General features: G+C 38.5%; 8 protein-coding genes and 1 long non-coding RNA gene across 11 annotated transcripts; 5 read left to right on the top strand and 4 right to left on the bottom strand.

Moving 5' to 3' along the window:
• Window positions 1-37,805: 37,805 nt before the first annotated feature.
• On the bottom strand, window positions 37,806-39,245 carry LOC121989920. Its single transcript, XM_042544222.1, has 3 exons — window positions 39,000-39,245; window positions 38,853-38,919; window positions 37,806-38,752 (listed from the first exon to the last, which is right to left on the bottom strand). Exons 1-3 carry the CDS (start codon window positions 39,189-39,191, stop codon window positions 38,010-38,012), a joined length of 1,002 nt encoding a protein of 333 aa, XP_042400156.1. The 5' UTR covers window positions 39,192-39,245; the 3' UTR covers window positions 37,806-38,009.
• A 3,040-nt stretch (window positions 39,246-42,285) lies between these two features.
• On the top strand, window positions 42,286-53,550 carry LOC121991882 (isocitrate dehydrogenase [NADP]-like). Its single transcript, XM_042545953.1, has 15 exons — window positions 42,286-42,597; window positions 42,679-42,722; window positions 42,817-42,926; window positions 43,418-43,455; window positions 47,734-47,811; window positions 49,192-49,245; window positions 49,329-49,430; window positions 49,550-49,638; window positions 49,713-49,816; window positions 51,082-51,150; window positions 51,230-51,345; window positions 51,902-51,936; window positions 52,016-52,158; window positions 52,301-52,423; window positions 53,230-53,550. The coding sequence occupies exons 1-15, from the start codon at window positions 42,369-42,371 to the stop codon at window positions 53,321-53,323; spliced, it is 1,428 nt and encodes a 475-aa protein (XP_042401887.1). The 5' UTR covers window positions 42,286-42,368; the 3' UTR covers window positions 53,324-53,550.
• A 1,739-nt stretch (window positions 53,551-55,289) lies between these two features.
• Window positions 55,290-59,853, top strand: LOC121991881 (protein NETWORKED 2A-like). Its single transcript, XM_042545952.1, has 2 exons — window positions 55,290-55,651; window positions 56,910-59,853. The coding sequence occupies exons 1-2, from the start codon at window positions 55,558-55,560 to the stop codon at window positions 59,498-59,500; spliced, it is 2,685 nt and encodes an 894-aa protein (XP_042401886.1). The 5' UTR covers window positions 55,290-55,557; the 3' UTR covers window positions 59,501-59,853.
• Window positions 59,854-60,919: 1,066 nt separating this feature from the next.
• Window positions 60,920-62,038, top strand: LOC121989919 (myb-related protein MYBAS1-like). 2 transcript variants are annotated; one of them, XM_042544220.1, is made up of 3 exons: window positions 60,920-61,107; window positions 61,222-61,351; window positions 61,491-62,038. In XM_042544220.1, the coding sequence occupies exons 1-3, from the start codon at window positions 60,987-60,989 to the stop codon at window positions 61,939-61,941; spliced, it is 702 nt and encodes a 233-aa protein (XP_042400154.1). In that variant the 5' UTR covers window positions 60,920-60,986; the 3' UTR covers window positions 61,942-62,038. The 2 variants fall into 2 exon arrangements, with proteins under 2 accessions (XP_042400154.1, XP_042400155.1); XM_042544221.1 differs by having other exon boundaries at window positions 60,938-61,139.
• A 16,599-nt stretch (window positions 62,039-78,637) lies between these two features.
• On the bottom strand, window positions 78,638-83,161 carry LOC121991880 (serine/arginine-rich SC35-like splicing factor SCL30). Of its 2 annotated transcripts, none has more exons than XM_042545951.1 (8): window positions 82,912-83,161; window positions 82,022-82,183; window positions 81,806-81,883; window positions 80,767-80,931; window positions 80,608-80,648; window positions 79,461-79,527; window positions 79,169-79,351; window positions 78,638-78,958 (listed from the first exon to the last, which is right to left on the bottom strand). In XM_042545951.1, exons 2-8 carry the CDS (start codon window positions 82,174-82,176, stop codon window positions 78,838-78,840), a joined length of 810 nt encoding a protein of 269 aa, XP_042401885.1. In that variant the 5' UTR covers window positions 82,177-82,183; window positions 82,912-83,161; the 3' UTR covers window positions 78,638-78,837. The 2 variants fall into 2 exon arrangements, with proteins under 2 accessions (XP_042401885.1, XP_042401884.1); XM_042545950.1 differs by having other exon boundaries at window positions 82,984-83,161.
• A 1,577-nt stretch (window positions 83,162-84,738) lies between these two features.
• Window positions 84,739-91,382, bottom strand: LOC121991879 (uncharacterized protein At2g37660, chloroplastic-like). Its single transcript, XM_042545948.1, has 7 exons — window positions 91,197-91,382; window positions 90,055-90,326; window positions 89,937-89,973; window positions 89,762-89,859; window positions 88,295-88,356; window positions 86,364-86,487; window positions 84,739-85,029 (listed from the first exon to the last, which is right to left on the bottom strand). The coding sequence occupies exons 1-7, from the start codon at window positions 91,252-91,254 to the stop codon at window positions 84,910-84,912; spliced, it is 771 nt and encodes a 256-aa protein (XP_042401882.1). The 5' UTR covers window positions 91,255-91,382; the 3' UTR covers window positions 84,739-84,909.
• Window positions 91,383-97,750: 6,368 nt separating this feature from the next.
• Window positions 97,751-104,679, top strand: LOC121991878. The gene is made up of 5 exons (XM_042545947.1): window positions 97,751-98,104; window positions 98,224-98,339; window positions 102,133-102,376; window positions 103,179-104,306; window positions 104,394-104,679. The coding sequence occupies exons 1-5, from the start codon at window positions 97,778-97,780 to the stop codon at window positions 104,601-104,603; spliced, it is 2,025 nt and encodes a 674-aa protein (XP_042401881.1). The 5' UTR covers window positions 97,751-97,777; the 3' UTR covers window positions 104,604-104,679.
• A 2,555-nt stretch (window positions 104,680-107,234) lies between these two features.
• Window positions 107,235-107,960, bottom strand: LOC121989918 (non-specific lipid-transfer protein-like). The gene is made up of 2 exons (XM_042544218.1): window positions 107,567-107,960; window positions 107,235-107,466 (listed from the first exon to the last, which is right to left on the bottom strand). Exons 1-2 carry the CDS (start codon window positions 107,917-107,919, stop codon window positions 107,457-107,459), a joined length of 363 nt encoding a protein of 120 aa, XP_042400152.1. The 5' UTR covers window positions 107,920-107,960; the 3' UTR covers window positions 107,235-107,456.
• Window positions 107,961-139,612: 31,652 nt separating this feature from the next.
• Window positions 139,613-140,672, top strand: LOC121991876. The gene is made up of 3 exons (XR_006114759.1): window positions 139,613-140,304; window positions 140,378-140,445; window positions 140,632-140,672. It is a non-coding gene; the product is annotated as an uncharacterized LOC121991876 (long non-coding RNA).
• The last annotated feature ends 3,507 nt before the right edge of the window (window positions 140,673-144,179 follow it).

Raw genomic sequence — 144,179 nt, 5'->3', positions numbered from 1 at the left:
CTAGGAGGATAGCATAGAAAGGTGCACGGTGACTCTCGTAATCCTAAAAACTCATGAATGGTGGTGGGAGATAATGTGATATCCGTGCCAGCTGCCCTAGTGGTATAGGAGTAGTCGTCTACTTTAACTAGGTTGTTATAAAATTCGGCACATAAACTTATGTTTACTGCGCTGGTGCACTCAACTAGGTTTCGCAACCTATAGTGGTTTATAGTCTCGGAGACTGGAATACAAGAGCGTAAAAAGAACGATCTGTCTATACATTTGGTTCTAATGGCCATGTAATTTGTTGACATAAACTTAATCCTAAGTTCGTCGGTGGGAAACCTAGGGTCAATGCTAGGGGTAGAGGGCCCAGCACCAGATTTAGTACGCTTCCTAAATTTGAAACTAATATTATACTAAGGAAGAAGAAAAGACAGAAAAAAAAATTATAAAAATGAATTTTTAGAGGGGATAGAAATTTTTACCGAGGAGCCATTGTTAGAAATTTTAGAACTGACGACCTCGGTTGAGTCACGACTTCGTATCAACCACGGAAAAATTTTAATTTTGAAAGTCTTCGCACGGAAGCTGAGAAGAAGCTTAAGGAAGACTTGTGTGTAAGGGTAGGGGGCGCCTCCTGCCCCCTCGCCCGGGGTCTGAATACCGGGGGCGCCTGCCCCCGGTTTTTGACCTTGGTATTTATATAATTATATTTTTTTTTTGTTTTTTTTTTGTTTTTTTTAAATAATTTTGAAATTTAAGTTTTTAAAGTAATTTTAAGTTTTTAAAATAATTTTGAAATTTAAGTTTAAAATAATTTTGAAAATTTTGAAATTTAAGTTTGAAATAATTTTGAAATTTAAGTTTTTAAAATAATTTTGAAATTTAAGTTTTAAAATAATTTTGAAATTTAAGTTTTTAAAATAATTTTGAAATTTAAGTTTTAAAATAATTTTGAAATTTAAGTTTGAAATAATTTTGAAATTTAAGTTTGAAATAATTTTGAAATTTAAGTTTAAAATAATTTTGAAATTTAAGTTTTTAAATTATTTTGAAATTTAAGTTTGAAATAATTTTGAAATTTAAGTTTTTAAATTATTTTGAAATTTAAGTTTGAAATAATTTTGAAATTTAAGTTTTTAAATTATTTAGTCATCTCACCCGATCTAATTTCTCAATCAGGGAATCCTATAATTTTTGTGAGATGAATTGAGGTTCAATTTAAGGGTTTTGTTTAGTCTTGTGTTAGATTCAGGTTTAGCTTTGGATTCAACAAGTAAGCATTCTTTGGATAAACTTCTGGGCTATGGTGAGTCACAAGGAGCTCATTAAAGTAACCATGCCTTCGAGGTTTTCCAAATAGTCCTACCCATTGAACTTAATACTAAAACTTGGTCTAACTAGTTAGGCTCCATTTAAGGGTAGCTTCGGTCAGTTCCACTTGGCCAAATGCACCAGGTCGAAGCCATATCTTCCTTGACATGCGATGCCCAAGTTTCCCTAACGTACTATCATCCAAAAACTTCACCAGTACTGTGGTTCAAGTTAAACTTATCCCGTTTTAATCTAACCTTAACTACCCTGCCGGGTAATCCATTCTTGTTTTACCCATTCCGGGTAAATTAGGTTCAGTTACCCTGTCGGGTAGTTCAGTTGGAGGTGCCAGCTAGTTTGGACCCTCCTTCTATTTTTCATTTATAATTTTGATTTGTTTAATTTTTTTAATTTTAATTTAATTTCGAATTTTGAATTTTGAATTTGATTTTAGATTTTTAATTTAATTTTTGAATTTTGAATTTGATTTTAGATTTTTAATTTTTAATTTCGAATTTTAACTTACGATCGTTTTCATTTTGGCTTTCCCTGGATCACGACCTCGATATGGTCTGTCGAGGAAGTATATTTGATCTTTCGGAACCCAGTATTGGCCAAGTCCAATTTGATTTATCAATTTGGACTTGGGGACCCATGCTTGGACTGATTTACTACTTTGTTTGTTTATTAAAGATAAATAAGATTTATATTTCTTTTTACTTTTATATCCTAGCCCAGTTCTATTGTAGACGGCTCTTTGTGTCCCAAGAATTAGATCCAAATTCTTGGAGCCCAGAGAGAACTTTTCTAAAGTAATTTTTAAATCATTTAACTGATTTTTCAGATTTGAATTTTCTTTCTCAAGTTGTTGTACTTGAGTTGAATCTTCAGTTAAAGATTTTGAGTTAGTTATTCCTTTAAGAATGGTTACTTCTTTTAAAAGTGACTTAATTTTCAAATTTGACTTGGCTAATTTGCGAAGTAAATAATTGACTAAATTATTAAGCCTAGGAATACTTACAGCGGAGTCTGGCCCTTCGGAAACGGATGCGGATCCGTGGCTTTGCTCGGAGTCGGCTTCTGACTCGCTTTCGGATTCGATGATCTGGTCCCGGGCCATCAATGCGAGTAAACTCGTTTGGTCGAGTTCTTCGTCTTCGTCCTCCGAAGAAGATTCGTCCCAGGTTGCCTTTAGGGCCTTCTTTCTTCTTTGCTTTTTGGCCTCCTTTTGATTGGGACAGTTGGCCTTGATATGCCCTTTCTGGTTGCACCCGTAACATGTGACTTCGAACTTCACCTTTGAGTTTTGTTGGGCCTCCCTGGATTGGACTGCCTTCTTTAGATCTTTCTTGTTGAAGCCCTTCTTCTTCTTGTAGAGCTTCTTTACAAGATTCACAAGTTCGCTGGTTAGTTCATCTTCTGAGTCAGGTTCGTCTTCTGATTCCGATTCAATTTTTCGCCGTCCTCTTGATTCCCGTGTTCGACTCGTTCCTGCAATCAAAGCAATCCCTTTCTCGGATGGCTGTGCATTAGTTTGTTCATGGAGTTCGAATTCACTAAATAATTCGTCTAATTTCAAGGAGGACAAATCCTTAGAGACTTTATAGGCATCTACCATTGATGCCCATAGTGTACTCCTAGGGAATGAGTTAAGGGCATACCTTATTATATCTCTGTTTTCTACCTTCTGCCCGATTCCATGTAGAGAATTCAGGATATCTTGAATTCGGGCGTGCAAAGAGCTTGCCGTCTCGCCTTCCTGCATTTTCAAATTATATAGTTTATTTAGTAACAAATCACGTTTACTTACCTTGGTTTCTGAGGTGCCCTCGTGTAGTTCGATCAGTTTCTCCCATAGTTCCTTTGCGGAGGAGAATGGACCGACTCTGTTGAGCTCTTCTTTGGTAAGGCCGCACTGGATTGTGCAGGTGGCTTTGGCGTCGGCTTCCACCTTTTGATAAATCGGCTCCCGTTTTCACGGGATGTAGGCTTCTGCATCCGGTTGGTAGTTGCAATCTGTTTTGACGATCATCCAGTGTCGAATCGATCTTTAGATAAATTTCCATTCGCCTTCCAATATCTCAAGTCTTCTCAAAATAAATGGGGGACGAACGGTGCTAAATCCTTCTTGTTGGGCCATTTAGATCTAAAAACGAAACAATAAGATCTATTCCAAGACTAAGTCTTGGATTAGTAGTGGAGGAAGGAAAAATAACAGGCTCAAGTGGTATTGACCGACTTTGAGCAGAAATCGATTAAAAAGAGATTAGAATATAGCTATGAGGCTAAATTCTAACCGACTCGAACAAAACCACGAAAAACTTGTCTCGAATAGTGGTTGCACTTCAAGACTAACCCGACCTCGATACCAATTGTTGGATCGAGAAGAGCTAGAGGGGGTGAATAGCGCCCGTGGCTATTTCGTTCGATTATCGGAAAACTATCGGAGTTAAAGCAGCGGAATAAGCGGAAATAAAATAAAGTTGACAACACAAAGAGACAGTCGATTTTACTTGTTCGAGCCTAAGTCGACTCCTACTCGAAGGCCGCGATCCTTGATCGCTTGAGCAACAACTATAAGCTCGTTAAAAAATTACAATTATGAGTACAAATAAAAGCTATAAAAATTATACCGACAACAAGAAATGCTAATTCTGAAGCTTCGGGTCGTCGGGCACTTGTAGTAGCACTTCGGAGCGTCTTTTAAAGCAGCGTGTTGATGAAAGATTACTTAGAAATCGTTGTCTTTTGAAGCTGCACCTCAACCCTCCTTTTATATGCGGTTCCGGGCGCCTGGATCCCTTCCGGGCGCCTGGAGTGTGACGTGGCCAACCAACCAGGATGCTCCACGTGGCGAAGTCGCGGCAGGGATAAAGTTTGGTCCCGGGCGCCCGGACCTGTTCCAGGCGCCCGGACAGCCTTTTTCCAGCAGGCTCACCTGCAAACAAAGGTTAGTCCGAGCAAAATACCCTGCAAGACAGTGTTAGAATCTGATAAAACACAGTAAATAATAATTGACAGTCTTCGGACTGTCCGAGTCTGACTTTGGATTTCTAGCCGGAAGCCCTAGGTCGACCCGACGCCTACTGTTCCCTCTGCGGGGAACGCGTCCTCACCTACTCCACTCAGGAGATTTACCTGTTGCCAGTCGATCTTTTGCTCAGCACTCGATGCTTCCGGACTTTCTGCTGGACATCCGCTTCCCCGGCTAGTCCAGTCTTTCACCTGGTTCGCGACACCAGGACTTTTCACCTAGGGTTACCACCCCCTAGGACTTTTGCCTGAAGCCATCGACCTGCCAAGACTTTCCGCATAGGGTTACCACCCCCTATGACCTAGGGTTACCACCCCCTAGGGTTTTCCTTTTGCCTAACCGCAGCTAGGACTTTCCTGAAATCCTCAAGTAGACTTGTTAGACTAAAAAACATCTTAACTTTGAATTCTTTGCCGTTATCAAAACACGAGTTCGATCGTCGGATGCTTCCCGCACCAACAGATATATTCCAGCCGTATGTGGCTGATGTATATTGTATGTATGTATGTCTCAGATTGTCACCCATACAGGGGAGATGCTGCCGAAATTTTTCGGTAAGGACTCCTTTGGGGCGTGACACGAGAACTCCCGAGTGGGCCTCCTTAGTAGATGCGTACTATATCTCTAAGGACTTTGAGGTAAGTACTTTAGAAAATTTATTTTCAACTTTTGAACTTCACGAATCTCGGATTGCAGAGCCTAATGAAGTGGAGAAAACAAGTCAGAACGTTACCTTAAAGGCAAGAACAAACGATTCTGACTTCGAAGCCTCGATCGACCAATCGGAAGCGGCACTACTGGTAAAGCGCTTCAATAAGTTTTTTAATTCTAATAAATTTAGATCGCAGACAAAGAGACATGAGCGAAAGAGAAGAACGGTTCATTGCTACAACTACAACGAAGAAGGGCACATCAAAGATGACTGCCCAAACTTGAAGAAAAAGGGAAAAGTAAAGGAAAAGCAACAATCTTTCTCCAAACACAAGAACCTGAAAGCTACATGGTCAGACTCATCCTCCGAATCAGACGTCGAAGAATTCTCGAGGTTAGCGCTAATGGCTAACCATCAGGAAGAAGAGTCAAGCTCAGAAATGAGCATAGATGAAGGGGGAGGAACATCAAAAGAGGAAAGCTGCAGTGAAGGGGGAGCATCACCAAGTCAGGTAAGTCAAGTGCGTAATCTTACCCCTACTCAGTCCTTTCGCTTTATTAAAGCCCTTTCTAAAGAGTTAGATAAATTAGAAAAGGAAAATGAACATTTGAAATTATAAAATGCAAAATTGAAAGATGAAATTGAAAAAAATGAAGACTGATGCATGTTTTAAAAAAAATATCTTTCAAAAGTCAAAACTTAAGATTTATGGAAAATTAAACTGGTGTGTTAAACATCATCAAGGTCAACTTAGGAAAATTCCCAAGAATTATATACTCCCTAAGTTTCTGATTAATCTAGTAGGAAAGAACCTCTATTGGGTTCCAAAAGCTTTATTAGAATAAATTTCTATTATTAAAACTTCAAGTAAGAAAATTAAACGTCAAAATTTCTTTATGAGGCTTTGTCTAAGGAAGTGGTTGTTGCTCCAATAACCAAGAAGGTCTAGTGCCTCGTCATGACTTGGAAGCTGAAATATTGAAATAAAATGTTTAATTTCTGAAAAAAGCATTAAAATTAGAAATAATGCTTTGAAAGTTGTTTAAACACTTTCTTGGAAAACTCTAAAAATTCATTTTTGCTGAGAAATTTTTTTTGGAAAATTCTAAAAATTCATTTTACTTTTTTTTTTTTTAAATTCCAAAAAAAAAAATCAGTTTACTTAGAATTTCTTTTTTGGAATATTCTAAAAATTCATATTCTCTTTTTTTTTTATCCCATTTTTGCTGTGATCAAAGGGAGAGAGATAGGTACAAGTTTAGGGGGAGAGAAAGTTTAAACACTTAGTTTAAATATTTTTTAAAAAAATTCTTTATAACTCTTAATTAAATAGTTGTAATTTTTTTTATTGCAAATTTATGCTTAACATGTTAGTTTAGTAATTTATTTTAAATTACTTTTTGTCTATTTTTACCCTAACTTGAACTTGGGTTGATGCACATCAAAAATGGAGAGATTGTTGGACCCCGTGGTTTTTTAATGTGATCAACCAAGTTGGTTAGGTCCTACTTTGTGTTTGATCCCTGTGGCTGAGTATGCAGGAGCTTAGGAGCACAGGAAGTCGAGCGAAAGACGCATCTAGAGAGAAGGGCGGCACAGGAAGGGAGCCGACGGGCTCGGTACATCCGAAGGATGAGAGAGCTGCGGAAGAGTACACCGATGGACGAGAAGAACGTGCGCAGCATTCGAGGGATGTTAAGCTGGGGAGGAAGGTTGCTCGAGGAGAAGGCCGGAAATTAGGTTCGGGTGAGTCCTATTTCGGTTGGCCGAAATCACCCAAGAAAACGGAGCTTTGGAAGCCAAAGCGAAGAAGAAAAGGAGTCAAAAGAGGCTGGAAACTATTTATACCATGTAAGCAGGAAGGTATTTATAACATGAACCTTAAAGGCGCCTTAAACATGCATTGAAGGCGCATTCAACATTGAAGGCGCCTTCATTGCTTGTTGGAGGCGCCTTGAGCCAGGTCAAAATGACCGTTGAGGTTCGGATAGAGTTCTATCCGAACAACTCATTGGAGGCGCCTTGGACCTCTGTTGGAGGTGCCTTAGACCTACGAGATAGAGTTTCCAAGGCCTATAAAAGGACCCCTGGACCTAAGAATTATATATCAATTGTTCAATCAACTCTGTAGTCATTCCTAGCAATAGTTCTGAGTTGTTATAGTGCAAAAGGTTTCTCCGCCTCCGGTAAAGGAGACTTTTTCTAGTGCGCTTTTTATCACCCTGGATTAACAACCTTCTTGGTTGTAACCAGGTTAACTGCTGAGTCTCTGCTTTATTTCTGTTTCTTTATTGCAGTTATTTTATTATGGCTATTGCATTTTTGAGTTGAAAGCACAAGGAGGGTATAGTTTTTATTTTTCAAGCAATTCACCCCCCTCTTGCAGGCCTCCGCTGCACCAACATAGGATATTCCCTTGAAAGGAGGAGCAACTCCCTTATAAGGAAGTAGGAAATTGTACTGAACTTATATCTTTATCTTTATTGTTATTAACTAGTCATGTATTCCTATGATCTATGACTGAGGTGCCCTCGTGACAAGCATTAACCGTTACCGGATTTTACAGGGATCATCTCTATTCAATACTTAGAGATAATTGTTGGTGCGGGAAGCATCCGACGATCGAACCTGAGTTTTGATAATGGCAAAGGATTCAAAGTTAAGGTGTGTTGTGATCTAACGTGCTTGACTAAGTGTTTCAGGAAAGTCCTAACTGTGGTTAGACAGGTAAAAACTCTAGGGGGTGGTAACCCTAGGTCATAGGGGGTGGTAACCCTATGCGGAAAGTCTTGGTGGGTCGAGTGCTTCAGGCAAAATTCCTAGGGGGAGGGGGGTAACCCTAGGTGGAAAGTCCTGGTGTCACGAACCAGGTGAAAGATTGGACCAGCCGGGAAGCGGAAGTCCAGCAGAAAGTCCGGAAGCATCGAGCACCAAGCAAAAGTCCAGTCGATCTTGAGGATCGCACTAGCAATAGGTAAATCTCATGAGTGGAGTAGGTGAGGACGCGTTCCCCGTAGAGGGAACAGTAGGCGTCGGGTCGACCTAGGGTTTCCGGTAGGAAATCCGAAGTCAGACCCAGACAGTCCGGAGACTGTCATTATATTCTGTTATCATATTTACTGTTGTTTTGTGCTAACTTTGTTTTTGTAGGGTAAGTGTTTGGAACTAACACTTTTGCAGGACCAAAGGAGCACAAGTTAAACTCGGATGAACAGTGTCCGAGGCGCCTCCATGGAGCTTGGAGGCGCCTCAGGTGCGAGCCAAAGCCAGCTATCCAGAAGGGTTGGAGGCGCCTTGAAGGAAGCTCAAGGTGCCTTGAACAGGTGGTTTAAGGCGCCTTGAACACTGATGAAGGCGCCTTAAGCTGGATAAGAGGCAGCGGTCAAAGCTTCATCACAGAATTATTTACGGGATAATACTTAGGGATTCAAGGCGCATTGGAGCCTGATGGAGGCGCCTTGAACACCCTTTATAAGAGGGTTTCGACCAGCAGCTCATACAATCAGACTCCAAGCGATTCCTTTGCATATATCTGCTAACGACACGATCCAGAAGTGCTGCAACAACCTCCCGACGACCTGGAGCTCTGTTTCTTCTTCCTTAGTTGTCGGTATAAAGTTGTTATTATAATTTCATTGTAATTAGTTTGTAATTCTTATCGAGCTTATAGTTGTTGCCCACGGAAAGCGATCAAGGATCGCGGGCCTTCGAGTAGGAGTCGATCAAGGCTCCGAACGAAGTAAATTCCACTGTGTCTCTGTGTTTGTGGTTCTTTATTCCGCTACTTGTTTTTAACTCCGATAGTTTTACGTATCGAACGAAATAGCCGCGAGCGCTATTCAACCCCCCCCCCCCCCTCTAGCACGTCTCGATCCAACAATTGGTATCAGAGCGGGGTCGTGTTGAATTGATGCAACCACCAATCACGCAATTTTTTTCTGCGGTGTTTTAAATTTTTTTTTCGGAGTCAACTGAAATTAGTATTATTACCATATTCTAGTTTATTTTTTCCGTTCGTATCGATTTCGCTGGAGGTTGGTGCAACACCACTCGAGTTAGTTCTTTTTCAATTCTTTCCTCCCGCACTACTAATCCAAGACTTAGTCTTGGGACATATTTTTTATTTTTTCCTTTGCATATTCTCTCTATGGCCCAACAAGAGTGGTTCAACACCGTTCGTCCCCCCCCCCTCTTCTCCGGAGAAGATTTCGGGTACTGGAAGGGACGAATGGAAACCTACCTGAAAATCCAATTCGAAACCTGGATGATAATCAAGACTGGTTCGGAACTGCCAACGGATAAAGACGGCAAGCCTACACCCTGCGAGGACTGGGAGCCATCCCTAATCAAGAAGGTGGAAGCCGACACCAAAGCTACCTGCACCCTCCAGTGTGGTCTTACCAAGGAGGAGCTCAACAGAGTCGGTCCATTTTCAACCGCAAAGGAGCTGTGGGAGAAACTGATAGAACTCCACGAGGGCACCTCCGACACCAAGGTAAGTAAAAGAGATCTTTTACTTAATAAACTATACAATCTGAAAATGCAGGAAGGTGAGACGGCAAGCTCTCTACACGTAAGAATTCAAGACATCCTCAACTCTCTCCACGGAATAGGGCAAAAGGTAGAGAATCGGGACGTCATAAGGTACGCATTAAATTCGTTTCCGAGGAGCACATTGTGGGCATCAATAGTAGATGCCTACAAAGTCTCCAAGGATTTATCTTCACTAAAATTAGATGAATTATTCTGTGAGTTTGAATTACATGAGCAGACTAATGCACAACCAACCGAGAAGGGGGTTTCCTTGGTTGCAAGTACCAGTCGAACGCACGAACCAAGATCACGAAGAAGAACTGAACCAGAGTCAGAAGAAGAACACGACTCAGATAATGAAGATGAAGAACTAACAACAGAGCTTATGAATCTTGTGAAGAGACTTTACAAGAAGAAGAAAGACTTCAAGAAGAAGAAAGACTTCAACAAGAAGGACCTAAAGAAGGCAGTCCAATCCAAGGAAGCCCAACCAAGTTCTAAGGTAAAGTTCGAAGTGATCTGCTACGGATGCAACCAGAAGGGGCACATCAAGGCCAACTGCCCCAATCAAAAGGATGCAAAGAAGCAGAGAAAGAAGAAGGCCTTAAAGGCAACATGGGACGAATCTTCCTAAGAAGACGATGACAACGAACTCGATCAGATGAGTTTACTTGCGTTGATGGCCCGGGACCAGATCGACGAATCTGAGAGCAGGACCGAGTCGGAGATCGAGTCCGAGCGAAGCCACGGATCCGTATCCGTTTCCGAAGGGCCCGATCCCTTTGTAAGTATCCCTCGTCTTAATAATCTAGTTAATTACTTATTGCGAAAATTAGCTAAGTCGAATCTTAGAATTAAGTCACTTCTAAAGGAAGTAGCTGTCCTTAAAGAAGTTACTGACTCCAAATCCTTGACTGAACCAGTTCAGATTGGAAACTCAATTCAAGTTCAAAAACTTGACGAAGAGAACTCCAGTCTGAAAACTCAAGTTAAAGATCTGGAGAAAACTCTAGAACGGTTTTCTTTAGGTTCCAAGAATCTTGACCTAATTCTTGGGACACAAAGAGCCGTTTACAATAGAACTGGTCTAGGATTTAAACCAAAAAGAAAATATAAATCCTACTTATCTCTTGTAAAAAGAACAGATAGAAAAACAGTCCAAGCATGGGTCCCCAAGTCCAAATTGATTAATCAAGTTGGACTTGGTCAATATTGGATCCCGAAGGATCAAATACACTACCTCGATAGACCATATCGAGACTATGATCCAGGGGGAGCAAAAAGAAAAACGATATTAATTAAACAAATTCAAAATTTAAAATTAAATTAAATTAAATATTCAAAATTAAATTAAATTCAAAATTAAATTAAAAATTCAAAATTAAATTCAAAATTCAAAATTTAAAATTCAAAATTAAATTAAAAATTCGAACTTAAATTCAAAAAATTCAATTTAAATCAAATAAAAATATAGAAAGAGGATCCAGAATAGCTGGCACCCCTAACTAAACTACCCGACTGGGTAACTGAACTTAATCTACCCGAAATGGGTAAACAAGAGTAGACTACCCGGTAGGGTAATTAAGGTTAGAAAAAATGGGCTAAGTTTAACTTGACTCACGGTACTGGTGAAGTTTTTGGATGATAGTACGTTAGGGAAGCATGGGCATCGCATGTCTAGGAAGATATGGCTTCGACCTGGTGCATTTGGCCAAGTGGAACTGACCGAAGCTACCCTTAAACGGATCCTAACTAGTTAGACCAAGGTTTAGTATTAAGTTCAATGGGTATGACTATTTGGAAAACTTCGAAGGCATGGTTACTTTAATGAGTTCCTTGTGACTCACCATAGCCCAGAAGTTTATTCAAAGAATGCTTACTTGTTGAACCCAAAGCTAAACCTGAATCTAACACAAAGTTAAACCGAACCCTTAAATTGAACCTCAATTCATCTCACAAAAATTATTGGATTCCCTGATTGAAAATTTAGATCGGGTGAGATGACTAAGTAATTAAAATCAAACTGATAATTAATTCAAATTCAAATTCAAATTAATTTCAAAATTATTTTAAAACTTAATTTCAAAAATATTTTAAAACTTAATTTCAAAATTATTTTAAAACTTAATTTCAAAATCCTTTTAGAACTTAATTTCAAAAATATTTTAAAACTTAATTTCAAAATTCTTTTAAAACTTAATTTCAAAATATTTTAAAACTTAATTTCAAAATCTTTTTAAAACTTAATTTCAAAATCTTTTAAAACTCAATTTCAAAAACTTTTAAAACTTAATTTCAAAATTATTTTAAACTAAATTTCAAAATTCTTTTAAACTTTTTCAAAATTATTTTAAAAATCTTTTAATTAACTTATTTTTCAAAATTACTTTAATTAAAATTATTTTTCAAAAATTAACTTCAAATTATTTTTTGTCAAAATTTAATTAACCTAAAATATGTGTTAACTTAAAATTAATTAAACTCATTAAAAAAAGACACGTGGCGCCTGAATGAAGGCGCCTCCCACACGAGGGAGGTGCCCTCAACAGCGGCAGGAGATTTCCCGCCGCCTGTTTAAGGCGCCTTAAGGAACCTTTAGGGCACCTCCAAAGGCGCCTTAAGGAACCTTTAGGGCGCCTCCAAAGGCGCCTTAAGGAGTCCTTAAGGCGCCTTCACTCATCGTTTTTGCCATGAACAGAAGCTCCTCCTTCTGCTTGTTTTCTGTCGAAACACAACTCAAGTGTGATTTTTCTCAACCAAGGCGCCTTCAACCCATCTCTTCCTCCTTTAATCCTAGCTATGCCTCCTAGGTATAATCTAAACTCTTCTCGATCATCTATTACCTAAATTTCTTGCTAGTTTTTCTATTTTTCTTGTATAATGTCAACAATAGGAAGCGTCGTATTGTGGATCCCACACCGGCTAGGGCCCCTTCCACGGACCCTAGATTCCCCTCGAAACAGCATAGGATAGATTTCGCTAGGTTCACCTCTGAATCTATTAAATCTAGATATATTGGTCGGGAATTTTTATCCCAATACTGTCAACCCGCAATTTAGATGATAAACTACTATCATCTAGATAAACTGGTTGACTGTACCACTATAGTCAACTAAGACCTGTGTGCCCAGTTCTATCACAACCTTGAAAAGGTTGATGATAGTACCTATTCCACCAGAGTGGTGGTACTGACCTTCAGTTTACTCCCTCCCTACTTCGCACCAGCTTAGAGCTTAGGGAGTCCCAGTGTACATTCTTATGTTACCCGAGTAGGGAACTACCTTTTGGTGATCCCTATTCCCACATTACCTTAGATGACATCTACATGCATTTTTTTGGGGAGGAGAGACCCTTGGGCCTGACCGAGTTTAGATCAACTCTTCTTCGAGTTCAGGGTTATGCTATGTACAGAGTCCTGACAGCATGCATTCTACCCATCTCATCTCGAGACATCTCAAAGATGCGACCGTCCCACTCGTTCTTTCTATACACCCTCAGCCAGCGCCTAGATATAGACATAGCTCTCCATATGTTTCATAACATCATTCTTGCATCTAGTACAGTTACATCTGGGGTGATTCATATACCTTACTGCCATATCCTGACCCAGATATTCTCCGGCTCTAGGATAGACATTACTAGAGGGGTACTCATCCCACTTACCATTTATGATGAGTTAGGCCAACGTAGCCTTAGATTAGCAGGTGCAAAGGTCACTGCCGAGGGGATTCTGGCCTGGAAGGGCCGACGACCACCAGTTGCTGCTCCCGGTGCTCCAGAGGCCGAGGACTTACCAGGTGAGGGTGAGGAGTAGCCCAATTTCCTGGCAGAGGATATTTTTCACAGATCCTTCCACCTCTGCCGGACCCTCCACATCAGCCGGGCCTTCATCTTCGACATCACTCTCCGTCGAGGATAGGCTCGCCTGACTTGAGGTTCACTCCATTGAGACTCGACTCTTCCTCCGATCTCTTCGATCCGAGATAGCTACAGGTTTCGAGTCCCTCCGAGGCGAGATACGGCGGCAGGGACATCCTCAGCCGGCACCCGAGCAGCCTCTAGCCGATCCTCTAGCTGACGATCTACCTGCTTGACTCTATCTTCTTAGAATGTCTGGACATGTCACTCACTTCTTGGATCTGGATATTTTACTCATCTTTTGACTGTATCTTGAATTTGGTTATCAGATGCTTAGCTGACTTATATTTAATTCAGTACTTATGTGTCACTTTTTCAAAATTGTGAGTAAAATTTCAAAATCACTTTTAAATTGGTTTTAAAAATATAGGAAAATAATGATTTCAAAAACCCCTTTTCTTAGAATTTTCAAAATTTGAATTTAGCCTAGGCTCTACCCTAGAAATCATGTTCCCCTAGATTTAAGCCAGAGCATCTCACAAACACCTAGGTATACCTTGCTTGTGTTTGAAAAACATAGAATGGTGTGAGATGCATAGGGTACATCCTGGACTCAAGAATGTTTATTTCTGTGCATCAATATGAGTCTGGGCGTTAAATACTTTATTAACAGTAATCAAGTCAAGTCTTCCAGCTCTAGTCAAATCTAACTGGACTAAATGACTTAACTCGACTAATCAAGTGAAAGCTGCTGCCCTCTAGGCAATCAGCAAGTAGTTAACGGTTAGACAGTTGGTGAAGGAAATAGAAATATTAAGCTTAAGCATGCTTGTACTTTTGGGCTTTTATACCTGATCAAAACAAATTAATAAGTTAAAAACTATTTAACTTGATAATTAAAAAGTTCTTACTCCTATGTTTTCAACATTAAGTGTTGTTTTATTCAAAATTAAACTAAGTGTCTTTTTAACTTAAGCTCTATTTTCAAAATTCATTGTTTGTAAAAGACTAAGCTAAGTAGTTCATATAGAAACCTTCATTTTTTTTTCAAACTTAGCCAACCTTCAAATCTAACTTTTTATAAATTCTTACTAAGCCATTTTTACTTACCTAAAAGTATTAAGAATCATTGTTCTCAAAATGTTTTTTTGCTAAGTAAAAAGAGACTTCAAATTTCTTTAAGATTTTTAAAATTTAGTTAAGTATATTTCAAAATCAACTAAGTTTCAAAAGTGGCTAAAATCGTTCTTAATAGTCTACTAAATATTAGCCTTTTAAACTTAGTTTAAAAAAAATTCCAATGTCAATTTACCATTCATAAGCCTAATCTGTTTTACAATAAGAAAAAATTAAAAGTTGCTTAAACTGGCTTATTTTTTGATAAATGACAAAGGAGGAAAGTAGGAAATTTAAAAGTAAAAATCTACAACTGGCTTATTTTTTTTGATAAATGGCAAAGGGGGAGAGTAGGAAATTCAAAAAGTAAAAATCTATCTAATTCAAAAGTAAAAGGAAGCCTTGTATTAAGGGGGAGCTTCACAAACCTTAAGTGTTAGCTTAAGTTATGCTTTTATTTGAATTTATATACTTAAGCTTACTCACTTAAAATCTTTTAATATACTTATACATTTGTTTTATGCATTTGTTTTACTTAACTTTGAATTTGGGTTGTCATAATCAAAAAGGGGGAGATTGTTGGTGCGGGAAGCATCCGACGATCGAACCTGAGTTTTGATAATGGCAAAGGATTCAAAGTTAAGGTGTGTTGTGATCTAACGTGCTTAACTAAGTGTTTCAGGAAAGTCCTAACTATGGTTAGGTAGGTAAAAATCCTAGGGGGTGATAACCCTAGGTCATAGGGGTGGTAACCCTAGGTTATAGGGGGTGGTAACCCTATGCGGAAAGTTTTGGTGGGTCGAGTCTTCAGGCAAAAGTCCTAGGGGGGATAACCCTAGGTGGAAAGTCCTGGTGTTGCAAACCAGGTGAAAGACTGGACCAGCCGGGAAGTGGAAGTCCAGCAAAAAGTCCGGAAGCATTGAGCACCGAGCAAAAGTCCAGTCGATCTAGAGGATCATACTGGCAACAGGTAAATCTCCTGAGTGGAGTAGGTGAGGACGCGTTCCCCGTAGAGGGAACAGTAGGCGTCAGGTCGACCTAGGGTTTTCGGTAGGAAATCCGAAGTCAGACCCGGACAGCCTGGAGACTGTCATTATATTCTATTATCATATTTACTGTTGTTTTGTGCTAACTTTGTTTTTTCAGGGTAAGTGTTTGGGACTAACACTTTTGCAGGACCAAAGGAGCACAAGTTAACCTCAGATGAACAATGTCCGAGGTGCCTCCATGGAGCTTGGAGGCGCCTCGGGTGCGAGCCGAAGCCAGCTGTCCAAAAGGGTTGGAGGCGCCTTGAAGGAAGCTCAAGGCACCTTGAACAGGTGGTTTAAGGCGCCTTGGACACTGATGAAGGCGCCTTAAGCTGGATAAAAGGCAGCGGTCAAAGCTTCATCGCAGAATTATTTACGGGATAATACTTAGGGATTCAAGGCGCCTTGGAGCCTGATGGAGGCGCCTTGAACACCCTTTATAAGAGGGTTTCGACCAGTAGCTCATACAATCATACTCCAAGCGATTCCTTTGCATATAGCTGCTAACGACACGATCCAGAAGTGCTGCAACAACCTCCCGATGACCCGGAGCTCTGTTTCTTCTTCCTTAGTTGCCGGTATAAAGTTGTTATTATACTTTCATTGTAATTAGTTTGTAATTCTTATCGAGCTTATAGTTGTTGTCCACGGAAAGCGATCAAGGATCGCGGGCCTTTGAGTAGGAGTCGATCAAGGCTCCGAACGAAGTAAATTCCACTGTGTTTCTATGTTTGTGGTTCTTTATTCCGCTACTTGTTTTTAACTCCGATAGTTTTACGAATCGAACGAAATAGCCACGAGCGTTATTCACCCCCCCCCCCCCTCTAGCGCGTCTCGATCCAACAATAATGACTCTAACTTCCTATAAGGGCACGTTAATTGAAGATAGGAAAATGGTAGATCGTGACACATTAGTACACATCACAATGAAACCGAACTCCTAGAATACTTCCCAAACTGAGATAAACAACTTTACCTCTAGCTCTTTCATCTTCCTTCTAGGTTTCATCTTGCCTTGCCAATAGATAACTTCAGACCATTAATAGTTTAGCTAATTCTACATGAACGATAGCTAATGCTTATAACCAGTCCCTGTGGTTTGATATCTTTTGTATTACTGACGACGTAACCGTGCACTTATGGTACGCAACAAGTTTTTAGTGTCGTTGTCTGAGACTGAGCTTATAACATTAGCAATAATCATATTAAATTAGACCAAATCATATTTTCTTTATTTTTCTCTGCATTTTACTCTTTTTTTTCATTTCTGTAATTTTATTTCTACATTTTACTATCTATTTTGAAAAAAACCTTCATTTTCTTATTGCACATAGAATATTCAATACCTTGTTCTTGCATGCGAAGAGCTAATCTTTTAAGAGAACTTCTGTCGTTCGACCCAGATATCAATAGAACTTTCCTGAGGAGAAGAAACTTGCAAGCACTCCAAGCAGAACAAGAAGCATCTGAGATGGTTGAAAACCCTTTGAAAGACTACGTAGTATCCTATGCACGCGGGCTTCGGTCTAGCATCACCAGACCACCAATTGAAGCAATCAACTTTGAGATAAAGCTTGTAGTAATCCACATGGTTCAACAAAGTCAAATTGGAGGAGGACCACGTGATTACCCAAACCAACACTAGGAACACTTTTATGAGATTTCTAGCACGAACACGATGAAGGTGAATGGAGTTCCACCAGAAATGGTGAGACTACTTCTCTTTGGATTTTCTCTGAGGGACAGAGCCAAGCAGTGGCTTAATTCCTTGCCAACGAACAGTATTACATCCTGGGAATAGTGCGAGCAGCAATTTCTAGATAAATTTTACCCACCAAGCAAAGCAGCTCACATGAGGAACTTAATAGTGAGTTTTAGACAGACAGACTCAGAGTCATTATTTGAAACATGGGATAGATTCAAGAGTATGCTTTGATAGTGTCCCCATCATGGGCTTGAGAAATGGTTGGTGCTACATACATTCTATAATGGCATCAACTATCACACGAAGGTGTCCCTCAATTCTGCAGCAGGAGGGGCATTAATGAACAAAAGCTTAGATGAAGCCGAAGACATAATAGAAAATGTAGCCCAGAACCATCATCAGTGAGCATCTGAAAGATTTGGAGGTTGTTTCTCTAGAAATCCAATCAAGGCATTAGGAAAATTTGATGTAGATGTAGTCACGCTCATGTCTGCAAAGTTGGATGCACTAACCAAAATGTTTGAGACCACGGGGAACAGCATGACCAATGCAATTGTATATGTGTGCGAGACCTGCGGAAGTTCAGACCATGCTCAAGAAACTTGCACCCTAGGGCCAATATCTGCACAAATAAATCAACTTGAGCAATGTGATGCAATAATTAGTTACAACCAAAGGTAGAACAATCCGTACTCTAACACATACAACCCTGGGTGAAGGAATCATCCGAATTTTTCTTACTGGGGTAATCAAGACCAAGGAACATCTACAGGGGAAAAGTCAAGCTACCAACTTGGGCATCAAACCTATCGATAACAGCAACCTTCACAAGGCTATCAGTTGTCCAAGATAGAAAAGATGCTTGAGGAAGTTCTCGCTAAACAAAGGGAAATGAAAAATGATCTCAAGCAATTGAATCAAAGAATGGAGAACTCTGAGAAGCACCAAAAGATGCAAGATAGCCAAATTGCTTGAATAGCTCAGTCCTTTTCAAGAGCACCAGGAGCATTGCCAAGAAAGCCTGATATAAACCCAGTGGAACATTGCAACCACATTGAGCTAAGGAGCGGACGGACTTTGGGAGATCCCCAAATGACTGCTCAAAAAGGAATCGACTTAAAGGAAGAGTCCTCTCCTTTCACACTGAATTTGGTCCAGACCAAAAATAAAGAAGAGATCACCAAGAAGGGTGAAGGCATTCTTTCATTTCTTCCACAAAGTCAAAGAATTCATTTCCCCCAAAGGCTAATAACGGCCCAAAAGGACGAGGAGTTCCACAGGTTTCTAAAAAAGGTTAAGGAGATTTGCATTGAGGTACCTCTTATAGACGCCCTTCACCAAATGTCAAAGTTCGCCAAATTTCTAGAGGGAATTCTGTCCAACAAAAGACGGAAGGTAATTTCGAGACCGTAGCATTGACAGGGAAATGTAGTGCACTACTCACTTGCAGTCATTCTTCTAAACTCCAAGATCTAGGAAGTTTTTCTATACCTTGCAAATTAGGATCAAAATTTATAGATAAGGCTTTTTGTGATCTGGGGGTGAGTGTCAGCCTTATTGCATATTCTATTTGTAACAAACTAGGCCTCAGGAACATTAAACTGACTACTATGGCACTATAGTTAGCTGACTATTCATGCAGATACCCTATGGGGATAGTAGAAGACATGCTAGTGGAGGTTGGTGGATGCATCATACCCACAGACTTTGTTGTTTTAGACATGGAGGAAGATCCCTAGATCTCAATCATCCTTGGAAGACCATTCCTTGCGACTATTGGAGCCATCATTGATGTGAAGAACTACAAGTTATCCATGGAGATTGGTAAGGAAAGACTAGAATTCGATCTATCTGATTCTCCTAACTGTGTCTCTTCTTCTCAGGAAAATATCGGCAAGTCAGATATTCATAAAATTGAGGAATGTCATTTCCATGGGAGGCCACTTGATGCAATGCAGGATTCGGCAAGATTGGACAGATCGTCCTCGACTAATTATGACAAGTATATATGCCTTGCACAAGCAAAAATGAAGGAGCAAACTGAAGTATTAACCCTAGGAGGGGAACGACCATGTTTCCATGGGTTTAGTTCACATTAACCGAGATGGGGTTGAGCTAAAAACCTAAAACAAGCACTTCTTGGGAGGCAACCCAAGGGTTTCCGTTTAATTAGTTTTTAGTTTGTTATTTTGTTTTCTTAGTGAAGTTTAGTTGTTTCTAATTCTTTGTTTTCAAGTTGTGCATAGCTTCACGAGCTAGCCATGATTATTCATAGGCATGAAGGCGTCGGAAGAGTTAAAGAGGAGAAAATCTAGCCATTACGCAAGTCAAGAGGTCAATTGTGTGAGCTAATAGGGTTATAAGCAAGCATGCTCTCGCGCCTCCTAATTCCCAAGCAGCTAATTGGGTTATAAGTGAGTTAAGCTCTCGCGCCAAGTGTTCTAGACCCTTGAGTCGATCGGTCGAGTTATAAGTGAGCATACTCTCGCACCTTCAAACTCCTGAGTAGCCAACCAGGTTATAGGTGAGCTTGCTCTCACGCCTCCAGACTCTTGAGCCATTCGACCGAGTTATAAGTGAGTATGCTCTCACGCCTAAGTGTCCTAGACTCTCGAGCCAATCGGCCGAGTTATAATCGAGCATGCACTTGCGCCTCCAGACTCTCGAGTCATTCGTCTGAGTTATAAGTGAACATGCTCTCATGCCTAAGTGTCCCAGAGTCTTGAGCCGATCGACCGAGTTATAAGTGAGCATGCTCTCGTGCTTTCAGACTCTCAAGTTATTCGACCGAGTTATAAGCGAGCATGCTTACACGTCTAAATATCCTAGACTCTCGAGCCAATCGGTCGAGTTATTAGTGAGTATGCTCTCGCACCTCCAGACTCCCAAGTTACCAACCGAGTTATAGGCGAGCTAAGATCTTGTGCTAAGTGCCCCGACTCTTGACCCGATCGGTCGAGTTATAAGCTAGCATTCTCTCATGCCTCTAGACTCCCGAACAACCAATCGGGTTATAAGCGAGCATGCTCTCACGCCTCCAAACTCTTGAGCCATTCGATCGAGTTATAAGTGAGCATACTCTTACGCCTAAGTATCCCAGACTCTCGAATCGATCAGCTAAGTTATAAGCGAGCATGCTCTCATGCCTCCAGACTTTCGAGCTATTTGGACGAGTTATAAGTGAGCATGCTCTCACGCCTAAGTGTCCCAGTCTCTCGAGCCAATCGGTTGAGTTATAAGCGAGCATGCTCTCGCGCCTTCAGGCTCCCGAGCAACCAACCGGGTTATAAGCGAGCATACTCTCGCACCTCCAGACTCTCAAGCTATTTAATCAAGTTATAAGTGAGCATGCTCTCACGTCTAAGTGTCATAGACTCTCAAGCCGATCGGTTGAGTTATAAGCAAGCATACTCTCATGCCTCCAGACTCTCGAGCCGTTCGATTGAGTTATAAGTGAGCATGCGCTCATGCCTAAGTGTCCTAGACTTTCGTGCCGATCGGTCGAGTTATAAGTGGGCATGCTCTCACGCCTCCAAACACCTTAGCAGCCAACCAGGTTATAAGCAAGCATGCTCTCGCGCCTCCAGACTCTCGACCCGTTCAGCCGAGTTATAAGTGAGCATGGTCTCATGCCTCTAGACTCCCAAGAAGCAAACCGAGTTATAAGAGAGCATGCTCTCGCGCCTCCAGATTCCCTAAAAGTCAACTAGGTTATAAGCGAGCTAAGCTCTCGCACCAAGTGCCTTTGATTCTCGAGCCGATCGACCGAGTTGTGAGCTAGTATGCGCTCATGCCTCCAGACTCTTGAGCAGCCAACTGGATTATAAGAAAGCATGCTCTCGTGCCTCCAGACTCTCGAGTCGTTTGAACGAGTTATAAGTGAGCATGATCTCACGCTTAAGTGTCCCAGACTCTCGAGTTGATCCGCTGAGTTATAAGCGAGCATGCTCTCGCGCCTCCAGACTCTCAAGTCGTTTGACCGAGTTATAAGTGAGTATGCTCTCATGCCTAAGTGTCCCAGACTCTCGAGCCGATCAGCTGAGTTATAAGCGAACATGCTCTCGTGCCTCCAAACTCCCAAGAAGCCAACCCGGTTATAAGCGAGCATGCTTTCAAGCCTCTAAACTCTCAACCCGTTCAACCGAGTTATAAGTGAGCATGCTCTCACACCTAAGTGTCCCAGACTCTTGAGTTGATCGATCGAGTTATAAGCGAGTATGCTTTCGCACTAAGTATCCAAACTCTTGAGCCTCTTGGTCGAGTTATAAGTGAGCCCAGCTCTCGCGCTAAATTTTCCAAACTCTCAAGTCGTTCGACCAAGTTCCAGACCCTCACGCTGAACGACTGACTATAAGCAAGCCTGCTATCATGAATGGGTCGCAGAACTTCAAGCCGATCGGCACAGTTACAAGTAAACTCGCTCTCGCCGATAAGTGTCAACTCTCCCTGAATGCGGGAGAGCTGAAATAGAAAAGGTTCTTTACAGTACCGCTCAAATAGATCATGAAAGATAAGTTTAAAGAGGCAAGAAGGAGTGCAATTATAAATGGGAGAATCCATAGAATAAAAGTGTTAAGGCAAAGAACAGTCATAGCTAGCATCAAGCTTAAAAGTTTTTACAAAAAATACTTAACTTTTTACAGGAAAATACTAAAAGACCTAATGAAAACACTATGCCAGGTCTGCAACCATGTCGGCTGGAAGAACTTCCAGAATCTTCTTCCTTTTGATGAATGTTAGAGGAACCTCGGCTGAGAAGTAGTCTCCCTCCTTTAGTTGCTAAAGGGTCCCATTGTTACCATAGTCGAACAGCTTGATGGTCCGATCAGTTAGCATCTAGTTGAAACCTTGCGAGCAAAGGTACTCAACTCTATAAGCCTCTAACAGACTGGGCTCGTCCTCCTTGAACTTAGAAAATTGGGCCTTCGAGGCTTCCAGCTCAGCCTTTAATGCTAGCAGCTCGGCGCCTTTTTCAATAGATGTCCATTGATACTCCCCGAGCTAGAGATCATGGCTTGCTTGCTTTGTCGTTCAACCAACTTGCTTAGTGATCAGGGTGGCTTCTGTTTCCTCAATCTTTTTGGCCAGGACCCTGACATCTTTGTTTTTGATGTCCAAGTCTTCGATGGTCCTGAGCTTCCTGGCATTCGATGAGTTGAGCTTAGCCTCAAAGTTATGAGCCTGGTTGGTCAGTCGGTCGAGCTACACGACCTAGTCATGGCTTTTGTTTTGTCCACTGTTAACACCCATTCGGAATCCAACAGTTACTCGGGCATCTTCTCTAAGTCCACCTTCAAGAGACTGTGAGTTCATGAAAAATATAGTGGCATAAAGGAAGTGCATCTAGTTGAGAACCAAGTACATGTGGCAAATTCAGTTTGCAACTTCTGATCAGTGGTCATTTCAATACAAACTTAGTTCTTCCATTGGCCATTTGGTATTCTATTTTGTCCATGTCTCTTATGATTTGAAGCTTGGACTTCTTGGAATCTAGAATCAGATTGCTACTATTAATTCGCTAATGATGATGTCCTCATCAGTATAGCTTTGAATTGAAGCTTTAATCATTCTAGAGCTAAATGAAACCCTTTGCCAAGCTTAATTCTTCATGCTTCAAGTCAAATTCCTTCAATGAAGAGTATCAAATTGAAGAGGAGTTTGGTTTAATCTTTTATTTTATCATTCACAAATGGTATTGTTCCCTTTTCTCATCAAATTGGCTAACTCATCAGGTTTAATCAATCCAACACTCTCAATTTTCATTTATTGATTCTTCTTTTCTTATCTAGTCTTTTGCTTGTTCTCTTATTTTCTCCACACGACTTAATAAATCCTTTTGATTCATGCATGCTATGTTTTATGGTGGTGGAGAAATAGAAAATGAGCAAGCTAGTAGTGAAATGTTGTGAGTTACATTGAGTGAACCTCCACTTCCATCCATGTTTGAGTGTGAGAGTTAGATTAGGTACATTTACCTCGTGAGTTTGTATCATTCTTAGTTTTTCAATTGGATTGAAATCACCATACCTACTGATTATTATTTGGATTGAATTCATGATTATTTATGATCTTTAGATGACTTTAGTTTATTACCTTTTACCATCTTCTAGGTATTACTAAGAAAATGTTAAAGAGATGATTTATAGTTCGTTTTCTTATATTTAGTTTGCTCGCTCAAGGCGAACAAAAATAAGTGTATGGAATTTGATAACCATGATTTTGCTACAATATTTTGATTCATAAATGAATGCTTTTGTGATATTCTCATGTGCTAAAGTCATGTTTCATGAGTTAGAGTCATTTTTGGACTTAATTACAAATTATTTCATAATTATGATATTTGATGCTAATATTCGAATGTGATCTTTGTAGGCATAAAAGGGCAAGGGCTCGAGTTTGATCAGCCCAGATTGAGCTCAAATCCTAGGTTAAATGAGGAGATCGAGTTCTAGAGTAATCTAGATCGTCCGTCCAAGATCTGGTAGGATCTGAGCCATTCATCATTATTCGGCTCATCCAACTTAAGGGGGAGTAGATCTGGACCTTTGATGAAGATCAACACCTTTGGATCGGATTTTAGGAGACTTTTCACCGTTGATCAAGATCTGAGTTGTTCCAGCCGTCCAATCAAATCCAGTTCAATTGAGAAGCTATAGTATTTACTGTCCTTCATCCATAGTAGCGATTGTTCAAAATTTTGGGTGCGATCGCGTTTTCTTCCTCAGGCAATCCGGTGATCCCGATCCATGTCCACCGCTAGCGAGCAATGGAGGTCAAGGGTGTTTCGCTTCCTCCGGTCATCATCCTCTCTACCTTCGGCGATGCCACTTCAACCATCTGATTCATCACTAATACGCCGCAATTCTTGAGTGAAGAAGAAGAAGCTAAGAAGTAGAGCAATCTGGAGGTTTGATCTAGATTCCGTCTCCTTCCAACTGACAATCTTCTTCCTGTGAAGTTTCGACCATAACCAAATGGCGAGAGGTGATTCATTTTGTTTCCTCTTCTGAATTCAGATTCTGTTTCATTCACTATATCTGCACATCTGAGCTGATCGATTCTTTGCCGATTACAAGATCTTGACATCTTTATCAAGATCAGTGAGTGCTTGGGAATGCCCGGCTCACCTTGGTTCATCACTTTCCCCCTCTAATTTCTACATCATTTCCAGCTGCATCCACCAGATCTAGGGATCATCTGATCTGATCGGTTCTCCATCATCTACAAGGTTCGGGCATCTTCGTCCAATCCAGTGAATGCTTGGGAATGCTCCAACTCAATTTGATTCATCACTTCTTCCAAATTCCATTACTGAATTTTGTTTGCTCTATTTCTGTTTTGTTCTACATTGCTTGAGTTAGTTGAATTCTTAGATCTGTTTCTTTCCTTTGATTCTACTGTATGCTTGTCAAATCTCTAAGTGGAGATCTGAATTTGCTTTGCGAAGTTATTCTTGAGTTGAATTCAGCTACAGTTTGTAAGTACCCCAAGGCAGTTTTCATATGATCAACCAAGTCAGGTTAGATCCTATTGGTTTTTAACCCCCATGTCTAAGTGTGCAGGAACTTAGGAACACAGGAAGTCAAGCGAAAGACGTAGCTAGCGAGAATGATGACATGGGAGAGAGTCAACGGGCTTGCTGCATCCGAGGTACGAGGCACTACGAAAGAGTATGCTGGTGGACGAGAGGAGGCGCGCGGCGTTTCCGAGGGACGAGAAGTCGGAGCGGAAGGTTGCTTAAGAAGATCGAAAGTTGGGTTCGGGTGAGCCTTATTCCGTATGGCCGAAATCACCCAAGTGAGTGGAACTGGAGCAGAAGACCCGGACCAATGCGAGCGGAACCGGAACGGAAGATCAGGACCGAAAGTCAACAAAATGTTGACTTTTTGGTCTGGGGCGCCCAGACTTGGTCGGGGCGCCCGGACTCCGGGCGATCGAATCAGGTCTAGGTGCCCAGACCCAAATTTTATCGGTTCGCAATGTGGCAACTGTCTGTTGCGATGGAAATAAAATTTTATCCCCTTTCAGGTGCCTGGAACCCTTCCAAGCGCCCCGACCAGGACTATAAATACAGTCCTGGTCCCAAAAGCTAAAATCATCACTTATATTCAATTCCATTTGAATTTAGCTATGTAGTTGTGAGCTTTGAATGTTGTAAGAGGCTTCTCCGCCTAAAGGAGATTTTAATAGGCTTTCATCTTCCTTGAATTAACAACTTTCCCGGTTGTAACCAAGTAAATCTTTTCGTCTCTTCCTTTCTTTTAGTTTATTATTTCTTTTATGCAAGTGTTAGTTTTATTATTCAAGCTATAAGTCGAGAAAGGTTTTTTTTTAAATTGTGCAGGGCTATTCACCCCCTTCAGCCGGCCGCCAAGAGACCAACACTGTTCATCTGGATTTGAATTTCCTGTTCCAGTAATTGATTGAATTTGATTAGGTTTTGTTCTTATTTAGTATTGTTTATTTCTTATCTGCCCATTTTCACAGATCTTAGAGGATTTCCTACTATCTGACAAATGTTGGTTTGATCCATTGAGTATCCAATCCTTTGAGTTTGTTTTGTTCTTGTTTTACTCTTGTTTAGGTTCCAATCTATTTAGATCTATTAATGGTGTGATCCATAGCATAGAGTGACAATATGTTGTGGTCTCATGATTAATAGATGGATGAAATCTCTTTTATTGCATTAGATTTAGTTTCATAAGTGTCTTGCTATTTCATTCATTAGTTTAAGAGCTCAAGAAAATCCAAAACCCCAATTTCTTATCAAAAATCCAAAAGTAATAGCAAATCAATTCTAAGATACCATCATTGTTACATTCGTTAGGAGACGATCTGAGTCATGTCTATGCTACATTAGTCTAGAATGAATTAAGTCACTTAATTCTTTTGATACCCATTTCGCGACAAAATTGGGTTTATCATGCTACCACTCTACTACTTCCGATCGCTGCCAACAGGCCAACACCAACACCCGAACTCTTGACTTTGACAAACCTTGTGTTGGTAACCATTTTGTTTAAGTCATTTATTTTTGTTGCTAGGGCAGTGTAGGTTGTTACACTGTCCTTTACATCGTTCTTTTATTTGATTCTCTCTTCCAGGGTTCCAGAAGAGGCTATTAGTGGATTATCCATCGATACGGTCTGAGAGATCCTGGGCCTTAGAGTAGGAGTCGTCGAAAGCTTCAAACCAAGTAAAACCCATCGAGTTCGTGTGCTTGTTTTGTTTTCATATTTTTCCGCTGCCAAAAAAGATAAGTTTTCTAAAATCATGTGATTCATCGCCCCCACTCTCACGTGCACTACGGTCCTACACTTTATGGCTTCTCTTTTCCTAGTAATGCTTTAGGATAGCGTGTCAGTACTTTGAAACGTGTGTATAAAGCAACAGTGACATTATAAAAGGGGTTCCATCTACAGGAGGATGCGATTCTTCATATTTAAACACACTCTTAGCTATAGTTTTTCCACTGTTCTTCTTCTCTTAGACCGATCACTGACTTGAGCATCGGAGAGTCAACGTCAGGGGCCCCTTCCCTAGCCCGCCACTAACGCTCCTTGTGTTGCAGGATAGCACGGAGTCTTCACTTCGTCAATAGCAGAGCCACGTTCCCAGCTCACCGCCTTCATCGATTTCAGACATGATCATATTGACGTCGTCTGTGGGAATCTCACCTTCATCTGAAACGTGAATATGGAAGATGTTGGGCAACTCACAACTATGAACTTAACGTCAAAAGAGTTGGAAATGTATAAATGTAAAAGCTGCAAAGATGGTGGAATAGCAACAACAAGCGGTGGCCGAGTGCCAGAGGCTGAACGACCTAGCCATCTATGTCGCAAGGCAGCAAGTCGAACACAGAACCGGGGTAGAGGATTTCACCGGTCGGAAGCAGAACCACTGGTCAACAGGCACCTTCCAGCCAGGTCCTGCTCCATATACCAAATCACCACTGGTGCTGAATGCACCAATCCCGTACCATAGGGCGTTGTTTCGAACACCCTCAAAAGAGCATACCGAGTGAAAAGGATGCAAGGATCATCTTCAAAGAATGCACCCACCCGAGACATGCGCAAAGGCAAAGTACCCAAAACTGACGACTCTCCCGAGCGGATTAACAGGTTGTTCTCTCAGAAATCCTCGATGCCCAACTGCAAGCTCATTTTCGTCCGTTGTCAATCAGAGAATATAGAGAATCAACTGATCCCGAGGATCACCTACTCAAATTTGACAAGATCGCCACACTCCACTAATACACAGATGGAGTTAAATGTCGAGTATTTCTCACTACCCTATCTGTATTAGCACAAAGATTGTTTGAATGACTGTCGATTGGATCCATCTGTAGCTTCAAGGACTTCCGAGTGGCGTTCCTCCAATACTTCACCAGTAGTCATCGATATCAGAAGATGAATGTAAATTTATTTTCACTCAAGCATGGACCCAAGGAAACATTACAGACCTTCATCAAAAGATTCAACCAAGTGGCTATAGACGTCCCATCAGCCACTCAGGAAATTCTGGTAAGTGTCTTTTCATAAGGACTTACAGTAAATGACTTCTTTCGATCCCTCATCAAGAAGCCTTAAAGGGACTTTGATCATCTGCTCAAACAGGCTACACAATACATCAACGTGGAGGAGGCCCAGTCAGCTCAAAAGAAAGAGGTGATCTCAAAGTTGGTCACTGTCCACTAGTGCAGATCGGGCAACAACAATACGCCCCCGAAAGGGCCCCGAACAAGTCCTCAACAACAACAACATGAGTCTCAACCACATGCGGTCCAACACATGGAAGCCGAGCGGACAAGGTTCCCTGAGCCCAGACAGTGGACCCCTATGTTCTGCTCTTACCATCGCTTGGCAACTCACAACACTAGGGACTGCTACCACTTCAATCTATAATCTCGTCGACCGGTCCCTCAAGGATTCCACCGGTGATCTCCTTCTCCGACCCGACAACATCATCACCGACCGAGAGGATCCCGAGGTCGCGACAACACACAGGCTGAGAAAAACCAACAGCAATCATAGCAGAGAGATAACTAAAGGCTCGTCAGGTTATTTGTTGAGCAGCCAGTGCGTCGGTCAGACCAAGAAGAGGAAAATCATGGTAATGTCACCCAGGACTACATTGGCATGATAGCCGGTAGCCCAACCGATGACAACTCCAACTGCCTTAGGAAGTCACACACGCGGAGGCTGGAAATCCATGTGGTGGGGTGCAACACGGAGAAGGCACAAGGACCGAAAATCAATTTCGATCCTTGAGATTTGGAGGGAGTTGAAGTCCCTCATAATGACACCCTGATTATTAAGGCAGTAATTGTTAACTATAACATTCATTGGACTTTCGTTGACACAAGCAGCTCGGTCAACACCATATTCAAGCAGGCGTTCGACCAGCTGCAAATAGAAAAAAGTGAGCTCCAGCCCATGACGACTCCATTATATGGGTTCACCGGCAACGAAGTTTTACCGATTGGCCAATTGTGCTTGGCCATATCTCTGGATGAGGGGCCGCTCATGAGGCCTCACTGCACGAATTTCATAGTGGTGGATGCATCTTTGGCTTACAACGTGATACTCGACCAACCGACACTAAATGAATTCCGAACCTTCATCTCTATGTTCTGCTAGAAGATCAAGTTTTTCGTGGACAACGCGGTCAGCGAGGTTAAGGGTGATTAGCTCGTAGCATGCAGATACTACTTGGAGGTGGTCAGAGCTGAGTCTCGAGCCGTTCAAAAGGTTCAACGACTGGAGATCAATGTCATTCAAGAGGCACCTCCCACTTTGGTTTTTAAAGAAAAAGAGGATGTACAAGTCCACCCCAACCAACCGAAGGCTACCACATTTATTGCGGCTGATCTGATCCTCAAACAGAAAACCAAGATAGTAGTCTGCTTAAAGCGGAATCATAATGTATTTGCTTCAGCAACCCATGAGCTCCCGGGCGTTTCTAGAATAATAATGCAACATGAGCTGCATGTCTAGCCAGATGCCTGACTAGTAAAACAAAAGAAAAAGGATTTCAGCTCAAAGCAAAATAAGATCATCTGAGTGGAGGTGGAGAAGCTGCTTGAAGCTGGACATATCCGAGAAGTACAGTTCCCGAGCTGGCTCGTCAACGTGGTGCTAGTATCCAAGCTGGGGAACAAATGGCGAGTCTATATCGACTTCAGGGATTTGAACAAGGTGTACCCAAAGGACTACTATCTTTTGTCGCGTATTGATTAGAAGGTGGACTCCACGGTGGGTTGCGAGTTGATATGCATGCTGGATGCATATCAGGGCTACCACCAAGTCCCGCTCGCCAAGGAGGATCAAGAAAAGGTAAGCTTCATCAAAGCGGATGGGACCTACTGCTATAATGTCATGTCATTCGGGCTGAAGAACGTCGGGGCTACCTACCAGAGACTGATGAACAAGGTATTTCAACGGCAGATTGACAGAAATATGGAGATATACGTCGACCACATATTAATGAAATCCCTCCGAGCTACTGACCTGTGTGCATATATAGAAGAGACATGTCGAACCTTGAGAAAATATGGAATCAAACTCAACCCCAATAAATGTTTGTTTAGGGCGAGAAGAGGGTGATTCTTGGGTTACATCGTGACCGAGCGGGAGTCGAAGCAAACCCTGGCAAGGTGAAAGCATTGTAAGACATGCCCCCGCCTCACAACTTGAAGAAAGTTCAATGTCTGACCAGACGGATTACGACCTTATCAAGATTCATCTCAAAATTGTCCGATCGAAGCTTACCATTCTTTAAAATTTTACATTGAGCCACCAAGTTTCATTGGGATGCTGAATGTGACAAGGCACCAAAGGAACTCAAAAATTATTTAGCTTCTTTACCTATACTTGCAAAGCTCATTGCCGGTGAACCGCTCTAAATCTACTTGTCTTCTATAGAGCGAGCGGTCAGATCGGCATTGGTGCGGCAAAATAGCAATGAACAATAGTCGGTATACTTATTTAGTCTTTTATTGAAAAATGCTGAGTGTCGCTACACCTGTCTCAAGAAGCTAGCATACGGGATGGTCTTGGCCGCTTGGAGATTACGCCCTTATTTTCTCTCGTATCATATAATTGTGTTAACTAACAACACGCTAGGGAGAGTTCTCCTCAACCCCGAGGTATCCAGATGGTTGATCAAGTGGACTACGAAGTTGAATGAATTCGATATACATTACCAACCCAGATCGTCCATCAAAGCGCAAGCCTTAGCTAATTTTGTGACAAAAATACAGAATCCCAAGCCAAACGAAACATGAAAAATATATGTGGATGGATCGTCCACTCGACAGGGCAGTAAAGTGGGGATACTTTTGATATACCCATGTGAGGATAGGATGCAACTGTCCGTTCGACTGGACTACTAGGCCACAAACAATGAGGCAGAATATGAAGCTCTGATCGATGGTCTGCAAGCCGCTAAGCACGTGGGAGCCGCTCAGGTCCTCATTTATTTAGACTCTCAACTAGCAGCACAACAGTTTTCAGGTAACTTTGAAATAAATAATGCGACGTTGAGGCTATACGCCGAGGTGTTCAAGAAATTAAAGTCAGGGTTCCAGGAGGTGACATTGCAAAAGATCCCTCAAGTAGACAATCAATATGCGGACGAGTTGGCCAAATTAGCGAGATCTCTAAGCCCGATGGTGCTAGACAGGCCAATCGAGCAGACATTGCTAGTATCTCACATTGAAAGACCAGGTGATGGAGAAGTACAAAGTGATTTAAGGACACCCTTGATATACTTCCTCCGATCGGGAAATACACTAGCAGATCGAGAACAAGCCCGGTTGATAAAAAAGAGAGTTGGTCGATTTACTCTTATAGAGGATCATTTATACAAAAGAGTCTTTTTAGGTCATTACTCAAATGCATCAAATCGGAGGGCGTCCAATACATTTTGCAAGATGTATACCAAAGTTCTTGTGGTAGTCATTCGGACGATCATTCACTGGCTTCCAAGATGTTACTGGCTGGATATTTTTAGCCCACCCTACAAGCATATGTAGCTCGGACGGTGACCACTTGCTTATCTTGTCAAAGACATCCGAACATATCACACCAGCCAACTAAAGAATTGAAAACATCAATTGTCTCTTGCTCGTTCAATGAATGGGGCATGGACATCGTTGGACCTTTCTCCATGGCGACCGGTCAGAGAAAATTTCTCCTTGTAGCGATGGATTACTTCTCCAAGTGAGTGGAAGTTGAGTCACTCGCTAAGATAACCAAGCATACGGTTATCAAGTTTTTATGGTAGAATATCTTGTGTCGGTTCGACGTCCCCCATAAACTTGTCTCGGATAATGGGAGGCAATTTCAAGGATGAAAAATTAAAAAGTGGTGCTCCAGCTATGACATACTGCAGGCCCTCACTTCCATGGCCCTCAGAACAATGGTCAGGCGAAGGTCATGAACAGAGAAATTATTAGAGGATTTCGAACCCAGCTAAACCATCTTGGAGGAAGCAGGGTTGATGAGCTTCCAAGTGTACTGTGGTACACCCCACTACTCCCTGAGAGGTCACCAGCATCACTCCGTTCCACTAAGTGTATGGAGGAGAAGCAGTAGTACCAGTAGAGATAGGAATTGAATCTGATCGGAGACAATTATATGATGAAGAAAACTCTGATCGACATCTTATGGAGCTAGACTTAGTAGAAGAAATCAAGGATAAGACAACCGCTTGGTTGATGGTGTACCGACAAAGAATGAATCATAATTATAACAGGAGGGTCATCCCAAGATCTTTCAAGGTTGGCAACTTAATATGGAAGAGAATTAAACCAGTCGGCGATGTCAACAAGATGGAGTCCCCATGGTGCAGTCCATATAGGGTGATACAAAAGCTCGGCTCAAGATCTTATTACCTGCAAGACGAGAATGGAAGGAACCTCGATCGGTCGTGGAGCGCAAACCATCTACAGCCCTATCAGGCAGAGTAGTAAATTTATGTCAAATTTATGTAAATTTTAAAAAATATATTGTTCCATGAATGCGAGAAGGTTTAAGCAAAAAATAACTAAGTGTCCCAGACTCTCGAGTCAATCAATCGAGTTATAAGCAAGCAAGCTCTCACACCTCTAGACTCTCGAGCCATTCAACCAAATTATAAGTGAGCATGTTCTCATTCCTCCAGACTCCCGAGCAGCCAACCGGGTTATAAGTGTTGGGATATACCCGACGCGGTGTGTGCTAAAAATATATTTCGTAAACAAGCACAGCGAAAGACATAATGATAAATAAACTAATTTATTATAACACACACACCACACACATGCAAGATACAATCTGCAAACAATATCATAAAATAAAACGAAATTGAATAACAATTATTCTAGGTATACTTTATGGATGACCTGTAATGAGAATGACATCTACCTTTTGCAACATTATCGAACCGCACCTCTATCAATATCCACACCGAGCTCTTCAAGACAACTCTAGGAGAACAAGCTTCACCTTCAAAAGATACTAGCCACAAGATAATGAGAAGGATCAAAGAGGAAGAAGAAACAAAAGGAAGATCTTCTTTCTTTGGGTGGCTCACGACAACGAGAGGATCCTCTTGTTGTGGTCGGTGGCAAGAGAGAGGGAGAGGGAGAGAGGTATTAGGTTTAGGTTTTCAAAACCTAATCAAGCCAATAATGAATTGTATATTAATTCTCTCTTAATCATATCAATATATAGTCCTCTTTAATGAGTTGGATTAGAAAGGTCAAACACAACTCATTATGCCTTAACCCAAAATTAGCCCATTAACTCTTGGTTTGGTTCACAACTAGATTAAGTTGGTTCATGGCTAAACCAAATTGATTTATGACTAAACTAAATATGGTTAAACTCTTCCATAAGAGATGCGGCTCATCCGCGCTTCCGTTCCGACAAATATTTCCATATGTGTCTCATGCATGATCCAACCACACATTTATCTCTTGATCTGAGAATCCTATTCTCTAACTTGTTTTACATCTTTTAGAGATTCGTAGTGTGTATGACCCAATAAGTTCCTCTATTTATCTTGGTTGCTCATAATTAACTACTTAATTATTGAACGATCATGAGTGGCATCTAGTAGTACATCATGATCCCCAATTAATCAAAAAATTATAATTGATCTCAGAACTAATTCTGAATCATTCAGCAGCTACAATGAGTCATGCCTCATTCCTTTCACTCATCTTATATCCACTTGATTCAGGACATGGTCTATATGTCTGCCCCCACTAGGCTGACTATATCACACCTAGCCCAAGTAATATTTCATCATTCTACAGATTCAAATTACTAGTACATGTGTACAAGAGTCTCATACTCTTAACATGTAATGTTGTGGCTAGAGACTTTGAGTAATAATCCTAATGAGTGGTCATAGGATATGCATCTCCTTGCAAAGAGCGGTGAATCCTTTATGGAATATCCAAACACCTTCGGACACTTCAACTTATACCCAATCATCTCGGGTCCACACCTCCAAGGAGATGCTTGCTTAAGATGTCAAAGTATAAGTCTCCATGACCAAGGTGACTTGTATACCTCAAGTCTAAGGAAACTTGCACTCGAGCTGTAGTAAGAACTTCACAGACATATCCATATATGTAGAGAACCATATGAAGTTTTATAGTAAGACACTCCAATGAACTAATTACCATAACTAGCATTCACGTTTAACTCTCTGTTGGTGCGGGATCGAATCTAACGGTCCTACACTCTCGACATCCCAATGTCTCCAGCTAGTGAGAAACAACTGCTTAGCCGAACCAAGGAATATAACTCATGATAATCTTACAGAATTGATGATTTCTGAATTCACGAATTCGACGACTAGGGAAATTCTAATACATTCATAATTGCACATGTAGAGATAATTACAAATTGTGATCGAATCAAAAATTCTCTCATGCTATGAATTGTATTACAAACATTCAGTAAATGAGTTTAAGACTATTTAAACATTTAATATACATTCATATAGTGAATCTATATTTATCAAATAAATATTAAAAATCATAAGGCGATTGTATTTAGAACAACCCTCAAAATCTAACAATAAGCAAGCATGCTCTTGCGTATCCAGACTCCTGACCATCCAACCGGGTTATAAGCGAGTATGCTCTCATACCTACAGACTCCCGAGTAGCCAACCGGGTTATAAGCGAGCTAAGCTCTTGCGCCAAGTGTCCTAGACTCTTGAGCCGATCAGCCAAGTTTTAAGTGAGCATGCTCTCGCGCCTCCAAACTCTTGAGCAACCAACCGGGTTATAAGCGAATATGCTCTCGTGCCTCCAGACTCTCGAGCCATTTGACCAAGTTATAAGTGAGCATGCTCTCATGCCTCCAGACTCCCTAGCAGCAAACCGGGTTATAACCGAGCATGCTTTAGCGCCTCCAAACTCCCGAGCAGCTAACCGCGTTATAAGCGAGCATGCTCTCGCACCTCCAGACTCCTGAGCAACCAACTAGGTTATAAGCGTGTTAAGCTCCGCGCCAAGTGTCCCAGACTCTCGAGCCGATCAGCTAAGTTATAAGCGAGCATGCTCTCACGCCTCCAAACTCCCAAGCAGCCAACCGGGTTATAAGCGAGTATGCTCTCGCGCCTCTAGACTCTTGAGCCATTCGGCCAAATTATAAGTGAGCATGCTCTCACGCCTAAGTGTCCCGACTCTCGAGCCAATCGGCTAAGTTATAAACGAGCATGCTCTCGCACCTCCAGACTCCCGAGCAACCAACCGGGTTATAAGCGAGCATGCTCTCGCGCCTCTAGACTCTTGAGTCATTTGGCCGAGTTATAAGTGAGCATGCTCTCACGCCTAAGTGTCCCAGACTCTCGAGCCGACCGACCAAGTTATAAGAGAGCATGCTCTCGCGCCTCCAAACTCTCGAGTCAATCGACCAAGTTATAAGAGAGCATGCTCTCGTATCTCCAGACTCTCGAGTCATTCGACCGAGTTATAAGTGAGTATACTCTCACGCCTAAATGTCCCAGACTCTCGAGCCGATCAGCCAAGTTATAAGCGAGTATGCTCTCACATCAAGTATCCAGACTCTCGAGCCACTTGGCCGAGTTATAAGCAAGTCAAGCTCTCGCGCTAAGTGTTCTAGATTCTTAAGCCACTCGGCCGAATTATAAGTGAACCAAGCTTTCACGCTAAATGTTCTAAACTCTCAAGTCGTTCGATCAAATTATAAGTGAACTTGCTCTCAGGCTAAAATCCAAGACCCTCGCATTGAACGACTAACTATAAGCAAGCCTGCTATCATGAATGGGTTGCAGAGCTTCAAGCCGATCGGCACAGTTACAAATAAACTCACTTTCGCCAATAAGTGTCGACTCTCCCTGAATGTGGGAGAGCCGAGATAGAAAAGGTTCTTTATAGTATCGCTCGAGTAGATCGTGAAAGCTAATTTTATAGAGGCAAGAAGGAGTGCAATTATAAATGGAATCATCCATCGAATAAAAGTGCTAAGGCATAGAACAGACATAACTAGCATTAAGCTTAAAAGTTTTTTTTCAAAACCCACTTAACTTTTTACAAAAAATTACTAAAAGACCTAAGGAAAATACTATGCCAGGTTGACAATCATGTCGGTAGGAAGCACTTACAGAATCTTTTGTCTCTTGATGAATGTTGGGGGAACCTCGGCTAGGAGGTAGTCACCCTCCTTTAACTGTTGAAGTGTTTCATCGATACCATAGCTGAATAGCTTGATGGCCCGATCGGTTAGCATCTAGTTGAAACCTTGTGAGCAAAGGTTCTCGACTCCATAAGCCTCTAACCAACCAGGCTATTCCTTGAACTTAGAAAATTGGGCTTTCGAGGCTTCTAGCTCAACCTTTAATGCTAGCAGCTCGGCGTCTTTTTCAAGAGCTGCTCATTGATACTCCCCGAGCTGGAGATCATGACTTGCTTGCTCTTTTGTTTGACCGACTTGCTCAGTGATTAAGGCAGCTTATGTTTCCTCAAGCTTTTTGGCCAAGACCCAAACCTCTTTGTTTTGATGTCTAGGTCTTCGATGACCCTAAGCTTCCTAGCATTCATTAAGTTGAACATGGCCTCATAGTTATGAGCTTGCTTGGTCAGTCAGTCAAGATGCACAACATGGTCGCTATTTTTGTTTTTCTCCATTGTTAACGCCCGTTTGGACCAAAACAACCACTCGGACATCTTTTCCTAGTCCACCTTCAAGCGGCTTACTTCAACAGTCAATTGTTTGACCAATGCTTGCGAGGCGCCCGCTTGCCTGGTTGAAGCTTGAGCTGCTTGTTTTCAAGTTCCATATGGGTCAGTCTTTGGCATAGGGTCAGGCCTTCCACCAAAAACTATAAAGACAAAGAAGATCAATTAGGTTTGACAAGGAAACACAAATGATAAAATCCCAAATGAGCTTACCCCAGTAGATTTTTGGTTAAGCTGTTAGCAAGTTCATCGGGCGGAATTGACGCCACTAGAGCCCGGACATCCATCCAGGTCTGGGCTAAGCGCCCTTGGATTCTACTCTTGTGTTCGGGGGATCGCGGTTCGGCGGAGTCAGAATCACACCAATCATTAGTGGGCAACTTGCTAATGGTCATGATATGCCTGTGACTGATCAGGCCTGTGGGCTCCAAGCTAACCTTGCTTTTTGATTTGGAGGAGTTGAATGTATCCTAGAAGGGGGGTTGCTGGATCGACCGAATTAAGGCGACAAGTAAGATATTGGCAAAGTGTGTATAGTGTCAGCCAGCAGCTCCGACAAGGATGTTATCCGATCTGATGAATGAGGAGTTGGTAGACCAGTCACCCTAGCTAGAGTCGTGAATGTAGAACTCTCACCCTGCTCGGATGGTACCTGAGGAACCGATGCCACTGCTGAAGTTTGGGGAAGAGAGGTCGCCAAGCGAGGCGGAGGATTCCGGTCGGAGCCTCTTACGACGCTGCCGCTAAGCCATAGGTTCGGATAAAGTGGACTCTAAGGGCATCACTACGGGCACTAAGGAGGGCCGCTTATGTGGAAGCTCTGCAGTAGTAGCTGCTGGTGCGGTTAGCACTAACTATCTAACTCAAATTTTGATGAATGCCAAAATAGGTTAAGTTAGTTTCGTTGTTATTTAACATTCTGATCGAGTGTGCAGGAGAAGCCCAGACAGGTCGATGGGCTGACCTGATGTCTGGCATGAAGCTCAGCTAGGTCGACGGATCAAAACCTACAAGTACAACCAAAAAAACATAAAAATTTGCCTAAATGTAAAAGCACAGAACTTTACAAAGAAAATGAAGAGATCAAACAAAAAGAATATAAACTTACTCTTCTTTCCCAGACCATCCATCAATCCTACTCTTCTTACTATGATCTAACTCTGTAGAGTAGAGAGTGAAAAATTTTCTATAAATGAGAGGAAAAGAAAAAGGTTGAAATCATTCAATCAACAACCACAGCTAAAGGCCATGATATGCCCAACTATTGAATCATATCGCAAAATTGAAATCATGACCAACACATTTAAATGAAGCTCCTGAACATAACCAAGCAGAAAACAAAAAATTTGATGTAAGATGGCAGCAAAAAAAAAAACAGAAATGCAATATAACTATTACTTGTTTCTTCACAGATATTCACAAATAGAGGTTCTGAGAACTGATGCAGATGCTTACTGAAAATACATGGTATGCAATGATAGATTTTCATGAACACAGTTCTCTAGAAGTTCCAAGCTACTATATCCCTATTTTCAATCTATCCGTAAGAGCATTGCATGTCTTAATAATTTGAGAACCTAATGCTCCCTGCTACAAGATCTCGATATCATGCTAAAAGAACGGGATAGCCAGGGAGATGCGGGTGGTATCCTCATAAAATTGATGGTCTCTGGTCCATTGGACAAAGAATTATATGCTCTCCGGCAACCAGGGCAACGAGCATCGTCCTCAAGAATCCTCTTGTGGCAGAAGAGGCAGAGTCTAAAGCCACAGCAACAGGGGAAGAAGCTGGAGTCTGTTGGGTCCAAATTCTCATAACAGATAGGGCACCGGCAAGGCAAAGAAAGGATGCCCTTCTGCTGGCCGACCAAACTGCACTGCCGATCTGTTTTAGCATGGAGGCTCCACTGCTTGGAGATACTCGGAAGGCTACGTGGCCTGGATGCATCATCTGGTTCCCAAGCTCTGGGAGCACTCCGAATTGGCTCCGGCTTTGTGATGGATTGGCTAGCAATTGGAGAAGCAGCAACCGAATGAAGGGCCAGAGGAAAAAGAGAATCAGGTTCATGGTCAGCCAAGTCATTGGCTTCGGATATGGCGTCTGCCACTGCCTCCCAATCATCAAGCACTCCATCGTCAACATGATTGTGCTCCTCTTCAGCATCAGTAACACTAGGCGAACTGGAATAAGTAATAGTGTGCCTTCTTCGATGAGGGGCTTCATCCTCCCCCATCACACTAATCCTGTTGTCACTAGCGTCTTTCCGTGACAGCGGGGGTTGATCCTCACCAGAAATCTTGCAATCATCCTCGCACCTAGCTGATCCCAATCAAAGCAGAAGAGCCAATCAAAGGAGCGATCAAAAGTAAACTAAATCAAAGACATGAAAATAGATTCTTTTAGGGGAAAAAAAACTAACTTGGAGAAAGTAATTGCTCGCGACGCGCATCGAACTTGGAACGCTTCAACCTGGCAGAGCGATTCGTCTACGGAAGAGGCAAATAGAAAGAGACGGCGATGAGATTGAAATTGAAAGAGTCGATGGTGATTTGGAACTTGTTTTTACCCGCTTCTTCTTCGCGCCGTTTGCCATCGCGTTGTCGCCCATGGAATCACGCTTCTCTCTGCGTCTCGCGTTCTTGCTGCGACAAGGGAAGAAGAGATTTGAAACCCTAACGACGAGGAGAAAGGAGGCGGCGACCTGGAAAAACGGGATCGATCGAGCGAGGAAAAATCCAAAGATTTGAGAAATCACCATTTAGATTTGTTTTCGTTTTTGTTTTTTTACTTCCATACGAAATACATTCCCCGAAATACTAGGGATTTTGTCAATACTAGGGATTTTGTCAATACCCCCGAGGTTATGGTGTAGTATAGTGGTATAATGATAGGAAAGATAATGAGACGGGGCGGAGGTGGATTTACTATTCCCATCCTGTCTCTGAATTTCATCCCTGAATCTCTGAATTCCTGAATCTGAACCATCGGGATTAAATCCCCATCCCCGGTTTCATCCCCGTTTTCATCCCTAAATTAATTTAATATTATTATTATTTTAGTATTAATATTAATATTAATATCAGTATTAATAATAATTTTATTATTAATATTTTAAAATTTGTTAATATTAATATTATTATTAATATTTTTAAAAATAATATTATTATATTCATAATAATATTATTATTATTATTTTCGGGGTAGGTTCAGGGATGAGGACAATATCCTCATATCCGTCCTGAATCCGTCCCATCCCCGAAAAAAATCTCCGAACTCGTCCCCATCCCCGAATAAATCGATGATCCCTGTCTCCATTTCATATTTTTCCCGCGGGACCTCGAACTCGTGGGAAAAATTGTCACCCCTATGTAGTGGTAGAATATCTAGATTGTCATCCATATATTTAAGCCCCAATTATAATGAATTTGTAAAAAAATTTCCTCCAAATGAGTATGTTGGGCTCATAGATTGCCCGTTACGCTTCTCGATTTTTCCTAGGGGTTACTAACTTGATTTTTTTTTTTTCAATAGAAAAAATAATATAATTTTGTTGTTACAGTGATAGTCTATAAAAAGACTATACTACCCCTTAACTCTTGGCCTTGTTTTCATGGGTATAATTGTAAATGATCCAATCATTTATGAATAATCATAATAATTAGCTTGATAATAAATATTTATATTAGTTAAATATGTATAATATTAAATAAATAAATTTAAATAATATATTAAATTAAATTAATAAACTTGAAAAGTTTATTAATATTTATGAATAAATATTGTAAATTATATATGAATAATATTTATAAAATTTATAAATATATTCATCCATAAAACTCTTATCAAATTTTTAAATATAAAATATATAAGTTTTAAATAATTAAATAATTTTAACATCTAAGCAATCAAAACTCAAAATAAAAAATAAATGAAACTCGAATAAATTTGAATGATATCAAGTTGCAGCAATTTTCACTTTTACGCCATTCTTTTTCTTATTTGTAAAATACGCCCTACGATCATATATTAGATGAAGGCTAGTGGTGAGAGGATTAAACTATAGTAATTTGAAAAAGTTTTAGGCATTTGGATGGTTTTGAAATGTTGAAAGTGTTTTGAAAATGAGCTAAATTTGGAGCGGATCAGGGTCACAATTTGATTCAGGTTCGAATTGACAGATTCAGATTGACAGATTGATAAATGATAATCTAAATCTGACCTGATTATTAATTCGGGTTAAATTATTCAATTTGAACCTGATCTATTTATTTGCACTTGATCTGAATCAGACCCGTTTGACCCCATTTGACCTCAACATGACCTGAATTCAATAAAAAAAATTTGTATATTAAATTAAAAATTAAAAATAATATTTATCTACATAAATTAAAAATTCATATAATAAATGATAAACTATAGCAACATTGCAATCAATAGCACGTCTTTATATTTATAGTTTTTAACTTTTTAAATTTATAATTTTAGTTTAAATTTATAATTATTTATAAACGGGTTCGCGGGTTATAATTGGGTAATTTCAGATTGACCGGAATTCGACTTATTTATTAAACCTGAACCTGAAACTACCCAACTTTAATTTAATTTGTTTCGTGTTCAATTAGAATCGTATTTTTGTTTCGGGTCAAAAATTACCACTCCTAGAGCGGATTGAATTTTTTTTCCTCTCCTTATTGGAAGGTACATTTTATCATTTATTAATCTATAATTTTACTAATTTTATGTTAAATTCGCTAGAGAACGCACACACATATATATTTATATATATATATATATATATATATATATATATATATATATATATATATATATATATATATATATATATATATATATATATATATATATGCTACGGACAAAGCCGAGCGGACTGCTACGGACATGCTTCCTGATCGGTCTGGTGACCGATCAGGGAGCATATCATTTCCAGACCGATCAGGAAGACAAGTCCACAACGATTCGCACAGTTTTAATCCGCAGCATATCATTTCTATATATATATATATATATATATATATTTCTAATCTATACTGTACAAACGTTTGCTCTAATATATTTTGGGATCCATTCTCAGTGGTCAGTGGATATAAAATATTTTATTAGATGTCACATCTTTTTCATAAAAATGTCATTTTATTAGGACAAAATATAACTCATAATTTATCTATCTACGTGGGATCCGTGATATTGGGATGCGTGAGCGCTTAAATATATAATTTTCTCCGAATTTTAGGATGAATATAAAGCACATATGCAAATCATTTGCCATTCCATATTATAAGTTTTATATTAAAATATTATACATTTAAATACAAAATTGATTTTTTTTTATTTTTAAAGTTGCTCAAAAACATTTTCACAATAATGTAATTAACACCGACTAAAAATTCATAAATAGGAAATGTTATAAGATTTCTTAAATCCTAAATCACCCAATTCAACTAAGAAAAATCATAAGTATTAAAATACGTTTAATTTAAAGATAAATATATTTTTTAAAATTATCACTTAATTTTTTAAGACCATCAAATTATTTATAATTTTTTAGTTAATAATATTGTCATTTATTAATATTATAAGTTTGAATTATAATATTAATTAAATAGCTATTTCGATTTATTCTGGTGCTAAGTTAAAACTGTCATTGACGAAGTCAGTCATTTTGAGATTAATTTAAGTAAATTAACTAAAATAAATAATTAATTAATTAATTTAAATATCTATTTTAAAATTTTGAAGGGTGTTTTACAAAATGAATAAATCTCGAGGGCGAAATGAAGTTTTTTTCCATTTCTTGGTAGAATCGATTACCCGACGAAACCTATTCGTAGAGCTCGCATCCCGCGGCCGCCACTTCACAATTGACAACCAGATCGGACACCTTCTCAGGCGGCGGATTCTCTCCATCGGCGTCGCCATGTTATCTTCATCCTTCTCCGCTCTCTCCTCCTCCTGCTGTTCCTCTTACCTGTCGCCACTCTCCCCTGCCTTAAGGAATCGTACTGTCTCCGTGCACCTATTGCATCGGACGCGACCCATCAATGGAGGTTGCCTCACGATTCGTACTACCTCTTCCGTACGCTGTTTGGCCACCATGTCCGCTGCCGAACGCATCAAAGTTCACAACCCCATCGTCGAGATGGATGGTGACCCTTTTCTTCGTCCTTTTTTTCGGTTCGAATTGTTTTTTTTGTATAAACAAGTAAAATCTTAATCATAATCTTCAGGTGACGAGATGACTAGGGTCATTTGGAGAATGATAAAAGAAAAGGTGACGACTTTTCGGTTTTCTTGCTGGTTTTTTCTTCTTTTTTCTCGTCATCTTTGTTGTTTCAGGCTTCAGCTGTCTCCTGTCTTTTATGTAGCTTATATTTCCATATCTCGATTTGGACATCAAGTACTTCGATCTGGGTCTTCCGAACCGTGACGCCACTGATGACAATGTCACCGTAGAAAGTGCTGAAGCTACACTCCGGTAATCTAATAATCACTACTACTGTTCTTAGCAGTGCTCACACTCGCAAGTGAATGCGGATGTACTGTAGGTTGCTTCATTACTGTATTATGCCTTTAGCCTCGCCTCCCACTAAATGGTTTGTGAGCAATTTATGCTACTATGACCATGTCACTAAAGAAACTTGCTCAAATTTTCCGAGGTGTTTGTCTATTTTATCTTCTGTTTAACTAACTGACACATCTTCCACAACTTTATTAATCTAAATGGTTATTAATAGGTGTCATAACTAATTTGATCATCATCGAGTTTTTCCTCACAAAAAAGTGGGAGCATAGTATATTACATTAACTAATTTAAGTTGGAGAATACTTCTTGGGAAATACTGACTTGTGGCATTAGCTCATAGCTCTATGTTTAAATTACTCTTTAGATGATGTCCTGCTCTACATTGATTTAGTATCTTTTCCATCTAACCATGTACAATCAATCATTTTCCCTGAAATATGCAGGTACAATGTTGCAGTGAAGTGTGCAACGATAACGCCTGGTACACCAATGCCTTTTCTTGTTTATAGAATGATTGATACCTATTGAAGAATGTTGGTTGTTTTGTCATTGCATCTCTGATATAGGCTTCAGGTTTCAAGTCTTCAAATACATAAAATCTTGTAGTTTTGCATTAGAAGAAAATTTGATTTTGAATCATATGCCTTCATGTTTCTTGATACTACAAATTTATTCAAAAATCAGTACTTAGTAATAAGCAAGGTTTAAAATTTTGACCCGTGCCGAGGTTTCGGTCCTAGAACAGAACGATACGGTTTCGGTATCGTATCATGCCTTGTCGACATAGTTTCGGTATTTTTTAAATATAAAATATATTAATTAAAAATTAAAATATTTAACATAAATATTTAAAAAATAAACAAGATAAAAAATAATCTTTGAAAAAAAGGAAAAGATATGAAAATAGCTAAATAAATAAATAAAAATTTTATTATAATTTTTAAATTAAAATAAATGAAATATAAAATTAATTAGATAATTTTATTAGGGTTTAATAAACTCTCTTTAGATTATCTTCACCATAACTAGGAGTTGATTAAAAAAATTAACCTGAGTTTAATTAAAAAAAAATCTGAAATCTGATACCACTCGTGAGCCCGCATGACTTCGGTGCTGTCGCAAGGTTGCACGACCAGCCATGGCCGCGAGGATTGCATGACTCCTTCGGCGCGACCATGTTGGTCGTGCGACCCCTCTACAGTAACCGCAGGGTAGCACGATGCCTCTACGGCGGCAGCGGAAGGGTTATGTGATAACTATCATCTTTATGCATTATTTTTGGCTTTTATACTTAATATTTTCACCTTCTTGCATGTTTATTATTGTGTTTATATTATGAATTGCGAGTAGAAACCTATTTTAGACTTTATTATAAATTTTCTATAATTGTGGAATTAATTCTCATATTTTTAATATGGTTTTTGTAGGAAATCAAAAGAGCCATGGATTAGGTCAAATGTGGGAGATCAACTAGAATCAATCTGCACCGTTGATCCAGATCAGGAGAGATCTTATTCTTTCATTCAGATATAAAGATCCTACCCTTGATTTAGACCTGAATGATATGGACCTTTGGATTCAAGCAAGAAGACAACTAGATCCGGATCATTCATCTATCTTCCTTATCAAATCCGACAGCCCAGATTAGAGGAGAGAAAACCTTACCCTTAATCTTCCTCGGCAACGACGCCAAAATTTGATGTCGAGCTCAAGTGTCGTGCTACGGGAGCTTATCAAATTACAATTAAAGTTTACCGAACCCCTCTACTCTAAAGTAGTATAGAGATGACTCGGGTCGTCTCCCCAAAGAATGTAGCGGTAAATGATAAAATTAGGATCAATTATTGCTTTGAATTTTAACATGAAAATGGAGGGGTTGGGTTTGAATTTTGAACTACGATATGAAATAACAAACAAGTATGAAATTTAACCTAAGGAACAAGAGAGCAAAGCAAGTATGAAATCTAATTCTAATTAATGAAAGACATTTTATCTATCCATTAATAGTGATCTTATAGCGCATTGTCATTCTACGCTACGATTTCATCATTAACGGAATTAAACTAAGGAATAAAAGAGCAAACTATTAAATGAACCTGACGTAGTAAATGAAAGACGATGCAAATAAGAAAACCTAGTCTAACTTAAACTATGATTGCAAGGAAATTAAAGACAACATAAAGTAAGCATTGAATGAAATCTAGAGCATGTACGAAACCTAAACTAATTTATCCTAATTACTTTCAATCAAAGGACAACTATCACTAACATTTAACCAAACAAAGCAGTGAAAGGCATTAAGGAACTAAAATGCATTAATAAAGCTATCAAAGTGTTTGGGGCATTTCAACAAACACTTGGTGAGCATTAAGCAAAGTAAGCAAAGTACGTGCAAATCTAAACAAGGGAGAACAGCTCAATACAAGCATTCATCAACAAACTAAAAGAAACATCAATTACACCAAATTAACAACCATGCAAACCAAAGTATCAACAATTGGAGAATCAGTTTGCTGTTCGGAATCTGATGAAACGAAGACTGCTGATGAAGGCGGAGCTGTGAGGTTCTGTCTAGATTTGATCCGGATGAAGGACTATTGAAGATGGTAGATGGTGGCCGATAGGAGAAGCTTGCGTGCCCTTGCTTCCTCCTCTAACCCTCCCTGCGTCACACGAAACGCCAGCTCCAGAACCCCCGGAACTGATGAACAGCAACTAACTCTGCTGGGTGCTGCTTGCTCCAACAACAATGGTGGTGAACAGATCTTCCACCGAGGAAACCCTCCTCGAATGGAAGTTGCTGGAGATGATGGACTGCCGTGAAATGGAAGAACCGCCGCTGCTCCTCTTCTCTGCCCCTGAACCCCAGAAAGCAGGAGTTAAGGAAGAACGCCGGAAGATGAAGGTTCGGTGAGGACCTTCATCTTCCAGCGTTCTTCCTTAACAAGCAGCACCCAGCAGAGTTAGTTGTTGTTCATCAGTTCCGGGGGTTCTGGAGTTGGCGTTTCGTGTGACGCAGGGAGGGTTAGAGGAGGAAGCTAGGGCACGCAAGCTTCTCCTATCGGCCACCATCTACCATCTTCGATAGTCCTTCATCCGGATCAAATCTGGACAGAACCTCACAGCTCCGCCTTCATCAGCAGTTCTTCGTTTCATCAGATTCCGAACAGCAAACTGATTCTCCAATTGTTGATACTTTGGTTTGCATGGTTGTTAATTTGGTGTAATTGATGTTTCTTTTAGTTTGTTGATGAATGCTTGTATTGAGCTGTTCTCCCTTGTTTAGATTTGCACGTACTTTGCTTAGTTTCCTTAATGCTCACCAAGTGTTTGTTGAAATGCCCAAACACTTTGATAGCTTTATTAATGCATTTTAGTTCCTTAATGTCTTTCACTGCTTTGTTTGGTTAAATGTTAGTGATAGTTGTCCTTTGATTGAAAGTAATTAGGATGAATTAGTTTAGGTTTCGTACATGCTCTAGATTTCATTCAATGCTTACTTTATGTTGTCTTTGATTTCCTTGCAATCATAGTTTAAGTTAGACTAGGTTTTCTTATTTGCATCGTCTTTCATTTACTACGTCAGGTTCATTTAATACTTTGCTCTTTCATTCCTTAGTTTAGTTCCGTTAATGGTGAAATCGTAGCGTAGAGTGACAATGCGCTATGAGATCACTATTAATGGATAGATAGGATGTCTTTCATTAATTAGAATTAGATTTTATACTTGCTTTGCTCTCTTGTTCCTTAGGTTAAATTTCATATTTGTTTGTTATTTCATATCGTAGTTCAAAATTCAAACCCAACCCCTCCATTTTCACGTTAAAATTCAAAGCAATAATTGATCCTAATTTTATCATTTACCGCTACATTCTTCGGGGAGACGACCCGAGTCATCTCTATACTACTTTAGAGTAGAGGGGTTCGGTAAACTTTAATTGTAATTTGATAAGCTCCCGTAGCATGACACTCGAGCTCGACATCATTATGCGACCTCTCCGTTACTGTTGCAGGGTCAAGCGACCCCTCTGCTATGACCATGGGGTCGCGTAACACGTCGCACCTGTCGTGGGTCTGGTGCTAGGGTCGTCCCGGTGCCTGTCGCCGAGCGGAACGAGACGTTTCGGTACGACACTTTAAACCATGGTAATAAGTGTCTTTAAATCTGGATTGTAAGTAAGGTGAATGAAGTTTCTTTTGTGTTTTTACCTATACTATTTGGTTCGTTCAGATTGATCAGAAGTTATTGAGAAATTATGACAAAAGAAGCAACAAATGGGAATGGGAGCAACTGGTTTGGTTTCATTTGGGACTTTGGGTTATACCCATTTTTTACCTAGTTTAATTAGTTAGTGACTGGTTCATGATTTACTTAGAGTTTACCATTAAACTGAACTGATCCTTGTTGAACTGGCTAAGATATTTAGAGCGTTAGTGGCTTGTGATTCATTCATTGGGATGGAAGTTTGTACTGGAATTCTTCATTGAAGAGCTTGAGAAATGCGGAACTTTGCTTGAGCTTGTTATTTACCATATAGGAGACATTATAAGTACCTAATGATCTTGGCTAGAGGTGCTAGACAGAAAGCAAGTATTTAATTTCCACTATGAGTCATTGTTGTTTTTCCTTTTCTCTCTTAGCTTGTGTTGGACTCATTGTATGTTTCATTGTTGTTATCCGTCATTAAGTGTTTATAGACAACAACACTTTTTATAACTTTTTTCATTAAATTTGTCTCTCTTATCTTTTTAATGGCAGATGAAGCTAGAGTTAAGGAGTTTAATCTCAAATCCATGTGGAGAAGCCCCAATGGGACTATAAGGAACATTTTAAATGGTTTGCTCATAGTCCTTGCCTTTCCTAACTAATATTGTTATCCTTTGATTATTTACTTTTGCCCAGTACATATATTTGGTTGAAGCATAGTTGTTTCTATTTTGGGTCAATTTAATACATGCTAGATTAATATGCCAAAAACAATTCTTCAACACTTATTCAGATGCTTCCTTCTTGCATGTTGCTTGGAACTTTGCTATGAGAGTGATTGCTATGTTTCAAGAACCATTGTCATTATTGGTTATTTAACAAGAAATTTGCAAATATAAAAATTCTACTTTGTATACTGCTACTTTTGCTTCTTTAGTACTGTTGATCTACTCAAACTTAAAAATCAATTAATATATTTTAAGGCATTAGCTTGAATTTAATTTTTTCCTTTATTCATCTTAATCATATAACTAGTTCCTTGAGAAAATATGTTGATGTATTTTGTTAAAAAAATATCCAGTTATTCAGTCTGTGTTCTCAAATTTTAGAAATAACTTACTCTCATAATTTTTGTGAGAAATTAAAAATCTCAACATTTTATTTTTTATATTTTCAATTTGATCGATTTTCACATTTTTGTTAACTATTTTCTAGAAATTGAGAACAAAAACTGAAAAAAATATTTTTTCCTGAACCAAACACTTAGGTGACGTTTGGTTAAATGACGGGAATGACCATGAGTATGAGTTTGATAGTAAGGTGGAATGGGAATAAGAATAGGAATGGAAATGAAACCCACCTAGTTATATGAGTTTGGTTGATTCCCATAAATCTAGAAATCATTCCCAAATTATCATTCCTAAACCCACAATCCAAACACTATCTTTTACTATCATTCCATTCCCTCATCCTAAACCCATCAACCAAACACCCCCTTAGTTTTCTTGTAATATAATATTGTAGCATCTCAGTCAGGCTTGTTTAGTTTGATTAGGTCTTGTTATAACATCTCAGTCAAGCTTCTTTAGTTTGATTAGGTGACCACTTATACCTATTCAAAATATCTCAAAAGCCTAAGCTATGGAAAGGGAATGAAAGCGTTGACAACGTATCCCATTGATTCTACTGGTACGATGCACCATACACTAGGTTTTTTAGGCTTTTGGAAATAACACTGACTTTAGATGCTAGATTCTTAGACTTGTTGAACTGACAGTGATTTTAGATACTAGGTTTCTCAGACTTTTGAAACTGATACTGACTTAGATACTTGGCTTCTTAGACTTTTGGACTAACCCTGACTTTAGATACTAGGTTTCTTAGACTTTTGAAACTTATGCTGACTTTGACAACCATGTTGGTGGATATTACCCCTTGCATGTCTTCTTCTTGCAGTAAATCAGCCTTCTGTTAGAAAAATTAGTTAATTGGTAATCTAATTTCCTCTAGGAACTGTCTTTCGGGAGCCAATTCTTTGCCAAAACATACCACGCATAGTAACTGGTAAGAATCTTCTGTTCACTCTTTATTTAAACTCTTGTGTCTGGCAAATGTGAATGTTTATGGATATTTGCATGCACATATAGGCTGGAAGAAACCTATATGTATTGGTAGGCATGCATTTGGAGATCAGTATCGAGCAACAGACATGATTGTCAAAGGTTCTGGGAAGCTTAAAATGGTTTTTGGTGAGCCCCAATACTCAACGCAGGTTAATTTAATCAACTTTTTTAATTGTGTTCTTTTTGATGTGTATTGCTGTTTGATTACCTGGATCTGACATTGTTAGTTTTTTGGGGTTAATTAGTCCCTGAAGATGGAGGTGCACCTACAGAGCTAGATGTTTATGAGTTCAAAGGGACTGGTATTGCATTATCAATGTATAATGTTGATGAGGTTTGTCATCTTGTAGTAATGTAGCAAACTTTATGGAGTTATTCTAGATGATTAAAGTTTGAACCTCTTATTAGTCTATTCGAGCTTTTGCTGAGTCATCAATGTCCATGGCGTTTGCAAAAAGATGGCCACTTTACTTGAGTACCAAAAATACCATATTGAAAAAATATGATGGCAGGTACTTATGTCCCTTTATGGTCTAGCTTAGCTCCTTGCCAGAACATCTTTTCTTGTTGTCGCTCAATATTTTCTTCCAATTCATTCTTGGATTGATGTTGTGTTGATTAAGGTAGAATGGCGTCAAGAAATACAATATGAATGCCTCAATAACTTAGGTGGTAGAAAAAGTTCAATTTCTGTAGTCATCTGTAACACTGGTGAGTGGGGTTAGCACAAACAATAAAAAAACAGACCTAGATTCAAACAATTAAAACTGTAAGATATTAATTCTACACTTTTGAGGGTAAACATTATTCCAAATAGCAACCTCATAAACCTCAATAATTTACTTTGTAGAAAGTTCCATTACTGTAGTCATCTGTAACACTAGGTGACTGGGCTAGCATAAGCAAAAAATTCAGATCTAGATACAAAAAATTAAGACTGTAAGTGTACACATGTGAGGATACAAATTATTCCAAATTAGCAACCTCATACTCGTTATCAATCATATTACTTTGAGGATCTATAGAAGCTGCTTCAGTTGTAAAGGAAGTGCAATAGCAATTGAAGTAAAGGACAATGTTCTAAATTAGCAGTTGGGGATTGATTGTGAGTAGGTTGCAACTGATTCCGCATATTGTACATTGTTGATTAGGTTGTTTCAGTAAGTCATATTTTTTTATTTGGTCAGAAACATTCTTGGAGGTAAGGTATATTTAAACCACCAAAAATCAAAGCTAGAAAGAAACCTCTGTTTTTGATTTACCCCATTCCAGAGTGTGTGGGGCCACCTTGGATGGGTTACTAAGGTGACAGCTTCACCATTGTTGCAATAGAAAGAAACCTCTTTACTATTACATATAAATCCCCAAAGTGCAACCACCCAGAAAATAATTAGATGGGTGTCCAAATGGAGATTTTATAAAGATAATGTCTGAAAAGTGGATATGTTTGACAATTAGGACAAGTTGACTTCACGGTTAAAATTTGATTCATGCTAGTTGCTTGAACTTTTAAGCTTGAAGAGGCTTGAGCACTCGTGCTTTATTGGATTTTTTAATTTTTAGCCATTGAAATTTAAGAGTATGGTACTGCAGACGTCAATAACTACAATTTATTGTTATCAAATCATTTCTTCTTTCAAGTTGTTAATCTTCTTGTGAACTAGGTCAAGAATCATAATTACATTTCAGAGATTTAATGCTCAACGTACATCATATATCATGTTGTCTTTGGAAGCTTAGACATGCAAGTTATGCCGATCATGTTGGAACATTGTAGGTTTAAAGACATATTTCAGGAGGTATATGAGGAAAAATGGAAGAGCCAGTTCGAAGAACAATCAATATGGTTGGCATCTCTATTAAGTTCTTTTACATTGTTATTTCCTAAAACATTTGTGAACAAGTATTCAGGTTCCTTCTATCAGGTATGAGCACAGACTGATTGATGATATGGTAGCTTATGCACTGAAAAGTGATGGTGGTTATGTGTGGGCATGCAAAAACTATGATGGAGATGTCCAGAGTGATTTCCTTGCACAAGGTACTTCATTTTACCATATCTTTGTACTCCAGTAACAACCATGATGATGACAATAACTCAATAAGTCATGAGCGCCAACTATTTGATGTCAGCTACACCTCTACAGATATTATTCCACTATTTCACTACTGCATCACTAGTGCTACTCTGGTCTTTTAAATCACCCTCATTATGTTAGTTGCATTTCTTATTATACATATATCAATGCTGATATCTAATTCCCATTAAACATATCTGATGATAGTTTGGTGGTTCCTTTATACTTGATAATTTTTGATATCATAATCCCATCCCACCAACTCTTTTATCCGGACAATTGGACTCCTACTTCTCAACTCTGGTAAATTCTTGATCTTATTTTCCATAGAAATCTACATGACATTAATATTATCATTGTCTTTGTTCCATAGTCCTTTCATCATTTCCTGACCCACTTTCAAAAATCATGTACTATCTTGTTATGTTTCAGATGTTTTTAAAGATTAATCTCCCTTTATCTGATCTCAAGCTTTCCTTAATGCCACTCCGATGCTTCAATTATTCTTCATTGGTGCAGGATTTGGTTCTCTGGGCTTGATGACTTCTGTATTGGTAATGACTGTTAATTGTGCATCTTTTTTCTTTTTCTTTTTCTTTTTCTTTGGCAATTATTTCACAAATTCTTATGTAGTTATCATCTGATGGGAAAACATTGGAGGCTGAAGCAGCACATGGAACCGTGACTCGACATTTCAGGCTATATCAGAAAGGAGAAGAGACTAGTACTAACAGTATTGCATCCATATTTGCCTGGACACGTGGTCTTGAGCATAGGTATTTGCAGTTTTTTTGTAATCACATTTTGACAAATTATCAAGGAGTTGCCTTCAATTTCTGTGAATGGTCTGGAATATGTTACACTTTCACTGTAATTTTTTTGGCACTTTGTCGATGTCTTTGACCATTCTTTTTGCAGAGCAAAGCTGGATAAACATGAACAATTACTAGAGTTTGTCCAGAAGCTTGAGTTGGCATGCATTGAAACAGTGGAGTTCGGTAAAATGACAAAGGATCTTGCACTTCTTATCCACGGGCCAAAGTAAGCTTAAGCTTTTTTTACTATTCTTTTTCATTTTTGCGTTGGCAATTTAATTTTCTTTGACATCAATGTCATGCTAAATACTTTTAAGAAAAACAAAAGATTGTGCATAAGCATTGTAATCTAATTAAAATGAATATCCAAGCTTGGTAAAGATTTTTGAATGAAAAATGACAAGATCCAGTTAGAAACTCTCTTTTTGCACATTTGGTTTCTCCTTGTAAGTTGATGGTAGCCTCACCTTCGCTCCAGAAAGATGTCTGTATTGTTCGAGGAATAAGTTTTATAAGCTTTGAACTAGGGATAGCGATTCACGTTGTACAGTGTTAATCCAGGTGGGATCCTCTAGTCTTGCCTGCCCTGGTCCGCTCCTGGACCAGGGCAGTGATAGGCGGGATTCAATGGTCCCCACCTATTTAGCAAGTGGCGGCCATTGAATCCACCTATCACTGCATTGTACCAGGGCCCTGGTCCGCTAAATGCGGACCAAAGATCTCTGCTCTTCTTAATCGTGTTATAAACTGGCCATATCATTCCACGAAATAACATAAAAGTTATATATTTTTATTTCATCTTAGTTAATTGTATTTTGAATCTTGTCTTGTCTTATATTGTCAGTGCGTTTGGATAATGATCACAAATTCAATTTTATGCACCTAACCTTTTAGCTTTCCGCCTATTTCTTCTCTCAGTATTTCAAGAGACATTTTGCCTTAGTGAACATAAGTTGATTTCACTTTCTTTCATAGCGGCGATTTCTCTAACTGTTTGATTGTATCTGTTGATTCTGTTTATTCTTTATGTAGAGTGTCAAGGGATCTCTACTTGAGCACTGAAGAATTCATTGATGCTGTTGCTCAGAATCTCAAAGATAAGATCCAAAGTAGCAGCAGCCATTAACCAATAGTTATTGGCCACGACAATGACCAAAAAGAAATAAATAAAGAATCTTTGCACTGTTTCCTGAAGGTCAGAGATCTTTAAATGCCAACTTTGGAAGGAAAATTAATTAGAGATCTGAGAGGAAAATTAATTAATTGGATTGTATCTTTTACTTAAGTAAATTGCAGTAGTATCAGTGTTCAAGTTGTGATGATCACATATCTATCTCAAATCGTTGCTGCTAATTCATGTTGTGGTGGATTTTGTTGATAGTTTTCCTCATCTTCACTCAAGCGGATGAATCAACCGTGGAATTAGTGGCAGGTTGTTTAGAGGAGTTTGGGAGCATGACTAGGCTTCACCCGAACCTCCGCAAGTCAAGGCTTTTACATTGTAGAGGTGAATGAACAAACAACGGAGAGGTTGTTGCATACCAATGTTTAGCGCAGAACCTTTCAGTTCTGCTATATTGGAATCCCTATTGCGCTAGAGAAGCTCCGTACGAACAACTATGGTATGTTGACAGAGGCTCATGGCAAAATTCGCTTCTTGGCCAAAGCAAACATTATCCTATGCCGACAAACTAGAATTGGTGAAGACGGTGCTCTAAGGTATTAAATATTTCTAGCTTTCAATCTTATCAATCCCATGTGTAGTCATCAACAAGATCTGCGCCATATGCCGCTCTTTTGTCTGAAACACCAAGAACCCACCAATCTCTTGGGTGACCATGTGCTTGGCAAATGAGGAAGGTGGGTATAGATTGTGTGATCTACGAGCATGGAATCCTGCACTGTTATCCAAATCTTGGTGGAATATTCAGTGCAAGGACTCTTTAAGGGTCTAGTGGGTTCATCATCAATATATGTAGTGAATCGAAATGTGGGAATAACAAGCCAAAGAGCTTGATAGTCCACTCATCAAGAAGATCATCGAGATTCAGTAAGTTGTCAGGGGACGGACAGATTCAATTCAGTAGGCTGCGAGCTTGCTGGATTCATGGTTTGCCTCAGCACAACGGCGTGGTAGAGCGGAGGCACTCAGTTCTAGTATAGTGCGCAGAGCGAAGGCTCCTAGTGCAGTGGCAAAGGAATCCATTGCGAAGGCGGCAAGTAGCTCCTAGGCATCCAGTGGAGAGGCGGTGCACAGGGTGAAGGTACCCAGTGTCTTGCCGAAGCGCAGAGTGGAGGCACCCATAGGCATGACGGTGCACAGACCAGAGGCACTCAGTGCGGTGGTGGCAAGCAATGTGGAGGCATCTAGGGAGGAGACACTTGGTGCTATGCTAGTGTGCAGAGTGGAGGCACCCAGTGCCATGCAGGTGTGCAAAGCAGAGACATCCATTGCGGAGGCGATGCGTAGAGCGAAGGCACCCAGTGCCTTATTGGCGCGCATAGCAGAGGCACCCAGTACGGAGGCGGTACACGGAGTGGAGGAACTTAGCACGGTGGCGAGGGACCATAGGTTGGCACGTAGGGCATTGGGTGGAGGCAATACTGTCGCATATGAATTTTTTCAAGCCACATAGCAACAAGAAGCCATGGGCAACGATTATGTAGAGGTCATAATACAATTTATCTTTATAAAAAAAGAGAAATATATATATATATATATTCCTTAATTCACTTCATTCATGGAATGAAATAGATGATTAACTTACCTTTAAAGAAATATTGAATGGTAATAGTCACACAGAAATAGATCAATGTTTAAAATTTGGAAAAGAATTTATAATTATCCATATTCAAAATATTTAAAAAAAATCAACAAATAAATCTTTTTAAAATTTTGATATTACTTGGACCTCTAAAAACATGTATAATAATAAAGGTACCTAAATATTCAAGATGGAGAAGCTAATCGAATTTGGATTAAGGATTAGAATAATGAGAATTATAGAGACGTTTTTAAAATTCCAATACATAAATGGAAGGGGCGAAACGAAACTTTCCGTTGGATTTAAGCACATGGCATGGAGCTGGTCGCTTCCCTCTCACTCCGATTCGAGCGCTCCTCCTCCGCCTCTTCGCTTCTCCTCGTCTCACGGATCATATGCTTCATTGTTCGATCTCTCCCATCGCCGCTCCAAAATCTGCAGTTCTTTCATGCTTCAGGGTGAATCCTCCTTCCGATCCCGATTCCCCCATCTCATTCTTGCGTTTGGTGTTTCTACATCCATGGAAGTGACTTTAATCGAGGGATTCTGGAAGCCTGCTCTCTAGAGAAGAAGGGGAAGAGAATTTGTGGAAGGGATGCTGCAGAGAGCGGCGAGCAATGCCTGCACTTGGTGGTGGGCAAGTCAGATTAGAACTAGGCAGTCGAAATGGCTCGACAACGATCTCCAAGGTCAGTTTTTTATTATTATTATTATTATTCTTTCCTATTCTTCCCTCCACAGTTGCCCCTTTTGTGGGAAATTGTTGTTTTATGAGATGAATCTTAATCTGGAATAAAAGTAGTAGTAAATCGTTTATTGAGCGAAGAAATCTTGGTATTTGGCATTGGGTAAAAGGAAATCTCGATGCCAATTTTCCAGATTCTTGTGTTTGGTGAACAAGAAAAATGAGGATTTGTATTCTCTTATCTCCAAAATTTGGATCCGAATATCTGATAAAAAATCATTGGAATTTGTCTTGGAGGATTTTTGGGGATTCAAGGGCTAAATTAATAACTATATAATATAAAACCAAATCTATTCATAATCTGTGATTTTAAAACTTGCAAGTGGAATTCTATTGAAAGATCAGAATCAGGATCAGAACAAGCAAGATTTTTTTTTCCGAATGTGAAACTGGAATTATTTTTGAATAGTAAATTGGTTCCAAATAAACTGTGAGATTACAAACTTTATATGTTTAATTTTTTACTATTAAGGTGTGATTTGGTACTTTCAAGCAAGATCGCTAACAACTGAATATTAATTTTTCTTAAAGAAATGAAATACACTATATTAGCCACTAGAAATAATTAGACTGGTTGTGCATTAGGACACCATAGACAATTTTGTGATCAATCAACTATTCCATGTTTTGATAGAGAAAGTTTCTCCTTTTTGAATATAGTTTCAAATTGAAAAGAATGTTATGGAACAATTCAGATGGATGAACTAAGAACACGAAGACGGTTGACCACACACAATGCTTGGGCCATACGGTCGGCTTTTTCACTGCCTCCAAACTATTTGGACCTAATGATTGAATTGAAAGAAGAGGATTTGCATGCACTTGTTATATGTGTGGTTTTGCTGTACAATGAAGGTTGGCTTGAGGCAGAGTTGTCAATCCTTGTGTTGGTTACATTTTAGATGTTGTAACTTAGAGGTGCTTAGTTAAGACTATATAACTTTTTCCATGCATTAACATGATCAAAGTCAACACTTGATAATGTTAAGCCTTTGGGTCCTTCTGTTTACCTTCTTTTATCTGGGGCATATGTAATATCACTTACTCGTGGAATATGGGCATGCTCTTATTCTTATGTTTCTTATTATGAAATGATGTTCAACTTGTGACTTCATATTATCTACCAAAATTATATATCACTCCATTCAACTCTAACATTCTTGATGCGTTTAATTGATTATCCTGAGAATTTTTTCTTGCAGAAATGGAGGAAAAGGTACAATTCATGATGAAGCTAATAGATGTGGATGCGGATTCCTTTGGAAAAAAGGCAGAATTGTACTTTAAGAGAAGACCAGAGCTGCTGAACTATGTCGATGAGATATACAAAGCTTACAAAGCCTTGGCTGATAGGTATGACAGAATCTCAGCAGAATTGCACAAGGCCAACCACACTCTTGCCTCCGCTTTTCCTGATCAGATCCAATTCGATATGGAAGATGACTACGATGAGGATGGTAGCTCTCTAAAGGCTATCACTTCAATTGATCCAAGTAAACTTCGTAGGCCAGATGAACTTACACAGCTTGGCTTAATGAACATCAATAAAGACGATTACCATTCACGAAGAATACTACGCCATAAGAGGATAACTTCTCAAATTAGCAAAGAAAAGGCACAGGAAGAGATAGAAAGGCTTCAGAAGGAAATCCTAGTGCTTCAAACTGAGAAGGAATTTGTTAGGAGCTCTTACCAAACTTCATTAAGACGATATTTTGAGATTGAAAAGGACATAACAGAAATGCAAGATGATGTCTGTAGCTTGCAGGATACTTTCAATGCTAGTGCAATCATTGAAGATGATGAAGCTCGTGCTTTGATGGCAGCAACAGCCATGAAATCGTGCGAGGATAGCCTCACAAATATACAAGAACAACAAAAGTGTAGCACCGAAGAGGTGAAAATTGAATCAGAAAGAATCAAAGATGCTCAGCGACAGCTAATGGTTCTAAAGGGTGAGTCTGGTAAACCAGAGATGGAGATTACACAGACATCTGATGAGAATGTACATACAGATTCAACAAATGAAAAAAGAGATGATCTCGGTGTATTGAAAGAAGAAAAGATTGAATTACAAATGATGAGCCAGAAAGTGAAGGAACATTTTCAGATGAGCTCAGAATCATCTGTTGTTGAGTTGGCAGAAAAAATTGATGAACTTGTGGATAAGGTGATAAGTTTAGAACTCACTGTTTCAACTCAGAATGCACAGATTGAGAGATTGAGGTCGGAGACTGATGATTTTCATGGGCATCTAAGAAGCTTGGAAGAAGACAAGATAGCCCTGGTTGATACTTCCAATAGTTTAACCAAGAAGTTAAAGAAGGCAGAAGATGAATTGCAAAGGGTTCAGCATCTTGAGAAATGTATATCTGATGATAAAGGCCTTCTTCAGAAACAATTTATAGAAGCCTGCAATAATCTTAATAGTCTTTCTGAGAAATTGCTGTCGCCTATTCCTCTAGAACTTCAGAGTGGAGGAAGTTTCAAAGAAAACAGCGCCGTGAGGGCAACTGAGGATCCTACTGGAAAGAAAGCCTTTGATCCCAGCACTAATGAATCATACAAGTTGCAGGATGATATACAACAAAGTGAAGTTGCACAAACAAAATCATTTAAAACAGAGAAGGATCTCATGGATATACTTCCAACACAAGTTGAAGAGCCAGATGACATTTCAGATTTGCAAAACTTACTCAATGGATTAGAAGGCGGAGACAAAGTACTACTGGCCAAGTGCACGTCTATAATCAGCAATTACACAGAAACAAAGAAAAAACTTGTAGATATTGAGAGGAAAAACCAAGAGTACCATTTAGAAACAATGGCACAGGTAAAAGAATTAAAAGATGCCAATGCCATGAAAGATGAGGAAATTCAACTTCTCAAGGAGATACTGAGTTCGTTACAGGATAATTTAAGGGCAAATACACCGAGAAACATGGAGAAGTCAAGATATGAAGTTGTTGAAAGTCCAAACAAATCAAGTGCAGCATTTGATTCTTCAGAAACTAAAAGCCCTCTTACAGAAAATGATATCCTACTAGGCTCTGCCAATGAACCACAAACTTCAGCGATTCAAAGCAAGTTCAGAGCAGATATTGATACCCTACTTGAAGAGAACTTGGACTTCTGGTTAAGATTTTGCACATCATATCATCAAATTCAAAAATTTCAGAAAATATTTAAAGAACTTAAAGTTGATGCTGAGAAGTTGATTGAAATAAAAAGTTTGGATCATAAGGATGCCACAGTAGCTTCTATCAGGAATGCTCAGGCTCGGGAATTGTCTCCAGTTGACAAAAAACTCCGAGAGTTGAACACTGAAATTCAAGTGTGGTTGGAAAAGAATGCACTCCTTAATGGTGAACTTAAATGTAGATTTGCATCTCTTTGCAGCATCCAAGATGAGATAACGAAAGTGTCAAAAGAAAATGACAACAAAGAAGAACGGTTTACTCTGTACCAGGCGGCCAAGTTTCAGGGAGAGCTACTGAACATGCAGCTAGAGCACAACAAGGTGGCAAAAGAATTGCAAGCCGGTTTTGACTACGTGAGGGGACTTCAGGTGGATGTCAGTTGGACATTGGCAAAGCTTAACAAGAACTACGAAATAACTGCAACAAAAGGCAATCACAACCAGTTAAGGACCCTCTCCTCCAAGGCCAGGATACCACTGAGAACGTTTCTGTTTGGTGCAAAGCCTAAGAAGCCTTCACTTTTTGCATGCATGAGTCCTGCAATGCATAAGCACTACCATCATCATCATATGAGACCAAATATGCCTAGCTGAAATTGCTCATAGAGTATGCCCTTTCTATCCTTACAGTTCCGTAATTTCCTAAGATAAATGACTAGTTTCTTTTTTCATCTTATTAGCAAATAACTTTCCCTTTCTCTATATACTTGGAGCTTTATGTTAGCAAGGGTGGATCAGTGCCATTTTACCTAAATAAAAGAAAAATTAAACAATATGCATCTACCTATTTTTTCATATATCCATCTTCATTCATTTACTCATTCATCCATAACCTCTCTCTCTCTCTCTCTCTCTCTCTCATGTTGCAAAGGACCACAATTTTTATCACGAGAATTAGCATCGTGATTCATTTGTATTGAATAGAGCAAGTCATTCAAAAATTGAGATAGAAGCCATAATTTTGTAGAAGATTTAGTCATTTATTATTTATTTTATTTTTTTTTTCTCTTGGCGAGTTTTAAGATATTCTATCTTCCAAGTTTCCACCTTATTTACATAATGACAAGTGGATACTAGATTTGTAATGCTGTTGACGAAGACCTTTTATTGTCTTGCCTCAAAGTTGAAAGGATGGGATGTGTTCATAAAGTACAAACAAGTTTGTGGAGTGGAATGTTTGTTTAGTTTATCTACCTAACTTTGTTCCATTGTTGGATCGTGTCGTAATTGCAACCATTAAAGCTTTTGTTTCTTTTAAATATTATCAAACATCCATTTAAAATAGATATATATCAAGCTAAATTAACTTTAATAACTTTAACTTTAATATTACATAATTTGATAATTTATTAATTATAGCTCATAATAAATATATTATAAGTTATATATATATGGTTGTATCATTTACACAAACTCAATTCACATGACACGGTTGAAGTTTTAGGGTATCTCCAATGGTTAAAGCTAATTTTTTTTAGTCTTTAATATGTCACCTCAACGCTACATCAAAAACATATAAACCTATCACTCTCTTCACAATCAAAAAACTTCTCTATAATTTTTTTTATACTTTACATTATCAATTTCTTTTTTGTACATTATTAATTACTAATCTCATCTATATTATTAATTTTGATATGAAAGCGCAGATTTAAAATTTTACTGCCGTTCTTAAACTATAAACCCCAAACGTTGTATTCATAATGGTTAGAGGTTTTCTTTTTTCAATTTTTCATTTCACAAACCTAAATAAAAACCTCTCATTGGAGATGCCATATGAAGATTAGTTTTCTTTTATTTTACTTTTTTTATTGTACAACAGTATAGTTGCAAAGTATCTCTTACCTAATTAACGCATGACATTAGTTTACATTTATGTCATAATACACTTTATATCAGGAATAGTTTTTGGTAATAATTAATTTAACTCATGTCAACTTAACTTTATATCCTTTACATTCCACTACAAAGATGCAAAATGTTTAGCTGCCTATAAATCTGAGGACTACAAAGTCTCATGGAATCAAACCAATTGGACCGGATGGATTCTAAGAGTTGATCAAAGGCGAGGAGGAGAACAATGGTGGTGGTTAAAGAAGAGACGCGAAGGGGTCCGTGGAGCGAGCATGAAGACCGACAATTGCTAAGTTTTGTTCGAATGTTGGGTGACCGACGATGGGATCTCATAGCCAAAGTATCAGGTTTGAGGGTTGGGGAGGCTATCTAGATATAGGTATACTAGCTAAGTTTGCAAGAAGCTAAGCTTTCATGGCATTGACGCATCATTTAATCATTTTTTTTATTTTCTTAGTTAGGCCTCAATAGAACCGGCAAGAGTTGTCGTTTGCGTTGGGTTAACTACCTCAACCCCGACCTCAAGCGTGGGCGATTGACTCCGCAAGAGAAGCTCCTTGTTCTTCAACTCCACTCCCTCTTGGGCAATAGGTTCTTTCATCATGATTATTTACGACTTACTATATGAAAATACTACGTACCATATTCACTTCTTTTCTTGAGCTTCTATTGAATCTAAATCTATCCATTATGTATATTCTTCATTGTTGTCTTGGTTTTTATTGTCTAGGTGGTCGAAAATTGCACGTAAACTTCCGGGGCGAACAGACAATGAGATCAAGAACTATTGGAGAGCCCACATGAGAAAGATATCGAAGGAGTGTAAACGAGGTTCTTCGTTGGGCACCTCGCTAGTTTGTGATTCCCTTTCCTTAATAAGCGAGACTCCACCACAATCAATTAGCAGCTTAGCCGAAGAGAATGGTATGGATGGAGTAAAATGTTACTCCATGGATCTGATATGGGATGAGATTGAATCATCCGCAGGCGGTTTCGGGAGAGGAATGGATGGGGCGTGTGATATCTCATGCTCCCTAGTGCCATCTTTGTCGAAGGATGTCTCCGAACCGCAATGGAAGATCGATGAGGATGAATTAAGGATGTCATTACTCGATGATGCACGTAGTTTCTTCAGCAACTTTCACAATGATACAGAGGCTTGGTTCTTCAACCAAACTTAGGATGTAATGCTTGAGAAAGTCTGTCCAAATTGTGAGTCGAATTTGTATGCATAAAAGTTTGATGAATATGGCATTCTTGCTAAAGATTTAGATTGAATCTAAATAATTACGAACAAACGTTTGCAAGATCCAAGCTAAGAATCAATTCAAATTCTACTGAGACTTCCAAAAAATATTAGAGAAAGAACCTTAGTGAAGCGCGGGAAATTGACACATTGAGAGAACAAAAATGACCGGTGACTAGTACCGTGTTGGGATTCAATCAAAGTCTCACATTGAAAAGATTTGATAAAGATCATGAAGTTAAAAGGATGTATGATATCTCCATTAGAATGAAACCTTTTGGGGAGACCCCAAGAGTAAAATCATGAGGGGCTAGACCCAAAGTAGATAATATTATATACTATTATAGAGATGTGTGGACATCCTTTGGGTACAACAAATGATATCAGAGTCATGGTCCAAACTAGATGCCATCTGGGGTGGCCTTGAACAAAGTTGAGGGTGGATCCCAAATAAATCAGGGTGACTGGATGCTTGCGAGAAGGCTCGAAGTAGCTCAGGATGACCGGATGTTCTAGGGGAGCCCGGAGTATGTCAAGGCTTGCGGGAAGACCTGGAGGAGGTCAAGATGATCGAATACTTGCGGGGAGACAAGTAGGTCAGGGTGACCGGATGCTCGCAGGGAGGTCCGGAACAGATTAGGATGATCGGATACTTGTGAGAAAGGTTCCGAAATAGGTCAGGGTGACCAGATACTCGCAAGGAGGCCCAGAGCAGGTCAAGATAACTGATGCTTGTGGGGAGACCTGAAGCAAGTCAAGGTAACTAGATGCTCGCGGGGAGGCGAGTAGGTCAGGGTGACCAAATGTTCGCAGTGAGGCCCGAAGCAGGTCAAGGTGACCGAATGCTCACGGGGAGATCCGAAATAAGTCAAGGTGACCGAGTGCGGATGCTTGCGGGGAGACCCAAAGTAAGTCAAAGTGACCAAATGCTTACGAGGAGGCCCGAACCATGAGAGTAATTATAGATCTTCTTTTGAGAGAAAGATTGTTGGGATTCAACTAAAGTCTCATATTGAAAAGATTTGATAAAGATCATGGGGTTAAAAGGATGCATGATATCTCCATTGGAATGAGGTTTTTTGGAGAGACCCCAAGAGTAAAGCCATGAGAGCCTAGGCCTAAAGTGGACAATATCATACCATTATGAAGATATATGGGCATCCTTTAAGCACAACACCGAATGACGTTAACATATCAACAACTCTATGAGAAGAATTGCAAACCCAACTAAATGAGAAAATGCACAACAAAGCGCTCGTGATCCCAACACCATGGAGATCAAGCACCAGCTGCAGGCTTGATGCTCAAACTGAACTTCTTAGAGCTCACAATAGTTCTTGGGAGCATCGGACAGCACGGCTTACTGTCTTTTTGAATTCATCTCTTCATTCTCTCCAGTCCTTCTTCTGTGACGCAATTGGCAGTGTATCAGAATCAATTTTACAGTAATAAGTCGAAAGATTCTGGCAATTTGTGCCCAAGTGGAACTTGAAATTGGAAACACTTGAGAACACGATATATAAAAACGAGAAACTAAACTATTAGAGAGTCGAGCAAGTTGATGCCAAACAAACAGCAGGACTTTATCAAGTTTACAACAGCATAAATATCAAATCATGTTTTGATTTATAAGAATACAAACTTATATTTCCTGCCTAGGAATGGCAATGGGTATCTGATAATCAGGTATCCGCAAGTACCGAACCTGATTGAGTTGGCTTGAGTACCTGATAATGCTTAATATTCATGTTCAGGTCAAGTCCAGATTTGTTTAAAATTACAATTACTGGCAGGTTCCTACACATTTAACCCTTTGACATTGGATACCTGCGAATATCTATGAGTTTAGGTACCCGAAAATGTAGTATCATCCTACTACTACCCTTTTTACCTGAACGATTAATGACACCCTAGATTTTACCGACATGTTCACTTCGTAGAGCCATACGTCTTTGTTGGATGCCACTATAATCGGAAGTAAATTATCAGCTTGGAATAAATCTACTATTACCTAATTAGCTACTGCAATAAATTTGCTACTACCTAAATTGCCAGTTTGGAATAAATCTACTACTACCTAATTTGCTACTGGAATAAATATGCTATGCCCAAATTCTGCTACTACCCAAATTTGTAACTGCTATAATTAGAAATAAATAAAGGGTCTTTCTATTCTTGATTCCTTGTTTCTTTTAGCGATTAGTCCTTTTTTCCTTGAATAGTCCTACATTGATTCCTTATATAAAGAGTGTTATTATCAATAAAGAGAGAGAAAAAAATTGAGTAATTTGGACTCTGTCTAGGACAAGTCTTTCCCCTGAGTAATTTGGATTCTGTCTAAGACGAGTCTTTTCCCCTCCCTTCCCCCTTATGTGTTGCATGGCCAAGTACGGATCCAGATCTTGACCTATGACTCGATTCTACACTCGGAACCATAACAACTTGGTATCAGAGCCGATCATGGGTGACACGGATCCTATCACATCCAAACTCGATGCCTTCATGGAAAGATTAATCTCGCAACAGCAAATTTTCATGGAGCAGATCACCTTCCACCAACGAGGACTAGAGGAGCAGATAGACAAGTTATCTCATACGGTTCAAGAGACAAGACAACAACAGGTGTCCACCGCAAACAACCCTACAAGCGTGGAGTGTGGCCCTTCCAAAGCCTCGGAGGTCAAACTTAAACCACCAATTAGTGGCACCCTGGTTCTATGGTACTTGAAGATGGAGTTCCCCACCTATTCTGGAGAAGGGGATCCACTGGGCTGAATTAAAGGTGCGAAAAACTCTTTGTCAACCAAAGGATCATAGAAACCGACAAGGTTAGCCTTGCTGCCTTCCACTTGGTAGGGAAAGTCCAACCTTGGTATGATCAGATGTAACAGGAAGAACTTGATATGACTTAGAAGCTTGGGTTTTTCGGGCCGCGAAAACCGCTTTTTCGCGTCGTGAAAACCCCGAATCACCCAAAGCCGTAGATCCGTGCAAGGAAAAACCGAATGAAATACAAGTACGAGTTTCAAAAACTTTAGATCTACTCCTAGATCTATGTGTTGAGAGCTTTTACCTTTGTAGCGAAGCCCTTCGCAATCCCGCTTGTCCTCGGTTCGCCGGATCTCGAAAGTGTCAAAGTAGACACTTCTCTATGTGTATCCACACAAGCAAGAGATGGAGAAGAAACCTTAGAGTGTGCTAGCACTCAAGCAAGGTCTCGGCAAGAAGGAGGAGAGGGAGAGAAGAATTGTGAGCAAAAGGAAGAAGAAGAAATCAATTAGCCTTGAATGAAAATAAAACATCCATCCACACTAAAAGTGGCTGGCCACATTAAGCCTTGTAACCCCCATGGAATATCAAGAGTCACAACTCTTGGTAACTCCCATGAGGTGGCATTTGGTCAAGTCAAACTTGACCAAATGAAGAGGCCTTGATGATGTGGCATTGGTCAAGTCAAAGTCAAGTCAAAAACTTGACTCTTCATCTTCCTACTTAAGTCAAGTCAAGCTTGACCACTTCTATCCCTTGGTTGATCTAATCTAACCATTGGTTCAAGCCAATTTTAATTTAATGAATCTCTATTCATTGAATTAAATTAATTAAATGAGTCTAAGTCCAAATTAGACTCACTTAACACATGAACCAACTTGAGTCCAACTCAATTAACCTACTTTGGATTACTCTTAATCCAATTTGGTTCATCATATGAACCTAATCATTTAGGTTCATCAAATGAACCTAGTCTCCATCTAATTGCCCTTAGTGTGTGACCCTATAGGTTCTTGTAACGTTGGCAATGCCCCTAAACCCATTTAGGAGCATAAGTAATGAGCGGTATCTAGCAACACATCATTACTACCCAAGTCACAAGAATGTTGAGATCCAACATCACCTTGTGACTACTAATTGTGACTCCTCACAATATATGACATTGTCCTTCTATCCTAGACATCTAGATTGATCAATGTGAAGCATAGACCGTGTCATCCTCTAATCAATCTAAATCTTGAACTCCAAGTAGACTCACTAAATCAAATGAGCTCAATATCCTATATTGACTCATTTGGGCATGACCATGCACTTCGTGGTCTCACTCTATCAAGAATACCGATGTCTCTCCCGTCATATAGGAGGGATAGATCCCATCTACATCACTCACATCCCTCCACATAATTTGTTACATACCCAGTAATCGCCTTTATAGGCCACCCAGTTACGGGTGACGTTTGACGAAACTAAAGTACATAACTCCTTATGTAGGGATCCATGGTGACTTCAGGTCTAAGGACTAATAGTCATACTAATAGCCACATGAGAAAGTATATGACACTCATATAACGATCCATGATACTTTCTCATGGCGGGTCATTCAGTATACATTCTCCAATGTATACCCATGTGTCAACTTGATATCTCTATATTCATGACTTGTGAGATCAAGTTATCGAGTTGACTTACATGCTAGTCTTATTGCATTAACATTGTCCCTGAATGTTAATACTCGACTAGGAATGATTAAGATTAGTGTTCCCTATATCATCTCACTATCGGTTCAACTAACCGATTGATATAGGTGAGAACCGTCTACTCAGGGACATTATTATACTTAGTTTATTTGGCACCAATACAAGTAAGTATAATAACCAAAATCCAAATGCCCTTTATTTATAAAGAATATGATACAATAAGTCCAATATACAATCATCAAATGATTGGCTCTAGGGCTCTAGCTAACAATCTCTCACTAGCACTAGTGCTAATCAGTGTAGGCTCTAAGCCCAAATGACCTAGTGTGACCATCATGCTTCCTCTGTGCCAAAGCCTTGGTCAAGGGATCTGCGATGTTAGCCTCTGTAGGTACTCTGCAAATCTTCACATCTCCTCTCTCGATGATCTCTCGAATGAGATGGAAGCGCCGTAGTATGTGTTTGGTCCGCTGGTGTGAGCGAGGTTCCTTTGCATGTGATATAGCTCCATTGTTGTCACAATAGAACTCAATGGGGTCAGCAATGCTAGGAACCACCCCAAGTTCAGTGATGAACTTGCGGATCCAAACTGCCTCCTTTGCTGCCTCTGATGCAGCAATGTACTCGGCTTCTATTGTAGAATCGCATCGTATCCTGCTTCGAACTCTTCAGCTCATGACACCACCATTAATGCAAAATACGAACTCCGACTGCGATCTATAGTCATCCTGGTCGGTCTGGAAGCTAGCATCACTGTAACCCTTTACAGCTAGCTCATCATCGCCTCCATATATCAAGAAATATTCTTTAGTCCTTCTTAAGTACTTAAGAATATTCTTGACCGCTATCCAGTGACTTTCACCTAGATCTGACTGGTATCTGCTCGTCATGCTCAAAGCATACGAGACATTAGGTCGAGTACATAGCATGACGTGCATGATCGATCCTATGGCTGAGGCATAAGGGATCTGATCCATGCGGTCTCTCTCCTCTCTAGAAGAGGGACCTTGAGTCTTCGAAAGACTCACGCCATGTGACATCGACAGAAATTCCTTCTTGGAGTTCTGCATGGCAAACCGAAGGAGTACCTTGTCAATGTATGTACTCTGACTTAGACCAAGCAATCTCTTAGATCTATCTCTATAGATCTGTATCCCTAGAATGCGGGATGCCTTACCTAAGTCCTTCATTGAGAAGCAACTCCCTAGCCAAGTCTTGACAGACTGAAGCATAGGGATGTCCTTCCCAATGAGTAGTATGTCATCCACATACAATATGAGGAAGACAACTATGTCCTCTGCAACCTTCTTGTAGACACAAGGTTCATCTTCGTTCTTGATGAAATCAAACTGTTTGATTGCATCATCGAATCGAAGATTCCAGCTCCGAGAAGCTTGCTTTAGTCCATAAATGGACCTATATAGCTTGCATACTCTGCTAGTATGCTGTGGATCTACAAAACCCTCAGGTTGTGTCATGTACACATCCTCGAGCAGGTTTCCATTCAGAAACGCGGTTTTGACATCCATCTGTCATATCTCATAGTCATGGTAGGCTGCAATAGCAAGCATGATCCGAATGGACTTAAACATCGCTACTGGAGAAAAGGTTTCATCATAGTCAATACCATGAATCTGCTTGAAACTTTTAGCTACCAAGCGACCCTTATAGATAAGTCCATCCATGTCAGTCTTTCTCTTAAAGACCCACTTACACCCAATGGGTTTTACCCCTTCAGGTGGATCAACCAAAGTCCATACTTGGTTGATGTACATGGATTCCATTTCGGATCTCATGGCCGCTAGCCATTTCTCGGAATCTGGTCTCGTCACAGCTTCCTGATAGGTGGTAGGCTCATCCTCTATGAGCATAACGTCATCATGGTCAGACAAGAGAAATGAGTATCTCTCAGGCTGACGACGTACCCTATCAGACCTGCAAAGAGGTATGTCTACTTGAACTGGTTGTTGTTCCTCAACTCCTTGTGGAACAACATCATCCACAACACTTTGTGGTTCCAGTTCAATTTCCATCGAGGCATCAGTGCTATTGTTCGCATCTTGAACTTCTTCAAGATCGAACGTGCTCCCACTAATCTTTCTAGAAATAAAGTTCCTTTCTAGAAAGACCCCAGTCTTTGCCACAACTACCTTGTGCTGACTGGGAATGTAGAAGTAATATCCCTTAGTTTCCTTGGGATATCCGATAAAATAGCACTTGTCGGATTTGGGTCCTAACTTGTCTGAGACTTGACGTCGAACGTAAGCCTCACAACCCCAAACCCTCATAAAAGACACCTGGGCATCTCTCCCAGTCCATATCCTATATGGTGTCTTTATCACGGCCTTGGATGGAACTCGGTTGAGTATAAAAGCTGCCGTGTCTAGAGCATAGCCCCAAAGGTATGTCGGCAGATCAGTGTGACTCATCATAGATCGTACCATATCTAATAGGGTATGATTCCTCCTTTCAGATACACCATTCCACTGTGGTGTTCCAGGAGGAGTGAGTTGGGATAGAATCTCACACTCAACTAAATAGTCACGAAACTCATGGCTTAAGTATTCACCACCTCGATCTGATCGAAGTATTTTAATACTCTTGCCAAGCTGGTTCTGTACTTCATTCTTGAATTCTTTGAACTTTTCAAAGGATTCGGACTTATGTGTCATCAAGTACACATAACCATATCTACTGAAGTCATCAGTAAATGTGATGAAGTATCTATAACCGCCTCTAGCAGCGACATTGAAAGGGCCACATACATCACTATGTATGAGTCCTAACAAATCAGTCGCTCTCTCGCTGTGTCCACTAAAGGGAGTCTTGGTCATCTTGCCTCGTAGGCATGACTCGCATATCTCATATGATTCAAAATCAAATGAGTCCAGCAAACCATCCTTATGGAGCTGGGATAAGCGCTTGTCATTTATATGACCTAAGCGACAGTGCCAGAGATAGGTGTGGTTCATATCGTTCGATTTGAACCTCTTGGTACTAACGTTATAGATAGAGCTCTCAAGGTCTAGAATATAGAGTCCGTTCATCAGAGGTGCACTACAATAGAATATATCGTTTAAATAGACAGAACAACATTTGTTCTTTATTATAAACGAGAATCCTTTCTTGTCCAAACAAGAAACTGATATAATGTTCTTAGTCAATGCAGGCACATAACAACAATCGTCTAACTCTAGTATAAGCCCAGAGGGCAGAGATAGAAAATAAGTCCTTACAACAACAGCAGTAACCCGTGCTTCATTGCCTACTCGTAGGTCTATCTCGCCCTTTGTCAATGCTCTGCTATTTCTCAGTGCTTGTACATTAGTACAAATGTGCGAAGCACATCCGGTATCTAATACCCATGACGAAGAAATAGAGAGGTTGACTTCTATAACATTTATACCTGAAGTAGAAATCTTATTTCTCTTCTTGTTAAGATCTTCCAGGTATCCTGTGAAGTTCCTCTTCCAGTGCCCTGCTTGTCCTTGATATAGTTGACGAAGATGTTCAACTATATCGTAAGCACACATCAACTCATGTTGCTTCTGAAGCTCAGAGTTCATGGTTGCGAGCATTAGACAGGACACATCTAATGCGTCATCTTGATGCTTCTTGTAAGCATCCCGGTCAGCTCGCGTGGCAGTGGCAGGAGGAGCCTCCGGAATGGGCTGCTCCAGAACGTACAGTTTACGTTCCTGAGTGAGAACTATTCTCAGGTTCCTGTACCAGTCCAGGAAATTTGCTCCGTTGAGCTTGTCCTTCTTAAGGACAGAACGCAGGGAGAAAGAGTTCGTATTCGACGTCATGATTATCTACAACAGAAAATTTACAAAAATAAATATCATATTCTTTTAAAATCATTTAATTAAGCCTTTAATTAAATGATGCTCCCACTGAATTCTATAATTCTTGTGAGACAAGATCCACATCATACTAACCCTTGAGTTAGCTTTGGCTAATACGCCCAAGGCTTAGTATGATCGGTAGGTAACGATTACCAATTACATCTCTATGCAACTCTTGTTTATAAAATCAATATCCGTATTTATATTAAAACTCGAGTTAGCTTTGGCTAATACGCTCGAGAGTTAATATAGATGTGATTTTGACCTATCTTTTTCAACCGTTGGAAGAATGCCTATAGTTGACTCGATCTAACCGAGCAACTAGGAATACTCAATCTAATTGAGTTTGTATTTACCCATGCGATGATAGGCGGGACCAAGATTGTCCCTCCGTACCCTACCAAGATAATATGTATTGCTCTGCTTTGGCAGATTCAACAATACATGTGATCGAGGTAGTGATAGGTATCACGGCACGGTTAGGCATTTAGAGTTGGTTCGATCGAGATCTAATCTAATCGAAAAGGATGCATCTTGTGCACGACTTAGATCTAATCTAATCGCAAGGGTGCATCATGTGCACGACTTAGATCTAATCTAATCGTAAGGCACTAATTAATTAATTACTTATTAAACATGCATCATATACATAAGCAATTAACTAATTAATCTATTTGTGATTTAGTCATGGCCCACTATGATCTTCTCAAGCCAATGAGAAGATCGAATGGTCAACCTAGGGTCAACAGCTTCTCCAAGCTCCTCCCTTTGACCACCTTGTGTTGCTCGTGCCCGCCTCGGAACTCCGTCTCGTGTGGACCCTCCACCGCTCCAATTTGTACATTACAATTTGAAACTCGAGTTACATTCGAGTCTAAATCTAATTTACAACCAGAATATATGAGAAAGGCACGACGCGCAGGTCGCGGAAAAATAAAAACATACAACACGCGCAAACACATAACGGCACGCAGGCCGTATTATGAATTACAACACAATCCAATCATATTGGGTTTTTGGGCCATGACTATCACAAAATTAATATATAATTCAAAATTATATATTTTCATAATTTTCTATAATTTTAAAATTAATTTTTTACAATTTTACGAGTAAAATTTCCCGGCGGTCCCGTTTAGCGGTTTCGGGCGCAATCGCGGAACGGATCCCCTTGCGGGGCCAGGGGCAGCGCCCCTACCCGCGATCTAACCATCGCGAGGGTTCCTTTGCGATCCAACAGCGCCTAAACTCGCTGTCCCAAAACGATTTGGGTCGAGACATTGCCGTTTCGGAAAAATCTTCCCGGCAGGTTCATTTTTAGCGATTTCGGGTGCAATCGCGGAGCAAATCCCCTTGCGGGGTTAGGGGCAGTACCCCTACCCATGATCTAACCATCGTGAGTTGCTCCTTTGCGATCTAATGGCACCCAAGCCCGCTGTCCCAAACGGATTTGGGGCAAAACGAAGCCGTTTAAGGAAAAACTTCCCGGTAGCCGAAGCCTACAAGTGCCGAGATACTTGTGCTTCGCTTCTACGGAAAAATTACCCATAAAAACATAAAAAACTAAATTTTACAGAAAATCACAGAAGGTTTAGTTTTCATAAAACCAAAAATTAAACTCGTACAAGCCTTGCACGTGGCTCTGATACCACTGTTGGGTTTTTCGGGCCGCGAAAACCGCTTTTCGCGTCGCGGAAACCCCGAATCACCCAAAGCCGTAGATCCGTGCAAGGAAAAACCGAATGAAATACAAGTACGAGTTTCAAAAACTTTAGATCTACTCCTAGATCTATGTGTTGAGAGTTTTTACCTTTGTAGCGAAGCCCTTCGCAATCCCGCTTGTCCTCGGTTCGCCGGATCTCGAAAGTGTCAAAGTAGACACTTCTCTATGTGTATCCACACAAGCAAGAGATGGAGAAGAAACCTTAGAGTGTGCTAGCACTCAAGCAAATTCTCGGCAAGAAGGAGGAGAGGGAGAGAAGAATTGTGAGCAAAAAGAAGAAGAAGAAATCAATTAGCCTTGAATGAAAATAAAACATCCATCCACACTAAAAGTGGCCGGCCACATTAAGCCTTGTAACCCCCATGGAATATCAAGAGTCACAACTCTTGGTAACTCCCATGAGGTGGCATTTGGTCAAGTCAAACTTGACCAAATGAAGAGGCCTTGATGATGTGGCATTGGTCAAGTCAAAAACTTGACTCTTCATCTTCCTACTTAAGTCAAGTCAAACTTGACCACTTCTATCCCTTGGTTGATCTAATCTAACCATTGGTTCAAGCCAATTTTAATTTAATGAATCTCTATTCATTGAATTAAATTAATTAAATGAGTCTAAGTCCAAATTAGACTCACTTAACACATGAACCAACTTGAGTCCAACTCAATTAACCTACTTTGGATTACTCTTAATCCAATTTGGTTCATCATATGAACCTAATCATTTAGGTTCATCAAATGAACCTAGTCTCCATCTAATTGCCCTTAGTGTGTGACCCTATAGGTTCTTGTAACGTTGGCAATGCCCCTAAACCCATTTAGGAGCATAAGTAATGAGCGGTATCTAGCAACACATCATTACTACCCAAGTCACAAGAATGTTGAGATCCAACATCACCTTGTGACTACTAATTGTGACTCCTCACAATATATGACATTGTCCTTCTATCCTAGACATCTAGATTGATCAATGTGAAGCATAGACCGTGTCATCCTCTAATCAATCTAAATCTTGAACTCCAAGTAGACTCACTAAATCAAATGAGCTCAATATCCTATATTGACTCATTTGGGCATGACCATGCACTTCGTGGTCTCACTCTATCAAGAATACCGATGTCTCTCCCGTCATATAGGAGGGATAGATCTCATCTACATCACTCACATCCCTCCACATAATTTGTTACATACCCAGTAATCGCCTTTATAGTCCACCCAGTTACGGGTGACGTTTGACGAAACTAAAGTACATAACTCCTTATGTAAGGATCCATGGTGACTTCAGGTCTAAGGACTAATAGTCATACTAATAGCCACATGAGAAAGTATATGACACTCATATAACGATCCATGATACTTTCTCATGGCGGGTCATTCAGTATACATTCTCCAATGTATACCCATGTGTCAACTTGATATCTCTATATTCATGACTTGTGAGATCAAGTTATCGAGTTGACTTACATGCTAGTCTTATTGCATTAACATTGTCCCTGAATGTTAATACTCGACTAGGAATGATTAAGAGTAGTGTTCCCTATATCATCTCACTATCGGTTCAACTAACCGATTGATATAGGTGAGAACCGTCTACTCAGGGACATTATTATACTTAGTTTATTTGGCATCAATACAAGTAAGTATAATAACCAAAATCCAAATGCCCTTTATTTATAAAGAATATGATACAATAAGTCCAATATACAATCATCAAATGATTGGTTCTAGGGCTCTAGCTAACAAGAAGCAATTCAAAAACCATTGTCATATCCATTTTGGGCCTCCTATGAGCAACAACCCTCTGGGAGAGCTAGCAAATCTGAAGCAAACAGGCTCGAAAGAAGACTACCAACGGCAGTTCCTGTCCCACCTCGCCCGGGCCTCGGACCTCCGACCACTACAACAGGTTGACTTGCTCATTACAAGGCTAGTCGAAGATCTCTGTATCGACATCGAACTTAAGAAGCCTGAAAACCTAGGCATTGCAATGAATATGGCTAGGGCATTAGAACGGAAGCAGTACTTCTATCAAGGCGAGGGGCTTCTGTGCACAAATTGGGGCGGGACCACAACCAAGCTCAACACCGACAGTGGAGGCCCTCCTTTGGCGAAGACTAAGACAACGGGGGGCATTAGCAAGGATACTACACCTGCTTCATTCTTCAAGCATCTGACCCCAGCTGAGATGGCAGAATGGAGAGCTAAGGGCTTCTGTTTTAACTATGATGAGTCCTACTCCACGCGTCACAAGTGTAAACGCCTGTTTTGGATTGTGCCTGATGATGACATTGAAGGTGAGGAAGAGGTAGAAGTGGATTCGGAAATTTCCCTCCATGCTATTAGTGGCGTTATACCCCACTTTAGAGCTTGAGGACAAGCTCAGCATCGAGGAGGAGAGTGATGACGTGGACGCCTTTGTTGGATGTCACTATAATCGGGAGCAAATTACCAGCTTGGAATAAATCTGCTACTACTTAATTAGCTACTGGAATAAATCTACTACTACCTAAATTACCAATTTGGAATAAATCTGCTACTACCTAATTAGCTACTGGAATAAATATGATACTGCCCAAATTCCGCTACTGCCAAAATTTACTACTGCTATAAGTAGAAATAAATAAGGGACTTTCTATTCTTGCTTCCTTGTTTCTTTTAGCGATTGGTCTTTTCCTTTTTTCCTTGAATAGTCCATGTAATTGACTTCTTATATAAGGAGTGTTATTATCAATGAAGAGAGGGAGAAAAATTGAGTAATTTGGACTCTGTCTGGGGCGAATCTTTTCCCCTTCCTTCTCCCTTACGTGTTGCATGACCAAGTACGGATCCGGATTTCGACTTGTGACTCAATCATACACTCGGGACCATAACACCATCCAAATCACAACAGAATTGGTTAATAGGAACAACTCAAGAGCCAGGATCGAACAATATTGCATATATAAACACTCCTCCATTTATTCAATTCCAACAAGATAATTTTCTTCAAATTTCAATCCCAACTGCCGAATGCCATCAATGGTTAGAGAAAAGTAAAGTCCATCCATTTGACTACAATTTACATAATTATGGTAATACACTAGTATTACTAGCTGTTAATAATATATATGGAGAGAAGAACTGCTTCCTTTTGTCATGAGAAATGACAATTTCTTCTGTTATTCTTGATTTGACGAATGCCAAATAAATTTTGAAGGGAGATATTTCAATGATCATGTTAATCACTAGAAATGAAAGACAAGTGTAGATACATTGAAAACACAAGTAGGTGCAGTTAAGTGATGATCAGTTACAATGTCTTAGCTTACCAAACACTCTACTTGATTGGCTTTATCATCAGCTTAGCTTAGGAACGTATGCTAACAAGTAAGTTGGACACCCTTGTTTGGTCGGATAATGTGGAAATTTCAATGGACTATTTTATCTGCTGTTTTCATGTCATGCCTAGTTAAACTTTGAATAATAACAGCAGAATTCAAAATGGTGTTTGTGGGTCTCCTGATGAAGATTTTAAGGATGAGATCAATTAGGAAGGATAAGAGAATAAGAATAAGTTGCATATCAACTAGATTTAGAAACAAAGAAGGATTTCACCTCTTGTTTGATATATAAAGCTCATTTGTAGAGCATGAAAATATTGTAGGACCGTTACGGTCGGCTAGAAGGGGGGTTGAATAGTTTGAAAATAAAAAACACAAACCCTTCTCGAACTCTTAAACTAACACTTGCATAAATTAACTAAACAGAAAATAAATCAAAAAAAGACGAGGCACAACGGGATTGACTTGGTTACAACCGGGGAGGTTGTTAATCCAAGGAAGATGCTTGCACTAAAAATTCCTTCAAGCGGAGAAGTCTCGTACAACGATGAAGCGCACAAAAAGAAGCTAAACTACATACGAAGTACAAGTGTTGAAAGAATTGCTTGAGTTCTGATTGTTGAAAAACTTCTGGACCAAGGCTATATTTATAGCCTTGGTCGGGGCACCCTGAGGGTTCCGGGCGCCCTGGGGGGGATAAACTTTATCCCCCAACGTTTAGATCGAGTCAAAACTCAATCCTGTGAAAAAGTCAACTCCGGGCGCCCCGGCTGGAAAAGACAATCCCGTTAACTTTTTCCATCAGTCTGGGGCGCCCCGGCTGGAAAAGTCAACCTCGTTGACTTTTTCCAGCCCGAGTCTTCTGCTCCGGCTCCGTTCGCCTCAGACCAAGTCTTTCGCTTGCTTCGGTGATCTCTGTCATCCGGAATAGTGCTCACCCGAACCCAACCTCCGGTCTTCTAGAGCAAGATTCCGCTCCGGCTTCTCGTCCTTCGAAATCACCGCGTGCTTCCTTCTCGTCCACCAGCGTACTCATCCGCAATCTTCATCCCTCGGTCGCACCCCGTGCCGACCTTCTCGCTAGCTGCGTCTCTTGCTCCTCGAGCAGTCTTCCGCTCCGGCTTCTCGTCCCTCAGAACCACCGCACGCTTCCTTCTCGTCCGTTGCGCCTCGTCCCTCGGACGCACCACGTGCCGTCCTTCTCGCTAGCTGCGTCTTCCGATCCGCACGACTACCTGTGCTCCTAAGCTCCTGCAGACTTAGACACAAAGTTAAAATAACACAGAACCTAACTTAACTTGTTGATCACACCAAAATCACCTTAAGATTCCAACAAATACACCTCTTAGAATACCAGCCAAAGTATCAGTTTCACTTACCGCAGCTTCAATGTTTGCAGGAGATTCATCATTTGGACTTGAAAGCATAGAAATAATACTCAAAACTATGCTCCCAAGCTGCAATTTTGAGAATAAAGAATGATATTTTAGAACATCAACAAAACACAACTAATAAATAGATACATTAGAAAAACTACATCCATCAGCCAACACTATTATAATAATAAAGATAGATCATAAATAATTAGTACAATAACTCAACCAATTAAGTACAGTACAAACTATGAAAATTAATATACTGTAAATTCAATTTAACTTCCAAAACGAATTTATAAGATGTAAAATTAGTTTAAAAAAAAATTGATCCACATATCTAATTGTGACAATTTTCCTAGATAACTTTTCAGAACAACTGATGTTTGTACTGTGTCACCAGCATTGTCAGAGGGGAAGAAATTTATCGATACAGTATCAGTTTATTCCATTAGGAGCTCTTTCATAGCCGCCAAATCTATCAAATGATACTGTAAATTCCAAGGAAAGACTTGAATGAATAAAAAGTAGAACAACACTTATCTAAGTGTTCCATTCAACATATCTAAGATTCAGTGATTCCTGTTGTGTAGGCACCTAGACAATAACTTATTCTCAATTGTCAAATCAAAGTAAGGTAAGTTCCAAGCAAAGAGTTGAATCAATAAGAAAATACGGCAGCAATTTGTCTTTCTTTGAACATAACTCGCTATGCTGTCTTTCCTTAAAGCTGAAGATGATGTATTGATGATATGCTAGATGCCCAAGCTGGATGTATTGATGATCTAATGATACCCAAAACATTCACTTGCATAGTGGATACCACCAAAACTAAGTTAACTGAAGGAAGTTTTTCAAAAGAAAAGTTTTCATTACTCAAGATGATGCTTAAAGGGATGATTATAGATTCTCAATTGTCAGATCCTATATCACCATAATGAATTCAGTCGTCCGTGCCTTGCATCCCGTAAGATGTAAGTTTGCTGAGGATTTGTTAGACTGCATTTATGGATATAATCAAACAATAATGAACACATGGGACATCTTAATCAAGATTTATTTGCACCAGGGAAATAAACTATTGATAGCTTCCTTATGGAGTTCAAAGTCACATTCATAGGACACCCGAGGCATGGTTGATGAGGCTACAAAAAATTAGAGCAAACAGTGGTCTGTAAAACATTCATAGGGCACCCAAGGCATTTTGATGGACCGACTTCTTTAAAAATGTATATATATTCAAGATTTTAGCTGAATTATTTGCCTAAATTATCTGATTAATTGAAAGAAAGTGATTTCACTTAACTGACATCACTTCTAGACCCATCCAATAGGAAGTGGTTATACCCATTATTTTGTGAACAAACTCGACATGATAAGAGCTGGATTATGTTAATCCAAAAACCTAAAAAAATAGACTTCATCATCTTATTTGAATGCTTCATTGGTAGACACGTCTAAGATGAAAATCATCTCGAAAGATCAATATGGTTAAAAAAATGTACGTTTTCAAAAAATAAAAATGAAACATACGCAAATTAAACGTACCCTTAGATTTCGACAGATTACCCTTAGATTTCGACAGATTGGTAAACTTTATATAGGAAAGGAGAACAATTGGAAAACGAGAAATAGAACACTTTTCCATCTAAAAATAAATAAACGAATAGTAAGTATTTTAATTAAAAAAAATCTTCATTTTCATATTTAAATTTTTCAAAAAGTACAATAATATTAGTATTTCATTTCATGGTAGCAAAAATGATTACATTCATGCAATTAAAAACTAAATAAATAAGTTATACTTAAAATTTTTAGAGGATCAAACCAATCACCCCCAAGATTTCAGTTAAAAGTTCAATGATGTTGCAATGAAATTTAACTCAAACATGATGATGGATAAGTTTTTAATGAAGCCAAATAGATAGGGTTTTTAATTACCATCACAATCCATGTGAAATATCTCATAGGCCAACCCACAGAATCCTAGTATAACTCGTCCAGCACAAAAAGATTTCAAAACTAGGGAGTGTCATCTAGTTTCTGGTTGCCATGAAAGGTACAAGATGCTTATTGAAGCTGAAATGAATAAAAGTTGTGCCATTCACTTGCTGTTTCGCCTAGGACTTGAATCAGTAGATCTTGACCTTGATCCTGGAGGTGAAACTGAAGGATGCCTTGGCGACCTGCGATGGGATCTTGATCCCTCTGCATCATGAGGCTTCCTGCACATGAACCAGGAAATTGCAGTAATGAAATGATCAACCAGAATAGGCCAACAATTCTGTGAATCCATAAACTAAGTATCCGACACCATTTTTATAGTGCGAGATAAAACTCACTAAGAATCATGAACATTCAAAACACAAGAAGCCAAAAGAACAAACAAAAATTGTAAAAAAGTTGTGTATGATGGATGGAATGTTTTAACTTACTCTTCGTGACCATTAGCATCTCCATTTCTATCAGTATCAATGTAGCTTGGAGAATTGATTCGGTGTTCTTCATCCTGAATGTGTTCCCTGGAATGGTCTCTAGGGGATCTTGTATAACTGCGTTGTCTTCTTTTTGGAGAATAGTAGTTGTCATGGCGGGATTTTGGTGCGGGAGAGTAGGAACTAGTGAATAAACAAAAGAAAAAAATGGAGATTCAAATAATAATTCATAAAGAAAATTCTCCAGAACTTTAGAGTGAAAAACATACATAAATATGACACCTAAGCTTACCGTGAGTGATGTCGGGCCCTTGAAGAATAACGGGGAGATCGTGAGCGTGACCTTGAACGAGAGCGTCCTGTGAAATCCAAAGTATCATTAATAAAAGCTTTAGCACAAGAATACACTTTTTTTTCTCAAAAAGATAGGTGCATGTTGCTCAACAAAACATGACTAAGGGATAAAATAGAAACACAAGATCACCTAAATCATCTTATCAAAATCACAATAAAGTCCAACTGAGGCTAACATAAAATTAAAGAAGTTTCAAAAACAGCAGCACAATTTTAGACATCAATTATTTTTGTTAATAGGAAACAAGTAAATTATATATCACCACAACGGACAATAATCCACAAGTATATTCAACTCAGGACAAGAGAAGTTATCTACACCTAAGGTGGTACTCTAAAAGGATTGTTAGAAAATTGTCAAGTCTCTGATAAGAATGGTGTTTTTGAGAAAATAATTAAAAAATAAATAAATAACTTTAAGAAAATCAGGTGCAAGATTGTATCAAATTCCTAACTAAGAAGCAAGTATGAGTCCATAGCATTGGACCATAACATCTGAGCGCATGATCTAAGATCCCACAATTTAACAAAAGCATTTATTGACTTTTGATTTGTAAAAAAACAGAAATTGCAGAAGAAAGTATTTGCATAATGGTAGAATGAATCAAGCCACCCAAAATGCATAATCTCTCTAGTGATCTCATTAGTCATTTCTATTCATGTTAATCTTCTAATTAAAACGATGCTGGTGGACAAAACTTAGAATATCAATGGTGTTTTCAGACTTTGAAGATAAATAATCACTAGCTATTCTTATTAATTTCACATAATTTCACTTTGCGATTAAAAATATCATTGAAAATGTAGATAATAGAGTTTAATAATACACAAAGTATGTCAAAACACTTGAACCAAGAAGCCATTAAAACAAAATAAAAAATGTAAAGAGATAATTAAATTTTAACAAAAGTAAAGTATAGCTTTACCTACAGGAAATTAGAAGAAAACTTAGATTCTAGCAAAATTGCCAATGAAAAAAGAGATAATTAGAAATAAACAAGTATGAAATTACAGAAACATGTCAGAATTATAACTTAAGAAGGTATATGAATATTCATTTCATAAAGATTGCAATGACAAACTACCATAATGAGAAGGGCGGCGACGATCATAACCAGATGGCCCTCTAGTAAGAAGAAGAAAAATTGTAAGTACATTATTAGCAAGCTATGCCATTATCAAGATTTTTTTTTAAAAAAAAATTAGAATAACAAGTCAATAAAACATAATGGTTATCCAAATACCTGACTTTAGCTCTTTTACGCATATCTTCTGGCCTTTTCCTTGACTCAGCTGCAACAACCACAGCTATCTCCCTACCACCAAACACTTGCCGATTCATGTGATATTGTGCCTCTGAAGCATCATAAGGATCAACAAACTCTATGAATGCAAATCCACGGGGCTCTCTGTAACATAATAATTAGTTATCAGAACAGAAAAAAGTAATTTATTCATGGCAGTAGGAAAAGGTGAAAAGATCTCCGTGTTTCTAAGTTTACCGTAATGGAGCAATCACTTAACATGTCTTGTACACTTGTTGAAGGATCACAGACAATGATAAATAACACTCCAGTAAAATGGTGCTCACGTGTCAGAAAAATGAGTTACCAGTCAAGCTCTAATGTCTTCAAATATCTTCTACAATCACTTCATAATTTGCATGCCATACTCTTCAATCGAATGTACACTATGGAGCACTTTAGAATATAATCCTCCAATTATCTTCTTGTCAAACCCAATTCAAAAAGTCGATCTTCCTAACTTTGCTTTACCAAACTAAACTTCACGAGGGACTAAATTCTCTTCAAACAGGAACTTCTTGATTTGAACAAAACACTAGTCCTCAACAAAAAGAATATATTATGCAATGATAAAGAGTGTTCTTCAACAAATGCATGGCTTCTATTAACTTCAAATCAATATACCCCTGAGAATCATTTAAAGAATGAACACATATTGGAAATAAAAAAAGGAATAGTGTAGCAGCAAATGATGCAGAATAACACTTTTTCATACAGAGAATGTATTCTAAGAGATAATACAGAAAGAAACTAAGCACGTGATGAGCTTGAGAAGTCAATCGTGGGTTAACTAGCCTAACTGTGATAGTTTGCTTTAGTCTGAGATCTTTAAAAGATCTCAAGCATTTAGAATAAATGAAACTCTAGAACCCAAGAACTGAATATTAGAAAAACCAGATAACCTATTATTCTTGTAAAAAATTAAACAAGCACATGCAAAAAGATTAAAAAAACATGTGTATAACCCAAGTAAACTTACCCAGAATAGTAATCCTTTGGCATATAAACATCTCGAACAGGACCAAATCTTTCAAATGGAACTCGAAGATCCTCAGGTCTGTAGGGAAAAATAAAAGATTCGTGAATAAATGTACTGTTTTAAATTGGCCATCCAAAACAAATTCTCATATCCTTTATCTCTCTATTAATCCAATAATTCAAACAAGAAAGCCTACAAATTTAAGAGAAACATTACCGACAAGTTAGAGGAATATTTCGAACCAAAAGGCTACCAGATCCCTGTTCCTTCCCGCCATGACCACCACCATACCCTCTCCTAGATGGACTTCTTCCTCTGCCACCATAACCCCTCCTGGGTGGACTATAGTAAGGGGGACTGTACCTCCTCATTGGAAATCTGAAAAATCACAGCAAAAATCCATCATTCCTTATTGGAAGTCAATAATGACTACAAGAGATTACAATATCAACAGAATCAATACATAAACAATTAGTTCAAATTATCATAAAAGAAGGAACAATCATATTCACAACAATATTTCTTGGAAGAGCAGATTTTGTGTTTGATAGGCAATTAGACCAGAATGACATTCCTGGAAGTTTCTAGTCACATGAGCATTTAGGAATATAGAAGAAGAGCACTGCACAAGTTTCTCACAAGAGGAGTTCATCAAATGCAACAAGAAGTATGTTGGCGCTATCAAAATATAACAATTAATGATAAGGAGCATGATTGAAGAGGCATGACAGCCTTACCTCCGGAATCATCTTCTTTTTTTTTAACATAACTTCTAAACTCTATTGCCATACACCAGTGAAATCAGCAGATCAGGTCTCAATTTTTCAATATCAACTAAGTTACCTTAACCTAATAGAAGATGCTAACTAACAAATACCACCTAACTAACCACAATATTAAAGGGAAAAAAACTTTAAAATCATACAAAGCCGTGTAGGTACATAACAAATAAATGGAAAACGTCTTAAAAACTCAAACTTTTGAAGGCATACAAACTGCATTAATAGCATCGGCATAATATGAACGCGAATATATATAAAACATCCCGAGCATCATTTTCGATAAAGAGTAACCAAAACAGAAACAACAATAGAGATAAAAAAAACCGAGATCTTCAACACGATCAAGCAGAAAAAGGGGCAACGGCTGGGCATTTCCGGGCCAAGGAGAAACTGAACCTGAAGGAGAAAGGAAAGGCGAAAAAGTCAATCAGAAAACAGAGGAAGTAGCAGGATCTCCCGGATTGGCGATGGGTGCAAGCCGGCGATAAGAAGGTATGGTAGGCAGGGTCCTCTCGGTCGGAGCAAACCCTAACAATGAGACGAGACGCGGCTACGGATCACCATTTGGGACAAAAATATAGGCGGCCCGTTACCTGCTCGTGATAGGTAAGCTGGCAGTGGAGCCCACTCATCTCCGAGGAAATTCTTAATTCCCAACGGACCAAATTAATCAATTAACTAAAAAAACAAGAAGAAGAAGAGAAAATTAACTTTTCAATTTATTTTGATGTGTGAATATCCAATGTGAAACTGAATCATACCTTTTTATTTCATATTATTGTATTTTCAACTTTTAACTTTATTTATAGGTTAATAGAATTAAATGATTGGTGATAAATGTTTTCTTTAAATTTTCAATCTCTATTTTTTGAAGATAAAACTAGCACAAAAATTTCAAACAGTCCAAGTTATTTGTTGAGACATCAAAGAAATTTTTTTTTTTTATAGATATATATCTTTGAAGAATATAATAACAAAATTAAAATCCATAAATTGCATGTTGATAGATTCAATTCCAAGTCTGAATCATCCAACAATCAAATTTTTAATCTTAGACAGATAATTTAATAGAACTGCAAAGCAAATTAATGCACTCATAAATCAGCAATTTTATGCCTTTTTTTATTTTGTTTCATGCACATAAATTCCTATGAAGTTATAATGGTTAGGGCTGGGTTTCTTTTTCATGAAACCATTTGGGGTGCGTTTAGTTCGGGGTTATGCTTGATAACCTTGATTATCCATCCAAGGTTATCAACAAAATCCTTGTTTGGTTTAGGTATTCGATGATTCCCAAGTAATGTTCCATTCCCGACACGTCAGCAAAAGGGTCATGCAACTCGAAATCAGAAAACCTCAGAAAACTAAGATTTTTCTTGATTCCGGGATTAACAAATTTTTTTTACCAAAAATACCCTCTGATAAGAAAAAACATGAAAAAAAGAGAAAAAAGGTTAAAAAATATAAAATAAAATAAAAAAATGTTTTAAAAAATTTTAAATTTAAAAATTTATTTTTTAAAAAAAAATATAAATTTTAAAAATAAAAAATAAAATTTTTAAAAATGTTAAAAATTTTAAAAATATTAAAAAAATTTAAAAATTTTAATTTTTTTTTTAAAAAATAAAAAATTTATATAAATTTTAAAATTTTAAAAAAATTTAAAAATAAAAATTAAATAAATAAATAAAAATAAAAATTAAAAAAATGAAACAATATAAAAAATATAAATATAAATAATATAAAAATATAAAAACATTAAAAAAATAAAAAACACATAAAAAAGTAAAAAATTATACAGGAAAAAAATAAAAAACATTAAAAAATAAATAAATAAATAATAATAATAATATTATGTATAGTTAGTTTTGTAATTGAGGGTAATACGGTAAAATATTAAACTAGGGTATTCATTAAAACCTTCAAACAAACAAATTTTTGTTGCATTACCTACGTTGAACCAAACAACATTTAGTTATGTTTTATTCCCCATAACCTTGGTTATGTGATTACCTGGTAATCACATAACTAAGGTTATACATGATGACTTGAACCAAACGCACCCTTGGAGTTTTGTAGTGAGTGAGAATGAAATGATAAAAAAAAAAAAACTTTTAAAAAATGCCAAGAATATTTGCACAAAACTGCTAGTAGTTTGAACTGGGTGAACTGTATTATAATTTAGTCATCTTCACAAGAATCATGTGAAAGCTAAAGCTGCAGCACATCTCAAAATATATTTTTTTAAGTATAAAACACAATTTAATTTTAGAATTTATTCCCTCGTTGGTAAGTTCAAATTTATTTTTTTTTCTCACGCGCTCAGAACCGCGCTGTGACTTGGGAGAACAAGGACTTGAAATCCTTTGTTGCAGTACCAGCACCCTCAGGCTTCGATGCCAGATCAAAAGCCTTGAACTTTGTCTCTTCATTTAGCAGAGCCTGTTCAAGTGAATAAAGCACTCAAGACTTGATAAAGTGCCAAAATAATAATAATAATTTCCAAATAATAATCTTTTAGATCAAACACAACGTCCATAACTAATTTTAAGAGTTAGCAACTGCTAAAATTAAACCGATCAGCCCATAATTTACAGAATCGTGATTCGTGATCTAAAATAGATTTGGGGTGAGGATCGGTCGGGATCGATCCTATTAAAAATCCTTGATTAATAATTAAAACAAAGGTCATTTACATATAAATGAAATAATAATTTTAATTGTACATACAACCATCGATACAAATTTAAATTAACTACTAATTTAATTATCATTCTAGTAGAGTACCACTAAAAAATATTTATATTTTCATATCAACAAATGAAATAGTATAAACTTTCTATTAACACGACAACACTAATAATAACATTTAACCTTAAGAATATTCCATTGGTTTATCAAATGACTCAATTTAAAGATATATCAACAAAGCAACTAACACATCGAAAGTTATTGAAAAATGAAAAAATATTATTAATCAAAAACTTGCTAAAAAACAACTAAACAAATGTTCAAATAATTTTGAAATCCTAACCTAACTCTACAAAAAATAATAATAATAATAATAATAATAATAATAATAATAATAACAATAAATAAATAAAATCTTTCGAGCATCCAAAAAAAAAGCTTTAAAAGATTTTTTTTTTTGGATCTAAAACTGAATGATTAAGGGTAAACCTCGTTATTAACTATAGATCTCTGAACGAACTTCAATTTGATATATTACATCAAAAGTTACGGTCATTCAAAGCTTCTACCAATCATGCTTTTATCCTATTCTAATTCTACCGATCATATTCCAATCTTGCTACGATTCTACCGTAAAAATTGATTTTGCACGATTCATGATCAATTTCTCCTTCTGGATCGTAGGTCACACGATCCTACGATCCAGGATCACGATTTTATAAACTATGGGTCAGCCATTAAAATATTGAATCCATGTGGCATTAAATCAATTCAGTAAACACGTGTATGGTTTTTTTTCAAATTAAAGATTTTTAAATATTATTGTGAACAACACTAATACCTCCTATTTTTATTTATAGGGTGATAGAAATAGCTAAAATATCACAGAAGCATCATGTCATCTTTTAAAGAACAGAGATAAATGGATGAGTTTTAAATGGTGCTAGAAAAAATTCCAACTCATTCCGATAAAAAACTAGATGAAGAAATTCATGGACTTGTTTGGTAGATAACCCAGTAATCTATCTGCTACAGGGAAGAACAAGACAATTTGTATGGTTATAAAATAAAAGCAGCAGCAGTACCTGAATGCAGACTTCTGCAACATCAGCTCTTGGTATAGATTTGGTTTCAGTCTGGAGAAGTTCATCATCTTTTCCCACCACCAACTCTCGCTGTGAACCATCTTTATCGAGCAAACCTCCAGGCCTGATCCATCAACAAGAATTCATTTGTCGTCAATCAACACAATTCATGTTGAGGATACTCTTCTCTCTTAATCAATGTGAAGAGAAGGAACTGCAGTGTTTTTATAACCTATCTTTCAGCATTTCTCTTTGATGAATATTTTTTAGAGAAAGGACGTAATTTCATTGTATTGGACCTTGCATATCAAGTACGAGTACACAGTCTCTAGGAGTGGTTTATTTTGAGGAAAAATACAATTTGGAATAGGTACCAAACTATTGCGACCTTCCAATTCTGTAGTTTGTCATCCCAACAGATCGGAATGGAGTATATTTCATGAAACTTAGCATGAATGGCATAAAACGACATTACACCATTCGCTTTCACTTCGGGGAGTTGATTAATCACCCTGTTATTATAACCTTTGGGAGGTTCATTCCCTTAGTTTACTATTTACACTTCGTCCATCACTTCTATCATCCTGCATCAATCTTTGTTGTCACGACAAGGAAATGTGAGCAACGTGCTGAGATAGATCTAGAGGTTAACCACACCAAAGCAGCAAAAGGGTATATAGCATACAGAATGGCAGGAACTCCCCCATCATTAAAAGAGCTAGCATCTTCATATGGTAAATATTTATTCAAAAGAGCTGATCAAGCACTCAAGCATCATTATGTTGGCCAAAACTTTCAATTTGGATCTCATGTGAAGGGAATTAAGGATATTAGCCTGCCATGGATGATTATTCTCTAGCACTGATTTGGAAAATAGATTTAACTGGTTCATTTTTTCTAATCCCATTGAACCAACTTGATATTGAAAGATGAACATCAAATCTACCTTCAACACATCCTTGGTAAAACTAGAAATCCAAGGAATCATCAGGGCCCAGCGACTTACCTTTTCCCAACTTAAAACCCCCAAATTGGTCTCTCTGCAAGAAAAAGAACTTTGTATGCTTGGACTTCGCATGTTGAACTAGAACAAGGTTTATTATTTCAATTTCAGTACCAATTTTGATATTGCCTGAAATGGCACCATCTTGATGCTGGGAGTGACACCTAATTTGGGGTATAACACAATGGATTCAGGTTAAATTTGAACCTAATTGACTTCAGTTATAAAATAATTAAATACCTATGGTTCAATTTGGATTGAACAAAAGCCAAATATCTATCAAAACCATACTATCTGTATTGCACAAGAAGTTGATGCTTAATTAGTTGACCTGGTTTGGTTTATTTGGATTCGAGATTTAAATTGAGGATAAAAAGAATTGAGATTGTTGATTAATTCCCCCATTGTCTTCTTTTGTAGTAGATTAAGTGAGTGAGGCACTGTCTCCATGGAAGGGAGAGAGAGATAATAAAATGAGAAACAGGAAGAACTAATAGTCCATTCTTTTCTTGCTACACTGTCAAAGTTCATCTAGTTGGATAGAGAGAAAAAGGAACAGAGAAAGAGAGATGAGTCACAAGAAGAACAGCAAATAATTCAATCTCTCTTATTACACATCCACATAAGTTCATCTAGCTCAATACAGGGATGAAAGAAATGCTTGTGACTATCAAACGGGTGGAATGAGATTTTAATCTATTGTGTTGTGGGTCTAGGAAGACGTTTTTTTTCCTTTTCTTCTCAATGGCACATATCAGTTAGATAGGGGTAATAGGGGTTGCAGTAAGTTACGGCAGACAAACAAGCCAAAAGCAAAAAGTTCACTGCAAGAGAATTTCTTCTGAAGCAGCTTGGAGTATCTACATAAAAACAAGATATTGACCAGTAATCAAGTCGGCATAGACAAACACAGATTGATAAGCCATACCTTATAATCGTGTAAGGTACACCAGATTCAGCTAAGTACTGTTCTGCCTTTCGTTTCCAGACCTGTGGCAGAGCAGCAGATAAACTAGTTGTGACAGGACATAATTTTTTTAATTTCAATAGCCATCAATGGTTCTCATTTACTCACACACATTTTTTTTTAAAAAACACCCTGATAATTCTTACTAAGCAACTAGTTGAATACCCAAGCCAAAACCTAGTCTCAACAAATTACTTAAGCACATTAATCTGAAGGCAGTCTGAACAAAACATTTTACTATTTGGGCTTATCCTACATCTTTTAAAAAGTGCTTATCCCATTTTAAGTGGCTAAAATAGATGCAGACTCCTAAGGGCATCCATGTTGCAAAGGGGAGGTTATGAACTTGTTTCAATCGAGTAGTAACTTAGATGATATAACTGCATATTCATATAGTACATTAATCACCAAGCTTAGATAAAAGGTTAATTTAGGCATCAAACCAATTTGATAGCAACCAAACCACCTACCACTCAAGCTGATTTACAATCAAAATCCAGTCTACTTTAGAGGTTGAACATGGGTTCGGCACACATAAAATACTCAATCTAAACCTAATTTTAATGGATAATACATAAATATAACATAACCTTTATTTATTTATTTTCAAAATTAACACAACCTTTAAATTTTATGTTAAAATCTAGCTTCCACCATAACTCCATCCAGTTTTCATTAAAATGCTGATTTGGCATTGAATTAAAAGTGGATGCTAGATTTTACCATGAAACCTAAATGATGCTGGATTAGAGAAAAATGAAAAGTTATGCTACATTTGAGAAAAAGGTTAAAAGTTGTGCTATATTTATGTATCGACTCTGATTTTATTGGGGACAATTTTGAAGTGTATGTAAAGTTTCTTTATCAAGTAATCCATCTCAAGCTAATCAGCATAATTACACAATTAAATGCTCATCTGAATATATATAAAATAGAGAACTTTCCTTCTTAACAGTTTGATAATTTCACAAGTTGTGTTCAGTCAGTGGGATATCAGAAGAACAGTTCAAAATGCAGTATGTTGCTACTAGCTTTAATTCTGTTTCTTGCCAATAAAGACCTGGTCCAAAGCAATCTCAAATCCTAATTTGATACCCAATAACTTGAGCATTATAGATGAGATTATTCAAGCACCTGCTAATTATCTGGTCCTGAAATAATCATTGCTATTTCAGGAAACCTTTATAATAGAAAATAGGCCAAGAATATTTCATTGAGAATTTGAGATGTTTGTCATATTACAAGGAAGAAAAAGGTATCTGTCATAGGCTGCTTATGCAATGCTTACTTACAATTCTACATGCATTTGGAATACTAATTGGAATTGGTCATCACAAAATAAAATAAAATTATTTATAAGTAACACATTAAAATAAATAGAGAAAATTAATAACAAAAACAAAATTTCCAAGGAAAAAGGATAATTACCAATATGTTACCATTCCCAAGACTATTTAATGGATGATTTGGGTTTGTTCCACCCATAGAACCAACCAAAACAATATGCTTTACATCTGCTGCTTTGGCTGCAAAAAATAGCTCTGTTAGTCATATACAAGATTGTTTAGAATGAAAAAAAAAATCTTTAGAGAATTTGTGTTACCTGCATCAATTTGATTCTTTTGACCAATCCAATCAACCTAAATCATGGGGAAATCTTAGGTTAGACTAAAGAAAAGAAAGGAAAATTTGCAGGAAGAGATTGACCAGAGAAATATAACCTGTTCAGGATATAACCCATCTTCAAAATAGAACTCAGGCCTTCCCCCTTTGCTTGGATCAAATCCTGGCTTCATTTTTGGCACAGCACTTGTGAGAATTATCAGTGCATCTATGCCTTGCACAGCAGGAACAGTAGCCTTATCATCCCTTATGTCTGCCACAAAAATGTCATCAGCTCCTCCAATCTTTTCTTTACTTTCCTCAGTACGTACAAGTCCTCTTGCAATAAACTGATCTGACCTTTCTTTCAATTTTTTAAAAACAATTTGCCCTGAAATAAAAAATTACAAACATGGTGAAACACACACACAAGCATTTAGTGTTCTTGATGCCTCTGTGTTCTGCTATAGGCATAAGTAGAACTCAAAACTATTGCTGCAATGCATCCCGAACTAGATTGTTAGCTTAAATCCCACAGGATCTTAGTTCTTGTAAAACTGCAAAGGCCTTTCTATGAATTTTTCTTTTTTTAAGTAACATCTTTCTATATGTCTCATATTAGGATCGGATAAGTCAAAATTTCAAATCACCAAATAAAGTAGAATCCACAGTCGTAAGAGAACACTTTCGTAATGAATTGATCTTTTCATTCTCAGTTTAATATTCAGCTGTTACAGCTTTTTTTAAAAAAAAAAAAAATCTTTTATCCATTTTCATGTACGTAATTGTTCATTCGGCATCAATTTCTCGCTACCTCATTCTCTTTTCTCAGTTTTTTTTAATAATACGAAGCACTTTAATATCGATGTATTCAATCATCTATCTTAAGTATGGATGAATCAACAACGCATACAGCTACTAACACACCGTTTTATTGCGAACTACACTATCTAGGTTTGGGGAAAAAAAATGCAAGTTGAATTCGCATTCCTAAGTTCCAACGAATTCTTTCGGTCCAAATTTCAACTGCGTTGGACAATAACTACAAATTCTTCCAAAATTAGGGATTTTCCAAATCCCATCAGAAAACGATCAGATAAAGTGGTTGCATCACTTTTGTATTTTTTTGCCATATCCAAACATCTCGAGAACAAAAATTGAAGTTCAACTTCTCATGCTTAAAAACAAGCAAAAAATTACGTGGAAAGAAGAAGAAGAAGTGAGAGCCGGAAAAGGAAGTGAAAGCGCGATGAGCCAGAACCTGTGCGACCGGCGGCGCCAGTGACGAGAACGGTGATCCTGGAGGAAGCATCGGCCATGGCTCACCACTTTCCACGCCTTCGGCACCGCAACTCTTTCTCCGACGGGAAGAGAACGGATCAGGCTGGGCGTTATCTAGTTGAAGCGGAGCAACTACTTCTCTAGAAGAATCGAGAGAGGGTCGACGAAAAAGCAGATGGGCAACGGATCTGGACGGTCGAAAGGGCGATATTATTGTTTGGATGGACAGGATCATCTCTGGAACGTTTGCATACCGGCGGTGAAGCCCTGGGGGTAACAAATTAATAAACAAATAAAATTAAATTTATAGTTTTCATTGTTCTCATTCTTAAATATTCTATGTTTTTTTTTTCTAATTTTGAAGTTCTGTAAGACTATTAATAATAAAACTTTTAAGTAAAAAATATTGTCATATTGATAACTTTTAAGCGCTCTAATTTATTTTTTTTAAAAAAAGTGTCCTTAATTTTTATCATCATTAAAAAGGTGCCTTATCTTGTATTTTTTTATTCAAAAATACTTTTATCAATATTTTTTATTAAACCAATGTAAAAGATTGTTATATATAGAATGATGTTATATTAAAATATTCTTTACAATATAGTAAAACATATTCTATTTCAATTAAAATTACTTTGATTTAATCAAATTCTCTTTTACACTATTGTAATTTTTTTTCAAACTATGTGTAATGACATTATTCAAAATTACTACAGCAATTAGCAAATTTGCTCACAAATATTATAATATATAAAAGCTTTGGTCAAAGTGGCTATGAGTACTTTTGATTATTTTATTTTATGTTTAATAATTTTAAATAAAATTGATATGTATGTTGTAGTTGAGAGCAGATTCTCGGACTAGAGGATGATCCATTGTATGAGGACCCTTGATTTAGATGGACCCTATCTTTAAATAGGTGGGGTCCATCTAAATCAAGATCCACATTAGTCGACCATCCTCTGATCCGTAATTTGTGGACCAGAGGATCCCTACTGGTTGTAGTTTTGAATAAAGTTATATGTTATAATTAGGGGTGTAAATGAATCGAATCGAGACGAATATGTAGAAAAATTTAAGGCTCAAATTCGGTTTGAAATAAGTATATTCGAGTTCGAGTTCGATTCAAAACTCGAAAAATTCAAAATGTTTAGTTCGAATTAGGACTTGGGTTCGAGTTTGGCTCGAAATATTCGAACATATTTACGAACTATTCGAATTATTGCTCAAAAATAAGTTTGAAAGACTCAAAATTTATTTATTTAATATATATTTAACTTATATTAATAAATATTAAGACTCGCGAACGGCTCGAAGAATATAATTTGGGCTTGAGTTCGGTTCGAAAAAAAGTTCGAACATATTCGAGTTCGGCTTGAATTCGATAAATTCAAATACGAATCGAATATTTTTCAAATCAACTTAAAAAGTTCATGAACCGGCTTGATTCATTTGCAGCCTTACTTATAATAGTTATGAACAAATTTGCTATATTGTATTTTCAAAATAAAAATGGATAAGATATTATTTTGATATTTATTAAAATTAGAGCATTTTTTTGACAAAAATAATAATAATAGCGCATTTTTTTATTCTTCCTTAAAAAAATCTATAGATGGATTCAAGGTGCTTAAAAGGTTTATTAAAAAAAATCATAGACAAATTAAAAAATCTTAAAACTACTTTTTTGATTAATGGTCATTAAACACTTTTCCATAAAATAATTGATTATTTTAAAGACCTCTATTTTTTTTTAAAAAAATAGCAATGAATTTTAAGGAGTATAAAAATCAAATGATATCAATTTAAAATAAATTCAAGCCTTTAAAACCATCATTCAAAATTTCCATCATTAAAAAAATTATAAATATAAATGTAGGTGGATTTATGAGACTAACAAAAGTACAAGTAAATTTAAAGAAAATGTAAACTCGTTAAAACAATTAAAAGTCATTAATCACTTTAAATAATTAAAAATTTTCAAATATATATATATATATATATATATATAAAATTAAGAAGGTTACTGTAATAATTGTTAATTTGATATTAATTTTTAAATGTTTATGTTATTAAAAAAATTGCTATTTTTTTATGAAATAATTAAGGGTGTTTTTTTGTCTTTGATTTGATTTTTACCGTGTTTTGGCCGAGGGAAGTTTTAGTTTAGAGCTTTTTATAAGTAAAGATAAAAAAAATTTGAGTTCGCATTATTTTAGCATTTAATAAATGGTTTAATAAATTATCCCCTTTCTATATATTTAAGCTACTTTTGACTAGGATAATATGTCTTGTAATATAATAAAAAAAAATTATTATAATATTGATTATTTTATTTAGTACAATTTTAAAAATATAATAGAATATAATTTGGATTATAAAAGATAATAAAATTTTATAGTATACATTATAAGATTAACACTGTATAATCCAATTGTATTCCAAACTAATACCCTGTTTGGAAATAACTTAAGTCATGGAATTGAATTGAATTCCATTATGAATTGAATTTCATAAGGAATTGAATTCAATTCTCATGTTTGGAATGAATTGCAACTTAAGTTATGAAATTCTTATGTTTTACCATTTTATCCTTCTCTTTTTTCTTTTCTTTTTTTTACAAAGAAGAGAGAATGAGGGCACAATAGACATAATATGGAGAATTGAATTCCCTATCTAAATCACACATAAAAAAGTGTGATTTACTTTTGTCTTGTTTGATGGAATTGGAATTGAATTCCATATCAATTCTTAGCTAAAAAATTATTCCAAAGCATGGAATTCAATTCCAATTCTAAAAGGAATTGAATTCCATATCATTCCAAACAGGCTATAAAGGTTTAACTAAAATTTAAATGTCAAATATATCCCTAATCCATTTCTTGTACCAATCGGTTGCCGACGTCGCTGTCACCGCCGGTGGCCACTACCGCCACCATCGGTTGTCACCACTACCATCGTTGTCGACCGCTGCCTCTACCTTCGGGCATTGGTGCCGCCAGCCACTGCCGTTGTCATCGGATATTTTTATCATTTTATAATAATATAAATTATATTCCTTATAAAAAATAATGTTTTTATCATTTTATAATAATATAAATTATATTCCTTATAAAAAATAATAGACATCAAATAAAAGAATGTAATCATCCTTATAATCAAAGATTATATGCATAGTATACAACTCTTTCATCAAATGTAATAATGTAATATTAATTACATTACATTAAAAATTTTATTACGTTTCAAGTTTGATCTCTAAACAAGCGTAGTTTTAGATGACATTTGGTTCTTTCCTAAAAATCAAAGTGGGAATAAGAATAATAGTATTATGCAATGAAAATTTTCTTTTTTACCCTTAAAGGAAAATAAGAAAAAAAAATATATATGAGAGAAAAAGATAAAGAACGTGTGACGATAGATAATGAGGAGAGAAAAAGTGTGATGGGACAGTGATCCGGTGATAAGGGTCCACTTCTCAGAGGGTCGCTGCCACGGTGGAAGTCAAAGCCTAGGTAGTCAACGTCCCGATATCGATGGCCGGTCGGACAACCCACTTGTCCGACCGGGGCGAAGGATAGCCAGGACGATATCAACCTAATGTTACCACACTCGGTCGCATACCGAGCTTTCAACACTCAGAAAACCATGTCCCCAATTCAGAAAACCATATCTTTTGTCCAGTCAAGCACTTCTTGTATAGTTGATCCCCAATTAGCGTGAATCTTCCTGCCCTTCTTCTCAACAGGCGAGCTTCCTCCCGACCAGGCGGCATAATTCCCGATCACAAGAGCTCTATCAGCGTTGTCCTCCAATCATTTGGGAAGATGAGTTATTCCATTCGATCGATGTGTGCCACCAGAGATACCTGTCCGATCGGCTGCGATGTAACAATTGACGATATGGAGTTGGCTAGCTTAGCCAGCTCGTCCGCCACCTGATTTTCCGCTCGGGTATCTTCTGAACAACCACCTCCCGGAAGTTGACCTTTAGCTTTTCAAAGGCCTCGGTGTAGAGCTTGAGTCGAGTGTTGTTTATCTCGAATGCCCCCGTGAGTTGCTGAGCAGCAAACTGGGAATCCGAGTCAATCACAACCTTGATCGCCCCGACATGCCGAACGGCCTGCATACCTGCTATGAGTGTCTTGTACTCGGCCTCGTTGTTTGTTGCTGTTGGTTAGTCCTAGGAAAACGTACCGGTTCCACTGTACAAAAATTTTGTACAAGTGCCGAACCTTTCATTAAATAACTTATTGTGTTCTTTAGAAGTTAAATTAGGAATCGCAGACGGAACTTAACATCATTGATTCCAAATTTAACTTATTTGTTCTTAATGGTTTATATTTGAATCGCAAGCGGAACTTAACACTATTGATTCAAATTCACCTACGTTATAAATTTCATTAAATATTAATTTCTAAAATTACCTTCCAAGACTGCATGGCGAGGCACATGACTTTCTTGGATATGGGAACAACCACCACCGCCTAGACAAAGCCTTTTAAGGAAAGCTAATATTTAATTTCCTTAAATAACTCTAGGTTAACCAAAAAGAACAATTGAATCACAAATTCAAAAAACAAAGAAAAACAAACTCGAAAATAAATTTGAAAAACTAGATCTAATGCCTCTTGTGTTTGGAATTCTTACAAAAAAAAATAACTAGCATGATGCGGAAAATAATTACTAATTATACCTTCTCTTTGTATGTTAATGACCTCGAGATCTTCTGCCGTATTCCTCGCCTCGCCTTGGACGTCGTGTGGGCGACGATCCTCCAAGATGAACACCACCCAAAGAGCTTTCTTTTTCCTCCTTTAAATCCGGCCACCACCACCAATTTAAGAATCAAAGAGAGCAAGGGAAAGGGAAGGGGAGAGATCCGGTCATAATAGAGAAAGCACAAGCAAGAGAATAAGAGATGATGCAATTCCTACTTCTCCTCTTCTTCTCCTTCTCTTTGTATCCGGCCACACCAAGCAACCACAAGAGGTGCCCAGCCCTAGTATGAAGGGAAGCAAGGGTCGGCCCTTAGGAGAAGAGTAGAGAGAAGAGAGAAGAGAGAAGAGAGAAAAAGAATAGCATACTTCATGAGGCCTCTCCTCCCCTTTTTTTATATTATTTGCCCAAGGCAAATAAGAAAAAACTTTTTACAAAAATTACAATTTTCCTCATGTTTTTCCTTTTCTCTTTTTATTTTTCCTTTCCTCTTGATTGAATCAATCACCAATCATAGATTAGTTTTAATTTGATTGGATGATGATTTAATCCAATTGGTCGGCCCCTTGCTTGGGCACCAAGCAAGGGTGGTCGATCCCTATAAGGAAGGAAAAGATTTCTTTTGTAAAAATTTTATAAACGCTTATAAAATTTTACAAGCTCTCTTTTAATTTCCTAAAGTGGATGTTAAAAAGGAAAGTTTTAAAAATTAAAACCATGTTTTAAAATTTAAAACTTCTATTCTAAAAATTTCCTTTTTTTAACATGTTTACAAAAATTTAAATTTTAAAATTTATCCTCCTTTTCCTAAAACCATGAGGATGGTTAAAAAAAAGAAAGTTTTAAAAACTTTTAAATTTTCTTTTAAAACATGTGGCCTAATTCAAATAAAGAAAGTTTTTAAATTTTAACTCTCTCTTTTAAAACTTGTAGTTTTCTACAAAGAGAAAATTTAAAAAATTCAAAACACCCTTCCTTGTTTGAATTAATGTGGTCGACCACCTCTTGCTTGGGCACCAAGCAAGGGGCCGACCCCTTAAGAGGATAATGTGGTCGGTCCTTGCTTGGTCACCCAGCATTGGGTCGACCCCCTTCTTAGACACCAAGATGGGCTTATATTTGGATGGACTTGAGACTTTAATGAGGCTATGACAGGGACCTAGAGGAGAAATTAGTTTTGACCTTCCGATGAGCTCAAGTATCCCTGTTCGCCCCGAACACACAACTCAAGTTCATCGATAATAACTCATTCCACTAGAGAATTACTATCGCACTACCGCACCAATCCTAAATTACATTATGGACTCCTTCTTATCATGAGTGTGTTAGTCTCCCTGTGTTTAAGATAATGAATGTCCACTAATTAAGTAAGTTACTGACAACTCACTTAATTAATATCTAGCTTCATTGTCATGTCGGACTAAGTTCACCTGCAGGGTTTAACATGATAATCCTTATGAGCTCCTCTTGGGGACATTCTTAACCTAGATAACTAGGACACAGATTCCTTCTATAATCAACAACACACACTATAAGTAATATCATTTCCCAACTTATCGAGCTTATTGACTTATCGAGTTAAATCTCACACATTGATAAGTCAAAGAAATAAATACTAAATATATGTGTTTGTTATTATATTAGGATTAAGAATACACACTTCCATAATAACTAAGATCTAGTTTTTTTATAAAGTTAATACAAAAAGAATTTACCTAAAATAATCCTACTCAATACACTTGGAGTGTATCAGTATAATTTATTAGTTAAGATAAACTAATATTTAATTACACTACGACTACTTTAAATTACACTTCTTCGTCTCATCGGCTAGAAAAGCGTCATGGTTCCTCCGAGGAAAGGCGATTACCTAGGCCGGAGCGAGGGCTCGGATCGGTCTCCTGACGAAGACGAATCGGCCTCGCCCTCGGCGGATCTTTCTTCGGGGACAAAAAGGGTCAGCCCCGGCAGAGACGCTTTCGCCCGGAGACTTAGAGATGTCCTTAGTGGAGAATCGGATGACTGGGAGGCCGCGGTGCTGCCGTGGCTCCAGGCGCTGGACCTGCATCTTCCTGGCGCCTGCCGTGCGGACGAGAGATCGAAGCCTCTGCTTAAGCTCAACGTATCAGGCGGATCGGCGAAGGAGAGGCTTCTGGTGCAGTTAACCCAGGTTTCCGTTCATTACCCGGAATATCGGTTTTGAAAATTAGGGTTATTTCCATTATATATATACTTTCCCCATTTTGTGGCGCTTATTTTTATTTATTTATTTTTATTATACATGATCAGCATTTTGAAACATCGGAAGTAGGGATGTTAGCAAGGTGCTTGTGCGTTCCTCTTGTTTCTGTTCGTGTAGGGAAGGTCATGAAGCAAGGGAACATTCTATGCCCGATTGATAAAAGGTGAGCCACAAACTTGACGAATTGAAATGTATTCGTTCTGATATTGACTTTTCCCCTTTATGCTCCTCCTCTAGAAGCAGAAAGATAATCTACCGTTTCATCAAAAAACAAAGAAAGATAATCTACTGTTTTCTTGTCTTTGATATAATTGTTTATGCTTCCTTTCTTTCTTTATTATGTATGTCAAGTCAGCATCTAAATTCTTTCTATGACTTTCTATGTTTGTTATATTCACTAATGTTGACAAAAAAAATATACATACGGTTATTTTCTTAGTTGTATGACTCATATCGAATTAAGGTTTCACATAGATTATTGATCTTTGACGGTTTCAATTTTCTTGTAGTGATTCTGCATGAAAATGCAGGTCAGTTCCTGTTTCCAATGTTTTTTTTTTAAATGTAGATTGTAGGGAGAGAGTGCCTATTGCAAGATCTTCCTTGATTTCCCACAAATATTAGTAATCCTCAAGCATTAGATTGCTGGATATGATGTCAAATATGCATTCTAATGAAAACAAAAATGGTTTCATAAATTTTTAGTTTGTCATGAAGCATTTAACTTTGCAACAACATAGTTTCTGATTGGTGTGGATCATGATTGAAACTTAGAAAGCAGGAAAAATAACAACCCACTATTGAAATCACTTGAACTCGAAAAACTAATTATTAGAATCAAAAGAATTCACATATCTCCATAGTGGTATGATATTGTCCACTTTGGGCCTAAGCTCCCATGGATTTATTTTTGAGCTCTATCCAAAAGGTCTCATACCAATGGAGATATCTTCATCTTTTAAACCCATGATTTTTTCCATGTATTTCCAACATGGGACTTTGATTGTGTTCCCAACAATCTTCCCCTCAAATGGAGGACCATCATTATTCTCATGGTCCAAATCTCTCCTTTAACATTTGATCACTCTTGACCTGCTCTGGGCCTCTCCGCAAGCATCCGGTCACTTTTGACCTGCTTCAGCCCTCCCCATAAACATCCGGTCACTCTTGACATGCTATAGGCCTCCCCTCAATTTCGTTCAAGGTTACCCCACATGGCATTCGGTCTAGACCATGACTCTGATACCAATTGTTAGGACCAAAAGAATTAACATATCTCCATAATAGTATAATATTTGTTCATTTTAGGCCCAAGCTTTCATAGATTTATTTTTGGGCTCTACCCAAAAGATCTCATACCAGTGGAGATATTCTCATCTTTTAAATTCATGATCTTTTCCATGTATTTGATTGTATTCCCAGATGTGAAATTGACATAAAAAAGAAATATATGTAAAATATATGTGTGATGTCATGAATAAGAGACTACAATATGATTCAAGAAATTTTTCTATGTTGAAAAGCTGCTTTTTTCTTACCTAAATGATTAAATTTTAATAGACTTCTTTTAGCTGAAATGATTACTTTATTGATTACTAGATTTATTTCTGTGCAAGTGCATGATGGCAGTATTAAGAGAGGTTAGGAAAATATTAGTTTTCTCCTAATTTTACATAATCTAGATCAGAATCCATAACCTAGAGGGTACTTGAGGGTGACAGCATGAAAGCTAGATTCCTGTAATGAAGCCATCTTTTAGTGGTTGCATTTCTTAAATCCTTAAGGATATCATAATTATATTTGATGGAAATTCTCATAATTAGAGTACTGATTCAGCTGACCTTGGGTTAATTATACGCTCATGCGATATTCTTACAATAATCTTGTTTAAAGCCTCTCTTATAATTGTTCATAGGTTGTGCATAATAATATTTATTCATTTGATGGTACAGAAATACAAATCATTAGAATATTCTGAACCATTCATGAACATCACTACTAGTATGGCTAAACATGTGTCTCCCATATATACAAGAAGCTGTGTTCATCAGTTGAAACTGTTATAGGTTGGACAATCAGTATGAGAAGTGTGAAGTATAGGATCTTGTTTTACCAACCTGGTGGTATATGGTGGATATCTTTCAACATTGTGGCACTCCACTTTTGATCTATTCTATCGAGTCTGATTAATAAACTTCCAATTGTCTTACTCTAGCCTTGTTATATTTTTCGCTTCAATTATCATTGTGGTTTTATGCTATTAGCTAGTCTACTATTAGGATGTGAGATTGCACTTGAACTTTTATATTACTTAAGCCTTTTCCAGTGCTTGGACGATATACCATCTTTGTTGTTTATCAATGATTGCAGGATTCTATCTGAGTTTACTAGTGATGATCTGGCACATCATTTCAAGTAAAAATGTCTTTTGATTTGTAGGTAAATTGGGCGTTTGTGATGTTCTATTAAGATCTGTGATTTATGAGCAAAAGAAGGTAGATTCTTACATGGACTAATGATACATTTATTTACATAATTGTTTCTAGCAATAGGATCCATTTCTACCAATAGATATTTATTAGGATGTTTGCATGCTTAGCTTTTAGCTGAGTTTTGGTGAAAGATCCATAATGTTTCATTCTATTCTTTTGTATTGGAGAAAGACATATAATAATGGACTTCTGCTTTTTTGTTTCTTTTTGAGAAAATGGTTATGCTATTTAAGTAGGCAATTTACACACTTTAATAGGCTTTCAAATATTTTACTTTTGTATCATTGCATAAATGAGCATTTTTGTTGTATGTTAGTGTCATTTATTTCCTAACTTATAAGTTATGCTCGCTGTAGTCTTTTAGCCGCTAATTCATTTTATGCCAATGTCTTTGTACTTATCTCCTGGGCTATATAATCTTTGCTATGTAGTCGAGAATGGAGAGGAAGAACAGAGGGTGAAAAGAGAGAAATTGAATATTTTTTTTATAGGAAATTTGTTTAAGAAAAGTAAATGACATGAAAACTTTCACTTCCTTTATCTTTTTTTTTCTGCCTAAATTTCATAGAAAATAATAGAAATGATCCAATATTTCCAGACACTCTACCCGTGTGGCTATTTTAGCTTCTGCCTTGTACTCCAAATGCTGTTTTTTTTTTTAAATTCTCATCTTGTTCATGGAAACTTGACCCGAGAAAATATCAAATGCTGTTTTTTTTTTAAAATTCTCATCTTGTTCATGGAAACTTGACCCGAGAAAATATCAAATTTTCTCTTTTTTTTTTTTTCACTTTCTCTCTGTGACTTCGTTCTCTCATGTTTTCTCTCCTTCCAGGGATACAAAGCTCTAGTTTGACACTTGACACCAACCCCTTTTTAGCAGGAAAATATCTTTCTGATTTAGGAAATTCCCTCTTCTTTGACCATAAGACTTGGTTGGTCTCTTTTGGTCATCACTGTTTATGTCCTAATGTTTCCGATATATTGTTTTGCTCGCTTTAATAAAGTGATCTACCAATTCTGTTTCTGCATTCTATTGTTGATCTTCTGTCATGCAAATTTGATTCATCTGAAATGATTTGAACTGTTTCATCCTCGATCTCTTTTGTTACTTTTTGGAAATTAATGTTTGACTAGTTATTAAACAGTGAATATTATTCTTAAATTAATGGGTCATGTAGAAGGGCTTGCAAGCAGTTTTTGTTTTCACTGTTTTTGAAAAACAGGATATTTATATAATCAGGATATTAAACATCTTCATTATGTTAACATTTTGAAAAATGCAGTGTCAGACACCTAGATCCATATCAATATTATATACTCGTACCCAAATTATTTGTACCTGACTTGTCAAAAGTGTCTTTAGACTCATTTCATATTTGAATGCTCTTGCTCACTTGTTTTATTTATATTCTTAAGGTGTTTTGTGTAGTTTTTTAGGCCTTGTTTTCTTTCTTTATACAGGGGGCAACTAAATCTCAACCTCTTGCCATGTTCTAACATGCGCCTCTCATTCATTGGGGATGATGGACGTATAGAGAGATTAGCTGTTTTGAGTAATGACTGTGATAGTCCTGATGTGGTTATCGAAGAGATATATGCTGATGCTTCTGGTCGTTCCTTCCTGCTAAAGCTACCTGGACCTCAGATCTTATATTATTGGTGCTCAGAGAAGTCTAAGAGCCATGGACTTGAATTGCTTGATAAGGTTTGGATTTATTCTTTCTCTAGTTTTTGTTATAGTCACATTATGCATTATTAGCATTGCTACTTGGACTCATTATCTCCTTAGAAGGAAATCAAGAAAATTGCATGAAGGAAGAAATGAGGAAGAAGAAGAAGCATGAGGAGGAAGAACTGGAGGGGGAATCAAATATTGCATCCTAGCTCATGATGTGTAAGTCATTGTGAGGTGCTGAGGCAGAAAGCAGGTGGATCATGGATGAGAAGGGAAGACATGGGAAGCCATCGTGAGAAGGGCAGGCTGGTAGAAGTGAGTAGGTGTCAAGTATGGAGCTCGTTGTAGGAGGTGACTCATGAGAATCATGAGACTGGTTACGTTTACTATATAATAATAGTAAGCTGATTATGTTAGGAAGCATTTCAAGAAGTCTGTCCCTCCATGCTTTTATACCTTTTCCAAAATGCCCTTAAAGGTGTAAATATTATATATACATTATATACTTATTATAATATTATATACATTTATATATTATTGTATACATTATATGTAGTTCCCATGTCCTCAGTGAAAAAAAAATCACGAGTTGGACTTTAGGATATATATTCCTGTGTTGGATTCCAGAGTTGGACTTTAGGATATATATTCCTGTGTTGGATTCCAGCATCGTGTCTGAGTAGCATAGAGTATTAGTACATTTTCCTGGCATCATCCTTAAACGAGTGATGTTTCTACTTATGCAGAATTATATTCGATAATGAATATGTTGTAGGTGTAGATCTTATTTATGAAAAATGCTTGCTTAGTATGTTTAATTTGCGTGCCACAGATGAAAGATTTACTTAGAAGAAAGCCCTCTTTGACCTGTCTTACCGGAATCTCTGAATCACACCTTGATTCATTTGCAACTCACCTTCATGCATATCTTCTCGAGTGCTTGAGCAGTGTAGAAGTTAGTCCAGCTGCCTCTGGTCTCAGTGAAACTGAATGTCAGCCTTCATGTTCAGTTTCGAGATTGTTGCGTCCACGCACTATGTCAGCACATGCTGGAAAGGTTCATTCTTTATGCCAAGGCAGTCTTTGTCGAAGGCTAAACTGCTTCAAAGATGAAAAGCCAAGAATATCATCCTCCATCCGGACAAGGGAGAAAGTGAAGCGCCATGGAGACGCCCATCTGAGCACATCAACGAGAAGCTCTGAACTGATTGCTTCAGTTTCTACTTCAAGTACAGCTGTTGTGTATTTGAGCAAACAGGAGAATGACAATCAAAGTGACACAGATGGAAGTTCAACGCTATCCAGTTGCCTTCCTGATATCCCATCATTGCCTTCTCCTTTCGCATCATTGAGCCCCGTCTCTATTCATCTACCTCTTTCACAGATTATTAGTAGTTCAAGTTCCTTTTCTCCCTACTACTGCTGGTGTCCCCCTTGTCCATCTTCGCTGCACCCTTTCCATATCTCAACAACTCCTGAGTTGATGCCCCTTCCACCTTTGTCTTCTTTGTTGCCCGTTGTTTCATCCACAGGGGCATCTGTTCCAGCTAAGCTGCCTATTGATGTTGCCGAGCTTCAAGCTCTGTCTCTCCCTAATCTTGTTTCCGTTCCATTAATTCCTTCATCAATTTCTGTGTCATTGAGTTTGCCATGCTCACAACTTCCCATCTTTACACCTTTCATGTCTGATCCAATTGTCCACATCCCGGTGATCGATTTTTGTTCCTCTGGCCAAGCTTATCTTGTTAGTGCTGGACTGGCTATATCTTCTGTCATTTCGCCTCTGCTTCCAGGTCTTGCTACTCCTCTGATTCCAAAAACAGAATCTTTGATGGAGAAGAATGCCAGAGAGATGCTTCATATGCTTATGGCTTCAGCACCTACTGTATCCGGCCCACAGTTGATGAATGTTCTCCCTTCAGTGCTCAACAATTTGGACAAAAAGTTTTCTTGTGCCAATGTGAGTAATAGTCATTCATTTTGCTAATTCCATCTGCATCTATTACGCCTTATTGGGGGCACTCATATTTTTAATGATTTTGTGCAGAAGGTGAACAAGCATTCTGCAATTACTAGCAGCAGCCAGTTGTTTTGCGATGGTTTCTCTGATAAGGATACTGTTTCAACTGACTTGCCTTGCTTGAATTTTCATTCCAGAGGAGCTCCACTCCTAAGTGTTTCTTTTAGATTTGACATGGCCGACCATTTTGACAACAATGACATCGATGAACCACCATACCATGACAATGAACCTTGATGTTAATGTCATTAGATTTTTGCTGTGATGTAATGAAAATTTTTGATACTCGTGCAATTAATGTTCCAATTTTTTAGATGTTCTGTTCTTTCTAATCGATGATCTAAAACCTATTTGGCTCGTAATTTGATGACAATTAATGCATGTGTTCACTCATAATTTTTTTTTATAATTTTCACAGTAGTATATGAAACAATGCATTAGGAATTGTACTTGCTCAACCCAATGTCATTCCCAATCCGATATTATTATTGCATTAGGTTGTGGAGTAAACTCAACGACACCGGAATTGATGGTAGGAGCTACCAGGGAGAGACAGAGCTCGAGCTCAGCAACATCAGTAGGTAATCTTGATGGAGCAGATGTCATATTTTAACCGTTTTGTTGTTTTACAGCCTGATTTCTTGACCTAGTAATAGAATTAGAAGCCAACAGAGATCTTCAAACAAAATTCATCAGACAAACTATAGTTGTTTGGCTTGCTGTCATACGGAATTCGTGCTTCCACATTTAATCCAAGAATCCTATCTTTGGTTTTCTCCAGTGTTACTTAGGTAAGTTTGAAAAAAATTAGCTTTCAAGTATGATTGATTAATGAAGTATATATAATTGCATATTTCTTCTTGCAGGTTGGTTGAGGTTCTGACGATGTCAAATATATGGTGCCTGAACTCTTTCAAGGCTGACTTTGGAACGAGAACGTTGCAGCTATATTCTGGAGCTGTCTTTATACTCCGGTAAATTGACCAGGTTAATCATTTTTCCTTTAAGAAGACACATACTGCATTGCTATAACATTACTAGCTTTGGAGTATCATATTGCAAAAAACCTGTGATGTGAGCATCTTCAGTTAGTTTCATCTTCAAGACTGCAACCTTTTCACCTTTTCAAAGGCTTACAGAGTCCGAGGGAGAAAGGGGGGAGAGGTGGATTTTTATAACAATCATTTTCTGCCCAGGTCTATCTGTAGGAATTATAATAAAAAATTTCGAGAATTAAATTATAAAATAATAAACTATTTTCTCTTACCTTGTTTTCTATGTGTGGGTCGTTCGGTACAGTCCAAACTTATTGTTCAGATTGAGGATTGATATTGATATTACGTCGGCACAAATAAATATCACTTTATTGCGTTACATAGGTTTGGCAGTACCAATTGTTCATATCTTGTACCTTTGTCTCAATTTCATTCAGATGAGTAGGTTTCAGTGATAATGCCACAGCAGTACTACTATTTAGTCCGATGGAGATATATCTCCAATTCCATACGAGATATATTCACTGGTTATGCCTTCCAGTGAGCCCTATGGTCCTTGTCAGTTAATAAATAAATATTAAGTCCGAGACTGCTAGAAGTCATATCTGTGGAGATGCAACGATTTAATGGCATCTGCAAAATGTATGGTTGCTGTTCTATTGGTTGGAAGTCACATGGAGTGCAGTGAAATTCGATATATCAGGCATTAGTTATTACCTTTTTTTATCAGAAAATTTGGATCAGAATTAATTGCATTTATTATGATAACCAAATTGGATGTGAATTTATTGCAAGTAATGGTGCATTAGAATCAGCTTCTCGCATGATTTATGAATAAAAAAAAATATTTTTAAGCACCTGCCAATCTAGGATGATTAAACTGGGACTTATGACACTGTAAATTTTAATCAAAATGTCTTTATTATTTGGACCGGATTGAATTAACCTTCTGTTCTTGAATCTAATAGCTTGAACTGATGGACTGCTCAGGTTCTGTTCTAAAAGCATTTCTCAAACATTATTCAGATTACTGCCCAAAGTAGATAGACTCCTTTAGTTGAATTAATGTTTAAGCTTATAGGAGTAACTGTAAAACGTTTTGAGAACTTAAGTGATGGTATAGCAAATTACATACTTTTGTGATCATCATCATGTTATTTACATGAGAGGTAGGGTTAAAAGAGGCAACAAACAAGATCCATGGGCTAAGGCGCAGTAGTAAGATGTCCATGCAGTCTTCCAAGTATTCACGATTCAATTATCAACTATAGTGTTTTGTAAGGTCGTCCTCTAAATTTATTTTGATGGTAGGTAGAAAAATTTTTATTGGGCCGTTCAGTCATTTCAAGGATGAATCAGCCCAAATGATTAGATATCCAGTGCTAGGGAAAAACAGAAAGCAGTACATGGAATTAAAATCCAAGTTTTATTTTTAAAGCTTACTCGCTTAATTTAGATGTTATTGATCATTTAATTTAAATTTGTATGATTATTTAAAAATTTTATATTTTTTAAATTGTTCCATTACAGTTTGATATTATAAATTTATTCATCCATCTTAAAAGCTTTTTTTATTTATTTATAATTTAATTAAAACAATATTGAAAAATATGATTTACATATTTTGTTGGATAAGGAAAATAATAATTAATTGTAAAAAATAATAATGAAAAAAAGGAAAAAAAAAATGATGTCCTTTATGATTATCATCAAATACTCAAATGGGCAATTCATCGTACGTATTGTTCATATAAAAATATCCATTGCCACAACTTATTAAAATAAATTGGTTTAATATTTTTTTTTTAATTTAATTTAGTCAAAATTACTCTACCATGCAGTGATGGTTTCTTAATTGACAAGCCACGAGGAATACCAGATTAACCGTTGTATTATGCCACACGATATTACAATACATGCTTACCATGCATTTGTATGCATGTACAATACCATGCGTACCATACGTAGTACGTAGGGTAGACGTACACAAGCAGTTCGATTAAGACACAAAGTAAAGGTAATAGGTAGGAGTAGTGCTGAGAATTTCGCCTCATGTCTCCTCCCTTTTTATTCTAATCCACGTATTCTATCTTAATTACTCCACCCTGCAAATCAAATCAACCAAAAAAATTCCATATAATCTTTTAGGTCGATAGAATTAAATTCGACAAGTTAGAGAGTGAGTGATTGAGGTTAGAGACAGACTTGGAGCAGTCGACTGAGGTGGAGATGGGGTACGGGACGCTGACGCCGCACTTGCTGGGGACGCCGCTGACGACGGCGGGCTTGATGCCGCTGAGAGAGGCGATGGTCGACTTGATGCAGTTGCAGGCCGTCCGCCGATCCGGCGTCGTCTTTGCGGCCCCGTTCAGCCCCCGAACCCCGCTACAGCACGCCGCCGACGGCGCCGCCGTCGTGCCCCGTGCGTACGGGATGCAAGACGACAGGAACATCACGACATTACCACACGTCAGCGCTGCCTCCCTCCGCGGGACCGCCGCCAGGGCCACCAGCAGAAGCAGAGCAGCTGCCGCGACAGCAGATGTAGAGCGCGCCATGCTTGCAGAAATAACCGAGGGAGCGGATGTTAAAGATGAAGTGTGGTGGAGAGAAGAGCGGCCATGGATGGTTTATATAGAAGTTGAATTGGGGAGGGAGGTAGAAGGGGCAGTTGGAAATTTAATGCACATCTACAGGAGGGAATTGGAAAATGTAAACAAACAATAAAAGAATTATTCAATAAATTAAACTCATGTTTTTTTTTAAAAAATAAGTATATTTGTAAATACAAATTAATTATATCAATAATGAGGATTTTGGGTTGTACTATTCTCTGAATGATAGTAGGGGTTGTACTTCAGGCTCATTTTGTTCAAAAATAATAAAGAAAATTAACTAGGGACAGAGCCGGTCCTGGTTGTTCAAAGGTCCTGGACGAAACTATTAATTATGCCCTAATTTTATCTTTCCATCAACCTAAGTAATAATTATATTAATCTATAAAATTTTGCTTCCAGAAATGGGATAAGGAAATTTTTTAGTTGTAAGAAGATTTTTTTTATCTCACATAGTTCATTTTTTATTTGTGTATAAATTTCTACAATTCTAACATAGAAATAAGAATAAAGCATCAATTCTAAAACTATGAATATAAATTCTTTTTCCATTCCTACACTATTAAATTATCCAAGAATAACAATTCTATTTGTAATCAATTTCATTTAGAATACAAAAGGTGTTTTCAAAAAATAATTACTTGAATTTTTAGCAAAAGAACACTAACAGTGAAAAAAAATTTAACTCAAGAATGCAAAGAAATAAGTATAGTAATGTAACACAATCCTAACACCAAACTGAGAAATACTAAAGAAATGTAGCCTAGTCAGTTTACCTCTATAATCTTTGTTTTCAACATCAATATAGGAATCTGGATGAACAAAGAGAATACTTGGAAGATCCGTCATAAATATATTCACTTTGAATTTGAGCAACTTAAACAATATATTCAGGATAGTTAAGAATTAAAATTTTTTTATCCTAAAATAGTGGTATTACTTATATTTCACTTGATAAGAAAAATTAAAACTCAATATAAATGAATTAAATTTTATGTATAGGAATCCTAGCAATAATAAAAATAAAAAACACTACAAATTTTTAAAATTTTAATTTGACTAAGGTATCATGTGATGACCAAAAACTTTCCATGGAGAATAACTTTACTTGATTACTCAGTCTAGAAAGTAAAACAAATTTCAATTTATAAAAACTTAAATATAAAAAAAAAAATAAAACAACACTATTTTTTCTCTTTAAATAAAGAAAAAAATAAATATTTTTTTAAAGAAAATGTTAGTTCCTCAAAATTAACACAAACCTTCCGGTTTGTTAGATGTCTCCTTATCAATTTCACATCCAAATCCAAAGTATCTAATGATGCGTAGTGTCTAATTACTGAACCATGGTAGTGGGAGATAGGATTGTGAAATATGAGAAGCATGGATATATAGTGTCTAATGATGCATTTGGTTCATATGAATATGAAGCTCCTAGAAAATTACGGAATGGACTCAACAATTCATGATGTAGAAAATTTGATTCATAGACTATTGACCTTGTAGGAACTAAATTACTAAAGCATAGGCATTCCTGTTTCCTAGACAATGACCTGACCTGCATGTTTAACCAACAATGATTTCACAAGCATGTACGATGTACCTCAGAATGGAAGAAACTGATCTTCATTTTTAACCAAGGAGACAGTAAGATGTTTAAGATGTTTATCATATATTCATATATCTCAAAGAAAAAACACAGCTCTTTCTAAACTCCAAAGAGGGTTATAGTCACTACCCAAATAAGGATGAAATTTCCCTGCCAATTTCATGCGGTGAAGATGATACCTAGAATTCTCTACTCAAAAGACAACGGTAGTGCCCAAGGAAGATAGTACCTAGACAGAGGCAAGTCCCACAATGGTATCACCCTGATGGAGGCGATGGAAGATGGCGAAGCGATCGAGGCGGGGATGGCCCCAAAAGAGAGCGGATGACCGAAGCACCTTCCAAGGCAATAACAAGTAGAGTCGCGAGAGTCGGAAACTCAAAATAGGGCATTGACGAGGGAGGATTTCGGCGACGGCTCAGAATAGGGCTTCTGAAAAGGGATGACAAAAACGATGATTTTGGATATAATTTTTTTTTTGGGCCATATATATATATATATATATATATATACCCTGAAAGTTTTGGGCCCTGGGCAGGAGCCCTGGTAGCCCTGGCCCAGGGCCGGCTCTGACTAGGGATATAACTTTTTAGTTGATGGTATGAAAATTCTCTTCCACTCTGTAATATATAAAATGTCAATATTGGGTTGGGAAAGGAGTCATCGGTGTTGGCCCTTCGATGCTCCAGTGCATAGACCCCTTTTTATATAGTGCTCCAGTGGGTGATGTGCACGCTCCTAAAGGCGCGTGCACACTTCCCCAATCATTCTATGAAAGGATATGCCAGAAAAGTATCTTTGACACTATACCTTAACAAGACATGCAAATCTCCGATGGGACAGTAGAAGTTTCCGTCGAACGATCTGCCTGTTAACCATGTCATGTTGTAGCAGCATTACCTCCCAAAGGGATATTAAGAGATATAGGAATGGTCTCATTGTTCGACCGAGTGGGGTAGCTGTTGGTCCGGGACTCCTCCGCTTGGTCGACCTCTGTTGCTTTTCCCTACAAAGACTTAGTTCAGTAGATTGTTTCACATGACCGGACAAGCGCTCTGGTCACCTTAACGTTCCTCCGATCCGTAATGAGCATATGATATTCTTATCGTAATACCCTTGGTTGGACGGGCGTTCTGCTCAGACAAGTCACCTGGCCGATCAGACACTTCATGCTTGATCGATAGTTGGTGTTACTTTCCACTCGGTCATCTTTGACGGGACCGTTGACCACTGCTGACCATTATTGATCATCTTAACTTTGACTTCCACACCCATTGTTATTTCCACCTTTGATATATATATATATTAATTTTATACTACTGTTCTTAAATTATAAACCTTAAAACCTTAAACTTTATATCATATTATAAAAAATATATTTAAAATTTAACTACTATTCTTAAATTATAAACCTTAAAACCTTAAACTTTACATCATATATATATATATATATATATATATTAATTTTATGATAAAAAATATATTTAAAATTTAAGTACTGTTCTTAAATTATAAACCTTAAAACCTTAAACTTTGCATCATTTTTTTTTCTTCCATCATTTTCGTCGGCTTTAGTATTTCACAAGTCTCTTTAAATAGCAGATGCCCTAAGAGCATCTTCACTGTAAAATTATTAAAAAGTTTGTAAAATAAACAAAGCTAAAAAAAAGCTTGAATGCAAGGTTATTAAAAAGTTTGTAAAATAAAAAAAAAACTCAACAAAAACAAGCTTGAATGATTATGAATATAAGGGTTGAAGTTTTTAATTAAGAGTAGGAAAAATCAAAACTATTTTTACTTTTCGAGTTGGAGTCAATAATTAATGATAAAATAATATTACATATTTGACTCTTCAAAATAATTTAAAATATATTATTTTATGAAGATAATTATAATATTTTATTTCATAAATTATTAGTAATAATTAAAAAATATATTATTTTATGAAGTATAATTATAATGTTTTATTTCATAAATTGTTAGTAATAATTAAAATTGTGCTTATTTATTTTGAAAATAAATATATTCAATAAGTTTAACAAAATATACAAATGGTAGGATCGAAAGCGCTAGAAGGGGAATGAGAGAGAGGGGGGGGTGAATAGCGCTCGTGGATTTCACTTCGTTTTTGGAATTATCGAGTATATGCGCAGCGAAAATAAAAGAAACAATAGCAAACACAAACACCAAGATTTACTTGGTTCGGAGCTTGTGACGACTCCTATTCCAAGGCTCATACTCGTTGAGTGCTTACTTTGGATCATCACTATAAGTTTGGAAATTCTTTACAATTTGAAGTACAATATTTAAAGCAGTAATAAAAATTATACCGACAATGGAAAACAGTAAACTTGAAGCTTCTGGTCGTTGGAGTCTTGTTATAGTTTTGTCGGATCGTTCTTTGAACAGAGCACGAAAGGAAGATTGCGATTTTGAGTTGTCTTGAAGCTGTTGCTCGAATCTGCCTTAAGTAAGCTGTTGAGGACACCTTCAACCGCATGGAGGGCGCCCTTAAGCCCCGAGTCAACCGTGCGTGGATAAGCTTCGCACTGCCGTTGCTTATTCGCTCGAGGGTGCCTCCAACCTCCGTGGAGGGCACCCTCCACCCAGCGTCGAGGGCGCCTCCAGTACCCCTGGAGTGCACCTCCTGCTCTGTTGCGCAAACTCTTCAAGCACCGCACCCGAGGTGACTCCAAACTCCATGGAGGGTGTCTCGGGTACTGTTCATCCAAGGCTTTAAGGCTTTTTCACTCCCTTCAAGATGTGTTAGTTCAAAATATAAGACATATCCTACAAAATAGAGTTTAGCACAATAAAATACAAATTGATAAGTTATTTTGACAATCTCCGGACTGTCCGATTCTGACTTCGAATTTCCATTCAGAAATCCTAGGTCGAACCGACGCCTACTGTTCTCTCACCGGGGAACGCGTCCTTACCTACTCCACTAAGGAGAGTTTACCTGTTGCCAGACCGGTCCTCCAGACTGACTGGACTTTTGCTCAGCGCCCGAGTCTCCAGGACTTTCTGCTGGACGTTTGTGTTGGTGCAATATCCCTCAGGTCAAGGTTGACCTGGTTAACCAAGTTGAGTCTTGGTTTGGGTTTAGATGTTTGACAATAAGATACTGATTGAAGGAGAGTCAAGTAGGTCAAAGTTGACCGGATACTTGACTGGGAAGTCCTGACTGGGATGTTAGGCAGAAGGAAATCCTGGTGAGTGAAGCCAGGTGAAAGTCCTGACTGGGATGTTAGGCAGAAGGAAATCCTGGTGAGTGAAGCCAGGTGAAAGTCCTGACTGGGATGTTAGGCAGAGAAATCCTGGTGAGTGAAGCCAGGTGAAAGTCCTGACTGGGATGTTAGGCAGATGAAAATCCTAGTGAGTGAAGCTAGGTGAAAGTCCTGGTGAGTGAAGCCAGGCAAGGGAAATCCAGATGGATCAGGGATGATCGGACATCTGGTGTTGGGAAGTCCAAGTAGGTCAAGAGAGTGACCGGATACTTGGCATGAAAGAAAAGTCCAAGTAGGTCAAGAGAGTGACCGGATACTTGGCATGAAAGAAAAGTACAAGTGGGTCAAAGGGATTGACCGGACACTTGTTGGGGAGTCCTGGCAGGTCAAGGGAGTGACCAGATGCTAGGCATGATGTACCAACAAGTCAAGGTTGACCGGATGTTGGTTTGGGAGGTTCGGGACTTGGTTTTGGGCAAAAACCAAGTGCTGGATCGATCAGTGGATCGATCCAGATCTTTCCCAGCGAACAGAGAGCCTCTGGATCGATCGGTGGATCGATCCAGAGGTCCCAATCGATCAGCCGATCGATTGGGACGCTGCTGCTTCGCGCGATAAGCGCTGGATCGATCCGTGGATCGATCCAGGCGTTTTCCCAGAGCACAGAGACGCTCTGGATCGATCCGTGGATCGATCCAAAGTCTCCCCGATCGATTGGGAACATTCGAATCGATCGGGATCCGACCGTTGGCGTCGATAAAGGCCGCAGGCGCACGATTCCTTCGGCATCTCTTCTCCGATTCACTCCAGATCTTTCGCCAACTTCTCCACAGCGCTCTCAAAGATCAGATCGCCAGTTCTTGAAGGATCTTGGAAGCTTTCCAAGTCAAGAGGCGGATCAAAGGCAAGAAGAGAAGCTAGGGTTAGGGTTTTCTGTACTCATTGTAAGCTTTGCGCTTGTATTTAGTTTCCCTTTCCTTTCTTCTTGTACTGAGAGTCTTGTAGGGCTTCTCCGCCCTCGGTAGTTACCGAAAAGGAGTGTTTTCATAGTGGAGGGTGCGTGCGTGGTGTGGATCCTTGGATTAGTCACCTCTTGTGAGGTGGATACCAAGTAAACCAACCTTGTTAGCGTTGTGTGTTTGTTTCTGTTATTTTCCGCTGCATATCCTTGAAGAAACAAGCCACGCCGAGCGACGAGCACGCGACGAGCTATTCACCCCCCCTCTAGCTACTTTTGGTCCTAACAGTTTGCTCCACGACCCGTCCAGTCTTTTCACCTGGTCCGCGACCATCAGGACTTTCCACCTAGAGTCCCCGACTCTAGGGTTTTTGTCTGAAGCCCTCTACTCGCCAAGACTTCCGCGTAGGGTTACCACCCTTTAGGACCTAGGATTACCGCTCCCTAGGGTTTTCCACCTGTCTAACCGCAGCTAGGACTTTTGCCTAAGTACACTTAGAACTTTCTTGCAAACTCATTTAATTTAAACATGTTAGACCACAAATAACCTTTACTTTGAATCCTTTGCCATTATCAAAACTCAGGTTTGATGATGTTTCCCGCACCAATACAAATGACTATAATTAAATTAAAATTTATAAGTTAATTAAATATTAAATAAAAATTATAAATTAAATTAAATTAAAAATCATAAGTTAATTATTTTATTAATTAAAAATTATAAATAAATTATATTAAAGATCATAATTAATTAAAATATTAAGTGAAAAATATAGAGATATTAAATGAAAAAATAGAAAATAAAGACATGTGATTTGTAATGTAAGATAAAAAAAATTATATGGTGGTTGTTGGATTGGGAAGAGAATAGTAATTTTTAATACTTTTGATGTGACATTTATATGGCATATTGGGAACTATAAAAAAGTGGAGCCAACCCGAGTGATCTACTCGTGCTGTAGGCTATAAGCGTCGAAGTTGATGTCGTTGCCTTGGCTGCTTCTGTGTGTTTTTCTTTCTCCTATGGTAAATTAGGAGTTTGTCTCTTTCTGAACTCCATTGGGCCCCTAGCTACAGTATAAGTAGCTTTGAATGTGGTTGTGCCCTTATCCTTATAGTCCGTCCTTAAATTATATGAAGGAAGCTAAATTATGAGATCTGCTTCTGAACTCCTTGGTGACGCCGGATCAAGAAGAAGGAGAAGCTTCGACATCCGGGTCAAGTGAAGAAGAAGAAGGTGGTGCCACCTCCGAAATTCAAGAAATAGCAAATGGAGGAGGAAGTGCCAACCCTACACAAGAAGGTATAAATGTTTCAATTAAAAATAAAAATCATATAATATGTTTTGAGTGTAGGGAAAGTGGGCACTACAAGAGCAAGTGTCCCAACTTGGCCAAGAAGAAGGACCAAGTGGCACAAAAGGGCAAGGAGAAGCCCAAGGAGACCATCCCCGGAACAAAAAGGAGCAAGGAGCACATTGTGTGTTTTTCTTGCAACCAAAAAGGGCATTACCGAAGTCAATGCCCCAAGAGGAAGAAGATGGTCAAGGCTCAAGGAGGCATTAGTCAAGGGGGAGCCTCCAAGGTAAAGAAGAAGGTAACATTTATTGAGTCTACCCCTTTACATTATGGTAAAAAGCATGATAGTTCTAACTTTTATCATTTTAATGCGATTTACCATAAGAATAGGAAGCATGAGGGCTTTAAGGAAAAGCATGTGGCCCTACATGCCAAAACTACTACACCTAAGGCTAGGAATGTAGGTAAAAGTCTAGGCAAGAACTCTAAGGATTGTAGCTACAAGCCTAGAAACAAAAATGCTCATGAACTTAATGGAAAAACAAAAACTAAGGACTTAGTGATGGAAAATCAAGTCTTGAGGTCAAGACTTGATAAAATGGAAAAGACCCTAAAAAGGATGGAAAATATCCTATTAGGGCAAAAAGAGCATAACCTAGGTTTAGGGGTACAAAAGCCATCAAATGGCCATAGAGGTTTGGGATACAAACCAAAGGCTAAGAAGGATGTGCCCACTTACCATAGAGTTCCATATAGTTATGGAACAAACCCTAGGTCTAGTTGTCAAGCCAAAAATACTAGGGAAGTCATCCCTAAGAGTATTTTTGCAATAAATGTGACTAAGGCTTCTAAGAAGTCTAAGAAAGTCACAAACAAGGTCACAAGGGAGGCTATCCCTAGAGTTGACCTAGAAAGTGTGACCAAGGCCTCCAAGAAGCCAAACAAGGTCACTAGGAAGGTATCTAGGGAAGTTATCCCTAGTGAATACCTAGAGCATCCAAGGAGCACCAATAGGTGTTGGGGTCCTAGGAGCATCTTCTCTACCCCATAGATGGGTTAGAGAGTGTCAACTCCGATTAGAAGGGTAGTTAACCCAACTTTGAGGAAATTGACACTCAAGGAGCATTTTCAAGGTTTTTGTTAACCTTTGAAAATGAAATGGAATTATTATTTACTCCTTGAAAGAGTAAAATGTGCCTAATGGTGGAAGAATTGATTTTAGTCTTAAATGGCACATATTGGGAAATTCATAAGAACTATCAAGTTGGGATTTTGGTATGTTCTTAGGAAATTTAAGGCAATCCGGGCCTTAATTTAATAGTGCTACCCTTGTGGAAAAATGAAATATGCCAACATTTGAGGATATGCTTACTTTCAATTGGCATACATTAATCAAGGAAATTAGAAATGCCAATTTAGGCTTTGACATTTTCTTAAAGCACTTTAGGGCAATCTAGGTTTAAGTTGTAAGTTTAGCTAAGATTTTAAGGATACTTAGATAGTTAATCTAGGAATACATTATTTATGCTAAATCTTGCCATGATTGTTTGCCCATCATATGCCATGACATCATGTCTATTTTTGCATTCATGCTTTATTATGCAAAATCCAAAAAAAAAAAAAAAAAAAACCATGTCATGACATTCATACATCATGTAGTTATATGAATCTTTCTTTTGAAAGTTATTTTATTTTGATGTATGCTATAACATTATCATGCATTAGTTTATTTCCTTGTAATTAAGGACAAATGGCATTTAACAACAATTATTGACAAGTGACATCCTAGGTGGATGTCTAATATCTCTAGAATGCCTAGATAGATATGCATGATCCCTAGATTAGGGCAAAACCAAAATCTACATCTCACAAAGACTATAAGGTGACTTGTATGTGCTTTAGTGCACATTAGATACAAGTGAGATGTTAAGATGATGAACAAAGCTCAAGATGTTGATTTAGTGCATTCATTTGAGTTTTTAAGTTCATCAAAACACATAGTTATGTGTTTTCCCATCATTGGGAAAGCTAATGTACAAGTCATGTGCATTAAGCCCAAGGAACATGATGGGATATTGGTTTTGAAAATGTTTTTAAAATGTTTTTGGAAAACTTTGGTGAAGACTATCTTTTGATAGTAATCACCATTGAATAGTTAGACACAAACTTGAAGAAAACGCTAAAGTTTTTGCAAGTTTTCAAGCTTGTGTCAATATTTGAAAATATGAAGTATTTTCATAGAAAACTATTTTTCCATGATTAAGTATGCCCTAAATAATGTCTACACGAAATTTCATGATTTTTGGATTTTTGTAGAATTTTCTAGGGGTTTCTGAAGTTGGCTGAATTTAAAATTCAGCAACTATCAGAGGCTCCGATCGATCCATGGATCGATTGGAGTGCCTGAATCGATCCGTGGATCGATTCAGAAGGCAACTCTTGCGAGCAGAAGCTCGCTGGATCGATCGGCCGATCGATCCACACATCCTGAATCGATCAGTGGATCGATTCAAATAGGTTGAATCGATTGGAACCCAACTCCAATCGATCCAGGACGCTGATTTTGGCTGGGAATGTCTGATTTCAGCACTCTAAACCTATTTTAGTCTAGGTAACCATTCCAAACCCTTAAAATATATTTGTATACATAAAAAGGGTGTTTTCGTGTTGAAAACAAGGATGGAATGGTTAAGGAAGACTTCATTGAAGTTTAGGTTGAGGTTTGTTTCAAATTTTGAACATTTGAACCTCAAAACTTCTAAATCTGGGTTTCCTAAAGGTTTAGGGATTCCAAGTCATTGTTGGTGCAATGACAGAAGTTACCACCATGTCTTTAGGGGGAGGGACTCTTTAAAGGCATGAAAATTATTTTTCATGAACCTTGGAAGGGGGTTAACCTTCTTTAAAGAAAATGCTCATGGACGAGCTTTTGAACTTGAAATGGGGAGTGGATATCCTCATTATTTCAAGTGAAAACTCAAGTGGTTAGAAAATGCTCAAGGTTGGGTATTTGTCTACATTGAGGGAGAAATTAAGGAAAAATGAAGGGTATGGGACCTTCATTGTCGTGTTGATCACAACGAGTGATGTTGTGAACAACGATGAGCAACTCTTCAGGGGGAGAGTTGTCAACAAATGGATTTGTTGATGTATACTCAAAATTGGGGCATGGGTTGATGTGTGCCCAAAGATGGGTTGATGTGTTTTATCAATAGGGGGTTTGATGTGTGCCAATAGGGGGAGAATGAAAGGACTTGTGAATAGGAGTAAGTTAGGCTTTCATTACCTAGAGGGAGTTTGCCCTCTTAGGGGGAGAATGAAGAGTCTAACTTAGGTGTTCATTACCTAGTGGCATGAAGAATGAGGCTATGGGATTAGCCTAACTTACATGTGGTATTGTAAGTGTTATTGTGGTATTGTCAAACATCAAAAAGGGGGAGATTGTTGGTGCAACATCCCTCAGGTCAAGGTTGACCTCATTGACCAAGCTGAGTCTTGGTTTGAGTTTAGATGTTTGACAATAAAATATTGATTGAAGAAGAGCCAAGTAGGTCAAGGGAGTGACCGGATACTTGACTGGGAAGTCCTAGTGAGTGAAGCTAGGCAGATGGAAAGTCCTAGTGAGTGAAGCTAGGCAGATGGAAAGTCCTAGTGAGTGAAGCTAGGCAGATGGAAAACCCTAGTGAGTGAAACTAGGTGAAAGTCCTGGTGAGTGAAGCCAGGCAAGGGAAAATTCAGATGGATCAAGGATGATCGGACATCTGGTGTTGGGAAGTCCAAGTAGGTCAAAGGATTGACTGGATACTTGGCATGAGGAAATCCAGATGGGTCAAGGTTGACCAGACATCTGGTGGAAGTCCAAGTAGGTCAAGGGAGTGACCGGATACTTGGCACAACTAGAAAAGTCCAAGTGGGTCAAAGGGATTGACCAGACACTTGGTGGGAAGTCCTAGCAGGTCAAAGGAGTGACCAGATGCTAGGCATGATGTACCAACGGGTCAAGGTTGACCGGGTGTTGTTTTGGTAGGCTTGGAACTTGGTTTTGGGCAAAAACCAAGTACTGGATCGATCAGTGGATCGATCCAGGAGATGGATCGATCAGTGGATCGATCCAAGCCTTTCCTAGCGAACAGAGAGCCTCTGGATCGATCTGTGGATCGATCCAGATGTCCCAATCGATCAGTGGATCGATTGGGACGCGGCTGCTTCGCGCGATAAGCGCTGGATCGATCCGTGAATCGATCCAGGCATTTTTCCAGAGCACAGAGGCGCTCTGGATCGATCCATGGATCGATCCAAAGCCTCCCCGATCGATTGGGAACATTCGAATCGATCGGGATCCGACCGTTGCGTCGGGTTTATAGCCGCAGGCGGACGTTGTCTTCGGTATCACTTCTCCGATTCATTCCAGATCTCTCGCCAACTTCTCCACAGCGCTCTCAAAGATCAGATCGCCAGTTCTTGAAGGATCTTGGAAGCTTTCCAAGTCAAGAGGCGGATCAAAGGCAAGAAGAGAAGCTAGGGTTAGGGTTTTCTGTACTCATTGTAAGCTTTGCGCTTGTGTTTTGTTTCCCTTTCCTTTCTTCTTGTACTGAGAGTCTTGTAGGGCTTCTCCGCCCTCGGTAGTTACCGAAAAGGAGTGTTTTCATAGTGGAGGGTGCGTGCGTGGTGTGGATCCTTGGATTAGTCACCTCTTGTGAGGTGGATACCAAGTAAACCAACCTTGTTAGCGTTGTGTGTTTGTTTCTGTTATTTTCCGCTGCATATCCTTGAAGAAACAAGCCACGCCGAGCGACGAGCACGCGACGAGCTATTCACCCCCCCTCTAGCTACTTTTGGTCCTAACAGTTTTCACGTTGGTGAGTCACAAGAATGACACATTATATCTCCTTCGTGTACATGGTTTTGATGTCACCTCATGTGACTTGTTGCGGTAGATGCATACAAGCATTGGAGCCTAGTAGTTAACGGGAAGTAATACATGACTTTTAAGGGAATATTTTTCTCCTTCTTTCCAGACATGAGACTACTCTGCATATAATGAGGGTAATTACACATTCTACATTCCATTAGGTCATTATCTTCATTCTAAAAGATCATGCAATTATTGATACAACAATGAATCTTCTCTACTGACAAACTCAAATTTCTAATCAATTTCCTTGTATTGTAGAAGCTATCAGTCATGCAGTTATCAGCGGGAAGCAATTCTGACATCAATTGACACATTTCATCATTATATCATTCAAAGAAATAATGTTCTGTTTTCATGTTCAGTAATCTTGTAGTAGCTGATAGTTGAGAATGGACAGAAGGAATGCCTTTTCACAATTCTCTCTCACTAGCCTTCAACATATCATACATTTTCTGAACTTTAGGCATAGGTGTTTCCTCTATATTGTATTGATCCTATGCATTCATTGTGTTGTAAACTATTGATTGTATTGCATTCACATGCATTGATGATTCCTTTAGAGCAATCGGGCAGGATGACGAAGCAACGGAAGGTCCAATTTCTTCAAATACATACAATTCTCTATGACAATACTAGTTGTAATAATTCCGAACAAACCCATACCTAAATATATGAGTTTCCACTATATCCTCATCACGGAAAGTCGTATTTCTACATCTGCGCTGATTACATGGACACTTTAACTCGATACCATTCAAACATTCTCGGTGAGATTTAGCAAAGTTCACAAACTCTTCAATCCTAACAAAAAATTTTAGACTGATAAATTCATTGTCTAACCTATTGTATATCCAAACCTTGTTCATATACATTGTATCCTAATGGGAATAAAACTAAGCATAATTTTATTTTCAAACATGGTTACTCATGTAAGTAATATCAATATGGTTAATCATGCAGGTAATATCAATCTGATAATTATCTAAATAAACAACATAGTATCTAAATAAGCAGCATACACATGCATATAAAATATACTAATAGAGTATTTACAGGATTGCACAAGAGAAAAATAATTAGCAAGAGTCTAAAAATTAGGCTTCTAAACTTGATATAAAACTAGACCTACTTCTAAACTTGATGATATGATCTAATACAAAATAACTTGTCTATCTTCGTAAAGAGGTCATTTGGCCTCACATGACACCCTTTCCCCAAAAAAGGGTTTAAAGTTGGGCAAGATAGCAAGACTGAGTGCAAGATTATGTGACACTCATTATGGAACGACAATTTAATTATTGGATTAATTGAGGAATTTTGAAGACCTATATGAGTTCGCTACTATTAATATAGACCAAAGTTCCAAAACCACAACGCGTAGTACTAACGATAAGCAAAGTCATTCAAATTCCAGAACCACTTGGTAGGGGTTGTCGGCCGCGACTTGGCAGAGGCTACCGGTCGCGACCTGGTATGTAACGCCCACCCTCCTAGTGCTCTCTAGGGTGAACGATACTTATCTATGAACTTTACTTACCCAGTGTTGCTTATGCTAATGATAGTAGTACATAAAATTTTCTAAACTTAGATGCAAAACTTTTCCACTAACTTGGTTCTTACGTTGAGTGACATCATAACATGCAGTTAAGTAGCATAAGTACTACTAGCTTCTTAATACATTCTTACTAAACATGCAACATATAAAGGAACGTAAATGATTCATTTCAACACTCAACTCATAATTCTAAAGCAGTTAAAGCATTTCTAACTATAATTGCATGCAAAGGGCCATAATTAATTTCTTACACTCTTTAAAACTAATCTACATATAATGTATCAAATAGTATACCTCATGTGCCAAAAACATCAATCTCAGGAAAATATGAAATCATAATATCTAATAACCATCCACCAAAACTAGTCTATTCAATCATTAATAACAGAAATACTAGACGACACGCGACCCATGCAAAACTAACAATTTATGACATCCTCTTAACAATAATTAAAAAGTAAAATCTCTAAAATTTTACTAGCAATTTTAAAAAGGAAATGTTAATATGCTCCCAACGAATTCCCAAGGCTTTCCATAGTCCAGGCATCACACACACACCATCACGCATCACCTTGTCGCCTTCCTTCACTATTGTTTTTCTTTTCCTTTATCTGCAGTAAGAGAAAATGCAACTAGTAAGCAACAAGGCTTAGTAAGTACTATCTAGCTCACAAAAATCTCGAAATGTGCAAACATGCTTTTAAAATACTTTTCATGCTAGAACCTTTAATATTACTTACACTGATAGTACAGATAAACATGCGTAAATACTTTTGTACTAATAGAGGAACTAAAACATGTTTAACTCAAGGCAACAAGCATATGCAAGCATTTAACTTTCTTAAACATAAACAAGCATTTAACTTTCTTAAACTTACTTTTTCTTAACTTATCTTGAAACTTAGAAATTCTTTAAACTTGAAAACTTTGCTAAAGCATTTACTTGAAAATAAATAGCTTCACTTGGGATCCCTAAGGCATAAGTATCATCTCATGCGCGTTCCCTAATAGGTTGGGGTAGCGAGCCACCAATCTTAAAAGAGCAGACCTCGGTCTACCAGGGCCAAGACCTCGGAATTGGACACCTGGATTTATTTACAACAACCTTGGAAGTCGGGTACTGGCCTTTCAAAGTAAAATATCTTAATTACTTCTTCTTTAAATGCCTTGGCATTTTAACAAACACCTTGTGTGCAAAAATCCCTAAAATCTTGACTTTAGGATCTACTTAAGGCCTTGGCCTTTTTCTTTCTTTTCTTTATCCTTCTTATACTTTTCTTAAACTCAAAATACTGATAGGGTATTTTTTCCATATGCATCTATAAGTGAAACTAACTAGGTAACACACAATCATGCATAGAACACAAAAGAAATATGCACATACAATATTTCTACGACGAGAAATCAACGGAAAACACCTCTTACTGCAGGTGAGCAGTACTTACCGTATTATCTTGAACTTACTAACGCGAAAACTCTCTAGGATTCCGGTGAAACTTGAGATCCTCGCGCTTTGCTTACGTCCACGCGTTCCTCTCGTCGAGACGAGTCGGAAAATATCCAAAAGCTCCCTCGAAACTTGTCCTAGCCGACCACCACAAGAAGCCTTAGGCTTCTTTTGTTTTTTGCCCAAACCCAGGAGAAATTCGACGCACAAAAGAAAGAGGAGGAATTAGGTCGAGAATCCCCTTATTTCACTTAAGTTCTTCTATTTATACCTAAGGGTATTTATTAACTTTTCTCTGCATAAAATTATTCTGCTCTCTTTTCTTTTAGCATACCCTTGCTGGGGCACCTGGTTATCCTAACATTCTTAAGACTTTGCTTACTAAGAGGTTCTGGGGTCGAATCTCAGCTTGACAACTTTTTGCCGCAACTTTATTTCTTTTGGTAAAAATACCAAACGACCTCCGACAATTCTATAAAAATACTCTAAAAATTTCTAAAAATGTCTAAAATATTTCTAAAGTATTTCTAAATATTTATAAGCACTTTTAGAACTCGTAATGAGGAAATTTGGGTTGTTATAATTCCCCATACCTTATAAAAGTTCATCCTCGAACTTAGAATAATTCTGGATATCTCTGTCTCATACTGTCCTCACGCTCCCAAGTAGTTTCCTCGTGCTTCTGATTTTGCCAAATGACCTTCACAAGTGGTACTTCTTTGTTCCTTAGTCTCTTAACTTCTCTGTCCACTATTTGTGTAGGTCTGCTCTCATAGCTAAGATCCTCCTGGATCTGCACTGACTGAGGCTGAATCTCTTGGCTAGGGTCGTGGAGGCACTTCTTTAGCATGGAGACATGAAATGCATTGTGTATTGTTGACATGTCTTGTGGTAAGTCTAGCTTGTAAGCTACCTTCCCAATCCTCTCTGTGATCAGGTAGGGTCCTACGTAGCGGGGACTTAACTTGCCCTTTTTGCCAAATCTCATCACTCCCTTCATAGGAGAAACTTTGAGGAAGACTGAATCCTCTATTTGGAACTCAAGTGGCCTACGGCGTGCATCAGCATAACTTTTCTGCCTACTCTGGGCAGTCTCAATTCTCTGTCTGATCTTCTGGATAACCTGAGTGGTTTCATTTATCATCTCAGTCTGCCTGCCTAGTTCTGATTCCATCTCTTTTCTTTCTCCAGCCTCCAGCCAGCATATGGGTGATCTGCACTTTCGGCCATACAGTGCCTCGTAAGGTGCCATCTTGATAGTGGTCTGGTAGCTATTGTTGTAGGCGAATTCAGCTAAATACAGATACTTGCACCAACTATCCTTAAAATCTAATGCACAAGCTCGGAGCATGTCTTCTAAAATCTGATTTACTCGTTCTGTCTGTCTGTCAGTCTGGAGATGGAAGACTGTGCTGAACTTGAGTTTGGTGCCTAATGCATTCTGAACACACTCCCAAAAATACGAGGTGAAGCGCCCATCCCTATCAGAAACAATAGACTTCGGGACTCCATGAAGTTTGATCACTTCCTTAACATATAGCTGTGCCAACTGCTCTATAGAGTGGGATACCTTGATGGCTAGGAAATGTGCAGACTTCTTAGAAGACCTGTTATAAAGTCCATGGATATTTCCTCCCACTTCCACTCTAGTATTGGAAGGGGTTGTAGGACTCCTCCTGGTCTCTAGTGCTCCTCTTTGACTCTCTGGCATGTCAGGCAGGTATTGGCATATTTAGCAACATCTCTCTTGAGTCCAGACCACTAGAATCTCTATTTCACATCTTGATACATCTTGGTGGAACCAGGATGCATGGAGTAAGGTGTACTATGAGCCTCCTCTAAAATCTTCTTCCTCAGTTCCTCATCATTGGGGACACAAAGACGACTTCCCATATAGAGGGTTCCACTGTCTGATACTCGAAACTCTGAATTTTCTTTTTTTTATATCCCTTGCTTGATCTTTTAGATATCTGGATCTTCACTCTACTTTCTCTGTATATCCTCAAGCAGGTTTGACTCTAAGGTCAATACAGAGAGTTGCCCATAAATAACTTCAACTCTAAAGTTTGACAATTCCTTCTGCAGTGGCAGTGCTAATGATGACAAGGACATCAGGGGTGCACTGGATTTTTGACTTAGTGCATCCGCTACTTTGTTAGCCTTACCTGGGTGGTAGTTGATTTCACAGTCATAATCTTTAACCAACTCTAGCCAACTACGCTGCCTCATGTTTAAGTCTTTCTGGGTAAAAAAAATTACTTCAAACTCTGATGGTCTGTGAAGATTCTGCACTGAACTCCATACAAATAATGTCACCAGAGTTTTAGTGCAAAGACCACAGCTGACAGCTCAAGATCATGAGTGGGGTAGTTCTTCTCATTGTCTTTGAGTTGTTTGGAAGCATAAGCTATAACCTTCCCCTCTTGCATGAGTATATCCCCAAGGCCCATTTTGGAAGCATCACTGTATATATCAAAATTCTTGTCACTCTCTGGAACAGTCAGAATAGGGGCACTGATCAGTCTTTTCTTCAGCTCTAGAAAACTGTGCTCGCACTTATCTGACCACTCAAACTTCTTGTTCTTTCTAGTCAGGGCTGTTAGTGGAGAGGCTATCTGGGAAAAGTCCTCCACGAACTTTCTGTAATACCCTGCCAGACCTAAGAAACTTCTGATTTCCCTAGCGTTTTTGGGTCTACACCAGTTGTTGACTGCCTCTATCTTGGCAGGATCTACTTTGATGCCCTCTTCTGAGATGACGTGACCTAGGAATGCTACTTGGTCTAACCAGAACTCACACTTTGAGAATTTTGCATAGAGCTGTTTCTGCTGATGGATCTGCATCACTATTCTCAAGTGTGTAGCATGGTCCTCTAGAGTTTGTGAATATATCAAAATATCATCGATGAACACAATCATGAATTTATCTAGATATTCCCTGAAGACATGATTCATTAGTTCCATAAAGACTGCTGGAGCATTGGTCACTCCAAACAGCATCACTACAAATTCATAGCGACCATATCTCGTTCTGAATGCTGTTCTGGGTATGTCACTTTCTTTAACCTTCAGCTGGTGATATCCCGAGTGTAAATTTATCTTCGAGAAAACTGTGGCCCCTCTTAGCTGATCAAAGAGATCATCTATTTTAGGAAGAGGGTACTTGTTCTTAACTGTTACTTTATTCAGCGCTCTATAATCTATGCACATCCGCTTAGATCCATCTTTCTTCTTAACGAACAACACTGGAGCTCCCCATGGTAAATGACTGGGGCGGATGAAACCTTTGTCAAGTAGCTCCTAAAGTTGTTCTTGTAACTCTTTCAGCTTTGCTGGAGACATCCGGTATGGAGCTTTTGAAATTGGACCGGTACCAGGAACCAACTCAATTTCGAACTCCACTTCTCTGTTGGGAGGTAGTCCAAGTAGCTCTTTTGGAAATACCTCTGGATACTCACAAACTACCCGAACATCCTCCTGCTTGAGTCCCTTCTTTTCTTCTGCATTCACAATGTATGAAGAAAACCAGCACACCCTTTAGCTAACATCTGGTGAGCTGTTAGAGAAGAGAGGAATTTCTGGGTCTTCCTCTTTGGGACTCCCGTGAACTCAAAGGATGGTTCACCTTCTGGACTGAAAATCACTTTCCTTCTGCAGCAGTCCACTGAGGCACTATACTTGCTGAGAAAATCCATACCCAGAATGATATCGAAATCTTGCATCGCAAGGACTACTAGATCGACATATAGCTCTCGGTCTGAAATTCTGACTGATACAGCCTGGAGCCATTGGTTAGACTCCATGACTTCTCCAGAAGGTAGGGTTGTCAAGAACTTGGAGTTCATGCTCTCTGTAGGCACCTGAAATTCTTTGGCAAAGGGTACTGATATAAAAGAATGGATCGCCCCAGTATCAAATAGTGCAGTAGCTAAATGCTGAAAAATAACTACTTGACCTGTTACGACCGTTGAGTCACTAGCAGTTTCCTCTTTAGTGAGGGAGAATACTCTGACACTGGCTGAAACTGGTGGGGCTTCCAACCTTCCTTGACTGAGCTGGGGTCCATCCAGAGTTACAGACATGTAGTGTAGCTGAGGCTTGCCCCCGTACTGCACCGCCTGCTGCTGGGATGCTTTGTACTTGTTAGGGCAGTCCTTGGACCTATGTCCTTCTTGCCCACAAGTATAGCATCCTGTGACACCCAAAAGACACGTCCTTGGGTGTGTTCTCCCACATTTAGGACAGGGAGGGTACTTGACTTGTTTGTTCTCTGAACCTCCCTTCTGACTGCCTGGCCACTGCTTCCGCTTATTACTCTTGCCCTTCCAGTTCTGATTACTTGACTGGGGTTTTTGATCTCCTACTGTCTTGTCTTCTATCTTAACTAGCTTGAGTTGCGTTTGTTGTACCTTGATGTTGTTTAGATAGTGCTCAGCGATTAATGCACTACTGACCAGTTCTTCACCAGTCTGCGGCCGGTGAGTTCCACTACTCACATTAAGTGCTATCTCTGGTCTCAGCATTCAGAGCATCAATCTGACTCGCTCCCTCTCTGTACTTACTAGCTCTAGGCAGAGACGAGCTAGTCTATTGAACCTTTTGACTGCTTCTTCCACTGGCAGGTCACCTTGTCTAAACTCGATAAATTCTTCATAGTGTTTATTTGTGACTCGAAGATGGAAGAATTCTTCGTAGAACTCTGTCTCAAAGTCAGCCCAGCTCATCTGGTTGGCTGCTCTCTTGCTCTTAATTCTCTCCCACCACATGCGAGCATCTCCAGACAGGCAAAAAGAGGCACACTTGACCTTCTCGACTTCTGGCCAGTCAAGAAGCTCCATTGTGCTCTCTAGCGTTTAAACCAAGCCTGGGCATCCCAGGGCTCAGTTGTGCCCGAGAAACTTTCCAGTTTCAGCTTCAACCATTGGATAAGGTATGCTTCTTGTCTTTTAACCCTTGTGGCGACTTCCGGGGCAGCTGGTGGAACCTCAGTCACCACTGGAGTCTCCATGTTTACAATTGGGGGAGTGGTAGGGGCTGGTTGCTGATTAGCCATCAGATTGACAATCACTTGTTGCTGCTCTGTTACTTGTCTCTGGAGTTGAGCAACAACTTCAAAAAGATTGGTCTCAGTTGTTCTGGGCTCCTCGTTCTCCTGAGCTCGGTTCTCAGTACGAGTGGTACGGGGACGTCCTCTTCTTGCCATCTAATCATACAGAGGGAAAACTTGAAATCATCACTATGCTTTCTAGATGTATCTTACTTAAGCATGGTTCTTGACTTTAAACACATATGAGCAGGTACTTCTAAACATTTTTCTATACTACAAGCACTAAAGGAAAAGCATAAAAGAAAGTATAAATACATTCTTACTTGAAGCCGACAAGGTTGATGTTGATGTGTGTGATACTGGAGAATGGGAACTTGGCTCTGATACCAACCTGTAACGCCCACCCTCCTAGTGCTCTCTAGGGTGAATGATACCTATCTATGAACTTTACTTACCCAGTGTTGCTTATGCTAATGATAGTAGTACATAAAATTTTCTAAACTTAGATGCAGAACTTTTCCACTAACTTGGTTCTTACGGTGAGTGACATCATAACATGCAATTAAGTAACATAAGTACTACTAGCTTCTTAATACATTCTTACTAAACATGCAACGTATAAAGGAACGTAAATGATTCATTTCAACACTCAACTCATAATTCTAAAGCAGTTAAAGCATTTCTAACTATAATTGCATGCAAAGGGCCATAATTAATTTCTTACACTCTTTAAAACTAATCTACATATAATGTATCAAATAGTATACCTCATGTGCCAAAAACATCAATCTCAGGAAAATATGAAATCATAATATCTAATAACCATCCACCAAAACTAGTCTATTCAATCATTAATAACAGAAATACTAAACGACACTCGACCCATGCAAAACTAACAATTTATGACATCCTCTTAACAATAATTAAAAAGTAAAATCTCTAAAATTTTACTAGCAATTTTAAAAAGGAAATGTTAATATGCTCCCAACGAATTCCCAAGGCTTTCCATAGTCCAGGCATCACACACACACCATCACGCATCGCCTTGTCGCCTTCCTTCACTATTGTTTTTCTTTTCCTTTATCTGCAGTAAGAGAAAATGCAACTAATAAGCAACAAGGCTTAGTAAGTACTATCTAGCTCACAAAAATCTCGAAATGTGCAAACATGCTTTTAAAATACTTTTCATGCTAGAACCTTTAATATTGCTTACACTGATAGTACAGATAAACATGCGTAAATACTTTTGTACTAATAGAGGAACTAAAACATGTTTAACTCAAGGAAACAAGCATATGCAAGTATTTAACTTTCTTAAACATAAACAAGCATTTAACTTTCTTAAACTTGCTTTTTCTTAACTTATCTTGAAACTTAGAAATTCTTTAAACTTGAAAACTTTGCTAAAGCATATACTTGAAAATAAATAGCTTCACTTGGGATCCCTAAGGCGTAAGTACCATCTCATGCGCGTTCCCTAATAGGTTGGGGTAGCGAGCCACCAATCTTAAAAGAGCAGACCTCGGTCTACCAGGGCCAAGACCTCGGAATTGGACACCTGGATTTATTTACGACAACCTTGGAAGTCGGGTACTGGTCTTTCAAAGTAAAATATCTTAATTACTTCTTCTTTAAATGCCTTGGCATTTTAACAAACACCTTGTGTGCCAAAATCCCTAAAATCTTGACTTTGGGATCTACTTAAGGCCTTGGCCTTTTTCTTTCTTTTCTTTATCTTTCTTATACTTTTCTTAAACTCAAAATACTGATAGGGTATTTTTTCCATATGCATCTATAAGTGAAACTAACTAGGTAACACACAATCATGCATAGAACACAAAAAAAATATGCACATACAATATTTCTACGACGAGAAATCAACGGAAAACACCTCTTACTGCAGGTGAGCAGTACTTACCGTATTATCTTGAACTTACTAACGCGAAAACTCTCTAGGATTCCGGTGAAACTTGAGATCCTCGCGCTTTGCTTACGTCCACGCGTTCCTCTCGTCGAGACGAGTCGGAAAATATCCAAAAGCTCCCTCGAAACTTGTCCTAGCCGGCCACCACAAGGGCTTCTTTTGTTTTTCGCCCAAACCCAGGAGAAATTCGGCACACAAAAGAAAGAGGAGGAATTAGGTCAAGAATTCCCTTATTTCACTTAAGTTCTTCTATTTATACCTAAGGGTATTTATTAACTTTTCTCTGCATAAAATTATTCTGCTCTCTTTTCTTTTAGCATACCCTTGCTGGGGCACCTGGTTATCCTGACATTCTTAAGACTTTGCTTACTAAGAGGTTCCGGGGTCGAATCTCGGCTTGACAACTTTTTGCCGCAACTTTATTTCTTTTGGTAAAAATACCAAACGACCTCCGAAAATTCTATAAAAATACTCTAAAATTTTTTAAAAATCTCTAGAATATTTCTAAAATATTTCTAAATATTTATAAGCACTTTTAGAACTCTTAATGAGGAAATTTGGGTTGTTACATGGTAGAGGCTGTTGGTTGCAGCCGCGGCTTGCTAGAGGCTGCTTGCTACAACCTAGTAATGCATGTTGGGTGCGGTAGCGGCCTGGTAGAGGCTATCGGCTGCGGCCATGGCTTGCCAGAGGTTGTCGGCCGTAGGCTAGCAATGCATGCCGGGCGCGGCTGCGACCTAGCAGTGCTCGACTAGAGCATGTAAGAAGAGGAGAAGCAAGAAGCCGGAGGAGGAGAATGCACCTTAAGCTAGAGGAGGAGAAGTCGGAGGAGGATGAAATTGAAGGTGCTGGAATTTCGTTCTGTTTCAATTTCCCCTGTACAAAAATTATACAAGTACAAAACTTTTCCTAGCAACCCGCATGTTCGATCAGACATGTGTTTCATCAATCAGACAAGTTCTTGATGAATCAAAGCACACCTTGATCGAAATACAAGATCGCTGGCCTTTTGTGTTGGTATTCAGAATCGATACAAAGAAAACTAAACTAACTACGCAGCAGAATCAAAGAATTAGTTGTGCCTTTCTTTTGTAACTAAAGACCTCTTGATCTTCTGCTGTATTCCTCTCATCTTCTTGGACGTCGTGTAGGCGACGATCTACCAATATAACAAACACGCTTCCCTTCATTGTTTCCAAACCACCGACCACCAAGAGAAGCTCTAGGATAAGAGACCTTCTCCTCTTCTTCTTCTTTTCCAAGCTGTCGTCCACCAAGGAAAGTAAGAACCGCCGGCCTTAGCAAGGTGGAGGAACCGCCGGCCCTAGCAAGGTGGAGGTGGCGCCGGTCCTAGCAAGGGATGGAGGTGGCGCTGACCCTAGCAAGGGATGGAGGAGGCACCGGCCCTAGGAAAGGAGGGAGGTGGCGCCGACCCTAGCAAGGGATGGAGGTGGCGCCGATCTTAGGAAAGGAGGGAGGTGGCGCCGGCCCTAGGAAAGGAGGAGGCTAACCAAAACCACAACAACTACTCCAACACCTTATGGATGGGTGGATGCAAAGCTTTATATAGAGGCTACAACAGGGACTTAGAGGAGGAATTGATTTAGGTCTCTTGATGGGCTTGGGCTTTCTGGGTTCGGCCCGAACACTTAACTCAAGTCCATCAATAATAATTCATACCACTAAAGGGTTATTATTGAACTATCGCACCAATCCCATATTACAATATGAGCTCCTTCTTATCATGACTATGTTAATCTCCCTGTGTTTAAGATATCGTATGCCCGTTAATTAAATGAGTTACAGACAACTCAATTAATTAACATCTGATTCCAAGAGTAGTACCACTCAACTTTATTATCATGCTGGACTAAGTCCACCTGCAGGGTTTACATGATAATCCTTATGAGCTCCTCAAGGGGACATCATCAACCTAAATAATTAGGACACAGATTCCTTCTATAATCAACAACACACCATATAAACAGTACTATTTCCCAACTCATCGGGCCTATTGATTTAACGAATAAATCTCACCCATTGATAAGTTAAAGAAATAAATACTAAGCATACGTGCTTGTTATTATATAGGGATTAAGAGAACGCACGTCCATAATAACAGAGGTTTTGTTCTTTTATGTAGTTAGTACAAATCAAACAACCTAAAACGGTCCTGCTCAATATATATATAATGTACTAGTGTAATTTTATAGTCAAGATAGACTAATACCAAATTACACTACAACTGTTCCAATGATTTATCCCAATTCATCTTGGTTGTGAGCTACTATTTATAATTTATAAGGAACCGATAATATGATCTTCTATGTGACACCACACACTATGTTATCTACAATATAAATTAAAAGGACAATTGCAATATAAAATGCAAACATTTGATCAAAGTGATTCTCATTTCAAAATATTTCAAAACAGATGTTCATACAAAAGCTAGGCTTATAGTATACATCCCAACAGAAATCACCGGAGCAATAGGAAATCGTCGGAGAACTGAAGGAGGAGAAACACGAGCGCGTAGGGAAGATCGGCCACGGGCGTACCCTAATATCCCAAATATTGCAACAAAATTTTTAATCTGTCGCTATTAGCGAGGGATATTTAAATATTCGTTGCCAATATCGATGGTTAATTTTCTAACTTTATTAACCAAAATCATTTAGTCTTGAAAAAACATTACATATATATTTCATCTTCTAAATTAATACTGATCGTGCATGAGATCGTCAAAGGATGAGTCACTAGTGAGCTATCTTCGATGTGGACGTAATGAGTCATTGAGCACTATGAACAGTTCAATGTTAGGAAACCTCACCAAACTAGGAATAGAGACAAAGGAAAGAGCATTAGAAGAAAAGTTAGGGTGCCCTGACTCAACCACTCCGATGTCCAAATTAATCTCCAGTAGGGGCGGAAGATAAACAATAATAGTAGAGGAAGGAAGTGTCTTTCTTAGTGTGCATATCTTGGTCCATAGATACAGATTCTTTTTATACTATCATTAAGATAGTATTCTCTCTTAATTAATTGAAAGTTGTGTCATAGTAAAAAAAAACGTTCATCGTTATCTCTCTGCTATATATGGTATGCCACATATCCCGTATCTTATATAATCATACTACTATATGCGTTCTGATAATCCGCATGGGGTAACATTTATGACTTATGCTATGGATCTATTGGGCCTATGGGCTTGGCCCAATGGGTTTAAGGAGGGCCAAGTTAGAGAAGCCTATCTTGAAGAAGATAGAGGAAACTAACCCTTGAGCTGAATTGTTAAGGCTAATCAATGTGGCGTAAAGTTGGATGGTCGGCTGGAGTTACAAGAATACTAAATCGGGGAGCTGAGCCCCTGGAGCCGAGAAGGGATGAGCAAAGCACAGAGTCGAGGAGCTGGGCCCTTGGAGTCGATCGAGGAGGACTCAAGAGAGCACAGAGTTGGGGAGCTTGGTAGAGCGCTGACTCAGGTGGCGTAGCTGGGTGTTAAATATCCTTAGGAAAATTTACCAAGGCTGCTATGATTGACCACGATTGATCTCAATTTAACTCTCTACCTCAGTATGACTATTGACCATCTCCACGTACATGGAAACATCAATTGACCTTTGACTCTCAACCTTAATAGAATTATTGACCGTCTCCTACGACATGGAAGCCTTCTACATCACTCCGCCATCAAACACTTGTGTCTATAGTTTTTTAACCTATAATTGCTTAATCTAATTATTAATTAATTAATTAAATTAGGACAGGAGTACTGATTAATTAGGAACAATCTAGCTGAGCACATCGTTCCTACGTGAAGGCAAAGTTGGCCTTCACTGTCTTTAGCTCCCTCAGGAGAAGCTTTGCCTTGGCTGCCATGGCATTCGTGACCTTCACAGATAAACAAATGTAAGTTCATGGCCCTTCAAGTAGGCTTCAGTTTGGTCTCACAAACTGAGTGGATTTATTTGTTGTATCTAAACTTTCAAACTTCGTTATTTGTGGAGTCTTGATTTCATGGATCATGTGATCAGTAGTTTTGTTCTCCATCATCAAATCCCTTTCTGAGAAAAAAAATTCAACCAAATGGTGGTTATTTTAGTTCGAAGTGTTGAAAGATCTGCAAGAAGCTCACTGGTAATGAACTTTTGAGGATGCCACTAAATTGCTTTAGAGGAGAAACAATTGCATCCTTCTGAATTGTAGGGCATGATCACTCTTCCAAGATCTCTCAGAAGACAACTTTGTTTGAACATAAAAAAATTAAAAGAAAATCGAGAACCATACGAAATGTTTCATTCTGAAACAACACACGTAAAGAAGCATGCACCATGACTAGCCTGACCTGTTGATCTTAAGCGAGTTGAGTGTAAGTATTCTAAGGTAATTTTAATGTGATCAATCAAATTAAGTTAGGTTTTGTTGTGGTTTAACCCCTGTGTCTAAGTGTGTATGAACTTAGGAGCACAGGAAGTCAAGCGAAAGACGCAGCTAGCAAGAAGGACGGCACGGGAGAGAGTCAACGAGCTCGGTGAGTTCGAGGAATGAGGTGTTGCGGAAGAGTACGCGAGCGGACGAGAAGCAGGCGCGCGACGTTTCCGAGGGACGAGAAGCCAGAGCGGAAGGTTGCTCGAGAAGGTCGAAAAATGGATTTAGGTGAGCCCTATTCTGGATTGCCGAAATCACCCAAGCAAGTGGAACTGTAGCGGAAGATCCGGACCAATGCGAGCGAAACAGGAGCGGAAGACCAGGACTGGAAGTCAACAAAATGTTACCTTTCGGTCCATGCGCTCGGACCTACTCCAGGCACTTGAACCCCCGAGACAACCGGGGGCGCCTCGACTCTGCGGAGTAACGGATGGTAGTTCAAACCGGAACATGAAGTATCTACCAACAATAAAATCACCATATGACTATATCATATTATATATCAAAATATTAACTTAACCTACATCTAAATTACATCTAAATTCAATCATAAATTATACCTGAATATGTGTAGTCCAACTGGAGAAGAGCAACAAATGCAGTATACTACAACAGAAATAAAATTTAGCTAAACTTAATAGAAAAAATGGTATGCTATGATAAATTCAACAGGAATAAGCAGCTGGATGCCCAACCTACGCATTGATAGCCGGCAAAAAAGCCAACCGCATGCTGGTGGCTGCTATTGGTGCCATAAAACCCACCAGCAACATGCCAGCAGCCGCGTACTGACAGCCAACATAGCTGCCAACCGTGACCTGGCGGTCAACACAGCATCCCAGCCGTAGGCTATGCCGGACGCCAATCACTGACGGTGTTGGAAAGAGGGGAAACTTAGGGAAAGAGGTAGGGATGGCAATGGGTGGGATTTGGGTAGGATTTCATATCCTCCGTACCCATCCCCATTTATTATATTTATACCCATACTCATCTCTATACCCATCGGGTATTTAACTTTCATACACATCCCCATACCCGTCGGAGTTTCGGGTACCCATATCCTACCCATCATCGTATTACTCCATACCATTCTCATTTTTTTAAAAAAAAATATTTCAATGTACTTGTCACCTTTTCCTCGTCTCACTCTCCTTCGATCTGGTGAACATTTCTTGTGGAAAAGAAGATGAGATTCGTGTTGATGACCGAATAAAGAGACAAACTAAATCTTTTTTTTCTAAGACGAAATAGGGCTAAAATTTTTTCTTTCCCAATAAAAATGAGGCTTATATATATATATATATATATCGGGTATCGGGTAGGGTATGAGTAGGATTTTACCACATCCGCCTCCATACCCATACCCGAAATACCCATACCCGAATACCTATTTACTATAATCGGGTATAAAAATTCCCTCCATATCCTCCTTCATTCGGGTCGGATTACCCATCGGATTCAGGTGAAATTACCATCCCTACGTAAAGCTTGGGTTCCGAAAGCGTGTTTAACCACGCAAGTATGACTTAACCAATACTACATACCCAAAGAAAAAATACATTATATAAAACCAAATAAACCAAATCAAAAATTAAAATACAAACCTAGACCAACAAATTCAAAATCTAAATATTTTAAGCCATACCAAGACTTAGAATATCATCAAGTAAATTATGACTACAAAAAGAATAAACATAAACCAAGAACCAAAAATTAAAAGGCCACTAATTCAGGGGAGGCTCCAAAATAGCTGGCACCTCCAAAACTAACCTACCCGACAGGGTAACCCAAACTAATCTACCCGGTAGGGTAATTAGGACTAATTAGAAAGGGTTCAAGTTTAACTTGACCTATGGTACTGGTGAAGTTTTGGATGATAGTATGCTAGAGAAGCTTAGTCTATGCATGTCTAAAAAGATATGACTTCGACCTGTTGTATTTGGCTAAGTGGAACTGACTGAAGCTACCCTTTATAGATCCTAACCAGTTAGACTAAGATTTTGTACTAAGTCCAGTGGATAGGACTATTTGGAAAATCTTGAAGGGGTGGTTACTTTAATGATGTCTAAGTAACTCACCATAGACCAGAAGTTTATCCAAAGAATGTCTATTTGTTGGACCCAAAACTAAAACTGAATCTAACACAAAGTTAAACCAAACCTTAAAATTGAACCTAATTCATCTCACAAAATTATAGGATGTTGGTTGCTACTCGGAAAACCTATAGGTTCCACTGTACAAAAATTTTGTACAAAGGTCTGAACCTTTTCCTAGCTACCATGTGTTCTTTTAAATTAAATTTTGGATCGCCTGCGGAACTTAACACGTTTGATCCAAAACTTAATCTATTTGTTCTTTTAGGTTTTGACTTGGATCTCCTGCGGAACTTAACACGTTCGACCCAAGTCTCCTTAAGTTATTAATTCCATTAAATATTAATTTCCATAAAAGGTTCGACGTGGCGAGGCACATGGCCTTCTTGGATATGGGAGCAACCACCACCGACTAGACAAAACCTTTAATAGAAAGCTAATATTTAATTTCCTAAAATAACTTTAGGTTAACCAAAGAGAACAATCAAATCACAAGGAAAAGAAAAAAAAACAAAAGAACACAACTTCGAAAAAACATATTCAAAATTCTAGAACGTAAGCCTCTTGTATTTGGTATTATTTCCATAAATAACTAGCATGATGCGGAAATAGAAATTACTAGTTATACCTTGTAGAAAAACCTCTTGATCTTCTACCGTATTCCTCTTCTAACCTCGGACGTTGTGTGGGCAACGATCTACCGAGATGAGAAACCACCAACCACCTTCTTCTCCTCCAAGCAAGGTTCGGCCACAAAAGAAAAGCTTCACCAAGGAGAAAAACCAAAATACTAACCAAGCTCCAAGAGATACTAGCTTTCTCTCCTTCTTCTTCTTCTTCTTCTCCAAGTAGTATCTGGCCACCACAAGAGCTCCAAGGAAGGGAGAGAGGTTCGGCCACCACAAGAGGAAGAGAGGGAGAGGATGGCCGGCCACACCAAGGAACAAGAGAGGGAGAGGAATAATAGATGTTATGTCTCTTGAAGGCACCCTCACCCCTTCTTTTATATTCCTTGGCCTAGGCAAATTAGGAAATTTAATTACAATAAAATTTCCTTAATTTTCCTTGACATGAATTAATTGAGAAAAATAAAACAAAATTTCCCAATTAACTTGAGATGGCCGGCCACATCATTGGAAAACAAAAGAGGACAAGTTTTAATCAACAATTAAAACTTCTAATTTGTTTCCAAAATTTTAAAAAAATTTCTCTTTAAAATCTCTTCATGGTTGATAAAAGGAAATTTCTATAATTTTAATTTTATCAACATGTGAATAATTTTAAAGAAAAAATAAAACATCTCTCCAATCTATAAATAAGGAAAGAGATCTAATCTCTTTCTTTAATCTTTGTAGATCTTTTACAAGAGAGATATTTTAATTTTAATTCTCTTTAAAATATATCTTCCACATAATAATAAAAATTAAAATTAAATTTCTTTTTATTTTATTTGGTCGGCCCTATTAGCTTGGGTTCAAGCTAGGGCCGGCCCTAGCTTGGTTCCCAAGCTAGCTTGGCCGGCCCCATTGGGTAGGTGTAGAAGGTGGGTATAGGTGGGTATAGAACTCTATAAATAAGAGGCTACGATAGGGACCGAGAGGAGGAATTGGTTTTGGTCTCCCGATAAAATTAAGCATCCCGTGTTCGCCCCGAACACACAACTTAATTTTATCAATGATAATTCATTCCACTAGAGAACTATCATTGAACTACCGCACCAATCCCAAATTACATTTTTGGGCTCCTTCTTATTATGAGTGTGTTAGTCTCCCTGTGTTTAAGATATCGAATGTCCACTAATTAAGTGAGTTACTGACAACTTCATTTAATTAATGTCTAAGTCCAAGAGTAGTACCACTCAACCTTATCGTCATGTCGGACTAAGTCCACCTGCAGGGTTTAACATGACAATCCTTATGAGCTCCTCTTGGGGACATTATCAACCTAGTATCTCTAGGACACAGTTTCCTTCTATAATCAACAACACACACTATAAGTGATATGATTTCCCAATTTATCGGGCTTATTGATTTATCGAACTAAATCTCACCCATTGATAAATTAAAGAAATAAATATCAAATATATGTGCTTGTTATTATATTAGGATTAAGAGCACACACTTCCATAATAACCGAGGTCTTTGTTCCTTTATAAAGTCAGTATAAAAGAAACGACCTCAAATGGTCCTACTCAATACACTCTGAGTGTACTAGTGTAATTATATAGTCAAGATAAGCTAATACCTAATTACACTACAACCTTCTAATGGTTTGTTCCTTTCCATTCTGGTCGTGAGCTACTGTTTATAATTTATAAGGTACTGATAACATCATCTTCTGTATGTGACACCATATACTATGTTATCTACAATATAAATTAAATGAATAACTACAAACAAATGTAGATAATTAGACCAAATGTGATTCTTTATTCATAATGAATATTTACAAAGCTTAGGCTTTCAGTATACACTCCAACATAGGATCCCCTGATTGAAAACGTAGATTGGGTGAGATGACTAAGGATTAAATTAAATTAAATTAAAACTAAATTAAATTAAATTAAAATTAAATTGAATTAAATTAAATTAAATTATATTCAAAAAAAGGATAATTTTAAAAATTTTTTAAAAAAACTTTTAAAAATTCTTTAAAAAAAACTTTTAAAATTCTTTTTAAAAACTTTAACTAACTTAAGATTTATGTTAAAACTAACCCTAAAATTTTATCAGCTTAAACTTAGACTAATTCTAGTTCCTACCTATTGTAGGAAACCAAGTGGATTTTGGATAGTGGTTGTTCCAAACACATGACTGGAGATCACACCAAATTCACTCAACTTACTTACAAAAGCTTAGGGACAGTTGCCTTTGGAAACAATGGCAAACTCAAGGTAATTTGTAAAATACCGAAAATAGACGAATATTAATAAGGGAATTTTTCGAAATTTTTAGAAATTTTTTAGGAATTTTTCGGATTTCGTAAGGGCGAGTTTACGGAGATAAAATCAGGGCCCCGGGAAAGCCTGTTTTTGTTACCCCATTTAAATGAGGAAAAATTGATTTTTCTTAATTCTTTTTTCTATTTTCTTTTCCTTGTTTTATTTGTTCTCTTCCTCACCGAACCCACACACCCGCGCCTTCTCTTCTCCTCGCGTGCCCTAACTGGCGCCGCGACAGTTCCCTTCTCCTCGCAATTTAAGCCGTGGTCGAGGGTTACATCTCCTTCTTCTTCCCTTTCCTTCTCCACGCTGTCCTTAAGCCCTTCGTCCTCCACTCGACAGCGCCGTTTTTCTTCGCGTGCAAGCCCTCGGCCGAGGAAGCCCTAGCCCCGGCCATTCAGTCCATCTTTGCTGCGAGGCGCACACCCGACGCCTTCTTCTTCCTCTTTCCCCAAGCGCCGGCGACGAATCTGCCACTGTCGGTCCACTGTCGCCCTTGTGTGCCGCCGCCGCCGCCGACTCTTGACCCGAGCAGCACCGGCCGCCTCCTCTCTGCTCTCTTCTGATCCGGAGGGTTTTCTGTCGTGCCGACACAGAGCCACCACAGTGAACCCTGGGCTGATTTCTACAGCCGACGCCGCTCGACGCCGCACCCCTCTTCCTCTTCTTCTCTCCGGCACCGATTCCTCCAGGCCGAAGATGTCGCGAGCCTAGCATCGTCGATTTTTCCTCCGACCCTCCAGGCCGAAGATGCCGCGAGCCTAGCACCAATCTATCTCTCTGTTCATCGGCAAGAACACACGGGTCCTGGCTTTGGGCAGCGCCACAATGCCAGTTTTCAGATATCGAATTCTTCTTCCTCTCATTGATCGGGATTGGAGGTAGGTTGTGATTCTGTTCTCAGATTCTGTTGTGGAGGAATTGATAATTGTGTGGATTTGGTTTATATGGCAGATTAGGGATTTCAATCTGCTGCGGCTGATCTTGGTTCAGCTGAGGGTTTAAAGGAGGAAGCTGTTAAGGTTAGTTTAATCTAGATGTTGGGTTAATATGGATGTGTAACAGATTTCTTTAAAGGTTGGAATCTGTGTAATTGGTTAGTTAGTGATCGTACTTCGATTAGGGGTTACCCTAAATAGGGTTGGGAATCTTATTTAGCTATTTGCTATATATGTAATTAGCTAAATAAAATTACGTGATTGACACAGGACTTTGACACGAGACGAGTATCTCGACGTCGGATTTGGACCGGTTTGACCTTTCCTATTGGAGGCGGGTACTTTTGACTTTATGTCTTTGATATGATAGTAGTGAATTTAACAAATAACAATAATTATGTTTCTTATTTGCTTCGGTTAGTCACTACCCGATACCTGTTACATACTTGGTTGATTGCTTGTTTTGCATCTCATGTTATTACTTACCCGATTATACATGCTTATAGGGGTAGTGATGTAACCATGCTTCACCATGTTCAGAACCTAGGTGTGATACCTTATCTGATCTGTGTACCCTTGATATGATTTATTGACTATGGTGCACATCATATATGTATATAGATTGGTTCAGTATATTACCATGCTTAGTGTCATGCACCATTCGCATGATTGCATGCTGTGTGATAGATTGCTCCATTATTGTCGAGCACATCGCCAGTTTCATCACTGTTCGGTGCTCCATTGTGACGCTCATGGGTAGCGTGACGCAGCGTGGTAGCATGTCAGTTTGCTCGTTCGGTGCTCCGTTTGTCCGCTCATGGGTAGTGTGATTGCAGTGTGGTAGCACGTCGAGATCCCTCCCCGTCATTGTGTACCGAGAGATGAGAGGGGGTAGGAGTATATGTACTCAAGATCCACTCGGTCACCATCGTGAGTAGTGATGCGAGTGCGGTTGTCTTACCCACTCGGTTCCACCATTGTGTGTGAGATGGTGACTGGCGTCAGGTCATTAGCATCATACGCGTTGATGCATTTATTTCTTGTGATTGTGTTTGCTGCATATTGGTTGGATGCCCATGCTTGACATGCATACAGGATTTCTATACCTCTCGGACTGTTTATCCTTATACCAGGTCCTGGTTAGTACAGCTATTCTCCTGTTCATTTCAGTTTGCATTTACCCTTATTATGTCAAGAGACTGTACGCATGATTAGTGCTAGTTATTATATCCTTACTATGTATATCAGTTGTTACCCGCTGAGTGTTGGACTCACACCCTCCTCCGTTGCTATTTTCAGGTTGATGCTGTCCGGAGGAGTTCCAGTCGCTAGTCCCCTACAGACCGTGAGAATGTGTGGTTTATCTTTTGGTTTTCTTTATCAGACTAGTTCTGTTTGATGCAGTTGGATTATGGTTTTTGTGTTATGGATATTACACTGTCGATGATTTTCATTCAGACTTGTTTTACTACATGCCTGCCTAGATGACAGAAGAGGTGAGTTGATTTTATCGTCGGATTTGAGTTTTATGAGTGTAGTGGAGTAGGGTTGGTTTTGAGTCTGCTTATCACTGTTCAGTTTGTTTACTATTAAACTGCGTGGTTGTGTCAGCCAGAGGCTGAAATTGATATAAACTGCGTGGATGCCTGTGTTATTGTTTGTTTATTATTGTTATTCCAGCTGCATGTGGCTGAGGTATATGGTGATGTAGAAAGTTTCAGATTGTCCGCCGTATAAGGGAGATGTTGCCGAAATTTCTTCGGACACGGACTCCTCCGAGGCGTGACAATTTAGTGGTATCAGAGCATAAGTTTTATGATTCTTTGTTTTCGTATTTTGGATATTTGGGATAACCTGATACCAATTTATTTGGTATCAGAGCGCCAAGGTTTAGCGATACTTGTTTTGATTTTCGTGTACGGATCTTGAGATTTATCTGATATCAATTTATTGGAATTGGTATCAGCGCGGGTTATGATGCCTGCTTATGGTATTCTGGATATTTGATATCTACTTCGGTTTGTACGGATTTCTGTTATGGTTATGTTTCAGACTTTTGTTTCGGATTTGTAAGGATTTCCGGTGATTTTCTTGTGCGGAATTCTGAGATCAATTTGGGGACTGGACAGCGACGGAACATCTCCAGATGGCAAATATGTATAAGGTAATTTTTATAATTATAATACTTGTAGTAATACTTGAGTAATAATCACTATATGAGTATTGGTCTTTTTCTCGGTACTCCAAACCATCCTAATGTTGGTCAAGGTGGGAATGACAGTAAGTTGTTGCTAAGAATCACCCAAGCCTCAACCTCACGTGTTAAGGTGGTAGATAATCTATGAGCCTTTACAATGTTGTACTTGAACCTCTTTTATAGGTCTCTAAATAAATGCTCATACAATGGCAAGGTTTCATACGATTAATGTTCTTTGGACTTTGACGGTTGATTCATCAAGTCTAATGAATTCATAATAACTCTTTAGATCTCAATTTTAAGTGCATCCTGCACTTCACTTTTGAAGTTTCTCAAAATAACAAGTGATCGATCTCCATTGTGATTTTCTTCATACCTGTCATTTAAGCAGGATTCAATAGATCTCATATATAGCTTTATGTTGTATGTCCGACTGATTTACCTTGTTATGGGCTGCTCCTACTCACTGTGAGATCCAGCAGATTTAATCTGGAAGATTGTATATTCCATCAATTCAACAACCCAAGGAATCAACCTTCAATGCCAAAATGTCATTTTTTTCAACCGTATTGTTGCTTGTACGGCTTGTTCATCTATTCCTTCCTTAAAACCTTCATCCCCTGACTATTACCATGGAGTTGCTTAACTGGAAGAATTATGCTTTATGGGATTTAGTGGTTGGGACTTTAGATTGTTGTGATTCTTTAGTCCATAACAGCCTCATGCCAGTGGATTAATGACTACTTATCCTTCTCATCATGCTAAGGTTATGTAAGAGCACTTTAGCCAGCTTCTTAGTATGATAATCATTTACACTATTCATCATTAATTTCAACCAATGAACACTTAACTCTTTATAAGCTCTTCCATTCCATTCCAATTGGACATCGATAGATGTTGCAGGCGTCTACCATAGTCCCAATATCCCTTAATCTTACGGTAGATCTTTTAGTATTGGAAATGGTCGATTTTGATATTATACTTGGCATGGACTGTTTGTCAGCATATCATGCCACTGTTGATTGCCAGACGAGGGTGGTCACATTCCGGCCTCCGAACCAACCCTCGTGGGATTTCACTGGCATCAGAGACGACGACATATCGATCATTTCGGCGATTCAGGCTCAGAAGCTGCTGTCACATGGCTGTCAGGGTTTTCTATTATATTTTATTAGTACTGAGGACAACAGTAGTTAGCAGCTCTCCGACGTTCCGGTGGTCCGAGAGTACCTAGATGTATTCCCAGAGGAGCTACCAGGTCTGTCTCCCAGAAGGCAAGTGGAGTTCGCTATTGAGCTGATTCCGGGGACCACACCGGCATCGAAAGCTCCTTATCATATGACACCAAAAGAGTTAAACGAGTTGAAGGTTCAACTCCAGGAGCTTTTGGATAGGGGATTTATTCGCCCTAGTGTTTCTCCATGGGGTTCTCCAGTGTTATTTGTTAAGAAAAAGGATGGCACTATGAGGTTATGTATTGACTACAGACAGCTGAATACAGTGATCGTCAGAAATAAATATCCTTTACCACGGATCGAGGATTTGTTTGATCAACTCAGAGATACATCAGTGTATTCTAAGATTGATCTGCGATCCGGATATCATCAGTTGAGAGTCAGAG

This window comes from Zingiber officinale, chromosome 6B, assembly GCF_018446385.1.
Source record: "Zingiber officinale cultivar Zhangliang chromosome 6B, Zo_v1.1, whole genome shotgun sequence".
NCBI classification, from domain to species: Eukaryota; Viridiplantae; Streptophyta; class Magnoliopsida; order Zingiberales; family Zingiberaceae; genus Zingiber; species Zingiber officinale.
The sequence above is the reverse complement of the archived record's forward strand: the minus strand, read 5'-3'. Positions and strand labels throughout refer to the sequence as shown.

Bases quoted from the DNA above. Each gene is read 5' to 3' on its own strand.
- LOC121989920 (XM_042544222.1), bottom strand. From the start codon at position 39,191: ATGGTGATTTCTCAAATCTTTGGATTTTTCCTCGCTCGATCGATCCCG. The intron at 38,920-38,999 runs GTAAAAACAAGT...CCTCTTCCGTAG, and splicing joins ACGGCGCGAAGAAGAAGCGG to ACGAATCGCTCTGCCAGGTT. The intron at 38,753-38,852 runs GTTAGTTTTTTT...GATTGGGATCAG, and splicing joins CGAGCAATTACTTTCTCCAA to CTAGGTGCGAGGATGATTGC.
- LOC121991882 (XM_042545953.1), top strand. From the start codon at position 42,369: ATGTTATCTTCATCCTTCTCCGCTCTCTCCTCCTCCTGCTGTTCCTCT. The intron at 49,246-49,328 runs GTAAGAATCTTC...ATGCACATATAG, and splicing joins CATACCACGCATAGTAACTG to GCTGGAAGAAACCTATATGT. The intron at 51,346-51,901 runs GTACTTCATTTT...TCATTGGTGCAG, and splicing joins GAGTGATTTCCTTGCACAAG to GATTTGGTTCTCTGGGCTTG.
- LOC121991881 (XM_042545952.1), top strand. From the start codon at position 55,558: ATGCTGCAGAGAGCGGCGAGCAATGCCTGCACTTGGTGGTGGGCAAGT. The intron at 55,652-56,909 runs GTCAGTTTTTTA...TTTTTCTTGCAG, and splicing joins GCTCGACAACGATCTCCAAG to AAATGGAGGAAAAGGTACAA.
- LOC121989919 (XM_042544220.1), top strand. From the start codon at position 60,987: ATGGTGGTGGTTAAAGAAGAGACGCGAAGGGGTCCGTGGAGCGAGCAT. The intron at 61,108-61,221 runs GTTTGAGGGTTG...TTTCTTAGTTAG, and splicing joins TCTCATAGCCAAAGTATCAG to GCCTCAATAGAACCGGCAAG. The intron at 61,352-61,490 runs GTTCTTTCATCA...TTTATTGTCTAG, and splicing joins CACTCCCTCTTGGGCAATAG to GTGGTCGAAAATTGCACGTA.
- LOC121991880 (XM_042545951.1), bottom strand. From the start codon at position 82,176: ATGAGGAGGTACAGTCCCCCTTACTATAGTCCACCCAGGAGGGGTTAT. The intron at 81,884-82,021 runs GTAATGTTTCTC...TTTTCCCTACAG, and splicing joins AATATTCCTCTAACTTGTCG to ACCTGAGGATCTTCGAGTTC. The intron at 79,528-80,607 runs GTAGTTTGTCAT...TGGATTTCACAG, and splicing joins TCGCCGCCCTTCTCATTATG to GACGCTCTCGTTCAAGGTCA.
- LOC121991879 (XM_042545948.1), bottom strand. From the start codon at position 91,254: ATGGCCGATGCTTCCTCCAGGATCACCGTTCTCGTCACTGGCGCCGCC. The intron at 90,327-91,196 runs GTTCTGGCTCAT...TTTTTATTTCAG, and splicing joins TGGCGCCGCCGGTCGCACAG to GGCAAATTGTTTTTAAAAAA. The intron at 85,030-86,363 runs GTACTGCTGCTG...TCACTTGAACAG, and splicing joins TTGCAGAAGTCTGCATTCAG to GCTCTGCTAAATGAAGAGAC.
- LOC121991878 (XM_042545947.1), top strand. From the start codon at position 97,778: ATGGTTCCTCCGAGGAAAGGCGATTACCTAGGCCGGAGCGAGGGCTCG. The intron at 102,377-103,178 runs GTTTGGATTTAT...TGCGTGCCACAG, and splicing joins GACTTGAATTGCTTGATAAG to ATGAAAGATTTACTTAGAAG. The intron at 104,307-104,393 runs GTGAGTAATAGT...GATTTTGTGCAG, and splicing joins AAAAGTTTTCTTGTGCCAAT to AAGGTGAACAAGCATTCTGC.
- LOC121989918 (XM_042544218.1), bottom strand. From the start codon at position 107,919: ATGGCGCGCTCTACATCTGCTGTCGCGGCAGCTGCTCTGCTTCTGCTG.